This window comes from Tauraco erythrolophus, chromosome 3 (assembly GCF_009769465.1).
Source record: "Tauraco erythrolophus isolate bTauEry1 chromosome 3, bTauEry1.pri, whole genome shotgun sequence".
NCBI classification, from domain to species: Eukaryota; Metazoa; Chordata; class Aves; order Musophagiformes; family Musophagidae; genus Tauraco; species Tauraco erythrolophus.
The window spans coordinates 27,129,261-27,273,439 of record NC_141467.1 but is presented as its reverse complement, the minus strand read 5'-3'; the positions used below and the strand labels follow the sequence as shown (position 1 = coordinate 27,273,439).

The window sequence follows — 144,179 nt, the reverse complement described above, 5'->3', positions numbered from 1 at the left end:
ACATGAAGGTCGGACAGACTCTGCTTAGTCTTTCCTGAAGTGAGAATTGGGGAGAGGGTGAGGGGAGTCGCAAGTCTTAATTACATTGTATAGTGTGTTTCTGAAGAGAGCTTTTGGACTGTGGTGTGATAGTCATGGTCCTTGGGTGCAGAAGTGGTGAGTGCCCTAGACGAGCTTGCTGGGAACACTTTGACTGTCTCTGCGTTGTCTTCTTGCAGGCAGATACGGTGGAGTATGTGAGAAAGAAACGCTGTGTCTTGTTTCTGTTGTGTTCTTTTGTTGGACTCCAGGGGAAGACTGCAAGAGGCTTTCCCATTATCTTACCCTCCTGCTGCTAAGCTGTCATCCTTAGGCCAGCAGCAACAAGTTGAGCAGCTATGTTGATCTTAATGCCCAACAGTTGCTTTAATGAGTACAGTATTAACTATTGGACAGTCTTGTTGCTCCAGCAGTACTATTCAAACAATGTATTTCTTAGCAAGTCTGTTTCAGCTTTTCTGGAGGCCAAACCCAAGGAACATGGGCAAATTCCAAAAAGGCAGTTTTACACAGGCAGGTCATGATGAATGGGGTAATTGTAAACACATGTTTGGTTAAACCACTAGCAAACCAGCCTCTGATTCTTCCCAGCCTCCATCAATGCCAGCTTCTACTAGCTCTCAACAGGACAAAAATAGGAAATGACTTTCCTGGCAGGCAAACCGTAGAGGAAATGCCATGCCATCCTGCTGGAATAAATCTATAACCCAGTGGGAAAGAACTCTCCTGCTGAGCAATGATGGGGATTTCTACATTTGTTCACAAAGTAAACTTCAGAGCGCGGTCCTTGTGCTCCCTTCACGCTTACTGCTGCAGAATTTGTGTCATAGGAGAGACTGAGCTGCCACTGAGCCCGTGGTTGCTGAAGGCTGCAGATAAGTAAGGGTGGATAATACTCCATGACACCAGTATCATTCTTCCATTATGCATCCCTGGTGAGAAAATCGATAAGCAGGGAGAATCTCTAAGCCCGCAGACTCTTTTCACAGCAGAGATTAGCACTCGATGAACACTCAAACTTCTTTCAATGCCCGGGATCTAAATTCTGCCTTGCTGATGACTTGATCAAGTGGCTGCAGCTCTGTCCTAACTCATGTTGTTGGTTTGTAGCACAGACTAAGTTTTCAGAAGCTCCTTTTTCCTTTGATCAGCTTTGTTTCTAGGTTGTCTTCAGGTGCTAATTTCTGTTTTGAAACCATGGGGAAGGGAATCCTGGAAAGTCACCCAAATCTCTTTCACTGCAGATGCTCTTGTTACACAACGATTTGACACTTAAATGTATTCTTGGTCAGAGAGATGCAACCAGACTCTGTGTCTGTGCATGCTTTGTGTGTTTGTAGAGTGCTTCAGATTTCAGAACTAATTGGCAGCAAGGATTTGGATCCTTTTCTAGAAGAGAACCTGTCAGAAAATTTTCCCACATCTTGATTTTAGTGGAGGGTGGTAGGACGAGATAGTTGTATATTAGACAAGATTAGAGCAGAGGCTTTCAAGAGCTGAAATAAAAATGGGGAAGTGATTTTTCTTTTTTTTTTTCCTATTTCCCCCCCTCTTCCTTTCTTCTTTCCTTCTTTTCCATTATGTTCATTTCTGCCAAACTACTAGGTACAGATTCTGACAGGAGAATGTTGTCTCTCCTTAAATGGGAATTGGGAGAGGGGGCGAGAAGGACTGGGGGAAGGTAAAATCTGTAGGTTGGTCTTGCTTGGTGTACTGTTGAAGCTTTGAGCATCCTTGGAAAGGAATGAGAAGTTTTTATTATATCAAAGCACAAGTGTGGAATTAAACTTCAAGGAGCTGAAAAAGCTAAAAATTCAGAAGCTTGTGATACTTTTGTTTTGTGCCAAAGCCTTTCTTAAAAGGCCTGCTTTCCCTTCTGGCTCAAATGTATTACAGTCCATTTAGGAGAATGTTAAGGGAGAAATGTGTACTGCAAGGCCATTGATGCTTCCTGAATTAATGTCTTGTGGGTGATCATTCTTCATTCTAATAGCTGCTCGTGCTGACATCATCCGAGATGTCAGGGGATTATGTCAGAATTCAAGCCTTGATATTTTGCAGAACAATGGCTCAAGTGCTGGCAGACACTTTCTTGATGGGTCAGGTTGCTTTTGTTTTTCCTGTCCAGCTCCAACTGTGATGTTCCAGTTACTGTACATGGTCACAGCAAGGAATGTAGTAAACAATTTCCAAGAGAAGGATGTCTGTGCAGCACAAAGCACCACTTGCCACTTTGCCACTAAGTCTTGTGCTAGAGGCAGATTTGCTATCAGCATCTATATTCTAGATGCAGAACGTGTGTTTTTAACCCTTTATGAAAAAGCTCACCAGCTTTAACATTAAGTTGTCTTTTATTTTGTGTTGTGATGAAATACTTCATTCCAGGAATCCTGAAGTCCAAAAAGTGGAGGCCAAAAGTGGTTGTTTTGTTTTTGTTTGTTTGTGTTTTTTATTGTTGTTGTTTTGTTTGTTTTTCCTCCCTGGCTGCTGGACACCTAGCTTTTAGGTTTTGTTTTTCAATGATGTTTCTTAATGAAGGCCCTATAAGGGAAAGGCAACCAAAGTAGCCCGTTATTATGCCCTAGAAATGGTCAAAATAACAGATTATGGTCAAAAGTAAATGGTCAAAAAGATGGTCAAAAGTAAATGGTCAAAAGTAACAGATTATACATGATTTTCGTGAACTGATAGCTTTTGATAGCCTTTACTGGTAGGCTATACTAACGTTACCCATAGTGATGACGTTAAACACTTGAAAGGTTTCAGAAGAGGCACTGTTTTTTTTTTCTAAAAGGCTTCAGAAGGATTGAGCAAGGAGGCTACGAGATGAGCCGTAGGAGTGCAGTGCAAATGCTATTTGGGTTGCTGGCATCTCTGATGTGTGCTCAGGCTTGTTTTGCATTCAGCATGCATTTTTTGTTCTAGAGCTGATGCTAAAAAAGTCAGGAAAAATCTCTGTGGAGTTTCTTGCTAGCAAAGGTGGATCGCGTTGTTAACAGACAGAAAATCAGAGTAGCATTGCAAAGAACATTGCAGCTGATGCTGTGTATGACAGGATGAGTTTAGGTGTGTGGTGACACTTGCAACACCTGGTTGAGGTGGTGTTGCAAGATGTCTTGCTAGTCTTAGCCTTAGCTAATTTTGGTAAACGTATAATTTGTCCTGGCTTACTGGCAAATGGCTCAACTCTTCTTTCCAGGAGCGGGAGAAGTTCTCATGGGTGTTTAGAAAATGGGTGATTTTGAAAAGTGAAGTGAATGGAGGAGTTCTGTACTGTAACAGCCTGACTTTTAGTTTTGCTTGTATCTCTGAACTTCTTGAGCCCTTCATGCCCAGCAGTCCACCTCTTCCTTACAAGGTTTGTTCCCCAGGACTCATTTAAAATTCAGATGAGCTAAGGTGACATTTCTGTCGGTGATGTGAAGTACCCTATCAGGTAAATTTGCTAGCTCTTGGTGGAGTTTCAGGGAGACCGCAGCCATCAGTGATACAAGTCACTTTTGAGTGCTGAAATACAAATTTATGTTGTGAAAATTCTGCAATGTGTAGAGGTGAAGAAGTTTTTCCCCTGGAAGAGAGGTGGATCTTCATTTCTTAAAAGATGTGGGCCATGCTAGGAGCTCACTGCTACCGAAAGTTGATGTCGTTTTTGTCAGAGAGTTTGGATCTCTTACCTTGGGCCAGCTTGGTCCTGCACCACGTGTGTTCATGGCTGCCTCTCTAACCTGGTAGAAAGCTGTCTTGTGTACTTGTTTTTTTTCTGGGATTGGTTTTCTTCTGAATTAGAGGATGGGAACAGCTCTTGGAAGAATGTGGTGGGGTAGCTGAGGTGGCTTTCCAGAGAAGGGAAGAGAAAGAAATGGGTGAGAGAAGAATGGGTCGCTGCTTCTTTCAGTGGTAGCAAACTGTTGGGCCAGCTTGGCCAGGGGAGCCTATTGATTTCTCCGAAGACCCACCATAGAGTTTTTCTCTGAATTCCAACGAACGTTACGGAACTACACAGGCAAACAAGCTAAACACCAGACCTGGCTATGTGGAGTGTTTCCAGAGCCTGCCTGTATATGCAAGATTTACATTAAAGAGTATTTTCTACAACGTGGGGAGGAGTTCAGGGAAAAGAACATGTGTTAATCTTGTGTCTGATCTGTATGCTACCCTGAAATGTGAATCTGAGCGATGATGTCTTTATTCATGTCTTTTTTTTCAATTATTTTTTTTTTAAGAAGATAGACATGCGTTGTTGGGTTGTCTTCTTAAAATGAATATGAAATGTGTCAGTGCTAGGTGGGGTTTTTTATTGAGCATCTCAGCCGTAGCAAAAATATTACTATTGCTCTTGTACATTTAAAGAAGATAAAAATAGCACCTTCACAGTTTCAGAAGATTATGTAAGATATATGTGGCTGTATCTTGTTATACAATTGTCATAAACCAGAGCAACTGAGGAAGTAACTGGTAATAAATCCATCATTATTCATATTACGAGAAATATCAAGCATAATTGCTGTTCATACTTATGACAGCTCTATGAGGAACAATGGAGATTTGGTTAACTTGCCCTGAAACACTGTGGTAAAACATGCTTGTTTCAGGCCAGTTACCAGCTGAAATGTTTTTTCCCCAAAACGTCTCACAGTCCCAGAGCTGCCTGTGAGCTGGTTCATCCATTCCACTCTGACCAAGAGGGGTTTCTTTAGCCAAATGAAGGCATTAGAGGTGACTGCTCTTGTATCTGCTGGGACATGGTCTTGGTGGCTGTTGGGCAGATCTTGCCCATGAACTCCTGTGACTCTTGAAGGCCTGCCTTGGATAGAGCAGCAGATTTCTCAGCCTTGCTAAAGCTAGTATACTTTAGCCTGAAAAAAATAACCACCCTGCCAAGTGAAAACCAAAATAAGTTCTTTAGTAATTTCAGTGATTATTCTTGCCTGTGGTAAATGTGGAATCATTTTTGGGGCAAGGTGACATGTCATGGCTTTCTTTCATTTTAGCAAACAGAGCTTGGGAAGATCTGGAGCTCAAGTTCTTTGGTTCTGGATTGCACAGCAGTGACTGGCATTTCTTTTGAGAAACGTTTCTGGTTGCCTTTTTTCATAATTTTAACACAAAAAAGGTTGAGCTACTCAACTATCTCAGTCTTTCTGGCTGGATACCAACTCCGTTACATGTGAACTCTTGGATGAACTGAGGAAGAGATCTTTTCTGAGCCTTCATTACAGGCATCTGCCTCTGTCTAAAAACAGTTCGTTCTTTTGCAAAGTCATGTGGAGAGTGGCAAAACGTGTATTAAATGTTCTCCCTGTAATCTGTGTTTTACTTTGAGCACTCTATACCAGCTGCTGAATGAAGTTCAGATTTTATGAGAAATGCTGCTTAGAATACTTCAGTCACTTTACATAGCTGTGTTAGTTTTTGGGCTATTGACATGAAGAAAGTAATGAATGAGAAAGAAGTAATTTTGTGGGCACATCAGCATGGTTGCGTACAAATACCAAATTTCTTCCTCCTCTCAGGATACCTGGCCAACTTGTATGCTTGACTTCAGCAATGTCATATCTGTACTGACTCTGGCAGTGATTCAGAGAAGATTGATCCAGCCAGAGAAGAATCCATGGGATTATTTCTTTTTATTTTAATTTTCTAATTTATTTTTTTGAAGTGTGTGGACACTGAAGCTTTCTTCCCGTACACAACTGCAGCTTGTCTAAAGTCAATGTTTGAGTACAGATCTACGTTCAAGCTGTGCTGTCAGAGGAAATTTGTGCCTAAACCTATGGTTGAGCCATAAATCTTTGATGATGCTTTCATCCAGGAGCGGGTCTTAGTTCGCCTTTTCCTGCCAGTATCCTCTGGTTCTGAAGCTGTAACTCTGTGAAGCCAAGCAAGGAAGTGTGTGCTTTTTGTGTGAGGAGCTTGCAAACTCTGCTAAACCCTGGCTTGCTGTGCGGAAAGACCGGAGGTTCCTGAAGCAGCTTTTTCTGCACCCTGTCCTGTGGCCAGGGCTGCCTCCCTGCACCTCGTTCCAAAGTGGTATCACCTTCTGCTCCCAGCAGCCCTGTGGCCACCGTGTCTCCCCTCCTGGCTGGAAGGAAGAATGTATCACTTGTTTGTCACTCGGACCATAACATCCTTCTGCAGGTTGGGATCAGGGTGTTGTCGGCATGATTTCAATTGAAATTTATTAGTGTACTCTGACCGTATTTACTCTATCACACTCCTTTCACACAGCTCCTTTATGGTGTCCATCTCCTCCGTGGTTCGACGTGTGCCCCATCCCGCATGCCCTCCACACTTCGTAAGGTCGGTCCTGGGTGGTACCAACGAAGGAACCTTTCGGCAGCGTGATGTACGCAGGGCCAGTTCGCATCGGAGCGTGCAGTGGGAGCTGTAGTGCCGAGCTGGGCTGTGGGGCCGTTGGGCTCAGTGGAAGCTTCGCCGGGCTGTGGCCATGTGCGAAGCTGAGGGACTTGAAGGAGAGAGCTTCAGGTTATGTGTTCCTATGTTCTTCTGGAATCCTTTTGAAAATACTGCATTAACGGGGTAGCTCGTGCTACCTGACACCCTAGCTGTGTTGAATGAGGTCCCTAGAAAACCAGTGGACTGAAAGAATTGTATTAGAAGTGACTTTCACCCGAGATGCTGCCTCTGAAATCCATTAGCAGTTTAAAGTTAACCAAATACTCCAGGTAGCTTAAATGAGTCTTAATGACTTTCTGCCACTTTATTATTAAAGAGTCTGTTTACAACCTTGTTGCCTTAGTGCAGCCTAGATTGCAAATGTGTGTTTGGGGTTCTTTTGGTCCTGTTTTTTTTTGGTTTTTTGTTTTTTTTTTTTTTTAATCAGTGAAGATGATTTTACAGCACGGCTGTAATGTCCCTGAAAATTTGTCTGGTGAATGAAGAAATAACAGAATTTGTATAAACCAAAGCAGAGGAGCCCAAAGTTGCTATATCCTAAAACTGGCCTCACCTATAAAGCTTTGAATTACGATCTCATCTTCCACCAGGGAGCACTGCGAAGTCTCCCTGCCCTTTTGTGTCCTATAAGAAAGGACTGAGCCATCCCATTGTTAGGGAGGAAAAACTGAATGCAGACTAAAGACCTAAAACTTAACAATTTGCCCTGGGTTTTGGATGTAAACGACCACTAACTAAAAATAGTTGTGTTTTTTTATTGTGTTGCTTAATGTAAAAGAAAGATTAGAAACCATTCCAGACTGTTTTTTGAGGATTTGACTGACATTTTTTAAGTGACCTCACTGCTCATATGTGTGTTTTGCAGCAGTGGGAGGGGAGAGGGAAGGATACTTTAAAAGAGAGCATTTGGGAGATGTGATGAGAGCCTAGAAGAGAAAGCACAAAGGAAGGCAATACTGACACAACTCGACTTTTTAGTCGACTTACTGATTTTCTTTTTTATTTTTTCCCTCTCCCTCCCAATGCACCCACTTCTCCGTGGTGTGAGAGGAGAAGAAATCAAATTGATTTCCATAGTTATGTAGGTATATTCCTAGTGTGATGGAGAGAAAAGGCAAAGCAGGCTGCTCCCCCTCCCCAGGTGAAGGTGATGTGGTACTTGGAGTGTCTTACCTCACCATGGCTCTGAAAATGGTTACTGATAATGGTTATTTTTTTCGGAATAATGATAACACTTTCTTGGAGCTGCTGTCAGACATCTGTATGGCAAAAGCCTGCTGTTTCTGGGGCTGTGTTTTGACCATGTGATGACTGTATTGCTCTGCATTCGCTTCCACATCCCAGCTCATGGAAATTAAATTCTCAGATGATGATTGCCTCTTCAAAGGTGGAGAGAGTGTTAGGAGGAAGAAAAAAAAAATTGTAGAGAATGAGTATTTATACCAGAATGCATAGTAAACGCCCCACTTGTGATACAGGTAGCTAATTCACATCTAAAACTTGGCCTGACTTCAGGCCTGGGCTAAACCACAAGTGTCACTTTTGAGTAGATGTTTATTTGCCACGTCCTGTGGTCTGGTGGCCGTTGGGACAGCTGGGGATTCTAGGGTTTACCACACGGTGAGGTGTCTGAGCAAAAATGCTTCTGCTCTGGATGCAAACGGTGGCGTGGCTGAGCTCCATGAAATGGCAATGCCTACTCCATGATCTGGGCTTAAAATCTCTGCACCTATTTTATTTTTTAAAAACGTGTTATTTTTTCCCCTTTTCATTTCCCAGCCCTGTGAGTCTTTAGGAGTGACTAGAGCTTTGCCTTTGTGGACTGTCAGCCTTGTGCTCCAAGATCCCAGTATCTGCAGTTGTAAAGATTGAAATTGGGGAGCAGATAGTCATTCCTGGCAGGGAGGGGAGGGCAGTGGTGCTAATCCCGTAAATCTGCAGTGGGCCTCTCCTGTGTGGAGAAACCTGATCTTAACTCTTAGATCCTCCTTGCTCTTGCTGTGATATTGACATATGATTCCTACCTCTTAAAACAAGAGGAGGTTAGATCTAGTCAGATTTAAGGAAAAATGTGTAAATTAGCCTTATAAATATTTATCCCTCAAGAAAAGATGGTAAACGACTATCTTTTTTGGCATTGTATATGATACAGAGCAAATGCAATTCCAAAGCCTCCCTTAAGCCTCTGTGGCATGCTTAAATATCTTCCAGTTGCATGGTTAAAGGCTAAAATAAGTGATGTACCCAGGAGTAGTGGATTTGAGAGATTTGTGAAATGCCTGTCTCCAGCTACTTCCATTGATGCACATGGTGGATGCCAAACTGTGGTGTGTGGGGAGGGGAACTGCAGAGAGAAAATTGGCTGAATAAGATGGCAATGCTTGCAGTTATGTCTCATCAGAGTTCGTTTCCTGTAAATACTCCCAGAGGCTTTACATAGTGAGAACAAATGCAAAGGCAGTTTGGAATACGCTGGTGGGTACAGCTCAATGCTCACAATCCATGACCTAAAAAAAAAAAAAAAAAGAAAAATTGAAGGGATTGAGGCTTTAGGTTACCCCCCCCCCTGCCCCAACCCTCCAGAGATGCTTGCTACTGAATAGGTGTTAACGCCAAGCTGCGGAATGATAGGGTTGCACCTTACAGTACTGACTTCAGTTAATTGTGCTGGAGTGACCATGTATAGATAATTCTCTTCCACATTCTTCTGGAAGAAGAAATTTCTCCACTCCTTGTACCCTTCAAAAACCTGACAGCCAGTGCAACCTTAGGATTTTGATCTACAGCTTATAGATTGTGGCTAAGCATAAAAAAAAATTCAAGATACTAGAGTCAAAGTGATGTTTCTGCTATTTCTCATCCAGGGTGAGACTGGAGAGCAGAATTCTCAGCACTGCTCTCTCCATGGGGTGTTGACCACGTGCCTCTCTGTTGTCAGGTTCTGGTTTGTTTGTAGTGTTAGGACATAGCTGGATTCTTGTATCAACAGAGGCAAGTACATGGGCTGGACTTTTAAAAAAGCTATTTTAACATGTAGCATTTGCAGTGGGTTGTTTTTTGATAGAGTGTGTTTTTTTGTTGTTTTTTTTAAGACATTTCGGCTCTGAAGGTTACAGCTGGCATGCAGCTCATTGGTATTCTCTCTTTAGGTAATGTCCTTATAAGAAAAAGAGGAGACAATGCATCTGTGTTAAGCTTATTTTTCTTGTAGCACAGCCCTGGACCTGGAGAGGAGACTTCAGAGAGGTCAACTAGTCAATGAAAAGCTGAAGTATAGTTGTGTTTTTGATGGCAGTTTGGTGACAGTGATGAGGAAACTCTGCGTGCTCCCCAGACAGTCTGTCTGTTGACTCATTGGTTTTTTCCTTTTAGCAATTTTGACTTGGTGTTTTTCTTTCCTCTTTCCCCAGTGCCCTCATACCACACCCTCTCTGCCACTCCACCCAGTAATGTTTTCCTAAATCATCTTTGTTGCTTTTTAAACCTTTCTGTTTCTTCTTCGGAAAGTTGTGGGTATGGAGAACAGATTCTTCCCTCTTTCTTTGCAGCAGGCTTTCATATATTTAAAAGATATAATCACGACCCTTCTTACTTTCTCCTCTTTTGGCTGAGCTCCAGTTCATTCTGTTTTTTCTTTTTTCCTCCCAGATGTCATGTTTTTCTAATTCTGTGATGTTCTATTGCTTTTGCTTGGATGCTTTCCAGTTGATTTTTTCTGAAATTTGCGGAAGACTGGATACAGCGTCGTGCTGGAAGCTTTATCGGCCACGGGTAGAACAGAACCGTTGCTTCACGATTCTCACATATGTTCCTCTATACATTCTTGTATGGTGTTTGTCTTTCTCTCAACAAAGAATTTTCCAATTTGTAAAACTTGCTTTGAATTCAGTCTTCCAGCATGCTGGCAGCTTTAATTTAGCAACTTCCCCGAGTTTAATGAATGTAATTTTTCTTTATTATCTAGATCATTAGTATTAGAATAGTGTGGGACTAGAGCAGATCTCTGCAGAGGTTACTCAGTATATCAGGCTATTCTGTGAATCTTTCAATTTTTTTGGCTCCAAGCAAATGATAAATCAGTGCAATTATCCAGTCACTTTCAAATCTGCAGTAAGATGACTGTTTGCATTCATAACTGTATGACAAAGTTTTCTTAACTTCTCATAAGAATGTGGTTTGAATCTTTTGACATGGTTTTGTTAATGTCAAGATTCAGTGTCTACTGCTTCTATGTTCATAAAGTATATTATTCTACTATAGTAGGAAGGTGAGTTGGTTTGACCTGACTTATCCGTGAACAATCAGTTTTTGTTCAGTTCCATCTTTTAAGATTTTCTTCTCAGTGCTAGCAAATGGATTTAATGGAAATACATGTGCAAATAAGCAACAAGTATAATTCTTCAGGTTCTTCTTTCCACTCCTTTCCCCTCCCGCTTCTTTAGGATATCACTATTTGCCATTCTCCAGCCTCTGTTACCTTGTCAATCTGCTATGAACTCTCAAAAATAACTGCTAATGGTTTGAAGCTTTAAGAAAAACTTAAACTGTTCTACATGCTCATAACTGGATTTCATGAAAACCAGCTAATTTGAGAGAAAGTTGATTAATCTAATTTTTACTGATTCAATCTGTTTTTTTCTCTTCTCTGTCCCGTCATCATTAGGGTGATTTTTTTGTTGTTGTTGTTTTGGCCTTGTTACCTGTAGCATTCTTGAGAAAATAATGAGTAGACTGACCTTTCTCTTAATCATTATTTTATTACTGTGGAATTGTGGAATGAATTTTTGATATTTTTGATGTCTTTTGCTTCACCTACACATGGGTCAGGGCAATCCCAAGCACAAATACAGACTGGGCAGAGAATGGATTGAGAGCAGCCTGAGGAAAAGGACTTGGGAGTGCTGGTAGATGAGAAACTCAACATGAGCTGGTAATGTGCACTGGCAGCCCAGAAAGTCAACCGTGTCCTGGGCTGCATCCAAAGAAGCGTGGCCAGCAGGTGGAGTGAGGTGTTTCTGCCCCTGTGCTCTGCTCTCGTGAGACCCCACCTGGAATACTGCATTCAGCTTTGGAGTCTCCAACAGAAGAAGGACATGGAGCTTCTGGAGTGAGTCCAGAGAAGGGCCATGAGGATGATCTGAGGGCTGGAGCACCTCTCCTATGAAAATAGGCTGAGGGAGTTGGGGCTGTTCAGCCTGGAGAAGAGAAGGCTCTGGGGTGATCATATTGCAGCCTTCTAGTACCTGAAGGGGGCCTACAGGAAAGCTGGAGAGGGACTTTTTGCAAGGATGTGTAGTGATAGGACAAGGGGAAGTGGCTTTAAACTGAAAGAGAGTAGATTTAGGTTAGATCTAAGGAAGAAATTTTTCACTCAGAGGGTGGCGAGACAGTGGAACAGGTTGCCTAGAGAAGTTGTGGATGCCCCCTCCCTGGAAGTGTTCAAGGCCAGGTTGGATGAGGCTTTGAGGAACCTGGTGTAGTGGAGGGTTTCCCTGCCCATGGCAGGGAGGTTGGAAGTAGATGATCTTTGAGGTCCCTTCCAACCCAAACCATTCTATGGTTTTGGTATTGTAATAATTGTCTTAAGACTATTTCTCTTTTAGTGGAGTGCAAATGAATGGACTTTGCTTGACCTCTTCAGCTGGCAAGGGAGAGCAACTAACTGTTGCTTACTTTTGGTCATGTACAGGCAACAGTGAAACTTAAATGTCTTGGGTCTGAGGACTACCTGGGAGCCAATTAAAAACTGGAGATGGGAGAGAGCAGTCAGTAGCAAAAAGCTTTCTTCAAATACCAAGGCAAGTTCTTTCATCCAGAAACAACCCATTGAAATGGTTAATGGGCAAATACCAAAATGTTGAATCTTCACCTCATCTGGTTTTGCCAGATTTGGGTTTGAGAACATCGTTTAGCTGATGTCCTGATCAGCTCAGGCGTAATTCAGAAGCTGTGTAAGGTTTCATATGTGGTGCTTCTGCTGCTGTCTGAGACTGGAATAGTTTAAAATAGAAAGTATTGAAATATACCGATGAACCTCAAATGTCTAGATAATTATATGATAATCTAGAGACTTGGTCCTATGTCACCACCAGCTCTAGAAGCATGTTGGATAAGGAGATGTTTACAGAGCGGAGACAGTGAACAACGCTAATACTGTTCACAAAATAAGAACCCTTCTGAAAAGGAACATACAGTTCCAGGAACAGATGGTCTAGTGGTAATAGAGACTAACAAATTTTTGTTGGCTGGTGGCCGTCTTTCAGGTTAGGATCTTGTCTTGAAAGCTCTTCATAGAGTTGACTTCCTTTCTGCAAAGTACTCGATAAAAGGGCAGAGTAAATGCCTCACGGGAACTTGTTCTTCCTGGTCTAACAAAAACAAGCTCATGAGGAAAGCACAAGGTAAGCGGCAGTGAGCTCACGGAGGCAGGTAGGCTTTGTTGGAGCAGTCCGTGGCTATTTCAGATTTCGTTGTGCTCCCTGCTCCAGAATTAGCATGCTGCAGGACGGTGCATCTTCTTTTTTGATGGAAGGTGGGAAGACTGACTTGGAAACATGCACAAGCCTTGCTTTGATCATCTTGTTTCTTCTGCAGAAGCAGCATATTGTTTGTGAGACAGAGCTTACATAATTCTCCTTCTGCGTGTGTGTGTAAACATATTTAACACAGGCCTTTTGTTTCTTGACTTGTTTAAATTTATCCATAGTGTACGTGCAGTGTGGAAGGGGATGGAAGAGGGATGAGTTACAGGGTGCGTTTTGGATTTCTCCTCTCCTCCAGCACCCTAGAACTTGTACAGGCTCATAGCAAGCAAAACGGAGGTGAAATAATCCCATTCTTATCTTCCATCCGTGCCCTACCCTGCTGCTGAGAGCAAACTGGCTGTCTCTTTTTCTTTAACAGATTGGTGGTATCGCAACCCTCGCTCTTTCCTTGCCTGGTTGTTTCTCGTGTCACGCAGTAGCTGGTAGAGAGACTTTAAATGCAGAATTAGCGCATAAGCCTGCGCCGTTTTTGGCCAGTTGTTAAAGTCTAATAAAGTCACCCACTAAAGACAATGCAGAAGAACAAAAGTCGGCCTGGATATGTGGCGTGTGTGTTCTTGTTTAATATCGGAATCCCTGGTATGGCCAGGGACGCATGCCAGCTTTGGCAGTACAGGGCACAGTTCAGATACTTAAGTACTATACTAAAAATAACGAGACTATTTTAGACTGGGACCCAATTAGGGAGAGAATAACTTGTTGCTCTGCAATCAGTAATCTGAAGTAGCAGGCAGGCTGCAATGAGCAAGTAAACTCCACTGTTTTGCTTGCGGAGTTGCCAGTTTTGACGCTGCTTCCTTACTGTGTTCCTTAGATGCTTTTCCAGAGGTTAAGAAAATAATAATAAAAAAAAAATCCTCCTCTTAAGGCAGACTTTGTGTGCTTTAGTTCAGATTTTGATATTGCAGTGTTTAATAGCATTACAGCTCCTAATCCTCCAGCGGTGGCTTGGGAAATTCCTAGAAGGCAGGGAGCGGGAGGCGAGGAGCCACGTGCTGCCCTCCCTGCTGTGGCGAGCAAGCTTCGCCTGGCCCTGTGGAAGGACAGCGAGGGTGAATCTGGGCAGCCAAGGAGCAGGGGGGCTGGTTTGAAGATGGTCACGTTTCCCTTGATTTGCCGACTGGGGATGGTGGAGAAAGCAATATGGTTCCTGAAATGTGCTGCTGTGGCTTTCTTATGACAAGAAGTAAATTGAAAATAACTTGCATGTTTAAGTACCAGAAGCAAAGCACTACCTTACATATCAGTAGTTTCTCTCTGATGGTTTTGTTTTTGGTGATGCTGCTTGCTGCCACCTTCTATTAGATTGCTCGGATTTCAGTGAAACGAGTTAAAGGAATCTTAATTTCTCTGTGCACAGGGTGTGTGGGGCAGCAGGGTAGGAGCAAGCATGCTCCAACATCTGAATCCTCTGGGCTTGGAGGGCTTTCAAGTGGTCAGCTGTGTTTGGTTCCAGTTCTCTGTCACTCATCAGAGCGGGGCTGTGGATGAGGGAATGCTTTATGGAGCCTTACACAAATGCTGCATTGGATAAACTTCTGCTGATGCTTGAGATGAAAGCTAAACGCACCTAAAACTTCTATTTTTGTAGATGTCTTTCTAGCATGCTATTTTGAGAACATGAAAAAGCCGGAATCTTTTTGGTGTTGTGACTCTCATGCTATTTTGAAAGTAGCTTTTCGTTTTATTCAAAATAAGAAGCTGATAAGAGGCGTTCAAGCCTTGTTCAGCTGTGGTCTCTTACCAGCTTTCGATACAATGTTGGGCTTACATTGTGATTTTGGGAGGACTTCATCAGATTTGTGCAGGAAGCTTCATGTTCTTTAGAACCTTAGATTTCTATTTACTCTTGTCCTGACCTGAAATGCAAAGAGAGAGACTTCCTAGATGCCCCTTATGAAAATGGCACCTTTCGTATTCAGTGCTGAAACGTATTGCATTCTGGCTGTAGTAAATTCCCATGGAAATAGTGGGAGAGGCACCCTGGCGAAGTGGTTCGTGTTTTGTGCTGTAGAGAGCCAGCGTTTAGGCACATGCTTGTCAACTCGCAAGCTACGTGTGTTCTACCTTCTGCATACTGCAGCAGCCTGCAGGACTTGCTGTTAAAAGTAAACGTTTCATGGAGGATGCCTAGCAACTGTAGTTTTTAGCTCTGTGCCAAATCGTTAAAGGTGCAAATCTGTTAAATTTGATGCAGTGTTTTCTGGAGGATGCAGCATGGTGGTGCTGAGCTTGTGCTTCTGGACCTCTGTGGTGTGGCTGTCCCTCCAGCTCTCATTCACCGTCCCTGTTAGCTTAATATCCAGTGCCTACAATTCACAGCCAGGAATATTAATTTAAGGAAAAATATTAATTAATGATGTTAATTTGAATTGCAAATGTAGTTGGTGTCAACGGGCTATGTTAATGAGCCTAGCTGAGGGGCAGGGAGCCCTCTGTCCTGCTGTCTCTGATGGGGGACGTGACCTGGGGCAGAGGGACCCGAGGCCAGCAGCTGGGAATAGCAATGTCTTGAATGCAGAGCTTGTGGCCCAGAAACCTGCTGTTTGCCGGTGTCTGTGCCCGGAGCCTGCTGAGTGACCTCAGAACCGTTTCTCTGTTTGAAAATGGAGTTGGTACAGGGCTCCTTTGGGGGAAAAGGGCAATAATCTGCCTTACAGTGTGCATAGTTCTGACTGTTCCTTTTGACAAGCGCAGCTGTAGTGGATCAGGCCACAGGTTAGCTAAGAACGGTTTTATGTATCTCTGGGCCATGGGTAGCAACTGCTTAGGTAAAAAGCCTGAAACTAGTTCTCTCTGCTTTGAGGCCCTTCTGCTTCATGGGGAGCCATGCTGGAGTTCTCTGGAGCGTCCATCTCCATTACTACAGTCACTACCCCTTGATGAGCTTTCTCCAGTGCATAGCCTAAATCATTATTTTAACACATTGATAGATCCAGTCACCCTGTGAAAACTATTTTCATGTTTCCTATCCACTTCAGATCTCCCTACTCCTTTCTCTTGAGAGGGAATGGTCATTCTCCGGGCACTTTGTGCATGTTCTCGTGCGCTGGCTAGATGTCTGTCCTCCTCTTCCTCAGCTGTCTCTCTTCTCCATGCTGAATGATGCAGGTCTGTTAGTTTCAGCTTTAGGAACTCCTCTGTACTCTCTATTTTACCCTTTTAGTGTCATAACATCCCACAGTTTTCAAGAAGTGGGTGTGCCCTGGGTTTGATGACTTGTCATGATTCTGCTTTGCTTGTGGCAGTTCCTTAATCCTTAATTCTGTGTTTCTTCATGAAGTATTGTCTGCCTTTTTTTTTTTCCTTCATTCCCCAACTCCCTCAAGCTGATTCTTTCAAACAAGACTTCAGATTCCTGACACTTAGTTCAACGGTACGCACAGGCAGGGTTATTTTTTCTTTTTGCATCTTGGCATGAGTTTGTGGAAATTAAATCAGTGTTGCCCTTTTGGTTGCCTATTTGCTTGTGATCATGAGGTCGTTCCATTGCACTTTACGTGAAGCTCCAGCTCTGACTGAACATGTCATACTGCCAGCAAACTTCGTGTCACCACCCTGTTTGTCACATTTCAGAGAGCTTATGGATATGTTGAAAAGAATGGCCACTACAGGCATTCTTGAGACTTCTTGTATGGAAAAAAAAAACACACTTTATTTTCCTACCTTTGATTCTTATCCTTCAGCTGGGTGTTAAGAGGGGAACCACTCCTGCGAACTACAGCAGCTGAGGTCCTTCTAAGACTCCCTAGTTATGGATAACATCCAAATGTGTCTTTGTCCATACGGTGCCATAAATCTTCGGTAGATTTGAGTCATAACTTCTGCAAAAGCTGTACTGACTCTTCCTCATGCCATCTTACTTATTATTAATGCCTAGATTATCTAGTTTTAATTAGTTATTTCAGTGAAGAAGTCACTTCCTGATTTTTTTATTGGGTTGTTTGTTGTTTTTTTTTCAGTGCCCTGGATTTACCTTGAACTCACTTCTGAAAACTGATCTGATTTACCGTCTTTCATGCTATGTCCAAATCAGTTTAAGTGTTTCAGGGTGTATACAGCAATTAATAGCTTGGCAATTCAATGTTTTCCTTCGGAAATCTTGACTAAATTATTTCTGTTCTAGCAACTTATTACAGCCTTTTAATGCTGCTCTTAAAATGTCATCTGTCAGCAGTTGTTTAGTATATATGGTGTCTGGTGAACTTTTGGAGGTTGGCTTACTTATTCATTTTTAATTTTAATGAACAAACATAACATCTCTTAAGGAACTAAAACAAATAAGGTCTTTATCTTCTCTTCCTGTCAAGAAACCTTGAAGATGTTTGCAGCTAAGGCGAGCTTTGAGGTGAGGGATGGGGGGAAAGACTTGGTTTCCTGTATTTTTGCGGTGGAACTGGTACCAGATGGCATTCTGGTCTGGTCTTTGGGTTCAGCCTTATGTCCAAGTTCACTGTGGGCGTTTGTTTGAAGGTAACCATAAACATGAAACTGATCTTCACTACTCTGACTTCTGGGGCTTTTGCCTTGGGTTATAGGGAGTGCCTGTTGCAGCATCAGTACATCCTGTGTTTCATTTCTGAACTTCAGAGTCCCTCCTCTGCTTTGCCTGTTCTCAAGTTACTGGGACACCAAGTTAACATCTTCAATTACACTTGGCAGAACAAAGTCAGAGGAATGTACTTCTTGGTTAGAAAACTTCGTCTCCAAGTTCTGCATCAGAAAGATGAATGCAAAATTTCCGTGCCTGAGCAAGAAGTCTCAGGCAAGCCTCCCACTAGCAAAGGAGAAGACCTGGGAAGCTCTCCTGTATATTTTGAGATGTTCCGAGCGCATAACGAAGCGCCGCTTTCTTGTCCGGTCTGAGAACTTGTTTATGAAACCTAATAGCGCCCTGCGAAACTCAACACTTTGCTTCTTAATACTACGGCCTGAGCGATGCTCAATGAGGTGAACAGGGTGCTTTGTGTATCAGCTGCTTCAGGCATCGTGAAGTCTAAATACAGCACTTCCTTAGCTGGCACTTGGAAGCTTCACCCACTCCTGGGGAGGGGAAAGAAATCTCGGTGTCACAGCGCAACCCTGTAGCAGATGCGTCCTCTGAAAAAATAAATAAAACAGCTGAGTCATTTGTTCGTTCCTTTTCTTCCATGCTGCCGGCCAATCCCAATACCCTTGTATTTCACACAGGAGGGAGAAGGCAGACAATACTGTCTTTTATTACTCATACCCTGCAGGACACTATCTTCTTCACAAAATACGGGTGGCGTCTGTCTGTCTCCACTTCGTGGGAAAGATTAACAACAATTAAGGTCAACAATTAAGGTTGTGAAAACCTTCGAATGACTGCAACATCTGCTCTTATACTAGAATAAATAAAATAAAGCTGGAGCTCTAATTGCCAACAGAATACTTGCTCGTATCTGTTTTGTAATTGCAGGCTTGTGAAATTCATGCTGTTAACCTGTCCCTCGCCGACCGACGTGAATGACCAGCGGTGGGTGCATAGCAGTGGTTTGGCCGAGGGCTACACACTGAAACTGAGGTTGCAGGATGAGAAGTGGGAATCCTGTATGAAATTTGGGGCACTGTAGACCTTGCAGTGGCAGCAGTGGTCAGGTGGCTCCTGAGACGGCCATGAGACTTAGTTGGCCCCTTGCCTCAAGGGTTGACCTCCTGTATTTCCCAGTTCACTTCCATGTCAAATAAAACCAGTTTTCCTAAACTGCTGTTGACTCTAACTGGTTTTACTCTTGCTTTGAGATGGAATAGGGTTGTTGAAGGTAATTTGCTGTTGTTTTTTCCCATAAGCTCCTTAAGTTTGATGCCAAGAGATCAACCGAGTGTGTTCTGAGATGGATGTTTCTAGAAGTAGGCATTGAGGCAGCACTGGAAATAACTGACTTAGAATGCATGTGGACCTTTTGCTAATATATCAGGAAGAATTTACAAATCGTAGAGAATGTCCTGAACTTCACTTTAGGTGCATTCATTCAGATAAAGCCATTTTGGTATAAAGGAATGCTCTCCTATGAATGGAAGAGACCTACAATGATCATCTAGTCCAACTGCCTGACTGCTTCAGGGCTGACCAAAGGTTAAAGCGTCTTTTTAATGGCATTGTAATGAAACGCTGACAGGCTTGGGGCGTTGACCACCTCTCTAGGAAGCCCATTCCAGTGTTCAACCACCCTCTTGGTAAAGGAAATGTTTCCTTCCAAATATCTAGTCTGAACCTCCCCTGATGCAGTTTTGAACTGTTCCCACACATCCTGTCACTGGATACCAGGGAGAAGATTTCCAGTAAGTAGTAATCACATATTTACTTAATTTTATCTGACTATACAGGGTGATTTCTTAACTTTGCTGACCATTTGCTCTGCAGACATGTTGTACCTTCCTTCCAGAGAATGAATACTTCAGTGCTGCTCAAGTGCTGGGAGCTAGAGCCTAGTCTTTGTTGGCACACCTGATCTCTACAGAGGGAATGGTTTGTGTTCTGACCTGGTGCAAAAGTGGAGTGATACTGCGCTTTCCAGGGCTTTTTTGGTTGTTTAAAAAGGTATCTCATGAGGCATTAAACCTTAAAAGGCTTACCTGCTAGCCAGAGATCTGTATCAAAAGACTGTTAGGGATCTATCATCAAAGTCTGGTAGAAAACAGCCATGCCTTTCTGTCCCTCAGACCACAGAGAAATTCAGGTGTGTTGTTCCTTAGTTTGCTCAATATTTCTCCTCTATCTATTGGTAATAGTCTTCTGCTACCCTTCATTTCTTTACTGTAGCTGCAAGATCTCTTCTGGCCAGTGCTGCTACTTGCTGTCATGGGAAAAAAAAAAAAAAGTTATATCCATGTTATTCCTGCACCTGTTTTACTGTTCTAAGTAGTCCCACTGAGAGTGGCCAAAGTGCTGTATGGGGCAATGTGGTGTTGCACTTTAGCAGGAGCAGACCGTGAGGGTGTGCCTGTAGTTCAGGAGACAGCACTGGGAAATTTTACAGCTGGGAGCTTTTCTGGGAACCACGGCTGTCTTTCTCTGCCATGGACAGAAGAACACTTCTTCCCTATGGAGCAGCCTTCTCAAACCTGGATCCTGAGAGGCATCCAGCTTCAATGAACTTCTGCTTCTGTCTTGTGTTTTGGAGGGAAGGTTTTCGTATAATGAAGAGGTTCTCAGTTAAATGAGACAGTCCTCATTAAAATTGTGCTGCTTATTTTAAGCTATTGACTTATAGGAGTTACTGGACTGGAAAAGATACGTAGGTAAAGACGTTGCAGAAAACAAATGTGATGGTTTCCAAGCCATAGTGTAATTTGCCTGAGACAACAATGCCATAAAAAGGAGAAAATATCAGACATCGGTGGCATATCTGTGGTACTGCTGCCCATTTGAAGGTGGGAGGGATTGCTGAGATCTGTAAGCATCAGAGCCTTAGGTAAAGGAAATATTCGCTCTCTTCCAAAGACAGAAAGTGGCACGAAAGCCTCTGCTAGGTATATGCGTAAAGCAGGCAGTTGTGCAAAGCCGTCTCTTCATGCAGAACTGAGTTTTAATAAAACAGTACTGCTAATTAGTGAGGCTGAAATGAAAATCGAGACTTTTCTGATGCATCTGTCAGATTGATTTGATTAATGATGAGTGAATACTTTTATAGATCAAAATACAAAGGAACGAAAAAAGCTTTTGACTTTTTATTTTGTCAATTAACAGCAGCAATTGGAAATTTCAGATTTCTGATGTTCAGAGAGGCTTTTGCAAGAGAGCTTATCTGATGCTTTTTTGATAAATCTTTTGTTTTAATACACTGCAGTGTATTTTTGGGAGGGGGAGAACTCTTTGGAAGAGCAAAGCATGAATGAAATTTTGGCCTCAAACAGCAAAGGAAATTCAGAAAAGAGAACCAATCTAGATATTTTAATTTTATTTCTTTTTTGTGAGGTGGAGCGTTCACAACACTGAGTTCTGCCATATCGGCTGAAGAAGTTCTCTTTTGCATTCTGTGCTGCTGCTAAATAAGTTCTTCATCTGCTTATTGAGTTCACATGCGCATATGTAAGTGCATGTGTATAATGTATGTATATGTACACACACAGAGAGTGAAATTAAACCTTTAGAGTTGCTAGGAGAAGCTGAAGCTCTGTCAGGATCGACTTCTGCAGTACAGAGACTAAAAGTCTGGGGATACTGTGGGACTAGTCTGGCATGATTGTCAGCCTTGTCCAGAGGTGCTGAGAGTTTGAAGTTAGTGCTGTGCCCTGGGGAGGGATTCCTTCAGTGGGTTTTGTGCCTCCAGATCACGCATGTCTACATCTGAGCTGGTTTTCTAAACTCCTTTTGTAGTCAATGGAGAGGACCAGGCGCTCCAGTGGTGTACTTCACCCAATCCTGTAGACTGGAAGGGGCCTCTTGAGATCATCTAGTCCAAACCCTAGCCTTCTCTGGCCTCTTCGAGATAAACTGTGTGCAAGGGGCGCCTGTTTCTCCTCGCTGATGGATGTGACGGTGCAGGGCTGTACGTGTCCCCTGTACACGTACCACTGCATAGGGTACGTGACTGACCTTCTTCATATCCTGCGATGGAGCTGTGGTCAGCTCTGTACTCTGTGGGCAATGTACTGCAGGGCTGAAAAGCCACGCTGTGTATGGGGACGCTTACGTGCTGCCTTCTCCCTCCTTTCTACTGCTGCCAGTACCAGTTGGACAACCTTGGGGGTGGGAGAATGCAGATGGGACCTGTCTGTGGGTTCCAGGCTTGGAGTACAGGTGTTTCGTGGGTTAAAATACATCAGTACCGAGGGAAGGCGCTTTGGCTACATCTGGAGCCTACACCCTTGGAGAACAAACGTTCCCCTTCAGCAGCTCTGTAGTCTGAAGGTTAACTAGGGATGTTTCTCATTTAATGCGTATCTAGTTAACCTTCACTGCTGGTGACGTTCACTGTTTCATGCCTCTTTTAAATAGTCTTATAAGGCCTGAAACAACAGATTTTCTTTATGGCAGCCTGAAAGAACAGGGAAATAGCTCTTAATGTAGGTGGCTTGGCAAAATATTCTAGTCAAGTCAAGTATTTGGCCTGCTACCCAGCCTTCGATATGTAATCTTTGGGTGCTGCCAAAATACCATTCTAATTAAGTTGACATAGTCTATGAAGCCTGGGTGGTATTACTTCAGTTTTCTTCGCTGTGCTTTCCAACACTGCGTTTTGAAAGGGTTGATGGAAGCCGTGACACTCGCAGCCTCACCAGTGTCTTCATTAAGATGGGATTTCGGTCACCTTGTGACCTTCAGGATCAAAGGAAGGAATATTCTCTTTCTTCCTCTCTCTGCAGGTGCAAGTTAATAGCAATAAATAAATGTACACTAGTGCGCATGGAACATGTGATTCGTTGGCCAGACTTCAGCTTTCTGTTGAACATTAACACATTAACCCTTCTACAAAATATTAACCTATTCTGTATGTTTATTTTCTGTTTTGTTTACACTGAGTTGGAAAAGCTATGCCCTGTTTGTCCCAGGGTGGTGTATTTGCAAGTAGGTCAACAAACTTGCTTTTCAGATACCAGCTTGGAACTGTTTTTCAAGGGCTGAAAAGCATAAGGGGGTAAGAAAGACTTTTGCATTTCTGATCTCCTTTTTTTAAAAAAAATAAATAAATTCCCAGCCTGTATTCAAGAATAGAGCTCCAGTAACGTTTTAGTTGTGGCCTGAGAGTCAGTTGGGCACTACTGCTGCAGCAGCATTGATTGCCTGCTGCAGACCGTAAGCCACCCGTGGATTTGGAGCTCGCGCATTGTGTAATGCCAGCAAATGCATCTGAGATTACAAAATGGTCTCTTTGCTCTAAGAAGAGATTGTTGTGATTTGTTAGCAAGGCAGTATTAAAATACACATGAGGTATTTATAACATCTCAGTATCTTAAAACTGCAAGTAGGTTGTTTTTTTTGCAGTTGAGTGTACTCTGGCACTGCTGGTGCTTCATTGCACAGGAGTGAATGAGTGCAGCCTCCAAACTGCGTAATCCGGGCTGGACCGGCACAATTTTTGTGTTCCAGTCAATCAGAGGTGTATGTATTGCTTTAGGTTTCTTTGGGTTATCCTCTGCACTTCTTGTGCTTCTCTATTATATCCCTCCTGAACAGATGAGATTTGCTGTTTGTCTGGAGAGCAGCACAGTATTTGTTGGAGTTGCCTCCGTGCGCTCTTTGCAACTAGAAGCGGAGTTGGCCGTCATCTGCTTGCTTGGGGTTGATGTCGTTCAGGGCTTGCTTACGTGGTTGAGTTACTTATGGTTTTAATGAGTTATCACTTACCAGCTCTACTATGGTAACTCCTACCCTGCTGTGCCTGAGAGGTAAAATGGGTTTGCTTGTTTGTTTTTACTACTTACTACTGTTACTTACTCCTCTGCTGCATTTCAGCTGATTTGCAGTGTCTTTGTCTTTATTGTTTGAACAGTTGAATTGTTTAGAATAAACCATATTTGGGAATATGTCAGTGCAAAGTTCTTAGGAGGGTGAATTAAGGTATTGTTGATATTGGGGAACACATTTCTGCTCACAGCATGTAATTTTTTCAGAGACTAAGCAGAAAGGCTTTCTGCCTTTGTGTTCTAACCGTATGAACAAGAGGTATATTTAGAATAACCTGTGCACTTAAGTGTAGCTCTTATGATTATCTCGGAAAGATACCATCTTATTGAATAGCCTGCTGTTTGAATTGAAATGTCTAAACTTGCCTTCCAGCTTCAACCGTTTATATGGTATTAGACAATGTAAATAAACTAGTGCTTATTCACTAACATAAATTACAGATAACTGTAAAAGCCTCTGTCAATTGATTTGCTTTAAAAACATGAACCTTGCTGTCTAAATAAAAGCTTTTGATAATCCTAGTTAATAACTCTTCAAAAAAACCCTTGTACTAAGAGAACAGCAAGTGACACACATATACTTACTGTGTTAACTGTTGGTATTAAACCCTGTAAACCATCAAAATGAAAAACCTGTCTAACATCCCTGCTCCGCAGTGATGTTGCTTTTTTAAAATTCAGGAAAAGTGTTTTAACCCACCCGAAAACTTTGGAGGACGGGAGAGACCTAAGGAGGGATGTGGATGGTATTGATAGATACCTGCCTCTAGCATTCTGTGCGTGAGCGTGGATTTTAGTTTTGAGGTCAGTCTTGTGGTCAGCTCTGTAGCCAGTACTGTGTTACAGAAACCAGCGGGTTTGGTGAGAAGCTTTACTGAGCCCCCTGCATAAATCTTACCGAGAGGGGAAACTTCCTTGTAAAAAGCATCCAAGCAAAAAAAAATAGGCTGTGAATAACTGTAATGATTGATGAATGGATTGTTTGGATAAAAGAAACTTAAAATGCTTGAAAAACTGATCAGTGGGTCATGTGATAAAAGATTGCCTTTTGTTCTTTGTTTCTTTTTTTTCTGTATGTCTTTATTTTTTCCTGCCCTTCTGCATACTCTGGAAGATTCTCCTCCACAGCGAAGGAGTGTTGCAGAGAAATGAGGGAGCAGAAGCTTAGGGCATAGTTGCTGTAGACTGTTACTCTATGAATTTGAGGGTCTGTCACACCTGTGTATATATATTTCAACTATTTGCTCTCCTAACTTTTGTTGTCAGAAGACTTAAAGTTACAGCTGTGGGGAGCATCCTACCATCTTGTCACCTTAGTAGAGGGAAGTTGGGTGAGTCGGGCAAATCTTCACAGTGTAATGCTTAGGGATAGGCATGTAGATTAAGCTGTGGTTTCAACCAGAATCTGTAAGGATCTAATTTTCTTCAACAAAAATACGTTGTACAGAGGCTGATGAACTTGCTGTATTTATATAGGAGTTAAGTAGAAAAACGTCTTGTGTGTAGTTTAGTCTCTGGGTTGGGGGGGTCTAGAGCCCCTGGCTTTCAAGTCCCACCCCTGTGCAGGGGAAGAACCATTCACACCAGTGGCAGGTTAAAAGCATAAAGGCTTATTAGTGTGTTGGATGCAAAAACCAATATTTTGATAAGTATGCAATGAAAGCAGACTTGAGTCAAGCCAGTACCACAAGGGGAAAGTAAGTGCCTTCTAGAAAATGCAACTTGATATTTTGTTTGGAGACTTACCTAAATGTTGATCTTCTGTGAGATGCCTGGAAAGCAGTAATTCTCACGGACATGCGGTAGGAAAGATTTGCCAGCTCCTAATGACAGTAAACAAGGGAAATGAAAGTTCACAGGTTGCCTTGGCCGATGTAATAATTTGCTGCCACTGGAAAGGGGTGATCTTGTTCCCTTCCCCTCTTGCTCATGCTCTTTTGCCACTCACATTGTACCAGCTGAGCTGCTTGTCAAATCTAAGTTTGTTGCGCTTGCTTCTTTAGCAGAAAACTAACCCAGCAAAACAAATGAGTTAATTAACACAAGCTGAACTCATTAAGGACCATACATGGCACAAAAGCAGGAGAGGGAGGGAGCGCCATGAAGTTTCTAGGAGGAAGTGGAGGAAGAAAGCAGAGCAAGGGCTGATGAAGAGAGTGGGATGTCTGTCCTGTTCTTGGCAGTAGCAAGCTATTAAATCATCTTAACTGTTGTATAACTTCGCTGTAAGTCTTCAGGTTGGATAATAAAAGCCTAATATAACAGAAGGAAATAATTACTTAAACTGCTTGCCAAAATTACAAAACTTCGAGTTCTGTGTTATGAGAAATGTGACTATATTGAGGAGGGGGAAGGCAAGAAAATGATAACATGGAGGATAGAGGAAGTATTTTTTGATTCTCTGGAAGCGAAGAATGTAGTGACGAAGGGTATATACAAAATTAGAGACCAGTAATCATGGCACTTTGAGCTGAAGTTGTCCTTGGGCTGCCTCACTGTGCATCTCTTGTCCCAGTCATGTATCTATGGACCTGCCCTACTTCTACATATGGCTTGCTGATGGGATTGTCTACTGTATACTACATAGTTCTTTATTTCAGTTTCTGTCTAACATATCATTTAGTCTTGGGGACAGTCTGTTTAGTTGTCAAAGTTCCTGCTTCGAAGCTATGGATTTAGCTATTAGGAAGCGGAAAAGGATTTTTAGTGATCAAGGGAGATAATGAAACTCTGCAGAGTTTCGTAAATGTTTCCAAAGTTCATTATAGTGTTTTTTTATAAACTGGAATAATTCCTTCAGGGACAAGGGGAAAAATCCTTACTTAAATGAGCTAGATGCAAAGTAACTATTTTTCTCCCAGGACTTTTTATCCTTGCTGTCAGTGAAGCTGCCCTTTCAGGGGTGAATGTGAATTCACAGGCTATGAGTCTTGAGGAGCCTTTTCAGAATTCTAGGCAGCTTCAGGAAACTGAGAAATGCTGAACTGCATATATGTTATTTAATTTTATTTGGCAAGACTTGAAGTGGGATGGCATCAGCTCTTCTGTTCTGCTTCTGAAGTATGTATCTGTTTTGGCTTTCAAAAGCCTGAATTGCTGTTGCCAAGATTCTTCACTTTCTGGCAAAATTACAATGGCAAATGGCTTCCTTTACAAGGTGTAATATTTAGACTAACAGCTTTGCAATTAAGAATGGCAAAGAGAATTATATTCCCTTTTTTTATAAGACCAGATTTTTTAGTATGGAATCGTGGGAGTATTTGGACGTAACTGAAGTGCTTTTGATTGATGATTTATATTTTGAACAGTGCTTTTCGCTTTAGTGCGCAACACTCTTGAAATTTCAGCTTAGAACAATGCTTTGTTTTCAAGGATGTTTAAAGTATTACTCTAGTTAGGCAGTTGCTTTATATCATAAACTTCCAAATGCCTTTTGGGTACGTATGTGTAGCAGAATGTCTGTGCACATACCAACTAATGCAAGGGAAGTGGGAAGAAATTGGGAGTTCTGCAAGTATTCTTAAATATTACCGGCTCCTAATCTCAGTAGGCCATCGGAATGTCAATGATCGCGTCATTAAATCTTTTCGCTGTTGGAGAGCGATGGGTTCTGGAGTGTTTAGGGAGGTGTTTTGGAGGCAAAATAACTTGTTTGGAGGGATGTTGCCCAAGTATTAGTTCTCAGGTTGGGAAAACTGAAGACTTTGGTCGTGAGGAGGGACCTTCAGAGCTGGGGAGGTAAGGAACCATGTGTTTGGAGTGAGTAAAATGGGGAAGTGAACAATAAAAGGTTTGAGATGATGAATCCAGTCCTCTGAGTGCTTAACAGAGCAGTGCTGTGTTATTCCTTGTGCAGGAAGCTGCCAGTATTGGTTGGAAGTCAGAGTCTTTTGGTTATATTTTTTTGTTTGGCAGCCTGCACTAATGAACCTTTGAGTCCTGCTGACCAGGGATGAAGGGCATCCTCAGTATTGTAAACTGACACAATCTCTACCCAAAACCACCACCAAAAGAGGGGAAATTTCTTTAGAAATCCTTATACCTACTGATTGCTGAAGCTGTGATGGAATCTGGTGGCAAACATGGGTGCTGGCAAGGGTGCTTTAGGATCTTGTCTCCTCGGTCCAGCCAGCTAGGCAATCTGGCAGCACTTTCTTTCCATCTCACGTGGTCAGGCTTCCTTCTTGTGAGAAGTTGTGTGGATCATGTCCTTGCATGGAAAAGCACATCTGGGTCCCACGTTTTAAATGCAGCTGGGGACGCTGTTAGCTGTGAGGTCTTTCAAATACAGAAAATTCACTGGCATGCCTCATGCTGCTCTTATCCAAATCTTACTTCTATTATAACTATGGCAATAGGAGTAGACTAGTAAGAAAGTGTAAGTGTAGGTGTCCTTATGCCCTGTGTTGGTGTAGAGGATTGCTAGATGCATCCGTTTAACTACCTTATCTTGAAGCCATGCTTCTGTGAGAGAGAGAGAGATATGTACCCTCAGCAAGTTTGCTGATGACACCAAGCTGTGTGGTGCCGTCGACACGCTGGAAGGGAGGGATGCCATCCAGAGGGACCTCGACAGGCTGGAGAGGTGGGCCCGTGCCAACCTCATGAAGTTCAACCAGGCCAAGTGCAAGGTCCTACATCTGGGTCATGGCAATCCCAGGCACAAATACAGACTGGGCGGAGAATGTATCGAGAGCAGCCCTGAGGAGAAGGACTTGGGAGTACTGGTGGACGAGAAGCTCAATATGAGCCGGCAATGTGCTCTTGCAGCCCAGAAGGCCAACCGCATCCTGGGCTGCATCAAGAGGAGCGTGGCCAGCAGGTCGAGGGAGGTGATTCTCCCCCTCTACTCTGCCCTCATGAGACCTCACCTGGAGTACTGCGTCCAGTTCTGGAGCCCCCAACACAAGAAGGACATGGACCAGCTGGAGAGGGTCCAGAGGAGGGCCACGAAGATAAGAGGGCTGGAGCACCTTTCCTATGAGGACAGGCTGAAAGAGTTGGGGCTGTTCAGCCTGGAGAAGAGGAGGCTCCAGGGTGACCTTATAGCGGTCTTCCAGTACCTCAAGGGGGCCTACAAGAAAGATGGGGAGAGGCTGTTCAGGAGGGCCAGTTGTGATAGGACAAGGGGTAATGGTTTTAAAATAGAGGGAGGTAGATTCAGATTGGATATTAGGAAAAAATTTTTTACCATGAGAGTGGTAGAACACTGGAACAGGTTGCCCAGAGAGGTGGTGGATGCTCCATCCCTGGAGACATTCAAGGCCAGGTTGGACGAGGCCCTGAGCAACCTGATCTAGTTGGAGATGTCCCTGTTTGTTGCAGGGGGGTTGGACTAGATGACCTTTGAAGGTCCCTTCCAGCCCTAACCATTCTATGATTCTATGTATATATACACACACACAGGTCTACAGAAGAAAATGAGAACACTTTCTTAGATGGACAAGTCCATGGGACCTGATGAGGTGCATCCACGGGTCCTGAGGAAACTGGCAGATGAAGTTGCTAAGCCACTATCCATCATATTTCAGAAGTCATGGCAATCTGGTGAAGTTCCCAATGACTGGAAAAGGGGAAACATAGCCCCCATCTTTAAAAAGGGAAAAAAAGAAGACCCAGGGAACTACAGGCCAGTCAGTCTCACCTCTGTGCCTGTCAAGATCATGGAGCAGATCCTCCTGGCAACTATGCTAAGGCACATAGAAAACAAGGAGGTGATTGGTGACAGCCAACATGGCTTCACTAAGGGCAAATCCTGCCTGACTAATTTGGTGGCCTTCTATGATGAGGTTACAGCATTGGTGGATAGGGGAAGAGCAACTGACATCGTCTACCTGAACCAAACCATTTGATACTGTCCCGCACGACATCCTTATCTCTAAGCTCGAAAGATGTGGTTTTGACGGATGGACCACTCGGTGGATAAGGAATTGGCTGGATGGTCCAACTCAGAGTTGTGGTCAGCGGTTCAATGTCCAAGTGCAGGCCAGTGACGAGTGGTGTTCCTCAGGGGTCAATACTGAGTCCAGTGCTATTTAACGTCTTTGTTGGCGACATGGACAGTGGGATCGAGTGCACTCTCAGCAAGTTTGCAGGTGACACCAAGTTGTGTGGTGTTGTGGACACGCTGGAGGGAAGGGATGCCATCCAGAGGGACCTTGACAGGCTGGAGAGATGGGCCTGTGAGAACCTCATGAAGTTCAACAAGGCCAAGTGCAAGGTCCTGCATGTGGGTCTGGGCAATTGCAAGCACAAGTACAGGCTGGGCGGAGAATGGATTGAGAGCAGCCCTGAGGAAAAGGGCTTGGGGTTGTTGGTTGATGAGAAGCTCAACTTGAGCCAGCAATGTGCGCTGACAGCCCAGAAAGCCAACCGTATCCTGGGCTGCATCCAAAGAAGCATGGCCAGCAGGTCAAGGGAGGTGATTCTGCCCCTCTACTCTGCTCTTGTGAGAACCCACCTGGAGTATTGCATGCAGCTGTGGAGTCCTCAACTTAAGAAGAACATGGAGCTGCTGGAGTGAGTCCAGAGAAGGGCCATGAGGATGATCTGAGGGCTGGAGCACCTCTACTGTGAAGACAGGCTGAGAGAGTTGGGGCTGTTCAGCCTGGAGAAGAGAAGGCTCCGGGGTGATCTTCTAGCAGCTTTCCAGTACCTCAAGGGGGCCTACAGGAAAGCTGGAGAGGGACTTTTTACCAGGATGTGTAGTGATAGGACAAGAGACAATGGATTTAAACTGAAAGAGGACAGATTTAGATTAGGTATAAGGAAGAAATTTTTCACTCAGAGGGTGGTGAGCCAGGTTTCCCAGAGAAGTTGTAGATGCCCCAATCCTGGAAGTGTTCAAGGCCAGGTTGGATGAGGCTTTGGGCAACCTGGTGTAGTGGAGAGTTTCCCTGCAATGGCAGGGGCATTGGAACTAGATGATCTTTGAGGTCCCTTCCAACCCGAACCATTCTATGATTCTATGATATGAAGTAGTGGGGAGCCTGGAGTCAGGTGAATGGACAGTCAAGTTCTTGCAGATTGCTCTTTGTGTGGACCAACAAGACAGGGTCTTTTTTTCCCCTGTCTCTTCAAGATGTTAAAATTTAAGTCCAGTAGTATTGACCCAGGCAGTCATGAAGGTGACTTCGGGGAGACTATTCTATGAACTCAGTTGTTTTAAGACTTTCTTCTAATTTATTAGAAAAATCCAGGTTTGATCTGCTAAGCCTCATGCTATACCGTGGGGAGAAACTAAGTGGTGATACTGAATGTCTGAGAAAGTAAAAGATACATAGAAGAGAGGGAAAGATTTTTAACCTGTATGTTAAACCTGAGGTCTTGGAGAGAAGTCTTTGAGTAGGTCAAAGTTTAAGGCTATATTGAAGCTTTTTTCCCCTCCTTCTTCCATAATAGGTCAGTTACAGAAAGCAGAACATTACAGAATAAAAAAAAAAACAAAACAAACCTATGACTTGAATAGTATTCAACAATTTTGTTAAGTTAACCTTTTATAAAAGAGCATAACACCAGTTTTCAAGAGCTTTGGATCTTGTCTTGCAACTCTGCCAGGTTAAAATCTTTTTTTTTTTTTCCTCCTGTTTCTAACTAATCTGCAAGTGATTGCGTTTTAAAAATTATTTTTCTCTTGAATTTAAAGACTTTGACAGATGGCACATGTAGAGAACCTGGAAAACTTCCTGAATTGGCAGAGTGACCATACCCCTGCCATCTTCCTACTGCAGTATCTGTAGGTGCGTAGGCTGTGTGCGGAGTGCTGGGTGAGATACCGTTTCCTCTGCTGGGAATGTGCAGAGAGCAAGTGATAAATCAAAAAAGCATACCTGGCGACAGGCTTAATTTGCAGTTAATAGATAACTTAATCTGCTGGTTAGGTGGGTAATTTGATCGTGACTAGAAGCAACTCGTTCAGAGCAGCGGTAGTCTCCAGGATGCACACCTGCAACGTTTTCCATGCAGGATGAATATCAATCTTTGTTTAGATGATGTGAGTTGGTTTAACACTTTTGAGAGAGCAAGACATTAAAGCTACGCCTCACAGTAGACTATTCTTTAGGCTGGAGAATTATCATAGCAAAACTGAATCTTAGGACCTCTGAAATTTGGGTGACTGTCCTTTCAGGGACTCTGTCCAAGGAGGGCCTTGTAAGCCAGTAGAAGCACGTGAAGTTCCTTGGTTTTGAATGTGCACAGGCTGCCTGGCTCGATGCTGCATGACAGTTGTTCTTGCCACTGAATGTCCTGGGTTTTGTAACAGTGGTTGACTGCCTAGCTTGTTTTCTATTTACAATCCTTTGGAGTTTCCCTCCCCCATCTAAGGCGGTTTAGGAAAAGGGCAATAATTTGGCACTTACACATCTCTCTGAGATTTGTGCTGTTTAACTTGCATGGAAAGAACACGTAAATCTGTATGCAGTATGGTCTCTGAAGAGAACTGATATGCTAAAAATCATGTTTAAAGACAATAGAAAAGAAAAAGTTGATTTAATTTTCTTTTAAAATCCTAGTTCTTCTGCTGAACACATGAATTGGTGTAGAGTTCTGTCCGTATAAAATTTATTACTCAATGTGGTACAACAGGACCTTAGATCTTAAAGGTGAGCAAAGGCTTTTTGTATTCCTAGGGCAGGACTACTTTGATAAACTGCTTTTAGACAGACAAAAGAGATGTGATTTAAATCAGTGTTAATGTGTGACCGACTAGGAATGATATCATCTAGAGATTATTGCTTTCCTCTGTTTCTGCGGTGTTAACAAATGAATCCTCAAGAATGTAGCAGTGAAGCAAATGGGTCTTGATAAATTATGCAGTCTTGACTCCAACTATTGTTCGAGGTAATTGATGATCTTCCATTGGTGTAATGGAGCTGTGGCATAAACTGCAGCACGCCCTAGAGTAGACAAATTGGTCTGGTATTGTTTAGGAACATATTTAATCTATCGTTGCCTTTTGCTGAAACATTGAGAGAAAGACCAGTATTTTGATATTCAGTCCTAAATAACCTACAGTTAAATTTACAGCACTGGTGCCTTTTCCTGCTCTCTAAATACTGAAGTGATAATAAGCATAAAACCGTTACAATGCAAGGCTGAATTCTTTGCCCTTAGTCCTTTACCTAAATTTCCTTTGATCTTTGTGGGTTTACAGGCTAATAATACCATTCTCTTTGTGCTTGATGCATTGTACTAACTTCAGAACATCTACTCCGGTGGCTTGCCTAATTTCTCTTTAGATGTACTTATAGAAAACTGTACTCCTCAAAGTGAAAAGCTTCTTGGTTGGTTGGTCGGTTGTTTGTTTTAATGAATCAGCTAAAATAAGAGTTTTCCATAAATCTATGCTTTATTCTTCCAGAACAAACTGGGCAAATGAGGCAAATCTTGCCCTGAGAGTGAAATCTTCAGATCCATCTTAAAAACGGACTGCAAACTTTCAGGTGTAGAGTGGAAGTTAGATGGCTGTAGACCACTGTTTAAAGACTAGCAACAGTACAAGTTGGGTATGATGCCTCCAGAGCTAGATGTTTGAAGTGGCCTCCCTCCTACCCCCCCGTGATCCTATAAGATTTTGGGTTTAAACTTAAGTAAATGCTATGGAGAAAAGTATCTAGAATAAACAATTTGCTTCAGGCATATTGGGTTAAAGAGATTTTTTTTTTTTAAATAGATAGTTGCCAAAACTAGTTTCCTTCCAAAGTAATTGGCTATATGAATTGATCCTAGACAGTTGCTACCTCAGGAAAATTGCAGAAGCCCAGTAACTCCTTCCTGGAAAGAAGCTCCCAGGAGTTTGCCCGCCTTTCTGATACAGGAGGATGCTGCAACACCTCAACCAAACTTATCCTGGAGCTAGATAAAATAAACCATGCACTCATCAAGGAAGCTTTATGTGGACCACAGGCTGCAATTTGTCCGGGAACAGTTTTTCCAAGATATCTCTTACCCTTGTCTATTATTTAACTGTCACATAAATCTTGCTGAGAGCTTTGGTTTGGTGACAGTTCATGCCTACTAGAGAGCAGTGGGTAGCCTGTTTAAAATTCAGTTTTCTGTTTCAAATACATTGATAATTAACAGTGAACAAGACAGGAGCTTGCTTGTGGTAGGAGTAAAAGTTCTGGCTCTGCATTGCAGTCTGCGCTCTCTCCCCCACTCACCGTCTTTTCATCTGCTCTGAGGTGGCATCAGTTGTCTTACACTGCAGGGATGTCTCCAGCTGAATGCCACTGGTAGGGAGAAACACCAGGACCAGCAAATAGTGCTCTCTTTATTTGTACTCTTCCTTTGTTATGAAGCACCAGTTAAAATCACTTTCTTGATATTGGCTTAACATTGCCTTCTTTTTTGCATTTTTATTCTTTAGCCATCTACACCTCTAAGTATGTTTGCAGTAGTTTCCTTTTCAAGCTCGATCTGGTCATGGAAGTGGTGTTTGAAAGAAACGCTACTCACCTTGCAAAGCTGCTGCTAATAATCACTCAGAAGAGGAATTGCAAGACTTGAATGCAGATTTGCATGGGACACCCTATTTGGTATATTGCATGAGAATAAAGCTATGAGATAAAAGGCCAGGCGGGAAAGGTTAAAGGGAAGAAGTTGTGTAATTAGGTGTTGAAGGCTAATTCTACATGATTATCTCAATGATCTTAGGAGTCTTTTCCAATGTAAACGATTCCATGATAAGTGGCTGTCATCTTAATTAACTCCCAGATTTCAGTATTTTCTTTCCACAATTGAAAACATAGCCTTGGTTGGTGAGAGCCAATCTTCAGATGGTTAGGGTCCAGGTGTGAAGAGAGGCTTTCTTTGTAGCCTGGACTGTGGAAATAAAGGAGGAGCCATCCAGCCTGAGAACTAGTTATGCTGGACTTCTGAAAGAAATATTAGGTTGAACGTGTTTTCTAGGCTACATACAGACAGCAAATGTGCAGATTTGCTACTCCAAGTTGATGCAAATCCTCATCACCTCATCTTGCTCTTCTCGGTCTTCCCCCTCCAACTGTTTTCAATAATAAGTTGATGAAATGTCTTCAGTATGGTTTCTGACAGTTTGTTTGTACTCTGCAGGTCCTGTGAAGCAGTAGATGTAATTTGAAGAAAACTTGAAGGAACAAATGGCTTTAGCTGGCTGCCCAGACTCCTTTTTACATCTTCCTTATCGGATAGTAAGTTATGAAACTGCATGTTTCTATCAGCTTGTAGTATCATATTGCTGTGTGTCAGTGATTGATTGTGCATTGAAACTTTTCATCAAACTGCTAATAGCTGTCTGGCAATTCTCTGCGTCTTGCTAATGTTTTGGGAACCGAGCCTCTGTTACCATCCTGTATTCAAGACCTACTGCTGAAAAAAATGGGTCACTAATATATACTGATTAAGATTTGATACCTATTCTCAAAATAGCCGGTTCATATTTAAGAGAAGGCACTTGTTTCCAAAAACAAAAAAGGCAAGCCATGGTACCAGTGAAATGCCTTGCATCAAAAAACATCAATGTTTGCTGAATGCTGTATTCGTAGGAACAAAGGTAGACATTTTTACACTTGGTTACATTCTATGTTTGCTGAGTTGTTATGCTGTATCTAAGCAGCCAATATGGCATATTACAAAGAATATATTAAAAAAACACAACTCAGTTCAATTCAAAGGTGCTAGGCAAAACTGCACTTAGAAGTTCTCTTTCTTTTCTTCCAGGGAGTTGTGGTTGGCGTAATGCATGCTTTGTATTTTTTATGGAACTGCAGATTTGTTATTGTGGACATGACCTGGTTTTTGCCCTTTTTTCCCTCTTGTTTCATAGCGTGCTTACCGCCCGAAGGATTCAGTTATGATTTTGGGCCCTGCAGATACACAAATAATTAAACAGAGCATCATATGACATTGAAACCTTTTTCTTTTTGTCCCACGAGAAACATTACTAGTAGTGATTATTGCAGTCATGCTACTCATTTAAAAGAAAAGCAAAATACCAAACAAACAACAACAAAATCCCTAACAAAGGTCTATAGGATTTATACATCTGTTTTGTAATATGCCAACTTACTATTTTTTCCCCAACAGGAAACTTCAAATTAGTTAAGGGACTAATGTTAGTATATGCTGAGTTGTCAGTTGAACGTACCTGAATGCTTTTCCTGAGAACAGGAAAAACATAAGTTTCTTTATAACTGCTTTTAAAGCTATAAAAGTAGAATGGACTTTGAAAAATCAGATGTCCTGAAAATCTATGGATCTATCCTTGGATCTATGATTTTAAAAGAATATGTGAATAGATGTGCCTGGACTTCATCATTTTGATGCACTGTGAAATTATGCTTCCAATTCACTTAGAGAATCATCTGAGTCATGATGCAAAGCTGAGGGAGAGGAGGGCTATGTAAGAGAAACTTGACTTTGTAGGCAGTCATTTTTGAGCTGCAAATTCTTTACTGGATGTCAAACTTTCTCATGAAAATAGTGGCTTTAGTGGTTCTTAAGCAGTAAGAATGTGAATTTACCTTGGTACTTCCCCTTGCTCTTACAAACCCTGTAGATGATCTGTTTTAGTCTGGGGCATTCAACAGACTACAAGTGTCAAAGCACCATGGGTGACTTAAGACAGTGGAAAAGTAACTCTTTGTTAATTAATTATTTTTGGTCATAGCTTCTGTGTGTTAACTAACCTAAGTGCTTGTAACCGATTTAAAGACTAGCTTTGGAAGCCCATTCACAACTACTATGCCTTCTGTCAGAAGTGAAGTTCGCATTAAAAAAACCCTGAACATCTGTTTTTCCACCCCTACTAAATCTGACTTAGAAGCTTTCATCAACTTGTCTTTCAAATTTGGCTACAGTGCCAGTATTGTGTTGGTAAAGGGCTGAAAGAAGGTTAAACTAAATATGCTCTAAATTAAAGTGTGAAGAAGTATTCTATTTTTTTTCCAGTACATTTTCTGACTTAATATGAATGGAAGGCTGTAGAGAACATTCCTCCAGAGTCCCCAAGGTTGGGACCTTAATGCTGTAAATTCAGCGTTCAGAATAAATTGACACATTGGAGTTTGGGATTACATTCAAAGCAGACAGCAAGAGAAATGAGAACCTGGATAAGTGAATGCACACTACAGAATATCCTTTAGGATGCCTTGTTGCCAACTCCCTTCTACCTTTCCTTTTTCTGTTTTTCTGGGGAGACAGGCAATGTATAGATCTCGGACTTCCTTACTGGGCTTTTTGTTTGCAATATTCACTGCTTTCAGGGTCTTCTTTAAGAGCCCTTTTTTTAAAAAAAAAACAACAAACAACAAACTTTCTCAGGATTTAGCATGTAAACCAGTCACACCGAGTGCATACTCCTAGAAACAATCTCTAGCGTTGTGGAAAAAATCAATACTACCTTTTAGTGGCTTTCAGGAGCCCTTTCCAAATTCTCAAACTCTTCAATAAAAATCCGTCAGTGAGAATTGGCAGTGTTTGTCTTCTGTTCCTGGAAATTCAGAACATAGTCCCAGAATTTCTCAGAAAAAATGGGATGATTTACTGTGTTTCCGTTCTTTTGCAATCTGTAGTCACAACAGTATTTATGTGCAGTGACTTGAACTCTTGGGGAAGATTTAGTTCTTTAACCCTTTGATGCGTGAATTGTACAAGTCTCAGTGACATAAATAACAAAAGGAATTATTTCCCCTCCCCCCCCAGTTTCTGAAGACAAAATTTTGGGCAGATGAGAATGTTCTGTTCATCTTCTGTTTTCTTCCTTCTGTTTATTTTCTTATAACTAAGATACAGGCAGGACTTTACTAATAATTAATAGAATTTGTTTTCAGAAAGTGGAATTCATATTAGAGAAAGGATTTGTTCACGTCATATTCATAGTCAAACTTGGCATAAAATGCATTACAAGCACTTGGTAACAAAATAGGGAGAAAATGGAAATTGCTTTCTCTTATGTGTACAGAGCTGTGGATTTCAGGATTGCTAATAGTCCACTTGACCAGATAAGAGAGCAGAATATTGCACATCATACTTGAGGAGCTTTGTGCACTTTGAGAGTAGGAAAGTAAATACCTGAGAGAATTAATCAGTTAGAAGCTAGCTACTGTAATAAAAGCCTCCTTTAATGAAGTCAGATTTGTGGATGTGAAGATGATGTACTGTTGTTACTGCAACAGTCACATTTCTCTGCCTTCAGCTGGAGGTACAGCTAGGCATAAGTTCTCCAGGTTTTAGTATGGCAGCTTTGATTCTTGTTTTCCATAAAATGATACAGTAAGTTAGAAGACACCTTTGGAGGTCATCTGATCCAAGTCCATGGCATATTGAAGTTAGTCTTGTTTTCCTAGGGTGCTTTGTCTCGGTGAGCGTGGATTTTTAGGAAACTTGTTTTTTTTTTGTTTTCAGGGGTTGTTTGTTGAGATTGAGTGGTTAGAGAGGGTTTCTGGTTTAGCAGGGAAAAAAAAAAAAAGATACTTGTACCTTTAATTCAGAGTTACCTTGGTGGATGCCATAATCCTCATCGCTATGAAATCCACATGCCTCTGTGTGACTTAGTCTTACCTCAGTCACCTTGGAATTGAGCAGCCTGATACTCAGGGTTGATATAGGTGTACATGCTGCTGTCTGTGTGAATAAAATGTCTTTTGTCCTAAAAAACTGAGCATGAAAAGATCAATTGCAGAATTTCTGTCCAAGCAAACTGAAAACCTGTGTGGGAAGGGCTGTCAAGACCTATGTTTTGGCCCTCGTTGTCTGCCTGACACTGTTTGAAAATCTTTGTTGGTTTAACTACAACAACAAAAGACACTTGTTTATTGACATTATGGAGATCTCTCTTGGGATTTGTGGTGAGCTGACCCTGGCTGGACGCCAGGTGCCCACCAAAGCTGCTCTATCACTCCCCTCCTGAGCTGGACAGGGGAGAGAAAATACAATGAAAGGCTCGTGAGTTGAGATAAGGACAGGGAGATCACTCACCAGTTACTGTCATGGCAAAACAGACTTGTCTTGGGGAAATTAAATTAATTTATTGCCAGTCAGATCACAATAGGGTAATGAGAAATAACACCAAATCTTAAAACACCTGCCCTGCCTCTCCCTTCTTCTCAGGCTCTACTTCTGATTTCTCTACCTCCTCTCTCCATGGGTCCACAAGTCCCGCCAGGAGCCTGCTCCAGTGCAGGCGTCTCACAGGGTCACAGCCTCCTTTGGGCACACTCACCTGCTCCGGTGTGGGGTCCTCCACAAGCTGCAGCTGGATCTCTGCTCCACTGTTACCCTCCATGGGCTGCAGGGGCGCAGCCTGTCTCACCATGGTCTTCACCACGAGCTGCAGAGGAATCTCTACTCTGGCACCTGGAGCACCTCCTCCTCTTCCTTCTTCATTGACCTTGGTGTCTGCAGAGTTGTTCCCTTCACATAGTCTCACTTCTGTCTCCTCTGCTGGTGTTCCACTGCAGCTTTTTTCCCCCTGCTTAGCTATGTTATCCCAGAGATGTTACCACAGTGGCTAATGGGCTCAGCCTTGGCCAGTGGCGGGTCTGTCTTGGAGCTGGCTGGTATTGGCTCTGTCGGACACGGGGGAAGCTTCTAGCAGCTTCTTACAGAAGCTACCTCTGCAACCCCCCTGCTACCAAAACCTTGCTACATAAACCAAATACATGATTTTTAAGCTTCAAAATAAATGGCAGCTTAATTTATCTCATTAGGCTTAAATGTACAGGATGCTCCTTGTGTAGAATTTGGGTTGGAGTTTGAGTTTTTCTTGCTAATGGGGCAATATGGAAGGACCAGTGTGCACAAGCAGGCTTTCCAAGTCCTTGGGCATAGCTGAGTGGGAAAAACACCAGAGGCATTATTGCATTGCGTCATTCTTCTACATATTGTATGAAGAAATGAAGCTGAAACATTGCTACTGCCAATGCAGAAAGTCATAAGATTTGTGAAATATGGTGTCAGTCAACAGATATTTTGTTGACGATGCTCTTGTTTTAACAGTTTACATGTATGTGGTGTAAAGGGTTGACGGACTGCGGCAGACATGAAGTACAAAGCAGTGGGAACGTTAGTGAATGTTTTTACGAGACATGTTGCCTCTAATATGAAGTTATGAAATCTGTCTCCCTGAATGTAGGCTGCAAATGTTTTTTACAGATAGAGTTGATGCTGCTTGGTAGTTCTTGTTGAAGAGCAACTGGAGCTGGATTTCCTGCCTCTGTCTATTTTTCTTGGAATTACATCTGTTTAAAAAATGTATCCTAAAAGCAGTTCTTTTCAGTAACATTGAAATAAAAGCGTAGTGCTTACCTTTTAAAGAGGCTATTGGAAGTGCACTTGCTCCTTCTATTGTGTGTCATCAGAATATTGTGTATGAAGCAAAATAATATCAAAGAAATTTGCCTCATACTAAGCCTTTATACAATTGATTAGTTTCCCTTCTTACAAGAAATACTCACCAATTACCTTTATTGCTGTACCAGTTTGCCTTTCTACAGTTCCAGTTGAAAGTCTATACTTAACTGTTTGCACTTCTACTTTTGTATTCTAATTTACACAGAAATTTCTTGGCAAAACGTGCAGTCTTTTTGAAGGTGAATGTGAGCAAGAAATTTCAAGTGGCTAGGTCCACCTTTTTCAGTTATACAAGATTTTTTTTTCAACCCACCAAAAAAAAAGGAATCAAAGCACTCTAATGATCAATCATGCCATTTATTACTTACATTACTACTAACAATGGTGAGGAAACAACGTAGAAAGCTGCAAATCATGAGGAAATTACAAAGAAGCTTAATTTTGCATCTTCCTGTCAATAGTTTCATGCTCATACTTCAACAGTAGACTGAACCTATCTTTTAATCTTGTCATGCCGTTATATACAAGCAGTCTCTTCAATTTGTCCCTTGATTTAGCTCTAATTTTCATACATGTTTAAATCTACAGTTTACTATGTTTTAACTTAAGAGGAGGCTGAGGGTGGACCTTATGCACATATATAAATACCTTAAAGAAGGGCGCAAAGAGGATGGAGCTAGGCTCTTTTCAGTGATGCCACTTCCAGATTGTAAAACCACCTATGTTAATAAAAACAGGCCAGTTTTTGGTGTTTTCTGACAAAACTTCATGAGATCATTCTGAAGTAATGGTAGCAATCAGTTTAGCAGACTATAGCACCAAACTAAATCCTGTATGTTTTTTTTTTTTCTTATGAATGGGATCTTTTCCAAATGAGTAAATATTTAACAAGCTGTTTACCAACTGGTTATTTTGGAGAACTACCAGTATGAATGTTTTCGTGTTAGTAACAGCTCTCACTTAACGGAAGAGGGAGGTTGATGTACCAGTCCTAAGGCAGTTTCATGCTTCAAATGTCTGTGTAAATATAAGAGAATAGAAACCTGAAATATAAGAGAATTGAAGTTGTGGGGTTTTTTTTTGTAATTGGCATTGTTATAGTCAACTGGAATTATGTTAGTGATAGTTTGGAGGGGGTGGTATTTTTAATGAACCTTCCTCCTACAGATGGTCTGTGCTCTACATATGAGTAAGTAATAACAACTGGAGAACACTTTTGTTCTTGTTTTTTTTTTTTTTAAGAGGAAGATAAGATTGCTGTGCATTTGGAGCTGTCACTTTTCAAGAAAGTGCTGTGGCTCGACTAATTCTCAGTGTTGCTGTCCATGCCAGTTGGCTCAGACAGGCCTTTTCTATCCTTGGAAAAGACTGGAGATATTATGTTGTCTTATGCTTAAGTATTTCCAAGAAATATATCTAGATACAGACTTTGCTAAAAGTTATGCCCAGTAGATTTTCTTGCCTTACGCAGTCTGTAGGGAGACCGTTTGATCAAAGGAAGGACAGTATTTCATAAGCACTTATGATTTCTTTTCTTTTTAAGTTAAAAAAAAAAAGGGGAGGGAGGGAACCCCAAACAACAACCCCACAATCAAAATCTTGTCATTCTGCATGAAGTTGTTCAAGTGTGATCAACTCTGAGAGGAGAATGTTTCTGTTTCTAAAAAGAAACTGTGGATACAGTTTCCAAACTTTATTGTTAATGTGATATCTCATGGCAGGGATCATTTTGTTTCTACACTTGCAGACCATCTAGTTGTAATGCTGCAGCTGAGTCCTGAGCTGAAGCTGCTGATTCAAGCAAGAAAGGATAGCCTCAACTCACCATGACTTCGGTGGTGGTTGTACCTCTTCATCCCTAGCTTTACAAAGTATCAAGTCCACCTAGCACTAGCTATGACTGAAAGGAATCTTCACCTGATTGTTTTGCATCCTTTAAGAATTTTTCTTTCCATTTCTGATATAATGCAGTCTGAAATACTCTTTTTTAAAAAGTTCTCCCTAGGTTTCCACAAAACTCCACCACTTTTCAGGTCTGTCTTTCATTCCTAGCATCGCAGGTACGTTCCCTTTGTGGAGATGTGGGATGGAGAGTGCGGCGAAGAACAAGGACTTTGTTCTTGAAGGTTTGGCTTTGCTTTTTCAGGATGGAATTCTACCAAATTGATCAGCTTTCAGGAATCCTTCATGTAGAAAGGGCCAGATTATTGGTATTAATGGCCTTTTATGCTAGATAGTATTGATATTTTAATCTGAGGCATTAAGATACAGTGTTTTTCTTTCTGGTTTTGAAAGAACAACAAGCGATCAAAGGTACAACACAAATGCCCAGCAAAGCTCTCAGGCTTTCCTGCTATTTTAAGATAGCTTTGGCTTGTGTACTGGTAAGACCAGTGTGCATATTTGAAATTCTAGCCTCTACAATGAAAAGACAAGCCCTCGGAAACAGCCACTGGTTTTGGAGCATGCTTGTCCTTTGCAAGCTGAATGTTAAACAATGACTTAAGACTCTACTACACACTGGCTGTAGCTCTTGATGTCTTACACACTGGCTCCATTTTTTGACATAATTTTGGCAAGTGGAAGAACCTGGCAATCCTTCATGCTAGAGGCCTTAGCTCTAATAAAGCGCTTTAGTTATTAGCACAAGTAAATAGTTGTCCATTTGTGCTTCATTAATGCATATTAGTCATACAGTAAATACTGTCATGCTGGCAAGTTCCCCAGAAAACTGAATACTTCTGCACGGTTCAGGAGGGGGTTTCTGACAAAGTGGTGTTGGCACCTTACTTGAAGAAGTTCTTGAAGCTATTAGTGTAGGAGAGTGACAGACCATTATTTCAGCTCGCATGGTTTTTTGTAAAACTGATATTTCAGTGAAGGCAAAGTAGTATTTTTGATGAATTTTATGCTGTTGCAGTAAGTCCTTCTTAAGTTCATAGTTAACTTTTCTACAGTCTTCAGCTATATCTGAGGCAGATTTTCTAGTGAAAATAATTAGATCTTCTAAAATAGTGTGAGATTGTCTAATATTGTAAAATTTAAACTAGGTATTTGAAGAAACTAGCATGTGCAACAGTATGAGGAAATCAAAAGGCAGCACAGTGATCTGTGATCGATGTGTTTCGGTTTCTTGAGAGATAAGACCCTTGGTATAAATGATACAAAATTGTTAGCTGAAACATCAGATGTGACTTGTTCTTTGGAGCAGCCAGCACAGATTTACCAATTGTGTTTTTGTCCTTTGTGTGCCTGGCAGTGACTTCCAGGAGGACTTGCTCCACAACCTTGCCAGAAACTGGCCAAGCCTGACCATCTTCTGGTTCCTCATGTCCTCATGCTTGCCTGTTTGAAAATGAATGAGATTTTTGCCTCTGCAGTCATCAGGATCTTCCTCTGATTGGTGATTTATTTTTTGAAGATAAGAGGGAGTAGCCTTGCAGTGGTATTGGCCAACTTTTTTAGCACCTTCTAACGCATCCCATTTGGTCCCAGGGACTTGATCCAGTTAGCTAGTGTGATCCATAACCTTCCTTTGCTGTGAGTAATGGTTCAGTCCCCTAGATGCTGACACTGTGCTCAAAGAACTGGGAAATGTGAGGATGAACTTTACTAGGAAAAGCTGAGGCAAAGAAGTCGTTGATCTTTTGTGTCCTTGGCTGCTGGATTCCATGCACAACCGAGCACTAACTAGACTGATATTAGCCATCTTTTTGCCCTTGCTTACCTGTAGAAGCATTCCTTGTTTTTTTTCTTGGCATCTTTTGCTTGCTCCAGCTCTTCTACTTGGGCAGTATTCTGCATGTTCTTTCTATGTAGACCTTTCCTGCTTTGACCTTCTTTGTATTGCAGCATTTGAGCTGAGGCAGGAGTTGCCTGTCCATTCACCCTAGGTTTCTTCCATTCCCCTGTGACTTTCTGCATGCCAAAATGGACCATTCTTGATCTTTAAGGAGGCTGTCCTCAGAGATCAGCTTGTTGTCCTGGGCCTCTTGGTCCTTCAGAGCAGTCTCCCTTGGGAACCTGGCAAGCAGATCCTCGAGCAAGCCAAAAATCTGCTTTCACACAGTCCAGGACTGTAGCTCTGCTAGTAGTCTTGCTCCTTTTGCTTATTATTGTTACCTTCATCTCAGCATGGCGTCAGGCTGCCATCAACCTCCACCTTTCCAACTGGTGGTTCTTTGTCAATGAGTTGGCTTTGCTAGCTTGTTGGTCAAGCAGAATGCTTCCCTGGTCGGCTCACTGATCGCTTCTGATGTGAAGTTATCTTCAACCCACTCCAGAAATCTTTGTAGTATCCAGTGCGGCTGCAGCCGGAACTGCACTGGTTGCTTGTGAGTGGTCAGAAGTGTGATTTAGCTGATTTGTCTCCAGTTTCTCCCCATCCCATGCACCTGGCTGCAAAAATGGACTTGTTTGGCCCAGAGAAGACAGATACTCTGAGCTCTCATCTTCTGCAAGGTGGTGGGTGCCTCTTTTGGAAACAAGCATTCAGGTGGAAAATGAGGGACTTGCCAGTGTGACAGAAGCAAAGGAGAACCTAAGAGTGCTAGCCAATAGCTCAGGTGTGTCCTGGACCACCTCTCTCCTTTATGGCTTCCCAGCCAAGCTGTGGTACTCAGGCTCTGTCATCGCACCCTCCTGCCTTTCCTGGTGTTTACTCTCTCTCCCAAGGTGTGCATCCAAGCAGGCTGTCTCCCATGCTGCCTTCTCTGAGGACCTACTGCCAGCCGTATCTCCACGGAACCATCCTTGGGTGGTGTGGGGAAGCTCCCCCTCACTAAGTAGCTTGTGAGTTTCCACCCGTAGGTCTGCCTGGTGCTGCTAAACTTCGGTCGTGACTACCCTGGCTCCAGGTCATTTGATGGGGATGAGTATGAAGCGGTAGTCATAGAATCATAGAATCATAGAATCGTTAGGGCTGGAAGGGACCTTCAAAGGTCATCTAGTCCAACCCCCCTGCAAGGAACAGGGATATCTCCAACTAGATCAGGTTGCTCAGGGCCTCATCCAACCGGGCCTTGAACGTCTCCAGGGATGGAGCATCCACCACCTCTCTGGGCAACCTGTTCCAGTGTTCTACAACTCTCATGGTAAAAAATTTTTTCCTAATATCCAACCTGAATCTACCTCCCTCTATTTTAAAACCATTACCCCTTGTCCTATCACAACTGGCCCTCCTGAACAGCCTCTCCCCATCTTTCTTGTAGGCCCCCTTGAGGTACTGGAAGACCGCTATAAGGTCACCCCGGAGCCTCCTCTTCTCCAGGCTGAACAGCCCCAACTCTTTCAGCCTGTCCTCATAGGAAAGGTGCTCCAGCCCTCTTATCATCTTCGTGGCCCTCCTCTGGACCCTCTCCAACTGGTCCATGTCCTTCTTATGTTGGGGACTCCAGAACTGGACGCAATACTCCAAGTGAGGTCTCACGAGGGCAGAGTAGAGGGGGAGAATCACCTCCCTTGACCTGCTGGCCACGCTCCTCTTGATGCAGCCCAGGACGCGGTTGGCCTTCTGGGCCGCAAGAGCACATTGCCGGCTCATATTGAGCTTCTCGTCCACCAGTACTCCCAAGTCCTTCTCCTCAGGGCTGCTCACGATCCATTCTCCGCCCAGTCTGTATTTGTGCCTGGGATTGCCATGACCCAGATGTAGGACCTTGCACTTGGCCTGGTTAAACTTCATGAGGTTGGTACGGGCCCACCTCTCCAGCCTGTCGAGGTCCCTCTGGATGGCATCCCTCCCTTCCAGCGTGTCGACGGCACCACACAGCTTGGTGTCATCGGCGAACTTGCTGAGGGTGCACTCCATGCCACTGTCCACGTCACCGACAAAGATGTTGAAGAGGGCCGGGCCCAACACGGACCCCTGAGGGACGCCACTCGTGACCGGTCTCCACATGGACATCGAGCCGTTGACCACTACTCTCTGAGTACGGCCATTGAGCCAATTCCTTATCCACCGAGTGGTCCATCCATCAAACCCATGCCTCTCTAGTTTAGAGAGAAGAATGTCGTGCGGGACAGTGTCAAAAGCTTTGCACAAGTCCAGGTAGATGACATCCGTTGGTCGACCCTTGTCCACCGATGTTGTCACCCCATCATAAAAGGCCACCAAGTTGGTCAGGCACGATCTGCCTTTGGTGAAGCCATGTTGGCTGTCACCCACCACCTCCTTGCTCTCCATGTGCCTTAGCATGGTTCCCAGGAGAATCTGCTCCATGACCTTGCCAGGCACAGAGGTGAGGCTGACCGGTCTGTAGTTGCCCGGGTCCTCCTTGTTCCCCTTTTTAAAAATGGGGGTTATGTTCCCTCTCTTCCAGTCATCGGGGACCTCGCCAGACCGCCACGACTTCTCAAATACAATGGCCAGTGGCTTGGCAACTTCATCCGCCAGTTCCTTCAGGACCCGCGGATGGATCTCATCAGGTCCCATGGACTTGTGCACCTTCAAGTTCCTCAGATGTTCCCGAACCTGCTCTTCAAGTACAGTGGGCGGTGGTTCATCCTCACAGTCCCTGCTAGTTCTTTCCACAGCTTGGGTGGTAAGACAAGAGGCTTTATCAGTGAAGACTGAGGCAAAAAATTCATTGAGTACCTCAGCCTTCTCTATGTCGCGGGTGACCAGAGCACCAGTATCCTTCCGGAGGGGGCCTACATTCTCCTTGGACTTCCTTTTGTCCCCTACATACCTATAGAAGCATTTCTTATTGCTTTTTATATCCCTTGCCAAATTCAATTCCTTCAGGGCTTTAGCCTTCCTCACCTGATCCCTGGTCACTCGCACAGCTTCTCTGTATTCCTCCCAGGCTATCTGTCTCCGCTTCCACCCTCTGTAGGCTAACCTCTTCATTTTCAGTTGGTCCAGGAGCTCCTTGCTCATCCACGCAGGCCTCCTGGCCTTTTTGCCTGACTTGTTCTTCGTCGGGATGCACCTCTGCTGAGCTTGGAGGAGGTGCTCCTTGAATGTGGACCAACTTTCCTGGGCCCCTCGTCCCTCCAGGGCCGCCTCCCATGGCACTTTGCCCATCAGGTCCTTGAAGAGGCCGAAGTCTGCCTTCTTAAAGTCTAGGGTACAGAGCTTGCTGAGTGGTTTCCTTGCTGCCCCATGGATCTTGAACTCCACCGTGTCGTGGTCACTGCAGCCAAGGCTGTCCTTAAGTTTCACCTCACCCACCAGTCCCTCCCTGTTGGTGAGCACAAGGTCGAGCACGGCACCCCTCCTTGTCGGCTCCTCTATCACCTGCAGGAGGAAGTTGTCATCCACGCATTCCAGGAACCTCCTGGACTGCCTGTGCCCTGCCGTATTGTCTCTCCAATAGATGTCAGGGTGGTTGAAGTCCCCCATGAGGACCAGGGCTTGTGACCGCGAGGCTGCTCCTATCTGGCTATAAAGCGCCTCATCTGCTCTGTCCTCCTGGCCAGGTGGCCTGTAACAGACCCCTACCGTAACATCCCCTATCCGTCCCCGTCCTCTAATCTTGACCCATAAGCTCTCTGTCAGCTCCTCCTCCGACCCCAGGCGAAGCTCCACGCATTCCAGCCGGTTGCTGACATAGAGAGCGACACCCTGTCTAGTCCTGGCCAGATGTTCCCCTTTCCCTCTCCAGTGCAGCAGAGGTGCCTCCCGCCATGCCTGGAGTGGGAAGAGGCAGTGCAGGTCAGGAAGTGAGGGCTGACGCATGCCTTGAAATGCATGAACTGTTCTATGGCTTGTAAAGAGACCATGCCTGGCCTGGCAACATCTCCCTTTCCTGCCTGTGAGTTTTGTATCTCCTCCACTCCTCTGGCAGAGACCTGAGCTGCCCAGGATTGCCTTGAGTGGTTGTGTGCAGGCTAATGGAGAGTAGTGCCTGGAGGAGCTTGGGGGAAGACATTTTGGCCCTCCTGGAAGGAGATCACTGCATTTTTCTGAAGGACATCTTGGCAATGATGACTTCAGGAGGCAGTGACTGTACCTGGGGCTGATCCACCTTCATAGGCTCCCTTTCCTAATCAGCCTCTGTGGGCTTTGGTTCTCCTGTGATCCGGTTGAGTGAAGCCCTTTAGTCCTGCACAGTCCTGTGTGTTGCTATCCTGTTCCTCCTCTGCATGTCCTTCTTCCAGGGCCCCTCTCTTGGGCTCATCCTTCCTTGGCTAGCAGGGAAGCAGGACCCTTTTGGCAAGCCAGGAGTGGTGGCCATGGTCACACTGCCATGACCGCTTGTCGTCACCTGTTGGAAAGACGTCTGCAGAATGTAACTTTAGGATCATGTTACCTTCATGTTCTTCAGTGTTTCATGTGTTATTTGTACTTGTTAGATCACTTCAGTTAATCTCTTTAAGTGTAGGAGATATCCATCCATTAAAGCAGCTTACAGCATGCTTACCTGCCCCTACATTCACAGTCAATTTATGTGGGTTTTTTTTCCCCTTTTTAAATTCATGACAGACTCAGAATTTTTCAAACCAAATATTAATGTCAACATTTGAGGTAGTCACTTCAAGTTTTTTGTAGCTGGAGGCACTTGTATAGCCTTTTCTCTAAGGTGAATGCAAATTAAGACTTCAGAGTGTCAATTTCTCTACTTCTGACTATGCAGAAGTATAAGGAAGGACAAGAAGGACATGGAGCTACTGGAACGGGTCCAGAGGAGGGCCACGAAGATGATCAGAGGGCTGGAACACCTCTGCCATGAAGACAGGCTGAGAGAGTTGGGGCTGTTCAGCCTGGAGAAGAGAAGGCTCCAGGGTGATCTTATTGCAGCCTTCCAGTACTTAAAGGGGGCCTACAGGAAAGCTGGAGAGGGACTTTTTACAAGGGCATGTAGTGATAAGGACAAGGGGCAATGGCTTTAAACTGAAAGAGGACAGATTTAGATTGGATCTAAGGAAGAAATCTTTCACTCAGATGGTGGTGAGGCAGTGGAACAGGTTTCCCAGAGAAGTTGTAGATGCCCCATCCCTGGAAGTGTTCAACAGTGGTTTCAGAGAAGAGAAAAGGAGAGAAAGAAAGGTGTTCTAAAGCTGCTTTAATACTGATGGAACAGCAGCTCATCTGCTTGCCCCCTGTCGTCCTCGGAGTGAACAGTAGAAATCCATTTGTAGAAACGTTCTCGTGGTTTGTAGCTGTCGCATTTCAGCATTGCCAAAGCCAGCACAATCAGATGTTGTGCACATGGCAGTATTACAGCTGTGGGATTTCTTGAACTTTTTCTTCTGGCTGAGCAGCTTTGCAATCTCTGTTGAAATCTCTCCCCGTTTGGAGAACCTGTACCTGGGCAGGTCTTGTTCGGGGTGGGTTGCTTGTTTTGTTTCATGTGTTACCTTGGTGATTTTTGGCACACCAGACTGTCCTCCAGTCGCATAGTGGCAGTTACGAAAACTCTTTTATCTGCTGAGGCCTTAGCGTAGCCCAGTATTCAGAGGATTTGTGCAGAATTAAAGCAGCTGCTGCCACTAACCACGTTGAAGCATTGCGGTGTGTGTTCCGATGTGCTGTGGGTAACTTTGTTGGATGTGTCCAGTAGACATTAGCAAAAAGCGGGGAGAAGATGTATAAAATAAGCGGTCACTGGACACACTTGTGCTGTGAACAACTAGTTATAAACCAAAATAAAACCGAAAAACCCCAAAACCTTCCAAGTATGAAGAAGTGATTGACGTGATTGCTTTTAGCAAGCAGGTGTTTTTCCGAGTGCCAGTTTGTGCAAAAACTAAAGATTTACACTTTGTGTTGGGTTTTTCTGGGACAGCTTGCAATTTTGCATGTAATCTGATACTGTTTAAATGCAAATTGCTGATCTTCTGTAAATTTTCTTTCTTTAGAGAATGTTAAGTCAATAAAGATTTTCTGATAAAGTCATTGACTTGATGCAGCATAACTGGTAGAGAGCTACCTGCAGTTTACTCACTTTTCTCAAGGAGGGCAAAACATGGCAGTTTTTCTGCCAGTACATTGAAATATATATATAAATTTATATGTATCTATTTATTAATACTGGAACAATTGTAGCGATTAAGCACATTTCATATTGTACCTAGATTTTTGAAAATTAGGTAAAGTATGCAGAGCCCTGAGAGAAGTTCTCAGGCTTAAAAGTGCCTTTTAGCAGCTTGGATTTTACTGTAGTTAAACTAGTTAGTAATTCTGATAAGGACTCTGAAGATGTAGAAAATACTGCAAGTTTCTCTCATTTTGAGAAATGGGGATGAGACACTGGCACGTGGAAATATCCAGGACAACCCCAGTTGTTAGTCTTAGCTTAATTTTTGTGTTGTTTTCTTTCCAACTGTTGTGAATTGACAGTGTGTACATAGGCAGCACTGTAGCATAGTTCGTATTAAAAGTATTGTCCAACTGTTGCTAACAGTTGGAGGAAGTGACTTGTGAAGTCTGTTAGAGCACCACTCTTGAGGTTTTTTTGTTTGGCTTTTTTTAGGAGAACTGTTTTAAACATCAGTGTGAAAGGTGTGGTGACATGACTTTCTTAGAACTGTGATGGTCAAATGAGATTCAAACACAATTAAAGAAATGTAGAAATACAGACATCTTGTTTTATTGATAATAGTTGTTGTTTGTTTTTTTTTCTGAGGGATTGCAAATTACTATTCCTGCAGTGTAAGCAGTAAAAAAGAACTATTTTTTTTTAACTACCCATATATTGTAGACTACTTCTTATACTCCATTTTCCTGCATAAATTACAGTACTGATTTGCTCAGAGAGTGGAACCCTGGTGTTTGGTATGGGGAGAGCACAATGGTCCATTCCAATGCAACATCTGTTGCTAGGTTGTTAATCATGAAAAGGCATGATTGTTGTGCTTTAGAGATGTATCTGTGATTTCTGTGTTTGTGTTTTTTTTTTTTTTTTTAATTAGGTTACGGAGCTGTCAACTGAGGTGTATAAACCTTTACCCTGTATCTGAGATTCTTAAATATCATCTTTTTGGTAAGACTTGCTGTTTTGGAGACGTGTAGAGAGTTAGTTTTGTATCTAATCGGCAGCGACTCACCTGAACTACAAACGTCCTTGTCTGAGGTGGGCAATTAGTTCTGGGACAGGTTGCACCATGTAACAGGTAAACAGCTCTTTATCTAAGCAGAAAGGTGTGTGGTCAATATAATCAGGATCATAGGTTTGATCAGATGGGATAGCCATTTCTAGACCTAGTTAATTACTTATCCAGTGCCAAGGATCACTCTTCAGGTAAGGAGGGGAGGGGTATCAAGCACACCCTAAATTGCAGCAGTTGAGCAAATGGGCTAGAAAGTAGAGAGATAAGGTCCATATCGCTGATAGGTGAAGCAAAGAAGGATAGCAAAGTAGTCTTGTATGAAGTTAAGCACGACACTTGAAATTAATCAGATTTTCAGTTTGAAGACCTGAAGAACTATTCCGTTAGCGATCTGAGAGTTACTTTGCTCGCTGGCATCCAGTGGGTTGTGATGGTCTGTGTGAGGACGGTGGCTCTTGCCCCATGGGAGGTTTATCACTTTATCATTTCTGTTGAGGGCTGTGAAGAATCATCTTCATGTCTCAGCCCTTTCAAACTCTCAGTTCAAACCTGAACCATCAAGAAGACAAAAGGGGATAGTACTAATGCCTTTCAGAAAGCATATCCCCATTCAGGTGGGATAAATTCCTTTGTTCTGTGTTTCATGCTACTTTCATTTCTCTGTTAGTTTCATCAGTCTTGAGTTTTCAGGCCTGCCCAGCTATCAGGGTGCATACACTTACATGTAATTTAGGTTATCTGGCTGTGGTTGCCACTTCCCAAAGTGCAGAGATTTGAATATCTGTTCTTACAGAGAATGCTGTGTTACTGCAGTGCTGGATTGCAGAGTCTGCCAGGTCATCCTTTCAAGCACGGAGCCTTCCAAGGTTAACGCAGGGCATCGTTAGCCTGCGCTGGGACAGACTGTCCAGGGCGGTTCGCAGAACATCTCCCGTCCACTCGGTGCAAGGGTGCTGTCAAAACCTGACTCCCAAAGCCAGCGTTCTTGGAAGCAGCTGGCCAGCAGCGCTGCTATAACCGGAGCTCTAGTAGATTTGATGCCAAGTAGAACAGACGAGCTACCTTGTATTTCACAGGTCCGAGCATGGGGAGGGCAGTGGGTTGAAAAGGATCAAATATCCTGTTCCTTCTTTCTCTGTGTTACAACCTCCCCCGAAGGAACATGTGAAGATTTTTTTGGTTTTTTTCTAATTCAAGCTGAAAGAAAATAATTTTGAAGACACTTTCTCAGAATGGACAGCCGTGTTAGCAGGTGTGTGACATGCTGAAATTTTCCATGGCACCTGGATACAAATATTCCCACTATATTTCTTCTCATTTTTCTGATGAGGAAGGAATGTAGTCTGACCATGCACTTCAGAAACTTGGACAAAGCATAGAAAGTGATCCTCGTAAGGATTCTTGAACAGGCTAAAGGTTTTACAAGCAACAACGCATCATTATGGGTTGCATTACTCTATTAGATTGTCTGAGCACCATCCAGTGTATGTTAACACATATGGATTGCTATTAAAGTCTTGCTGTGTTTTTAACTGAATTTAAGTAGTGTAGTCTATTAAGTATCAATTCTTTGATAAGAGAATGATGCAAAATATTACTGAAAAGCCTCTTTAAAAGGAACAGGAATATGACACATCACTTTATACTTTCTCAAGGTAACAAAACTCAGTTTTTCTGTTTAATTTCTGTTGGTAAATACAATTCTCTCTCACAGAAACTAGATTTTTCAGGGACTTTATTGGTGGAGTCAGTATTGACCAAAACCAAAGAGCCTGGAACATGCAGTAAGTTAGGGGGTTGGTAGCTTTGTCAGTGGCAGTCCCTTTACAGGAAAAGTGACTTGCCTTGGAGGTAAGGCTACCTTACAATTAAGTACAAGCTAAAGATACATTATCAGGATCTATGGCCACCAGCGGAAGAAACAGAATTTCCACATAAGTATGTCATTTTCTACTATGTAGAATTTCCTAATATGAACCTCATTTATTCAGTGGTGTTTTCTTAGAAATGAAAAGTAACCTAGTTTATGTTTTAAAAAAAAGAAGCAAAAAGACATTTTATCAGAAATTAACTGCTTCATTTTTGTAAGTGCTTTCTAACTGAAGACAGCTCTAAAAAGTGATTGCTTTCACCAAGAACCTTATGCATTTGTTTCTTTTCTGTATTTCGAGACTTTTATTTTAGTTGTAAGCTATGTAAACTGTCTCTAACAGCCACAGTGGTTTTAGTCTCATTAAAAATAGAACAAAGCTTTTAGCATTTCTAAGCCTGTCAGTTGAATTCCCTCCTTGCTAGCTGATTAAAAGACAGCAACCATGATGCATTGAATTTTCTTCTACCATAATAAATGGCAGTTTCGTCCAAAAAGTGCACACTGTGAAATATACTGTCCGCTTTCTCTGTGCAGAATATCAGGAGACAGCTAAATTCTTGCAGAAGCAGTTAGTTTATACTAAGAGAGGACTGCATCTAGTGAGAGAAATTTAATTCGACATAGTTCTTGCCAAATTCTGGGTTCAGTAGTGTTGAAAACCCTGCTAATGCCAGTTTTGCAAAGACCAGCCTAGAGAAGCTGAATCCGTAATGCTGGCGTGTATGCATGCTGTAAAAGTGCATTCCTGAAGCTGTCAGCTAACATGGTATGCTCACTCCTGCCTTACCAGGGAAAAGCCTTTTATAAATAAAAGGCTGCTACCAGATACTGCTGGAGGTTGCTAATCATGGTCCAGTTCTAGAGATTCTTTTTTTCTTTTTTTTTTTTTTTTTCTGGGGGAGCTGAAGAGCCACTTTTTTGGAGGGGGAAAAAAAAAGAAGCAGCTGGCTAGTGGGGAGCAGTAGTTTTTGGTGTGAAATGATACTGCCCTGTTAGCAGCTGCAGTGCAGGTAATGACAAGCCACATAACTGGTAATAGTCCTTAAAACAAATCTGAAACACCTTCAGAAAAATAACTTTATGGCTCAGCTATAGCAGTGTATTGTGTAACTGTATCAGTACATGTATGTAAGAAAGCTTTTTTTTCTTCTTGGTGTAGCAGAAGAAACACTTCACTGACGTGGGGCATGCATGCTGCAGGGTTTCGGTGCTGATGGCAGGGTCTGAACCCCCGATTTTTTTCTTAATTGAAGGACTTTCTGGTCAGTGGGTTATTGAAACCCAGATGGGGGTCAGGAGAGAAGTTCTTCCAAGGTCAGACTGGCAAGCCTTTCTGCCTTCCCCTGTATCATGGGATGTAATATAATTCCTGTGATTCATTTAACAAATTCCCTGCTGCTGCAGAGACACAGACCACGGACGCAGGTCTGTCTTGTCTATCAGTCTCTCGTTCTCCTTCTTTCCTTGCCAGCTCCTGGTATGTTGTGTTCCTTGTAGCTATTGTATACGTGTCGTGGTGGGCTGGTAAGTCTGCTGAGGGTGGTGTGAACGTGCAGTAGGTCTGTGCGCCCTGCCAGGTTACCGCGTGTTTTCGGTGATTTGCAGCACCGAGGATCGGAGGTGCTGCGGTGTGTCGGGAGGAATGTGCTGCTGCCTTTGCTCTTGTAATCCCAAACTAGGCTTGTTTATTCCTCGTCTCTAGGGTTATCGCTCTCAGTCTTGACAGCCAGTACTGTAAAATCAGAAGGATTCCTGCAGTTAGTGGCTTTTCTACTTCTGGAGGGAGAGCCTGACTTCTGACAAAGCTAAGTGGCTTTATTTTAAGCCCTTGTTTGTACAAGCTCTCTTAGCAATGGGAATGCTAAAATTGTAGGTTCACGGTTACTCTGTTGACTTACTGAGCCTTTCACTTGGCTCTTACCTAGTCAAATGACTATAGTTAAGGAGTAGGAGACCCAGTTACAGGTCTTTAATTATGTAATACGTGGGTTGTCTGAGAATGCACTTTAAAATTTTTTTGCCTAGTGTGCGAAGCCTGTTTTTTCTTTGTTTCTGTGACGTGTTAAGCACTGGCCCAGGGAAGATGTGATTGTAGCTGTGGCAGAAGACAGTAAAAAATGTGAACTGTGAGTAAGCTTGAAATTGTTTGCAAAGTGGTGTCTTTGGACAAACCCAAGAGCCTTGCTCTTCACTCACAACTGTACTTAAGACAAATTTTCTCAAGCTCTGGGGTGTTAGCAGGCTGAAAATATGTTCTACCAAACCGCTATCTGGTAGGGGACTGTGCTGCTGTATTTAGCCTCTGAGAAGCGCAGTGACTTAAATCTTTTAAGAAAGGAGCGTCATATGCATTACTAATTGATTTAGACTGTGGAGTTTGGATTAGAGCTTGAACATTGGTCTGGATCTGTCAGGTGGTTTTCTTCCTGTAATAGCCTACGTGTTTGCCTTCACAGGGCTAAGAGTAAAATTGAGTGACAGAACAGAGACTGTGGATGGCTGCAGATACCAGTAAGCTATAGGAAGGTTCACTTAGATGAATAGCTGGCTACTTGGCACTTACCATAATTGAGCCTATTCTCCTCCTTGTACATTTGATGCTTGAAGTAAACCAAGGCTGTCAAATCATGGCATAAAGAAGCAGCATAGCTTAGAAAACAATGCTGAAAGTTGCTTTACATACATGCAAATAGTCTTTTGTTTGGGAAGTGAAGAATCATATGAAGCGGTCCCCAGAAGAAATGCTACCTAATCTATTTATTGCCTAAGGAAACTTAGAAGTGTGTTGAGAATGGCAGTACTGGGTCAGATAAAGAAATGTTCATTTACCTCTATATCCTTTGTCTAAAGACTGAGTAACAAGTTGCAGATACAAAGAGAGTGTAATTTTTCAAAGCATCTCCATCTTGCTTCTGGAGCCTGGAGCTGCATCCACTCTTTCACAGCCCTTGGTGGACACCTCTCCAGTGGATTTTAATAATTGCCTTTTTTTTTTTCTTTTGGAAACCTCTTTTACTTGATTAGTTTCCTCCGTTTGTGCTAGCAGAAGGTACTTCATTTTGCTTTACACGAGTTGTCTGAACAGAGTAAAGCTAAGGTGGCTCAAGTATTGACCTGGCTAATTTTCTCCTTATGCTCGACTAGTTTCGAGACATCTACCTCGGCGTGATAAAATAGCACCGTCAGGTAGGCAGCGAGCTGCTGGTGCAGCAGGAGTGCCTCTGTGCAAACTGAGGCGTATCTGCCGTGATAGCCTCTTGAATAGCAGTGGGACCCGTCAGCATGTCTGACTTGACTTTCTGTTGTGCTGGACGGTGTACAAACATCGGAAGTATGTCATGATCTTAATTTGTCGCTGTGGGACTGCTGGCATGAGTATGCGTGACTCTTGCTCAATTGAACCTTTTGTTCAGGGGCATGGCCGTGTGGGTTTCCAGACAGCTACAGTAAATCCAAAACCAGGGACTGTCGTCTTGGTGGTCTGGTCGTCCTCGGTCTGGCCATGCTCCCAGGAGCTTCCGAGAAGCTGTGCTGCCACTTGCAGCCTTCCTTCATCTCATAAACTTTCGGCGAAGTTAGAAAAAGTTGAAGCCTTCGGTAAAAGGGAATTTCCAGACCTCTAGAGAAAGCTACTCTGTCTTTGCTAACGTCAGGTCCCTTTCTTTGCAAAGAAAGAAGAAGGGAAGCGTAGATGATACTTTATTATTTGTACTTTCAGGTCTGCTTCCTCCCTTCTCTAACCCTATTTACCTGTGAGATTATCCTAAATGACTGACTGGGTAACCTTTGTGGAAGAAACCAGGATGAGAGAAGGAGCAATAGAGTAGTAGAAACACGCTGGTCAGTCTCATGCTGATAAATACTTTTCTGAGCTAAACCGCAGGTGGGAACAGTAGCACTTGGAGCCGAAGAAGTGATTAAAGAGCACGTGTGCAGACAGCAGAGCTGCTATAGTATATGGCTGTCTGATTCTGTGATTAAACCACCAGATTTAATGTTTTCTTTGATAACTGACATGCTTATCATGCTAGCACAAACAGCAGCAAACATTGTATGTCATACTTGAAGGAGTGCAACTTGAAAGGCTTGGCTGTAGATTGAAAAATAAATCCAGATTGTCCTGGTTACTGATACGTAGAGATAACAGTGCCTATGAGTGGACTTTGGCTCTTAATGTGAAGCAAGCGAGTTGTGTTTTGTGTCATGCAACGTGGGTTTGCAAAAGGACACTGAAATCTAACCTGTAATGACGGTGTGTTTGGCTATATGGAATGCTAATGCTTTAAAGGGCTCTGTTTAAAAAAAAAAAAAAAAAGCAAAAACAAAAAAACCCAAACCAAACACAAAAACCAACCAAGCAAAAAAACCCGAACAAACCCCACCACCACAAAAAACAAAACCCACAAAACAAACAAAAAACCAACCCACCAAACTGTTCTTCAGATCCTTCTAGCACTTTTGCTAGTCACTCAGTTAAATCATCCTTGGTTGCAGATGCTGACTGACAGAGAAAATAGTACATGCAAACAAGTCAGCGAGGGCTAATGCCCAGCCAGCTTCTAAAAATACTACAATAGCTGGATGGTACAGTAAGTTAAGTAACATACTTTAATTTCATATTGAGAGCATTTATTGGAAGAGGAGGGAGAGCTGGGGATTAAGACATGGAGCAAACACATGACTTACCAGGAGCCTGGTTTCAGCAGTGGTGGGGGGGATGGTGATGGACCAAAGCAGGTGCCCACCTTGCTGAGGACCTCGGCCCCGAGCAGGAGCCCAACAACAAGGCCACTGGCATGGAGCAATTATATAACTTTTTTTAATCCCTCCCCCCCCCTCTTTCTTCTTTTAACCTTGTTCCAGTGTCTGTCTGATCTCTGCTGCAGCTGGCCGAGTGCCACTGCTTGTCTGTGCGCAACGGACACAAACAGATTCTGGAGGGTCATGTGAAACTACCCTGAGCTCTTTAAATCGCACCGCCCTTACCTTTTCTCCTCCGCTGCCCGCATTGCTTCAGCAGGTGTGGCGTTGTTTACGCACGGCCGTCGCTTTGCTTCAGCACCTGGGCTGTGCTGGCCCTCGGTGCCTGCAGGAAGCCTTTGGCTCCCGCTTCGCTCCAGCTGCAGGAGAGCTCTCTGGACCTTCTGGGCAGGGGTTTGCACCTGGCGAAACAGGCAGGGGCATTGGCTCTGTAAAGGCAGCACCGGCAATCGGTGGCCGTTGAAAGCTCTGCTTCTGAAAACTTTGGTACATCTTACCGTGACTTTGGCTTAAGCTTTGTGAATAAGACCTGTGGTTCTCAGCATCTTCTGGTACAGCCGTAAGGTGATTCCAGAGAGGGTGAATCCTATTCCTGTAAATTATTGGCAACTGCTAGTTAAAAAAATAATAATAAATATTTTAGTTGAAGAGTTGTGGGTTCGCAGTCAGCTGTAAGCCTGAAATACAGTCTTCTCAGTTAAGTGTTTGTATGTTACTGCTGTGGGAAACCCAAAGCTGAAAAGATGCATTTTGGGCACATCTCATCCTCTGTTACTGCATAGTACTGCGTGAATCTTCTCTTCCACTTAGGGACTTTTATGTCTTGGGATAACTGAAAACACATTTAGGTGTGTAGCAAATAGCTTACAACTGGTTTGCTTGTTCCACCTTTCATTTCTGTTGGGATGCCCTGTTGCTCTTCCCAGCCAAAAGGCAATACACAACTGCATCCACGCATCAGATGTCCGAAGTCATTCCCGAGAAGCAGAACTAATGCTGCTAAACTGCGTCAGTGGGGTTTTAGCTACCCAGTAAAATACATGATGTGGAATTGCATGGGGGGAAACGCACAAGGAGCGCTTCATGCTAGGAGGGAGGATGTTCTGCTGCTTTGTTGCTCAGGCCTGCAGTGTTCACCTCTCAACCTTTGTACTAGGTTTGAAATGACTGAAGAGCAATCGACTTCAGCTTTAAGTTTTGACTGAAACTTTTCCTAGATAAGCATCTCTTCCCCTCTGTTGCCCTTGGAGCCTTTGAAAGAATTACGATAAACTTTCGGGGGAGCAAACTGAGCTTTGTATGTGCTTTCTGCTTCCTGCAGTGGCCTTGTTGTTCAGCAAGTCCCAGATTTCTTTCCTGAAACTTAAAATTGAGATGGTGTGGGCCAGGTCAGTATAGGCTGTGTGGTATCCCAGAGAAAATGAGATACATCCAGTGAAAACGACTAGCGCTCCGATGTGGTGGTAATGTTAGGATGTGATACCCTGTGATTGCAAGGGATTTGACAGAGGCAAGAGCTCATGAGTTGCTTGTTCCTAACACGTATTCAGTTGGCTCCAGTGAAAGAACTAAAAAATATTGCCATGTCTGAAGAAAGTAAAAACAAATACAGTCATACTGACAGGAGATCTGATTTTTTTTTTTTTCTTGATTCCTAAGCAGCAACTAAAAAAACTTGTGAGATTAGCCAAGTATGGCTCTTAAAACAACAGCCAGTGTCATGAAAATCAGTGGCAAGGATGTAAAGAGCTATAAGGGAAAGTAGTCAATATGGAGACGAAAGGCTTGAGTGGTCCCAGTTGTATCTGGCATAGATAGATGAATGCCATGTCTCTTATCATATATTGTTTACTTGTAAAAACCTCCTTTAGTCATACTGCTGTTGGCAGTTCTTGTTTTATAAATGACTGTGGGCTCCTGAATTGATCCCTGATGGTGAAGGCACTCAAGAGGGGTGGTTGAGTACTTGAATCAAAGCTCAAGTATCTGCTGTTTGAGACAGTCTCTCTGAAGAACAGATAGCGTAATTTATTTCATATCCTGTATAACTATATACAGTTCTTATCCCCAAACACTACATGCATTATACTTTTGAGCATTGGCTTATATTCTGTAAACTGGAAATATTGGGCTGAGAGCTCACAGTTGCACAGAGTTGAATTGCCACTCACTGTGTGTGTGTTATTGCTCTGCCGTAATTACAACGTCATTTGCTGCGAAGGTGGTTCCTATGTTCTGACATAAATACACAACAGCATAACCTGCCTTTATTTTACGCTTTGGGCATAGCAGGAACATGTATACGGTCACGTATATCACTGCAGCGTGGTTTATAGGCAATTATGTATTAATGTAGTCAACTTTATTCACTTGCTTCCGGTTTTCTTCAAACCCACTCTGAAATGGTATATGCGAAGGTATGCCGACTCGGTAAAACTGTGTACCTGCTCTAAATTTCCTTCATACTTCTAAAACTCAATGTGACTTATCTTGCTTTTCTTATTTTTTGATTATATTTCAATTTTCCTGCTTTCTCCTAGCCTTCCTTTTTGACAAGCTCTGTGAGAACCCGTGGTATTTTAGACTTAGCCAAATTCAGTCTGTGTTAAAACTTCTTGAAACCTGATCTTGTGAGGGTTCTAGTATGGGGGGAAGGAAGAAAGAAAAAAACAGGTCGGCATCTAGAGCCATGAAGATTTATCTAAACTGAACTTCTGATTCCTCTTGAGGTTTGGTAGGTCACTACTGAATCTGTTTCAGTCCAGTTAATTAGTTACAAACCCCTAAGCCACAGACTTGGAATTAAAGGAAACAAAGGCTCCACGTAATTTGATGCAAGAAGAAACTTTTGTTAAACTAGCAAGTGCGCTTACGTCACTGTTTCCCAGTTTGAAATGTAAAACTGCTGTACAGATGAGCCAACAGCATAGTTATTGATTCTGGATTCATGCCACCTGTATTAATATGATACTCTAGTGTCCTCCTGTAATCTCTCTCCCTCCCCTTCTCTGACATTGGTTTCTCCTTTGAGGTAGGGCATGGTTTTTTTTTTTTGTAGTATCAGTGATTTGGCTCTGTGCAGTGTAGCTTACAAGGAGCATAGAATGCCTTTTTTTGATAAGATTTTCGGCTCTTCTGTTTTTAGGACAATGTAGATCAGACTTCGGCTCATGGTCGACGGGATTTGGTGGAACCGGGTTTCCAAGAACCATCTAACCGCATCTCCCTGAATCACCAAGGTAAGGAGCAGTGGGTGGGAATCCAGGCTCCTTGGGGGAAAGCCAGGGCACTGCATATGCAGAGATAGTTTATGTTGCTGTTTCTCATGAAGTTCTGGATGGTTGGAGGAGGAGAGTTGAGAATTTTTTTTTTTTGTCATGACTATCCTGTGAGCTATTGATGAAGACGACGAAGAACTTGTGGTACATCTCAAGCCTTGTAGGCCAAACTGGGCTTGCTAGTCTGCGTGTTAGGTGTATTCTCCTGTGTTTAGGAGGGGGGAATAGGGAAGTGCTGAAATTGAATTCAACATTTATAATGTTAAAAGTTGCTTTTGAAAAATCTTTGATTGCTATAAGAAGGGTTCAGGGCTCTGGCTCAACTTTTGCTGTAGGAGAAAAGAAGAGGAAAATATGTTTACTTACTTTGCATGACAGAAATCAGCTCATTCGGGGAAACAAAGTGCTGAACTGGATGTTGTAAAATAAATCTTAAATAAAAATAAATAAAACATCAGTTTTTGTCTGTTCCTGCTATAGCAGGGACTTTGTAGCTTGGCTTTATTTTTTTTACTTTGAAATAATTAATAATAGAGAGTGCTGTCTTAACCAGTGAACCCCCTTACCCTCAGGGTTTGTGATGGCTTAATTTGGAACCAAGTTCTTGAAGGTCATCTTCCGATGTTGTTTCTTCAGTGCAACAGCTAATAGTACTACAGTCAGCATAAGGCTATTGAAACAAAAAAGATCACATACATTATTACTTAAAATATTTACCAAATATGACATGCTTAACTTTTCCTTTAAAAATCCAGCTTCTTTTGTTTGCCAAGGACAGCAAGAGTGGAATTCCGTGACTTTTAGATCCTTAATACTATTTAAGTTTCACAAACAAGTCCCAGGATTGCATTTTAATTTACTTCCCTCTCCCCACCCCCCAAGTCTTCCAGTTTTTTAAAGCTTTGCTTTCAACTGAAAATAAAAGATAAGAGGTTGCCATGTTATCCAGTCTAAAACTTCCAGTAGCACAGGCAGTGTGTTGTGACATGCTTACAAAACAGAGTTTGTAAATTCTGTCTTTCATTCGTATTAGAATGGTGCTGTTACATTAATTTCACCTTTCTTGGGATGCACAAGTTCTGGAGCAGATCTGTATAGGTGACTTCTTTTGAAGGTACTTGTAAATATCCCCCTTTCATCAAGGGATTTTTTTGCAGAGAACACATCCTGCGTGGTCTAAGTTCATGTGTTAGAGTGAGAGTATGTGTGGCTGCTGCTTATGAAGTCTGAACGTTTATTGAAGAGATAGGTAGTATTGCATTTTGATGGCAAAATGCTAGCCTTGTAGCTTGACATTTTCCTTATAGAGTAATATTTCCTTTTCAGATCCTCCTTTTCTTCTATCAGTGTTGTAGTACTGCAGAAGGATCCATAGAGCATCATGTGATGTGTGGCTCTGCCTCAGCTGCTTTGAGACAAATGTCTGTATGCAAACTGGTCCGAACTAATTTAGGAAACAGCTATCTTTAAAGAGAATGCTTTTCATAGAGGTACCTGCTGTTTAAGCCCTGTTTATAAAGAAGGACCCTCTTTATGTTTTTCCCAATAGTTTCTGAAGTAGATCACTTCTACACCCACAAATTATTTGGGATTTTTTCCTACAACAGCAATCAAATCCAATATTTCTGAAATCTTTCTGACTTTGATGCTGAAGTAGGTATTTAGCACACCATTAATCTTGCCTGCCCCCATGACCGTGAAACGCCGTTGCATAAGTGGTGAGGATTAAGAACTGAAACCCGAATGCCCAGAGTGGCCTTTAATGCTGGGCTAGGCTGTAGCACTTCTGCCTTTTTGCAGTGTCAGAGGGAAGCAACATGCCTTGCAGGTGTAATACCTGCTGCTTCAGTATATTTTTGAAAATGGAAGCGACCATGAGCATGATGTTATGTCATGTCTTGTGTGTTTGTTCTGTCCAAGTGTGAGCGTCTACATTCTTTCATAGCATATGAAATGCATATTCTTGTCCAAGAACTTGAAAGTACAAGTTTTTTAAGGGCTGCTACATATTCCAGTAACTGCTTAATGAATACTGCATAGAAAAACGTAACACGAAGAGCTTTAGAGGGAGTTGTGACATGGTCTGAACTAGCCCCTATGCAGTCATAGTAGTCACACAATAAATAGGAAGACTAGATTATTAACATATAGTGGGGTTTTTAAGTTCTGTGGCAGCTGTTTGCTTTGATTTATTTATTTTTTTTTTTTACTCTTATGCTTAACTCTGGTATCCATTGCTTTCTGTTAAAGCTTTGCTAGCACTGACTTTGATGAAAAACTGAAGAGTAAACCTGTATCCAGCAGTAACTTGCAGGACCACTGCTTGCGTTTAATAAATCAATCTGTTTGGTGGTAGGTCTTGATTATGCTGTTGATAAAGATATTTGCAACAAACTGTGGCAAATTTTTGCTTCCAATCATATACAACATTACTTGCTGACTTCAGCTTATACTGACCAGCAGATCTAAAACTTTTGTTCCTGTGTTTTGTAGGACTTCTAAGGAAAACTGATAAGCTTTCACCAAAACTGGTTTAATACATACTTAGTGTATTGTGGAAGCATTAAAATTCACTATTTCATATGTTGGGTGCTACCTGCCTTTTTCCCTTCAGTATGCAGTACCTTAAATGCTGCAGCTGAAATTTGAGCAACTGTACTTATTACGTGATTTTATGTATACACTTCCAATTCATACCTGACCACATTGCTCAGTGAGCACAGCAGATTTGCCAGTTTCTGTTGAACATTAACTTACAGCCCTTTTCTTTTCACTGGGAGAGCTTTGGTGCAAGCACTTGCAATTCTGAACCAGACCCTGCTCTCCACGGCCTGTAAAAATGGTGATTAGCTTCCTCCCAGGCATCTGAATCCCTTCAACGCAAGCTGGAAAAAGAGCATTCAAGTGGAGACTGAGATATCCCTGCCAACTGTCCCTGCATGAATAAGCTCTTTCTTGTGAAGGGTATTTCAAGTGCATGTTTCCTGCTGAATCACTCTTTTTGCACAAGCACATGCTTTATAACTGTTCAACTTTTCATTTTAAAAGAATATCTTGTAAAGATTGGGGAGCAGAGAATACTTTTTGTAAAGTGGGGAGTCTTTAAAATAGACAGGTTTCATATGAAAGAGATGTAAAAAGTTGAGTGCAGATGGAATAGTATTTTTTCTAGAGGTAGCTAATAACTGCTTACATGTAGGTATACTGATAAATTTGCTTATTTTAACAATAAGTATTTTTATATCTAAGCCATTATTTAGTATTCATTTTTCAATGATTCTGCTAGTTGGGCAGATTTCATAAAGGTACTAAACACAGAGCAGGAACTTGGTTTTCTTACTGCTATTCCCCAAAAGCTACTTCATAAATTAAATGCAATACGAAAGAGCAAGCTTCATCCAGCTGAACAATACTGATATCACTCCTGTAAAGGAACAGATATGTTTTAGCTACCTATTGAAAGTTACAGAAAGTTAACAACAGCTGGACAGGATTTGGCATTTAATAAACAAGTCAAATACCTCTCGAGCAGTCCTTCCAGAAGGTGCAATAAAGCCTGTAGGCTTGGAGAAGAAGACTATGTCTAAACTATATGGCATTTCCTGAAGAGTTAAGGAAAGAGGTGAAGAAACAATCAAAACAATTATTTACCATCTTTAAAAACACCCAAAGAAAGAGGAAGTGAAAGTGTGCTTAGAATGTGACAGGTATTGTTACTTTTCTGTTTTTTTTCCCCTTCCCATCCCAAAGGATGCTGCTGGTTCTCCTCTGTCCCCAGGCACCTTGGCAGTGCAGCCTCTGTTCCTCTTGGTCGAGTGCACTGCTGTGTGGTGCCACCAAAGTTAACCTTGGTGAGACAAGGCTATCCTAGGGATTTCCCTGTGCGGCTAGGAGCAGCCTTACCATGGGAAGCATGACGCCAAAACACACAATGCTACAGAAAACCATAAGCCCGTCTGAATTTGTTTGCTCTTGGACTTTGGGGGGGTTTGGCCTGCCAGCCATGCCACTACTGTTTCTTGTCTTGCTCTGCACTTCTGGGTGTTTCTTTGTTGAGGCATGTTTTGGAGCTTATTTTTGTTTGTTTTTCTAGCAAGCAGCAAACGGTGCCAACTCCAGTCCCAGCTGTGAGGTTTATGGGCAGTACCTTTTATTGGTACTTGACGTGTACTTTTTGAGGTTGTGTAGCTGCTAGTAAGTCAGGATTTTGAAGCCAGGCATAAATAAGGTGCATTCTGTCACCTTGACTTTCAGTGGAAGTATTAGACATGCAATTCTGGCACTTCCTGTGTGTGTGACCTTGGGGGATGATTGCCGATGTCTATACAAACGTGTTTTGCAATGGATCTGTGATGAAAGATTTATCTTCCTTTTATTAATGCATTCGCATGAGGCCTTCCTCTCCTGAGGTGCTCTTGGCTCTTGAACTTTTTGTCACAGCAGTTTACAGACAGAGCTGAGCTGAATATTGTGGTACCTCTGGCTCCATAGCCAGGTGGCTTCAGCAGCAGAAAGAAAACGATGATATGCGTTGTTTTAGCCAACAGCTGTCCTTTGTCAACAGCCAACTCATCCTCTGGTCTTTCTTGGTTGGTCATGATAGGAAATTTTACCTGTAGTGAGATGATGATGATGTCGTGGTTGCGGATCAGTTGGCATTAGGTTTCCTGCCCATATCTACAGATGACTTGTTCCCAGTGAAACTGGAGAGATCCAGAGCAGCTGGCAGCTTGCGTCGCACTGCAGCCTCCTCGTGAGGCAGATGCTCTCCTGTACCTCGCTGGCTAGTAACTAATACACTAACTTTTATAGGGATGATAAATGTCAACGGTGGTGGAAACTACTGTTCTAGCTTCCTGCCTGGGTCCAAAAAACACAAGCCCATGTAAATGTGGACAGACTTCTGGATGAGTACGTGCTTAGATGAAATATTATGATGCCTAAGATTTAGCCCAGAGAAATAACCTCTTATAGCACTCTTTCTCCACCACTGCTATTACTACTTGCTTTTAATAGCTTCTCTTTTGTATCTGCCTCAGGATAGGCATGTGAAGTTGAGGCGATTTTGTTATTCGTTCTGTAGCTAAGGAGGAGCGTGTTTAGTAATGGCCGGTGCTGCTTCTGGTGTGCCTGTGGGATCTGACAAGGATGAGTCAGTTATTTGGTGTATCAGAACTAACCCATGTTTTTGCAGAATCCAGCTGGTACTGAATTGGAAGTGTAGAGTGAAAAACAGATAGTCTTGTTTGTATTGCAGAGACAATACCAAAAGCTGCCAGGCATTCATGAATTCTCATGCTTTGTACAAATGTTGTTGTTATTGTCCAGCCTCAGGAAAAAAACCCACCATTAGTGCCAAAAAGATTTACACTGACTACCCCTACGCAGAGGGCTGAGCCCCCGCTTCCTGCCTAGCTCATTACAGTACCTTTGTCTTGTTTTGGAGAAGGCTTCCATTGTACTTGGTGATGAATCTTATTAGCAGTTACTAGGAGGGCGCTCATAATAGCTGTGTAGAAGTTTAACTTCCCTCATTATATTAGTTCCCAAACCCTTGGGTTGACACAACTCGGGCGGGGGGAGGTGAAGAAAAAAAAGAAAAGAGAAGGCAAAATAGGTTAGTGTTTAGTACAGATGATTTCAGAGATTTGCAGTAAGCTACAGGAACACAAAATAGACCAAATGATTGAGTTTAGCAGAAAGACTCTGTATATAAGGCCGCTAATGAAGATTGAGTGAAATCAGTGAAATGAGAAGAAACAAACCAAAAATGGTTTAAAATGTTGCATGTTCAGAGAAGCGTATTTGCAGGTGACTGGTGAATCTTGCCTTATTTTAATCTTATTTCTGTATTTTTTATTTTATTTTTATTTTATTTTTCCTGTATCAAATTTTTCTTATCAACTTCACAAATCTCTGCTTTTGGACGTATTTAAAATTAAATGTGTTCCCTGAAGCCACCTGATACGAATAAAGAAAGCTTGACTATCTTATAGTTGGAAAGCATGGGATTTTAAGCCTATTTATAATCTCTCAGGATTCAGTGTGTCCTTTGGGTAAATTTCTCTGACAAGGTAGGATTCACTGCAGGGAAGGAGGGAAGGAGCCCTCTGTCTTGGTTGCACAGGGTGTAACATCATTTTGCCTTGGGGCCTTTATTCATTGGAAATTTTACAAGTGCAGGTGTAGAAAAAATTAGTAAGCCTAAAGCAGGAAGTGTTACAGATCTCAAAATTATTCTTCCCTATTTACCTGACTGTCAAAGTAAATTTTAAACCTATTTTCTTCTGTGACGTATAGAAAAATGGTGAAGTTACTACCACGTTTGTAATGAACTTCTTGCTGTGTTGGAGGGGAGATGGTTGTCTGGGCAGAGTGGTTGCATTGGGAGAGCGGGTGGAGCTGGGCTGGGGAGTTGGGTTCCTTGCTCCAGATATAGTCTATGACACACCACACCAGTCCCTCGGGGAGTGAAGCTGTATGGGTGTATGACGTCTGAGAAAGTGTTTTGTTTTGGTTTTTTTTCATACTGAAGATGGAGGGATGGTGTTCCTCCACCTTCTCTTTCAAGATTTGTATCTCCAGTTATCATGGGGCGGGAGCAGATTCACAAGGTGTGAATTTAGGGTGATTAGAAGTTTGTTTTTTGTTGTTAACTGTTAAATCCTTGTCTAAGGCTTTGGGAGGGGAAGATGTAAATTGAGCATTTGGGTGGGGTGATTCTGTTGCTTCTTTCCAGATCCTTCTCAGAGCAAGAGGACATTTACCTCTCTCACTCTGTGTGTTGCCTATTGGAGAACAAGTGAGCTTAGTACTAGTATAAAGCCTGAAGTGATGACTCTCTAAGAAGCTCACCACAAACCAAACAGTGGGAGAGACACTGTGAAATAAATTGAGTAAATAACATCCTTTTAATTTAATTTTTGGTCTTATTGCAGCCTTCCAGTACTTAAAGGGGGCCTACAGGAAAGCTGGAAAGGGACTTTTTACAAGGGCATGTAGCGATAGGACAAGGGGCACTGGCTTTAAACTGAAAGCGGGCAGATTTAGATTAGATACAAGGAAGAAATTTTTCACTCTGAGGGTGGTGAGGCAGTGGAACAGGTTGCCCAGAGAAGTTGTAGATGCCCCATCCCTGGAAGTGTTCAAGGCCAGGTTGGATGAGGCTTTGGGCAACCTGGTGTAGTGGAGGGTTTCCCTGCCCATGGCAGGGGGTTTGGAACTAGATGATCTTTGAGGTCCCTTCCAACCCAAACCATTCTATGATTAATATTGAGGGATGTGCATTTCCTGCTACCGCTGAAGCAGAGCTAAGCCTAACTGCTGGAGCAGTCGTCGTTTTGCATCCTTTGGCAGGGCGATGCGAGGAGTAGCATGGGAGTGTCCTCTCTTCTTGTCTGGGGGTGTGCACTCTTGGGCATCTCGTGGAAAACCGTCTTTCTGTGCTGCAGCTATCGCACAAGAACCGGCTGAGCAGAACGGTGTGTTTTAGGGGGCGATCCGGGAGGGACTGGGATGCCAGGAGGTAGGCGCATAAACGTATCGGGCTGTTACAGGAGCCTGCTCTGTTAGCAGGAGGCAAAGGTTCACGTGGTGTATTTGTTTACCGTTGGCACGCTTTCCCAGAGGTATATCAGCGCCACGAGGTGATGTCATCGGCGGTGCAAACGCTTTCCATGCTGGGGCGGCTGCTCCGGTTGTGTCGGGGCGGCTGGCCGCTTGCCCAGCGTCTGTCTGCCGGCAACCTGATGCAACAGCCAGGCCGGTGGCTGCTGGGGAGGGACAGCACCTGGCCTGGGCTGCCGGAGTCCTCCCTGGGGACAGCGACCTGCAAGCCCTTTGCCGAGATGACGTCGTCCAGGCTTCTCGTATCTGGGGCTTGAGCACACGAATCCAGTGCTTCTGTTGGAAATGGTGCACTTGGGGAAATTCAGGTGCCAGAGGGAAACTGGTGTCTCAGGATCTACTTGTGATGAGATACTTCTCCTAGGTACCTGAGCTGAGCTCATGTCTTTTGCAAGCAAAAAAAGTCCAAAATACTATGGGTGGTGTTCTCTCTCCTCTGTAAATCTATTTACTTAGCAACTTGCTTCATCCCCATCCTTTCTGTAAACAGATGGCTAAAGCAGCCAAGTGCAATGGATTTCACTATTTTTTCATTGTTCTGCATACTTATTTACTGTCCCACAGGTAACAGGTATCTGAGACTTGTGGTCTCAGATTGTCCTCTGCCTCCTAGGTGGCTTATTTCTTCTGTTTGAGTTAATGGTCTGTAATTGAGCTTAGTGATCTAAAGTGCCCTCCTCTAATTCAATCAGTACAAGTTAACTGTAAGATCTTGGGATGAGCTCATATATTTTCCGAAATAACTTTATTGCCTTTATGTTTTCTTTTGTAATCTGACTAAATTTGTACTGTTGAGATGTTAGGAGAGTGGATGGATGGAAATTAATACTATCGGCGAAAGCTCTTTTGATAGCTTCTGGGTGACATTTTTAATGTGGCTCAGTTGAATTCTTGGCAGTGCTGCTCGATCTTCCTGCATATCCTTGGGTTCTGCATATTCTTCCCTGTTAGAGGGCATGTTTTAAGTGTATTTGGCTTTATGTAAGAAGCTTTTGAACCTTTCAGTGAAGGTGTTATAGCGAAATGTCAAAACATGGCTGGGGGCACTTAAATTGTCTCAGTACTAATGAGCTTTCCAGCTAGGAAAGTTGATTTATTACATAGCCTAGTTTTTAATCATGCTGTAACAATGGCAGTTGCTCAGTAAAAACAGTGTTTTTGCGGCATCAGAATATTAACTTCAAATTCTGACACCTCAACCAAAATCAAATCCTAAATTTCAAAGGCAGTTTGACATGTAAAGAAGAAGGGTATATTTAGACATGGAAACAATCCATACTCTACTGCAGCTATACCGCCTGTTATGAAATACTGCTTAAAAGAATATTTTTGAAAGTGTAGGTATCTCTGATTTTTGAGATAAAAGTACCATGTCACTACACAAGGTCAGCTTTAGTGGAGAGAGAATTGCCTTTTAGTATCTGATTACATGGAAAGCTGTAGGGCGCTAATCTGGTTTCATGACTGTTGTGTCCAAGTCTGAAATAAAGCTATTCTGCTTATTCGGACATTTAAGAGTGTCATCTATAAATAGATCAGAAATTGATTGCCATTTATCTGCAATGCATGTAATGTTTGGAATTACTGTTACTGATGGGATGGCTATTTTCTTTCGTAAATCTGTCTACTTTGTTAAAATCTGTATCAAGAGCACAGTTTTACTCTAAGTCTTTGTGCTTTCTGAAGGCAATGGGGAAAACAGACTCCCTTTCCTATGTAACTTAATTCCCAAGAGTGTAGTAGCAGTGATGTGGCAAAGTGGAGGCAGTTGTAACGCCAGAAACTGCTCCCTGAATTCCTGAGGTTGGTGATTGGACTTGAGCTTCCCAATAAACCTTTTAACAGCCTTAGTTCACCAGTACAATTAGCAATTTTGTGACTAGATATATATATTCTGCCTGCCCATCCCCCCCCAATACATTTAACTCCTTCGGATAAAGCCCGGAGTTACCCGCACCCACATTTAAAGTGCACTGAATTGACTTGTGTTCTGTCTCTGGTCAGCTATGCACCTTTGATCTCTCCTGTGATGGCAGATAACTTCTAATAGCTGAGACAATGCAGCCCTCTTGTCTGCAAACAATTCTGAGACATATATTCAATTTTTAGGTTTTTGTTTTCCCCTGACCTTCAAGGTTGTATTTTTGGTCTCTATCAAAGTAGTGAGAGGGTGGAGAACAGGCAGTACAGCTCTTGGTTTCCTTCCATTGTTTGTCCTAACGATAAAAGTGTCCTAACCTTTGATTTCTGTCTCTTTCCAATACTCAGGTGGAGCAAAATATGTGAGCTCCATCCTCTAAGCAGAGCTTCTATCAGGAATGAATACAGAAATTCACTTTGCTCCTGTTTTAAAAAATAAAAAAAATGAAATAAAAAAAATAACAAGCAACATCTAAATCTGTAATGTTTCCAGGGGTAAGAAACAGAACGAGGGCGAGGTAAGGCTCATTTGCAAGAGTGAAATGGGGCTTATTTGTCATACAGCAGTTCTTCCAGCAAAGACTTCTGTTGCTTTAGGATTCCTTACAGTTCAAGAACTTGATGCCCTCCCTTTTCAGTTGTTAGCTGGTCTTAATTAGAGGAAGAATTATAAAGGCTAAACAAAAGTTGGCTTTGTGCTTACAAACGGAATGGATTTGAAAAGTTGTCGGACAGTATTACAGCAAATTTAGGTTAAGCAGTCTGGACAAGTATAGAATTAGTTTAGGGTTTTAGTACCATTTTCTGCATATTAGAACAATTTTCGGGAGCTTACATACTAGAAAACCGGGATTGTCGCATAAAGATTTAACGCATCTTACAGCTGAGAGGGAAATGCCCAATTCAAGTTACAGCTTAAACATCGTCTTTCTTAGAAATGCTTTTTGTAATCTGTGTATAAAAGAGATTGGTTCTGCCTGATGACTGAGAAGTTGAGAACTGTGGATTTTAGGATTTTTCCAGCATGGGAACGTATTTCCTTTAGTTGAGACAAACAAGTTGCCCTGGAATGTGCTCATGGTCTGTATCAGCAAGTATAGCTTAACTCACTTATGTCAAGAAGAATATATACTGTGGTGTATCTGAAAAAATGAATGTCACTAAGAATACCTGGCTAATAAATTTCTGTGGTGTTGGGTGAATGTGAAAATAGGCTTTTCTTAGTGGCAAAGTTTTGTTTATTTAGGTACCAGCATGATTTTCTATGTTTAAAGAATGATTAAAAGTTCATAACTGAAGTTAGACTTAAGATAGCAAGAATTAGTGTAAAACGGGGCAGGGTTTGAGTACAGCAACATTCTGGTTCTTTCTGTAAGCCCTGCATTTGTGCAGAGTGCACTGCCTGTACCCACAGCCCATCCTCACTGAAAGAAGGCGATTTGAAGGCAACGAGTGACCTTGGACCAGCCGCCTGCTATATCGACAGCAGAGTCTTTGTTGGGAGGATGGTTCCTTCTCACTTGTTTTGGAAGTTGCATGGAGTAACAAACCTCCGAAGTCTGCGCTGTGGGGTTGCACAGACTCTTAACACTCATATGTGAATGAGAGATTGCAAGCTGTAGCAGTTAATGATGGCAGCAGCAGCAGACCTGGCTCCCATACGTTGTTAGTTGGCCCTCTATACCTCAGGCAGCTATAAGATGCTCAGAATAATTGGACCCGCCTAAGGTTTTGATGAAACTGGACTGCAGAAATCGTCGCAGGACACTGCAAAGTGTATGTTTCTTCACCTGAGTGCACAGAAGCAGTGATAGGTTGTCCACTCCACGACCCCTCTAGTAGGAGTTGTGAAATACTTGCTGGGGTTGACCACTGTGCCTCTGCGGAGCAGGACAAAGATTTAGAAGCACTCGTCAACAGGTGAGCTGTTACATGGGATGAAACAAACTGCTGTAGATGTCTGTCTACGTTTTCCCCATCAGCAAAATGAGCATACTGCTACTGCAAAACTTCTGTCAAGTACATGGTTGAGATCTGCTTTGTAGTGTGCATGCTATTGTTGAATGTGAAGTCCCACATTGTTCATGGTATTAAGTTGAGCACCTGTTCCGAAGAGATGAAGTCAAGACTGAAATGTGAATGTACATAAGGTTGTATCCTAATGTTTAGGATAAACCATGAACTGTTGCTTTGACATGGTGAGAAGCCTTTCTGTAGATTGACTTGTTTGTGTGCAGTGTATGACATGGAAGTGGTGAAAGATAATGCAGCTTCAAAGTACTCTAAATGTGCTTTGATAGAAGGTGCATAGTTCTTGACTCACAGTAGGGAGGGGGTCAGTGAATTAAGCTGCAGGGTAGCTGAAGCTTTCTCTTTATGCGTATGGGGGTTGAAATCAAAGTTGGGAACAGTGACCAGCCTTGCAAGTTGACCTTGGAATATTTACTAAAAAGAAGAAAAAAAAAAAAAAAAAATTGGCCTTAAATGTGGGATAACGAGATAAGGGAAAACTACTTGAGGAATAAAGCATAGTGAAAAGCCATGGAGTTTCTTTTAAGATGGTTTTAGTATGTAGCTGAAGTGAAACTATTGGAGGAGATGTAATTAATTTTCATTACTGTAGGAGCCGAGATGTCTGCTAATACAGTATTTATGTTTGTGGTAATATCTTTCCACCATTGTGTATCTCTATAAACCTTCTGTTTAAAAAACTGACCAAACAAAGCAAAACAAAAAAAAACTCTCAACCCTCCCTCTGTATGGCAACAGTGCTGAGCCGTTTGTGCCAGGATATGTCTCCTGCTGTTTTGGCTGGTGAAACGCAAAACAGAGAGCTCTCTTTATGAAGAGCAAGTTTAGAGATGAATCTTGGCAGATCGTTGGCTCCAAGGCAAATTGAGACTATCGAGGAGAAATTGGTTGAAGGCACCAGCTAGAGTGAATGCATCCTTTTTTACAGAGAGGGTGTTTGAGCAAGAGGACTTGGTGATCGCAGAGCTGATGACTTTGCCCAGAAAAAAGATGTACTTTCAAGTAGGCTGTTCTCAGACCATTTGCATTCCCCAGGGTTTGGTGTCTCCCAGGGGTTTGGTGGTACAGCTGTGCTGGCACATTTCCTAATGTACTTGTAATAGCAAAAAAACCCACTTTCTCCGAAGGAAGTTTATTCTGGTTTGACAAGTGAAATGAAATGCAGTGGTAAAAGCATTCTTAGACACTTATACTGGGCTAGAAATACAGATATTTTAGGAGAAACAGTTGAAATGTGGAGTCATTTCTACTGAAGTGGTTGCAAGTAGCGTTTTGCTTGTATTTCAGGCAAACGTGCAGACCTATACAGAGGGAGGGCAGTGAATTCAAGAGATTAATAATGTTGAATGTTGCGTGTGTTTCAGCTCCAGCCTGAGATAAGTCCTTTTGAGGTTTGTGCCATATACACACAGAGGGAGGCTCAGCCCGCCGCCAACAAATCTGACAGAGATGAGACAGAGAAGAAACACTTTGGTACTGTTAAGTTGATGGTTTCAGATCTGTGAAGTGGAAGAGAGGTTTTTAGTGCCTTGGGTTAAATAGCTTTTAAGTAGGCTTGGAAGAAACTTAAGGGTTTCTATCCCCAAAACTTTTATGGATATAGTATTACCAGTATAAATTTGTAATCCCTTTACAGTATTTTATACCTGTAACGGGTCCTTGTAAATAGATTCAGTTGTCCTGGACAAATGCTGCTGTTTAGCATACCTCACTTGATTCACTGACCTGATAGAAATAATGTGAGTGCTTTTCACACATTAATGAATGCCTGCCTGAAAAACATTGGTCGAAATACTTGACATGTCTCATGCAGGCAGCTAGATTATTTCAAGATGCGTTTTATTGAGAGCGTATGGGAAGAGAGAGTCTTCTAGTGCATCCTCAGTTTTGGAGGGGCCAACAGACAGTCTAGCTAATGAGGGCAGAATTGACAGGGGTTGTGGACAGAGTAGACACTATAGAGGTTAATATGGTAGAAAAGATAAGTGGCTTTCAATGAAATGGTACCCACTGTGGTGAAAGAGAAAGACAGTAAAAATCTGAAATTTGAGTAGAGTACAAAAACTACCTCTCAAAATTAGTTCACTGAAAGTTGAAAGGAAGTCCACGTGGGATGTCCGCTCTGGAGAACTGTTTGGGATGGAGAAAACTTTGAAACAGATTCTAGTGCTTTCTGCAGTGTAGAAGCTCTTAGTGCAGGTCTTGCCTGTTCTCAAAACATCAGTTGAGGTTTTATCCATGTTATGATTAGAGTTAAGAATGTATGGGTGCATAAACATCAGAAAACAGAAGGAACCTTCATTAATTTTTAATAATATAACTTTAAAATATTTTTTAGGTAACTGTACATTTTGATGTTGTGCTGCAGCTGCCGTGGCTTGTACTTTCAGTTGTATATTTGTCAAATAAGGAAATAGTCTGTGCTTGTTTTTTTCTTTTTCTAGTCAGATGGTCCTCAGGTTCATCTAAGAAAAGATTGAGGAACATCAATAAAAATATGTTGCCATTCCAAAGAAAACTCTTGAGTTTTTTAAAGAGGAGTAAACCAGCAAGAGATAATATTGTAGCATTGCATTATTTATGGTGCCTGTAGCTTTGAAAAAAAAAAAAGTATTGCGGTGTTAAGACTGCCCCAAAATGAACTGGAATGGTACACTTCTGTAAGTCTGTTTTCTTACATTGTCTGTAAAGCAGATATACTCAGCTTGGGGCTTGTATTAAGCTCATGTAGTAAGAGGGAGGAGAAAAGAAAAATCTGATTTCATAGCTTGATCAAATAAGCAAAATCTGTAGAAAAACAACTCTGTAATTTGTTGTCAGTTCTGCACTAAAATTTTTCACCACAGTGCAGCATTGTAACAATAAACCTCAGTCATCACTGTCTTTGAACTAATCTGACTGTGCTAAACAGTACAGTATTTATTTCTGTGAAATTGTGGGAGCCTGCTGAGCAAATCTAACAATTCAGGAGCAGTTCTCCATGTTTTCTCCAGACTTCCTCCACCTCTTGGCCAATGATTTCAACCCTGTTTTCTGCACGCATTCAGGTGTCACCATTTGTCACACCCATCTGCAGGCTAATAAAACCTCCCAACCTACTGGAACTTAAAAAACAACTTTTTTTTTTTTTTTTTCCTAGGCTAGTGAATTAATGTGGTTAAGCCAATGGGAAGATAGTGGTGGAGGATATAACTGAGAGAGGAGAGGCAATGGTAGGATACTTGGGTGTAGCACCAAGCTGTTAGGCAGTCTAAAACTGACTCATCTAACTTCCAATAATGGTTGTGCAGTGGGTGAATAAACCCATGCATTTCACCTTCAATCTGCTTGTGAAAAAGCCAGAGGATAGGCTAGCATTCAAAGTACGCAGTACGGACAATTGGATGTATAACACTGCTGATATAGTACATGCAAAGCAATGTGAGGCATTATTTTTATTCTTCAGCTTTAAGAGGTTTAGGGGTAGAAGAAAAGCTCTAGTCAAGGAGGAATGGATTGCGATCATAGAATCGTGTTGCCCAGACAAGTTGTGGATGTCCCATCCCTGGAAGTGTTCAGGGCCAGGTTGGATGAGGCTTTGAGCAACCTGGTCTAGTGGAAGATGTCCCTGCCCGTGGCAAGGAGGTTGGAACTAAATGGTCTCTGAGGTCCCTTCCAACCCAAAGCCTTCTGTGAGTCTGCCTCACTGTGCTGCCAGTTGTTCATTAGAGCGCTTCACTACGGCAAGCTGTGTCATCTGAGGATACTTTAGAAATGTATCATTTCAAAGCAGCTGATGTTCTTGCGTTGAGGGTGAAGAAGTTTGCGCCACTTTCCTTAAAGCCAAGAAGCTTCAAGGGGAAGATCAGTCTGAATTTGTTAATGTATTTGAGTCTCTTTGGGCCTATTAAAAAGGACAAGATTCTGTCAAGCTAGTTGTATTTTCAGCTGAAAACCAGACTTAAATAGAGCAAACCACCTAAACAAAAAAAAAAAAATTAAAATACGGCATGAGACGTAGCTAAATTTAGAGTTCTTATAACAGCAAGCAACTGCTTAAGTAATTAAAGTATATAAGGTGCTACTGACCAAAGCAATTAGTTATGTAATTTCATTAATGGTATTAAGATTGCAGTAACAATATTTAAGTCTTTCTGTCCAAATCAAGATTGCAGGCAATTTGCGACGTGTACAAGACGAGGTTAGCAGCAGTGCAGCGTTACGGTGTGTTACAGCACCACTGTCTGAGTGGATCTGTAACTGCGCAAGAGCCTGTCTTGAACTGGCTGTCTGTCTTGTTGACGCTCCTGACTGGTGGTACGCGTTGCTTGCGAGTTCCCATGCATAGGCATCTTTATAAGCTTGTATGTTTGAGAGCTTCTGTATTTGGAGAAGGCTTCATGGGGGCTGCTGATTTTTTTTTTTTTTTTTAATCTCTGCAATTCAGTTATGAGCTCGCTGCTATTCAACAGCAAAAGAGATTTACTCTTATGTTTTTGTGGTTTGTCCGTAAGTGGCTGAAAAATCCTGGAGAGCTCAGACATAATAAAATATTCCAAGTCCCTCTGAAATCTGAAGTGCCGCAGGTTTCTAAACGACGAGGCCTGCAACTTGAAGGCAGCTAACGTGGAGTTGCCAACGTTACTAAAAAGCCATCAAGAAAAGTCCTTCAGAGCGTTAAAGCTTTAAAGCGACGCTTTTTTGGCCTTCCTTAAGCTCTGTCCTCTTCACGTGTTGCCTCTTTCTAGGTTTAGGGTTTTCTAGGTCTATGCATATGTGGGCGTGCTTTTGGTGGAGGAACCAGTCTTCTCTGCTTTTCTGGGCTGTATTTCAGACGTGAAGTGGAGCGAGGTGAGCGAGTTTAACCTCTTGCAAACACTGAACCTGCACTCACAGGTTTCTGGGGTGTCTTTCCTAAGACGACTGGGGGGTGATTTCGGGAGTTGCAGCACTTGTTGAGTGCACCGATGACATCCTTGTCGCAAGGAGAGTGCCTTGTACGGAGCGATGCTGTGCTAACAAAGTACCCGTGGGAGATGATGTCTCGTGTCCTGCTTCCAGCCTCATTTTGTGGGGATGCAAGGAGGTGAGGCTGGAGCTGGGAGTCCCTACCCACAGCCCGGTGAAAACAGACCAGATGGAGAAGAGCAGTGGATTGACTTCCCAGAATCGTGAGGTACCCCGAGTACCCAAACTGGGAGTGCCCACACTGCGTGAAATCAGGCGTGTGGGTGTCGTGAGGAAAACAGGTGTAGTTGGCCAGTTGGTTTTGGATTGCATCAAGCTGTGATGAATCTTCTGCGTAGCACACCTGCAGCCGTGGCTTTGGGCTGAACGCTATCCTGACTTATTTCAACTGGCGCAGCTTGCCCGTGGGATGTTAAATGGAGACGGACCGCTTTTTGAGTAGCTGGTTTAAAAAAGTAAACTCTTATTTGGTGAGTCTAGAAGGGACTTGACTACATTTCTATTTTTCTTAGGCCTAGATAAACTTAGGCTGGGATCATTGCTCTTCAATGAAGATTTGAATGGTAAATTCAGATTAGTTTTTCTTTTGTATTGTTGCTGGTCTTGGGGGATTGACTGCAATGTTTTTTGTTGTTTTTTTTTTATCAGGGTTTGACTTTCAGTTGGGTTTTTTGCTCTTATTTGGTTGTTGGTTTGTGAGGTTTTTTATTTTTTAAAAAAAAAGTTTGGCTAACAGGCGCTCTTGGGGTCAGCGTAGTCGCAGCGGAGGGAAGCGTTGCGGAGCTGTTCTAAATGACGGGTTTCTGCATCGGCAGCGTCGGGTACGGACGCTTTCGGCAGTGGCTCTGCACCACCATTTGGGATGCGACTGCAGCAATATGCTCTGCCATCTGGGGATCCGTGCGGCAGGACTGTGGCGTTCCCTTCTCACGCAGCGGAGGTTCGTGCTTCATTACGGCAGTAATTCCTCACAAATTATCCACCCTTTGCTGGCAGGGCCAGGGGAGAGCTCCTTGTTCTGCACCCAAAAGGACTACTTGATTTTTCTGACGCGACAGCTAGGCTGGTGTGAAGGGAGAGCCTAAAACAGAGAGCCTGCTTGAGGACAAAGTGTGTGCCGATGAAATTAAATGCATGCCCCAAAACGTTGTTTCCTTGGTAGAGCAAAGAAACATAGTGAAAGCTTCCATCGACGTGCTGCCAAGGCAGTACGAGGACATCTGATGTCAGGTGCCGGATTTGGAAGTCCCACGTCTGAGGTTCTTAGGGGACATTTTTGAGGCTATGTTGCAATTCCAAACAACTCTCTCCCCCTTCACTGTCTTGTGGATCATTTACAGAATTGACAATTGGAGTTAATACTAAACTATTAAAGCAACTGGTAAAAGAAGCCAAAATTATTCTGGCGTTAAAGTGTTTTACTGTTTCATATGACTCGTTCTGTTAACTAAACTCATGACTAGAAGTACTTTAAGTATGAATTATTCCAATTGTCTGCTTTGTAAGAACGTGGGTCACAGCTAGATAACTATTATGTGCTGAAAACGCAATCTTTAATTAACTCGGAGGAATAGCTGATTCATTAATTGCCGTATGTAACTTTTGGAACTTGTATTACATCCTCTTAAACATGCTGTCTAAGCCAGCAATAAACCTGTTCAAAGCAAATTTTAAAACTCATGGTTTAAAGTTAGTAGGATTAAAGGTTAGCCTGGGTATCAACTGATGAGGTGCATGCTTAATTTAACAATAATGTTTCAGCATCAGCTCTGGGGACCCAGTGAGAAAGGCTAACGGACTTTTTGGGTTAATCCATCCACTTTTCACTTGACAGCTTTATTTGCGTTGTCACAGAGTGGCTTTGAAACGAAACCCCCCGATGCGAGAAGCGAGGGCTTTCCTGGCTGCTAGGTGGGGTGTTCCCTGAGCAGGCGGCGATGCTGTTACCGAGCAGCCACCGTCACGGGTGCTGGGGCAGGCAGGGCGTTTCAGGCTTTGGCTGGAGCTGCGCAGCAGCATGTGAGGAGGTTACCCACGATGTTTCCCAGAGCGCGGATAAAGCTTGGGAAGCTTTCTTGGCAGGATGGGAGGGACTAATCTGTGCAGTGGTACTTATATCAATTTGTAAGGATTGTTCAACCGGGATTATTTGGCTGGGCATTACAGTATTTTAATCAGGGAGGGTGAACATGGATTCCCTAAAAGAAAGCAAAAGATGCTTTGACTGTGTTTTTAACTTTGCCTTTAATAGCTTTAGACTTGTAAGGTACGTGGTAGCTCTTCTCATTTGTCTGAATTTTTAACTCCTTTTTGAACTCTGGCTTATCTCTTAGTGTTACTCATTTGTATATATTTGATTTGCACTCTCGTTATTGGGTGTTTTTTCTCTGATGTGGGCAATAAGAGAAATATCTAAGTAAAACTTTAGAAAAGCATTATGAGTAGGAATGTGTATATAGGAAACAGTAGAATCGATTTTGAAAAACAGTAATATTCATTCATGTAAGCATAAGGAAAATACACTGTACTTTAAAGCTTTTTATTCAGTTTCCTCAATGTAAAAGTATGTAATCTTAATAAAAACACAACTAAAACTGACCTTTGTGTCAAATTGCAGCTCTCACTGATGCAGGATATCCTCTTAACGCCATTCACCCATAAATATGACTGTCTAACACAAGATGTAGCCTACCATGTGGCCAGCGGACAGTATTTTAACTCATCTATCCATTGCCATCCAACATGGTGCTTCCTGAGTTCTAACTTGGAAGTACCTTAATGACTCAGTAGGTTAACACGGTTTTCCCCGTTAAGTGGAAAGTTTAAGTGGATTTCCTGTTTGGTTTTGTGGGGGCTGCACAGACTAGGAGCCGTTCTGCTGCTCAGGTGTTACCCTGACCACCTCCACTTGAGAGCCGAGTGACGAACTTTCTGTAGTCATCATTTTGGGACGTACTGCCAGAACTGCCCTTCCAGTTTCTCTATAGAGATGATGTGCCAAGATTGAGGCGTCCAATTAACCTTACCAGGAAGATAAGGCATAAGCAGAGAATCCCTGAGTTGGTTGGTGTGTCTGTGTTTCATGCATTCACTCATGCTCGCTGTCTTTTGGGATTTTTTTTTTTGTTGTGGTTTTTGTTTTGGGGTTTGTTGTTTTTTTGTTTGTTTGTTTTGTTTTTTCTCCTGAGTAAAGAAAGGGCCACAATAAGGCCATAGGTACATGACTATTACTTGCATGATCATGACTTAATCTTAAGGTTTCCCCCTGTTCGTGTCTCCTTTTGGGTCAGGAAAAATCAGTCTGGCCTGCTCACCCGGTGGCATATCAAGTCTTTCACTGATGGAACTGCTCTATCCTTCTTGAGGGGTTTGGTTTCTTTTGAGGATTCGTCTACTCTGACCCCACATTTGGCCTTGCGAAGAATATCCTGTTCTGTCTGCTGTCGTGCTGGTTCTCTCCTCAACTGATGTGTTTTTTTTTTTTTATCCTCTGTGTAACTGAGCATGTTTTCAGTTTTTTTCTGTCTTGATAAATCCAACTGCAAGTGCTTTCCTTTTAAGATCTTCCTCAGACTTTTTCTTAAACTAATGAAGTAAAAGGAGGTGACATGAGAAAATGGTACAGGGAAACCACCGAATCTAATGTTCGTAGAAGAAACTGGTAACATCCGCAGCGTTCTTGAGAACGAATCTTCTGACTGGATTTTGTAATTGTCCAAGGAACGACAATTTCCCAGTGGTCTGCTTAACCTCGGATTCTGCTTTAAGTGATCTGTTTACTCAGTATTTACTATACAGCAGTGGTTCTGTAAGCATGGGCTTGCAAACAGGGATCTGAAAGGGCTGGCAGTCACTGGTAACTGCTGTTCTCAGGAGCTCCGCCATCAGCGATGGCTGGACAAGGGTGCGTGGTGTCCTCACCCAACAGGAGCCAGTCAGCCCCACTGGCTCTGCAGTCACACGACATCTGCTGTTGTCCTGTTTGACTCTGGGTTCAAACTTTGACCTGATGCTTCTTTTAGGAATATACGCTTTTTTCCTAGGTTTGCGTGTGTGTGTAGTTTTTTAAAGCTGCAAATTACCTACTAGAAAATGAGTATCAGGAAGATTGAATCCCAACTTTGTGTTCTCTAACTGAGGTGGCGCGGTCTGGAAAGGGGACTGGCCTTCACTTGCATGTTTTATCTCTTGTGACTGTAATAACGCTGGTATGTATATGCATAATCAACATTCTAGATGGCTTTTAGATGTTCACCTTAAGTTTCAAACCCTTATTGATGCTATTAGTGCTTCAACACCTGTGCCTCAGGCTTGAGCGAGGACTCAGTGGTGGAGGTGGTGATGCCCATGGCCAGCAGTTATTTGTCAAGGTGGCCAACATCCATCCACTCCACAAAAGGGCTGATATGACTCTTGACAATTCTTGTGTTAGAAAGGGGAATGTGCACACTAGGAGGCACTTCTGAATGTTGTCTGTGAATAACTGGGGCCTCATCAAAGGGCAAAACAGTTAAAATCATCAGAGATGTGCTTTGCTTTAGTTTCTCTCTGGAATTAAACAAACCAACCTCTCCTTATCCACCCTCACCCTGTCAAATACCTGACTTTCATCATCTTTATGATGTCCAGTTGTTAGGTATGTGAACTGGGTAACTGCTGAATTTTTCATTTTTTAGCTCTACATTTTTTTTTTGTCCATCAGAATTCTTGAAACTTGCTTTATGTGATAAAGACTAATCTGAGGGTACAACTTCATTCCTTCCTGCTATAGAGCACCCATAGCTGTTTGCTCCTGTTACTTGTTAATGCTTTGATTTTTTTTTTTTTTTGGCTAACACCTTTCATATGTAGCTTATTCCTATAGCTGTTACCTAGCAACATTAATTTTTTTCAGTTTAGTTTCTGTCTTCTATTTCAAGAAATTTATAAGGTGTGTTTTAAGAATGTTACTGGACTCCAGTCATGAACCCTTACTAAAGAGATGTTTATAAAGTGAATTCTCTCTAGAACCTGTAATTAATCTGCATACATTTGGTGTTAGCCTTCTCAGCCTTGTTGGTAGAAGTGAAAATTGACGTATGTGGGATTTAAAAATTACTTGGAGAATACTGGAGCAGTTACAAGTTCCCTGTTGACTTCTCTGTGTGGCACTTCAGTGTGCTTAAAGAGCATAGATGCCTATCTCGATTTCATGCTCTGTTACTGACCAGCGTCTCTTCTTCTTGCCCTTCTTTCTACAGCATGGTCCATTTAGCATTTTGGAAGCTGCACATACACTGATGCGACACTTTGTAGGCCAACCACCATAGTTACAGTACAAAGTAGAGGATTTCACTTAAGATGATAAACGTTAGGAAGTAGAGGAAAGGATTCTTGAGTGCAGAGTCCCATAAGGGGACTCACAGAGTGCATGAATTTCTGGAGGCTTGGGGTTCAGGCTTGGCAATTCTAATTCAAACTGTAAACATGGTGGTCTTCGTGATGTTTGTAGGAGATAAAGTTGGGGTTGTCTTCTGCCTTCAGTGTAAAGTAGCAAAAACCTTCCAGCCTTTGAATATTCAACCAAGGCAATTTTGATATTTTTTTTTTTTTACAATTGAGTGGGCAGTGGACCTGGAGAACAGTGTGAACACATAAGGTTTACAAGTGTTTCTTCGTATTGTCTTTTTGTTTCTTGTGCCAAACTACCTTCTGTGTGTACTTTTTAATAAAGTAGGAGGGGGGAGATTGCATAGAATTGGAGCAAGTATGAGGAACTGGAGGGTGTCATTAAGCTGCAGCATCGATATAGAGGTCACTGGGGGAGGGAGTTAAAGGACGTTGTAAGAAATCTGCTTGGTATCATCCAACTTCTGTTGCATGTGTGTCTCAGAGGTGTAGCAGCTGCCAAGTCCTAAATGCATGAAACTGTAGGGGGCTGTAGGTAACTCTTTCAGTGTACAAGAGAAGCATGTCCAAATAGGCAGCTGGTGTCTGGCATTAGTGGAAGATGAAACAGGTTATGGAGGGAGGTGAGACGTTTGTGTAAACATAGCAAATGTAGTTACAAGTTCAGAGGAAGAAGGGAAGAGAGGAATATGAGTGTTATCTAGAGTGAGCTTTTTGGGTGCAACGTTACAACTGTGTGTTGTCAGCAGTGGTATATTTTCAACAAGTTTTAGTGGTTGGGATTTCTGAAAAATCCCATCAAAACAGCATTTGGACTTGGAACTGGAGGGACATGCTGAATTCTGGAGGCTTTTGAGGGGATCCTTTGCACAAGGAGTTTGTGTGCACATCTCGCTGTGGTAATCCTTACCTGGATGGCGGTTTCTGATCATAAAACATGAGATTTCCACCATATCAGATACCTTGCAAAACATGCTTATATCACCGGTATGCATCAGGATAACTTATATACAGTTTTAGGAGATTAGAAATGGGACATTGAGGTGAGTACCATAATATTTTATGTCCTTTTTTCTTTTAAATTCTGGTTAAGTCCCTCTGTTCATTCTAATGTTAAGGTATTTTCCCTGTATTAGCTGTAGTTTACATAATGTTTCACTGGAACATCAGTGCAGGATGCTAGGGTATATGCAATTCTACATTTCTTTTGCTGTTTCTATCTGTCTTCTTGAGGGTTAATTACTGTGTGCAGGAGGGCCTGCCTCAGCACTGTGATATCATCCTCTACTGAGCTAAACTAGAGTGAGATCTTATGTTAGTTTTATCTTGGTGTCTTTGCTTTGTCAAGCAGGGTCTTGAACATGCTGCACTTAAACTCATTTTGGAGAAACTGATTCCTGGAGTTAGGCTGTTGGGTAGGAACAGGTGATCAGTTAATGCCTTCCTTACTGTAGTATGAAACACTTGTTTATATACATGCTGTTAGACTTGATATAGCATCAGACTTACTTCCATGGAGACTGAAAAGTGGTATAGCCTTTTAATAAATCTGCTGAATTCCTAGTAGCACTCGCATCGGTCTTCTGTGAACTGATATGAGGGATAATGCTGGAGAATTACATTCTGAAATGAGCAAACAAGAAGGAAATTATTTATGTATGTACGCATACATTTTTTAAAAGCTCTTAAATCACAGCTCGCTTAAGTCCTGTGATATTTTTCATAGTATTCCCTGTGAACTGCAGACCATATGCAAAAGGGAAGGGTGCTTGCTGGGCTGCCATATAGAGACATGAAACACAACCTGCTCTGTAGTCCAAAGCCGGGATTCTTTCCGTGTTCAGCTTTTATTCAGTAAACAGAATTTCTGCAGTGCAATGAGCCCCTTGACAGCCGTGGAAGTACCTGCTTTCTTCAGAAGGCTGGCACGGATGAAGCTGAGCGAGGCTCATTTCAGCATTACACCGCTTCAGAATAGGCAGGATCCTTCTCAGTTCCATTAGCTGAGATTGATGTGTCAAGGCCAACAACAACCAGAATAAGTAAATAAATTAAGATCTGGGGCACAGAGAAGGTCTAGAAGCAGAAAGATAAGTGGGACATGGTTAAGCACAGATTAAAGTTTGCTCAGGCCTAATTGAGGGATTATCGTCCCTCCTGTGGTATGCTACAGAACATTCAAATGGTGTTGGAAGTGCTTTTGTTTTTCTGAGAATATTTTAGCTCGCTAGCTCAATAGAGGGTTTATAACAAAGTTTTCTTCTTTCCTTGAATTGAACTTTTTTTTTCTCATAATTGAAATAATGATTTACTTTACCAAAAATATTGCTTGCAACATCCAGTGGAGCTGGTTTGTGAACAAAGCCAAAGTTTAACAACTTGTGGGCAAAGAAGCAAAATGAAGTTGAAACAGCTGCCACTGTGTGCACTTTGGTTCAAGCTTGGGAAAGAACATTGTTTGCAGACATACCAAGTATTTTCTTACGGTATAAGAGGTCTACAAAACTGTCAGTACCCCATCCTCCACCAGAAGTATGTCAGAGCTAGATTTTACCAGTGCTTTCCTTTAAAAATTACTTTCAAAAGCAAAAGGCTGCTTGCATGTTTGTGCATGGAAGTGATAAGCTACCCTCTATGCTGCTCAATTGAGAGACGAAAAAAATAGACCTTGAATATCCACTTCCATACTCCTTGATTTTACAGCAGAACTCAATGCAGATTAAGGAAGATACTCTGCCTGTTATAATCTACAAAGGTGATTCTTCCAGGTCAGTCGCAAAATTTGTGTGCACATACTTAGAGTAGCAGCGTGATACCATGCTCAGTGGCTCAAAGCTCAATCATTTGCATATTTTGCTGTTAACTAGCAAGCCTCAAAATCAGTTTTGTCAGCTTTTTTTTTTTTCACGTAGGATGATCTTGATAGAGGCTGGGTTCTCACTGATTGATAGAGAAAGATACTTCGAAGGATTTCACTGTATATGGAATTTCATTCTGAATAGTGTACCTGCAAATGATTGAAGTGGCTTAGAAATCCCATGGATGGCTTGTTAGATTCTTATTTAGTTAAGCTCTGTAGAGAGCCATCACAAGTAACGTACTGGATTACTTGGCAGGCTGAGACATCTGCTGGCACTTCCAAGGTAGGCTGCAGCAGTGAGGTTTCCTATTGCAACTTGCTAAAATCTCTCCAAAACGTAATGGTATTTACTAGTAAATGCTTCTGTATAGAGATGAAACTGTATGAAACTCAAGATTGCAGGCTTTGTCTTTGGAAAGCTTAAGGATCTGTGCTTCTGCAAAAGTTCTATAGTAAGGCTGAGGGCTATTATTAGTAGTGCTGCACCCGTGGAGAAAAAGAGCTGACAGAGGAGTGAAACCAGATTCTGGACTTCAGTGCAGCATATTATTAGGAAAACTCTATATGCATCTCGTCAGTGCCTGTCCTGTTGGAAGTTGAATTTAGGTGTGTAACTGATATGCTTAAAAGCCTGCTAATGGTAATTCAATGCTTTAAACTGTATACTTGGTTTGCTTAGTATTTTGCATGAAGTGCCTCATTTTATGCATATTAGACTTTGTATTACATCTTTGTGCCTATTTGACTGTTCAGGGATAGCTTGAGCAGACTCTTAATCGTTTCTTCCATGTAACAATCATCTGAAAACTTAATGATCTTGCACGCTGATAGCTTTGTCTATGTTAATAAATTAGCACCCTGGGGGACCAAGCCGTATGGACTTCCACAGAACGTACCCCTTGACTTTCTTCCCTTTCTGCTTTTCACCCTGCTAAACAATTGCTGTTAGTTGCTGTAATTTACTCCCTGACTCTCTGGCCAGGGTCTGTCTTTTATGTCTCCTTCATCCAACCCCTAAGCTTTTACTTGACAGCCATCTGACACCCTACAGCTCTGTCTTCTGGTGCTTTAGATGAATGATAAAATTCAAAAGCCTTGTAATTCAGCCTCTCCCTCTTTATACTCCTACTCCCTTGGCTGTGATTGCTCAAGAAGTGTTTTCAATATGTCCTCTCCAAATAGGATAAGAATCTGGAGGATGGAATGAAATTTAAATTGCAACTCTGTCTCGAGATCCCTAAAAATAGCAGGAAATTTATTGTAGACTTTTTCTGAGCAAAGCAACGTCTAGATTATTGAAAATGCATGAATTAGCTGACAGAGAAGATGGTGTAGCCTAGGGAAGGTGAGTCTTAGTGGTAGCTGTTAAGTACAGAGACTGAGGGGAAATAACAATAAAGAAATGAAACAATAAAAACGAAATCTACCTGTTTGTGGATTGATGTTTTTTTTGGTTTTGGGTTTTTTAACACGTGTTCCAACCTGTGAATCCTGTGAGTACGTTTTCAGTGAAGGCTAAGGGGGGTTTTACTTCAGTCAAGGGCCTTCTGACTTTCCGTGAAGAACATAGTATTTCAAGTCATTAAATAGAGCTCAGATGTAGGTACATGACCAGCACCTGTTTAATTCTGAGCAGAGCTTTTTTGGTTCATCAACACCGAGAGCTGGGGTTGTCAGCATCCTAAACAATTGCTATGTAAATGCCCTGTTCAGATGCCATTATGGGTATGGAGGCGTGTTGTTGGTGGACAGAAATTGAGTGGTGCTGGTTTCAGTTATATCCTGAAGCTGAAGAAAGGTGATGTTGGTACAAAATCAGTTACAGTATCTCAAATAAAGTATTGTAATTGATCACAAGCTGAATAGCTGCTCCTGGTGGTTTGTTTACCTAGAAGACATGGCAAAAGAATGGGTATCAGAAAATATTTGGAGTGAAAAGCATATTTTAGCTACATAGGGCTGTGTAAATATTTGCTGGCTCCATCGCTTGGCTCTACTTTCCATCCGTGTCATGAGTTTTGCAAGACAAGGTTTGTGGGCAGCAATGGTATATTTTATCAGGCCAGTTGATACAGCTGGAAAATAAGGGCACATTTTTGGATGCACAAAGTTGTGTTTGGTCTGAAGTAGCTGTTCAGGCAGTGGCTGTGCAGTAACCAGAAGCAGATACCGATGTGTGTGTTCGTCAGCCCGCTGAACTCCTGATAGGGAGTGACGTGTCTTGTGGCTAGGGAGTAATTACAATACTCTGAAATAGGAGTTCAGAGAGCGGTTAGTGCAAAGGGCTTGCAGAGTTTTGTTGTCTTGCAGAGTGATTATGATCGTTAAGGAGGAACGAATGAGCACAAGTTACCTCTTTACTGTGAGGTAAGGTGGTGTATATAGAAAGGTTGGTGCACTTTCTAGGGACCAGTGTTCTTCCAACCACCCACGCCGCATCCCTCGTTAATTTACTTTGAGCTCTTCAAGGCAGGAGTCTCTCTATCACTTTGCAAGAGCAATGATACAGATCTTTTTAGAAAGTCCTTGGAGTGACAGTTAAAAGCTTGCGTTGGCCTTCAAAATACCCTATTGCAAAAATAGACAGAAATACAGAGGAGGTTTTTGACAAACTATAATAATCACTTTACAACATGTGTGGTGGAGGAGCATGTCTTCCACCTGTTGACTTCTGCAACACTGTCTTGGTTTTTTCTTCTAAATTATTGGATCTTGCAAAGTGTTTATCATACTGTGTGACAATCTTAACTTCACACGTTGACAAGCTGATCTGAGGTATTTTTAAGTCATATACTTTTGAAATGTATGTCAGTTTATCAGTTATGTGAAGGAGTGTTTCACATTAGCATTGGCATTATTAAAAATCTCACCAAATTTTGGTTATATATACAGTAAATACTATAGTAGAAATATTTCATTCTTTCAGTAGCTTGTCTCCAAGGAAGACAAAATAAATGTTCATTGCTTGCTTTTATTAGCTGCATTTTTCTGCTCTAAAATAAGTAAATGTTTTCTGCAATAAAAATATGCACTGTAAAAACAGAACTATAAAATTATGTGATAACTTTACTGAAACTTAGTCTTTGGTCTTTCCAGACTTCTTTTATCTGAGACTTCCAGATGTGTTATGCTGCCTTTATTTTGTCTTTCAGATGACGATGTGGACCTAGAAGCTTTGGTAAACGACATGAATTCCTCATTTGAAAGTTTATACTCTACATGCAGTATGCAGTCGGAAACCACTCCGCTCCTTCAAAATGGTCAGCTCAACCGCAGTCAGTTGCCGTCCTCAGGATCCGGTGCACTGCAGCCCGTGTCTCCGAGGCAAAAGGTGCAGCGATCTCAGCCGGTGCGCATCATGGCAGTCAGGTAGGAACAAGGGACTTGCCTCCTCTTTGTTAAAGTTGTCTTCAACTAGCTTCAAAAGAACTGCCTTTGAAAGTAGGAGACAGAAGGAGTCTAGTGGTGGTAGACTGGAATTTTGCGTAGGAAAAAAGATGTACCAGGTAGGTGAAGGACACAAATTTTCCATGTATTTTATAAAATGCAAAAATGTCACATTTTAACCCTTTTTTTAATCAATGGTTATCATACCTGTAGTAGCAGACATGTTAGAAGCGTATCATTGGTACCAATTCGCAGAAATGATGTCCATATTTGAATTTATTTCCAAACTGTTCTCTCGGGTATGGTGTCTACTGACAACTTCTTGGTTTTGTAAAACATAGGAGATATGTAGATAGATGAGGGCGCATTTAGCTAGTTTTGATACACAAAAAATACCGCTCTCTGTGGAGGTTTCCTGAATGGTCCAAGACAAATGAAAAAGGATCATCTCATAGTTATTTAACTTTTCTTCCTAGAGCACTTTCAGCTCTTTCAATTCAGTGCCTTGTGTGAATCATTTAAACACTTTTTTTTTGTAGTTGTCTCCCTGTTGTCAGGATGGGGGCTTGAATTCAAGGTTCGGGTGGAATGCTCTTGGTGGTGATGGGAGAGTCTATCGGTGATGCTGAGGGTCTTAAAAGCTTCTTTTTAGGCAGCAGGAGGAAAGGAGCTGCTGACAGCATGAGTAGGTAAATTGCCTGGATCAGAGAGATTTGGAGTTTTCCTTTCCTTCTACTTAAGTGTCTTCTCCAAAAGAAGTGAGAAGTAATAATAATAAAAGAAAAATCCCAGATAACAGAAAAGGTTGCTCCTCATTCTTTACGCTGATGTATTTCCTATAGCAATGGCATTCTTAAGACAGGCAGGTTTTCTGTATGAATGGGTAGTGGGTAGTATGCAGTACTGCAATACATGTAGCCAAGTCAGCTGATGATGCAATAATTTTTACAAGTATTTCTTATTTAACCTTGAATAAGGCTGTTCTAGAAAAAGCAGTCTCTAGAGTACTATAACTGTCGATGTTTTGTAAATGTCTCGATCACAACATTTCATTTCAAGTATTTTGGGCGTTTCACATGCTTAGCAACTCTTTTTGGAGAATACTCGTGCCTTTCTGAACTTTGTACTTCCATACGCACGAGAACATCGTGTGTTTATTGTTAAATAAAATAATGGCAAAACTTTTATTCAGGGTTATCTAGATCCATTTCCCATTCAGTGGAATGGCTGTGTCTTTTTTCCTCGGCTAGAACAGAATGGTTGACTGTGGTAATTCTCTCTTAAGAGCACAGGTTTATGTGCGTGTTGGTCAGGGAGTAAATGACGCACTGCAGCACTATAGGCAGAACAGAGCACAGCGTAGCGAGTTCTCATTTTGAGAAAACCACACGTTTCGAATTATGTCTCGAGCCCATCATTCCACTTCTTATAATGGAAGACAGTCAAATACTGTCTGTAACAGAGCACTGTTACAATCTTACACCATCCTTTACCCCGTGCTGTAGGAAAGTGCATATGTGAGTGATGCAAAAAAAAAAAAAAAAAAAAATCGAGCAGATAAGTAGTTGTTTGCATAGCTCATAGTTGTGGTTGGAACCTGCTATTTATGGCAAAAACCCAGATCTGTAGGGCTCGTTCGTGGAACACCAAGGCAACAAAATTGCAGGATAGAGTTACCTGCGGAGCAGATTTCCCAGTAGTTATATCAGCCCCTGGGTTCTGGTGCAGGCAGAGACAGTGACTGTGCCCAGAGTGGGACATACTGCCAGGGGAAAACCCAACAGTTGTCTCCCAAGCAGCTCTGTTAAGAAGGCTCTGTTTGTTGAAGGCATGGGGAAAAAATGAGAGCAAATTGAATTTTTAATCATTCACATTCCAAAGGCAATCAACCGTCTCCTGGATTTGACAACTTCCACGGTTGCCACTAGATGGAGCCTTCTGCAAAGGCGTTGCAGACCCAACTGCTGCAGGGTCACCTGGGGCGTCTTCAAGGACGATGCCCGAGCAGTAGGAAAGCCTAAAGCAATCTGTGTGGTCAGGAATAGGCCTTACATCTTTTTAGTCTTGTCTGTGGTAAATGGTAGGCTTTAGTTTTCCTTCTGTTGGTGTGGGCAGTACAAGTATATGCAAACTGGCACTTCAAACTCTGTTGGTCCTACTTAAGACTCCTGAGGTGTATCTCAGGAGATGCACATGAAATGTCTGAGTAGTAACCTTACAACTAGGATAAGGTGGGAGGGTGTAATTGCAGTTTATTGCTCAAGCTGAGTCTTTGCATTTCTATCTCCAGGAAGTGCCAAGTTGCTTGGAGATGTAATCTGGTATTGTAATGAGGTGACTATATTGGTTTCAGTCTCAGCTTAGAGGTTTTGCTGGGGTACACCTTCATTTGCTGATCCACATGGAATCAGGTTGGATATTAGGAAAAAATTTTTTACTATGAGAGTGGTAGAACACTGGAACAGGTTGCCCAGAGAGGTGGTGGATGCTCCATCCCTGGAGACGTTCAAGGCCAGGTTGGACAAGGCCCTGAGCAACCTGATCTAGTTGGAGATATCCCTGTTCCTTGCAGGGGGGTTGGACTAGATGACCTTTGAAGGTCCCTTCCAGCCCTAACCATTCTATGATTCTATAACTCGAAGTGACTGCAGTTGTGTTCTCTTCCCTTTTCATTTTGGTTTGGAAGAGCTTAACTGTCTTTCTGGCACACAGAGCTTAAGCTTGTAAGCTAGCACTTACAACAGCAAGTACAGATGGGTATTTCTCTTTATTTTATCCACCAAAGTAATCAAGCTATAAGCAACAAAGCAAGCATAGATGTGTGGTCGTTTTTCACATGTGATTGCCTACTTTGTGCTTACAGTTGCTGTATCTGTATAGTAGTTGCTTAGAAAAAGAGTGATTTCAATTCCTTTTCTTTAGTATGATTATTTTAAATGGTGGGGCAGAAGATCCAGGCCTAGTGATGCTGGCTTGCTCCTCTTAATGCTTAGTGCTTCTGTGTTTGTAGGCGTCTTCAAGAAGAAGAACAGCAATTCAGAACATCGTCTTTGCCGGCCATCCCAAATCCATTCCCAGAACTTTGTAGCCCTGCAAGCTCTCCAGTGCTGGCCCCTGGATCTTTACCTCAGAGTCAACCTGCTAGTAAGCATGTGAGTATGGGACGAAGCTTTGTGTCACCTATTCGCATTCAAACCAGCAGTGGACTATTTCATTTTGAAGGGAGAAAGTACGTTTCAAGATAAGTAGAAACACTTGTAAGCTTTAGCTGAGAGTAGGGCAGCACTGGCTGAGAGAGTGTCTTTAAACAGGCTTCAGAGCTTTAAAAGGTGTGTAAGAACAAAGTGTAAAAATGAAGCAAATCTCTTACAGTACGTGCATGTGTGAGTGAAGCAGTAATGCCTAATCTTTTGGATTTTGTTATCCAAGGGAATGATTTAAATAATTCAGAAGTCAAGTTAATTAGCTTAGAGTTGGAGAAGGGTCTGTGAATCTTATACTGAATATTCTAGGTGCCACAAAGACACTGAATAGCTGTCTATTTTCTCTAAAGACATGATGCTGCTTGATTGTGCTGTTTTTCATGAAGCTGCTCGAAAAGCAATGTAATGTTCTTGGGTCATGTAACTAGGCACAGCTCCTTGTAGTGGGATGTAAGGAGAGCGCTGTCCCACAGAGAGCTTGTCGAGGAGCTCTCATGTGGTCCAGAGTGATAACCTCAGGGACACTGCCGACAGTTTTTCTTCTCTGTGCCACTCCACTCTCCGAGAAACAGCCATTTTGGTTTGTATCAGTCCTCGAGCATGTTTAAAGACTAAAGCTAGGTTCGAAAACATTTATTTTGTAAACTGTGCTGACTTGGCACGGGGACGAAAAGACGGGTTGCTCTTACTGACTGTTGGCTTAGAATGGTTGTGTGGTTGAGTACTCCAAAATATGGTGATGTTCTGTATCACTGCTCAGTTAGTTTGTAACTAACTTCTACCTCCGCTCTGACTGATAAATGAGTTTGGGTGGACAGTTCAGCTACAAGCAGTAGACCCTAAGGTACACCCTCGCATCTTCTGTATTGCTTTACATCACCGTAAGCAGCTGTCTGCTTTCTTGAAAGACACAGTGCATCTTCATTGGGTTTACTGTATTTCTTATATGTACAAGACAGATAATCAAATAGTGCCCTAGCAAAAAATTGAGTTATCCAGTTGTGAATTTAGCAGGGCCTCATCAGAGGCCTGGGTCCGGGCTAAGCAGAGAGGCTGTTTCGCCAAGGCAGTGCTAATCTGACTCCAGGGAGACAAAACAAGGGCCAGTTTTGCCTCCTGGCACTTGCCAACAGGACAGCAGCATAGCTGCCTTTCTGAAACAAACTGAAGTTGCTGATGAACCTGCTTTTACCTGCCAAAATATTCCCCAGTTTCAGGAATTCTTTGCCTTTTAGCTTTACGTTTTACTAAAATGAACCAAGCTACTTTAAAGATCATTCTGTAAAGCCTTAAGGACCCTAAATGATCTGTGCGTCAGTTTTCGATGAATTTAGGAACTAGTGGTTTAAGAGTACATAAATGCAAAAGTAAACAATATTTTAATGTATGTAAGATGACTATAAAAACAGAATAAAAATATTTTTTTCCTGAAGTTTACTTTATAAATTTTTTTTAAATGGAAAATTTTGACAAGCCGTTTGAAATGACATAAATATTTATATTGCATAGGTATGCTTGCTGCTGAAGTTTTTAATCAAAGACAATCCATTATAACAGCAAAACCTCTTAGGGTACGAGAATGAAGAGTTAAAGCATGTTGGACAATAGTGGCTTCTTCTGTAGATGCAGATAAACTGCTCATTTTAGTTTATTGTCTGGTTGGAGACAGATAAACACTGGCTCAGCATGAGGGAAGGATAAGAAAGCATTCTTTTCCTCTCTAATGAATTATTTTCCTCTCTTTATGAAGGAATAGAGGATCAGAACTGAAAAAAAAAGATGGACAAAAGTAAGGGGAAAAAAATAGTAGATTCAGTTTCTTTGTGAAGGAAGAAAACTAAATTTTAATACCTCAATTTTAAACGTGGAGTGTGGTTGGATAACAAAATCTGTCTGTTTAGCCTTCTCATAGGATGTTATGTTTAATCCAGTTCTAGTTCCCATCAATGGAGTCTGCTAAACATCATGAATAAAAAAATGAGTAACTTAAGAAATGTTATACATCTTTCCAACTTGATTAAAAAAAAAAAGTAAAGTTTGGGAATTCGAGTAAATTATTTTAGGACATGCTCTTGCTTAGATAAATGCTCATAGATATCATATAAACTACTGGTTAACAAAATAAGTGATGAGTTTAGTTAAAGGACTGCAACAGCACGTTTTAATGTCTGGCTGTTAGAGAAAATGAGCTCTGTTTTAAGAAAAATATAAATACATTAAATGCAAATCAAGATTAAACATAATGATGCTTTATGCAGGGTTCTCTGCTGGCGTTGAGAAGGGGCCCAGGTTAATGTAGTCATAGGGGATTTCAGAAAGGAGCGGCTATTTTGTTTGCTGACCATATGAAACAGTGGGGGGTCACTGGAGAACTGGGATGTCTGATAGAACTTCACAGGAAATGAAGTGTCGTTAGAGTTGTTCCTCATGGAACAACTGAGTCTTACTTTTTAATAATTCTGAAATACAGCTCTGCAATGATAAAACCTGGTAGTGGTTATGCAAGAGGGATTTAAAGATCTAGTTCGTGTTAAACGCGGAGGAGTTTGGTGTCATACTGCTGAGCCTTGGGCATAAAGAAATGTCAGCTCTGTTCAAGTCTTACTAGATTAAAACTTTTTCCCGGTACATTGTTCCCTATAGGAGAAGGGTGCATGTGTGAATGAGAGAGTGGGTAATGGAGCTTTCAGGTCATAAAGACTGAATTATATTTGCAGCTGAAAAAAGGAATGTCATCTTTTCTCATATGCAAAATTTTATTCACGTAGTTGGAGCTTTAGAAGTACATTTCTTGTTAAGATGCTTCTGATCCTTTTTTTTTTTTTCTCATCCAGTTGCCACTGCTTTTTTTAACAAGCAGTTCCAACATTGCTTATGCACTGCTCTGCATTTGTTTCATGCTCTTTCTTGGGTCTTACTCAAAAAAGTGCACATATCAGGAATAATTTTTTTTTTCAATATATTTTCTGAGATCTGTTGGGTAACGGTACCGATTTCACCGCAGCAGGAAGCACTATGCTATCTCCGGCTCTGCTGCCAATCAGGCACTGAATACTGCTTTTAAAACTGATGGCTGCAGGAGCGTACCACAGCTGCTCCCCGGAAGACACAACAGTGAGAAATAACAGGTCTTCTGTTATTTCTATGTCTACTAGCACAAAACTAAAAACACATGTAGACAAATGGGATAGTCATTTAATGGCAGTGTCAATATATCAGTCTGGGAGGTCAAACTAGAATGTTAGGCTTATTGAAATCATTGCAGATTTTGTTGATTTTTTTTTTTTTTTTTATTTGACTCTGGGTGATCTTCTCTGGTTTAGGATAAAAAGCTTAAATTAAAAGTTTTTTGAGTTTTTTTTTTTAAAGACACAGACAGGTTGAGTAACGGATGCATAATTTAGTAGAAAAGACTTAGAAGAGAAACAACTGTGAACCTTTAGGTTATGTTTTGAAGGCTATCCTGCACTGAGCAACCTCTGCAGTGGCGAGGTCTGGGCTGTATGGCTGTGCAACCAAACACATCTAGCAGCAGAGGTTAAAAAATTACTCGTCATTAAACAGATACATGCTCCTCAGGAGTTCAGTGGTATGAAGCTTTATTACAGTTCCTGTGGGTGGAAACAGCCCACTTTGAGCTAAGTTTTATCGTGAGAAATTTCAGATGTCAACCTGTTGATAGTGAACGGCATGTGGTTCTTTACAAGTTGGCACCGCTGAAGTCTTGGTAACGTGGTCAACTAGTTGGTGAGTCAGTAGCTACTTCAGCTACCGGAGTGGTGAGCAAGACAACTCAGATGTCTCGTGTTTGGAGAAAGTGTGACTCTTCAAGCGGTAGCTGCCAAAAAGCTCTGAAGTTCTTGAGCCGAGAGCAGTGTTGTCCATGAGCTTGCCAGGAGGAGGCTGACGGGAGAAGAGCTACTTGATCAGTGCATGCCCAAGCGTTTCCTTCATCATGTGCCTCCCTGTCCTCTTAAGTACCACCCGTCTGCCTCTCACCGCAGAGCCCCACCACGAGCCGACTTGAGCAGACCTCTGTGAGCATGTAAGCACTTTCCTTGTTGGGAAGGGCAGGTAAAGGTGGGATGTTTTCTGAGTGGCACCACGGGGCATTGCAAGACCATTTGATGGTTTGGGGTTTTTTTTCCTCTGCCTTTTCCCCCACATCTTTGTTCATAAAATGCATGTACATCTACAAACACAAGATCACCTCATGTCTGATGGGGATAGTGATTGCGGGCTGGGAGAAGGGACAGCTGAAAGTTTTTAAAACATCATTTACTTAACAGGATAAATATGTTTGTCTAAGAAAAATGGAAACCAGAAAATTACACCAAACCAAGCCCAAACATTTGTCCAAAAGATTGCTAAAAACGTCAGACAGCTAGGTTACCGCTGACTGAAGTCCATCTTTGTGTTGCTGGTATAAACTAAGAACTGGTTGGTAACTTAGGTTATAATTTCTGGTTGTGTACAAATATTTTGGAAAAAGCATGCAATAATTACATGTAGGTCACTGCGATGCCACAGGATATTAGGCTAAAGTATCTTGTGTGAGTCAATGAAGCTTTCAACTGTAAAAATAGGGCAAATTTCTCACATCCCCCCCTCTGTACAGCCCAGGCAAACTTCCAGATAGCAGTTTGGTGTACCAAAATTATTTACTCTTTCCTAGCAAATTAAATTCACAAATGGGTATGAATTAATGCCATTCTTTTTTCCAGATTTAGTTACACTTCAAAGGAACTCCTGTAAACAGACTTCTTAGTTTCAATTGTTTTAATTACATGTTACGATGCACAGGGTTTTTTTGTTTTTCTTCCCGTAAAACTTTTATATTGGCTCTTCTGAAGACAAGGATGTTGATCTCCAAAAGAGAAGCTGTATAAAAACCCCAAACTTTTGTATAGTGAAAACTTTATGTACTGTTAGATTTTGCATGTGTGACAGCAAATTTTGTACTTAATCCTGCAGTTGAATAACCTTTAGCAACAAGATGTTTTGAAAATAAATGCTGACATCAACAGGACTTGACTTTGTCTAAACAGGCCGAATCCTGTAGCTGGATTAATCTGGGTAATTCTTTAGGTCCAGGTCCAGGCACTGCCTTTAGCCCAACTATAAGATACGAGTCTTCACGGGTATCTGCCGTGATGTATCATGTTTTCCTCAAATCTTTTTTTGGGGCAAGGCTCTTAAGCTAATTAAAATAAATCATTCATAGATTGCTCTGCAGCGTGTTTAACTTGGATGCCTTTTTTTAAGAAAGTTGTGATTGTGTTTGGGAAAAATTGGGGAAGATCAGGCCTGCACTGTGAGGCTGTGATCTAACATTCCTGAACTAAACAAATTAAATTTGATGGACAGCGTAGGAAAGACATTGCATCACTTGTCTCCTGTATCATGCGAACACGTTGTCCCATTACTCCCGAAGAAATGGAGGCAGCGAGCTCACATGGTTTTGAAAGTCTTATTTGCTCATTACTGAAGAAGAGAGTGTTGAATAACTGAAGACTAACGAGTCTGCTGGACTAAGCTGAAGAGAGGGAGTTGTCAGTGCTGGGTGGTCAGTGGGTCTACAGGCTTTTCAGCCGGAGCCCCACGGTGTGCTGGGGACTGGTATCGGCACGGAGTCAAAGCTGCTGTCTTCTCCTCCTTCACGCCTGTCGCAGCAAGAGGCTCGGTGGTAGAAAGAAATGAATCTCTTCATTCTTGCTTTTGGAAAGGGCCAGAACAGTAGTTACAGTCCCAACATGAATTACTGGAAATATTAAGAGTGTCTCACGCTCAAACCCAAAAGTATGTTATTTGTTGGGATTTTTTTTGGTTTTAATGACACAAACCTGGCCCTGCTCCCAGGAGCATTTTGGCTTTGTACCCGTAAGCGATGCTCCGGCAGCGGGAGCATGCTGGGTGGAGGACTGGGTGGTCAGAACCGGCGGCAGCACGCCGGGGGATGTGTTGCCTGACCGAGGGTGGTCTGGCACACTCCGCGGGACGGGACCGGCCCGACCTGACCCAAACCTGCCCTGCTGCACGTGTGCTGGCAGCCCCACGGGAGTTCAGCCACACGGTAACGCCTGCAGTTGTTTTAAAAAGCTGTTTTACAGCAGCAAGGCTGTCACAATTAACCTTTGGGACTGCCTCGTGTAAATACTGAGCAGCCTGTAGTATGTGCTGCGGTAGCTGCGCATCAGCGTGTTCACATTAGATTTTTGTGCCCGTGCATCTTAGTTACACGTGCCCTTGCACGTTTTTTTGTTGCGCAACATTACTCTCACTATATTTTATTAATGACACAGTGAGAATATAACTTGGCTGTCCTGTTCTTTGATCAGGAATTGACAGAATTGAGAAGCGATCAGGCTGAGAGCACGGGGAAAGATGGGAAAGCATAACAGGAGAGAGATTCTAATTCTCTCTGTGCCTAGCGAGGCAGGCAGGAGTGGGTTTGGGTGTAAACATTAGTGCGGTAGGGAATTCAAAAAAACCTCAGAACTATATTGAGTGATTGTAATTACACAGTAAGTGAATGGTTGAGATGAATCAGAGATGTCATAACTTTATACTGATAGCCTTTAAGGAGTTGCTCAACACAGTGGGAATAGCTGTGCTGAGTCTCAGCTCTCCTTGCCGTCTGCACTGTCTGGACTCGAGGTGTGGATTCAGACCAACTTTAGTCATTTTGGATAGAAACCTCTTTGAACCGCTGCGGCCCGGGTTCAAGGACAGGTGCAAGAAAGCACCAACTCCTAGGTGAGAGCCTCTGCGGCGTATCCTACGTGACCTCGTGGCACCACGTTGTTGACCGCAGCCAACAGCTGAGTTGGCCACGAGGTCCTTTCTGAAGCCTGAGGTGAGCTGAGACAGAGCTGCGCTGGCACCTACGGCTGAGCTGCAGGTGATTCCTGGTCGGTGCTGTGGACGTATGTTGTGCAGGCTGGGAAGATGCCCAGATTTTTGCTTGCTTTCTGGCATCTACTTCTAGGCAAGCAATGCCAGTGTTTAGTTCCACACCATCAGCACAGTGGTTGCCATAAGTACTAGGAGGAACGCTGTTCGTTCACAGCAGGAAAAAGGCTTCTTTGGGCTTGCTATAATAACCTGGACGGTGAACCGTGCCCACATTTGAAGTGGAAATCCTGTTTGAAACTTCTTTTTACTTAGGTGGTGTTTGTGTGTGGACGCACAGAGAAACAGCGAGCTTGCCAGTTGGTTAGTGTGGTAATGAAATGTTTATGCATTGCTCCAGAACTTGCAGATACAGTTTTGTTCCGTTTCCTAAACAGAGGGGATGTTAGTTGGAATTTAATAACATTTTTTCATTAGAAGAGTACTGCTGAGTTAATTAAATCATTGCGGGATGAGTTTCAATTGTCCATTCTCTTGATTTATAGTCTCCTTATTGCCATCAAATTCTTATTGTATCATTCTTTCTCCTAATAGGAGTGCAGAATTACTGTTCTAAAAAGTTATTATGTTTAATTAATGTATGTACCTTCAATCTTTGCTTCAGCCTGGCTGTAATCTGAACGTCATTTACAAAACTTAAATAAAAGTGAGTTTAACCTGGACTTGTTAGAAGGCAAGCCATCACCGATTCATAAAAGCTCCATGTCACGTTTCTCCATTGGCATTAGGATTGCTTATTCTCTCCAATGGTAGATCCTGCTGCTGCCAGGGTTACCCAAGCTGGTTTCTCTTGCGCATTTCAGGAAGCAACAGAGTTGGAAATATCTTTGTTACGCCTCATGCTGTAAGCGTTTGTTTTTTCAACCGTTACTGAAGGGGAAATGAATAGTGCTCGGAAGCAAAATGGATCGATTCGGAAGCAAAATGGATTGTCGTTCAGCTGAGAGTTTGGATGCGAGATCCCCTATGGAGCACGGGATGGTTCTGGGGAATGTGGATAAGGCGACTTTGTCTCAGCAGACTTATTACCAGTAAAATTTCATTAACAGCAAAGCAAAAACTCTTCTGCAGGTTTTTATGGGGGAAAGGGGTGAAAGTGGGAGAGACCTTTAAAAGCTGTTTTTGTTTCTCACCAAACAGGTGCCACTTTAAAGCACCTACATCTTTCCAGCCACCCCTTTTATCTGCCTAGATCTCTTGCCTGTCCAGAATGAGGAACTACTTTACTCGTTGAGGATATTTAGACATGGATTATAAGGACACCACTTTACTCTGCGCACACCCAATGTCAGTGGTGTGCACCACCCATCCAGACATCTAGAAACATCGTCCCACCCACACCTCGTGCTTGCCGAAGGGCCTGTGCCGTTGCAGGAGGCATCAGGCGTGCTCAGCAGACGCAGAGGGCCTGAGCACAAGGACACGGCTTTGCGTGCCAGGAGTAGCATCTGTGCCCTGCAGCTGTGGAGAAAGGTTGCCTGCCTCATCGTGTGGTGACCTTGCACGTGCTCCTCCTCTCACCTTGTAGCTCACCTTTAAAAAATTGTATTTCCCTACTATCCTTGCCACAATAGGAACAAGCCATCCCAAAGGAAAAAACATTGCTAAAAAAAAATGCTAAAAAACAAACAAGATGCAAAATATTATTCTTAGCTAAACAGCAGCATCCTGGTAGTAAAACACCAGGATTTAATTTTGCAGACAATTTGCCCTTGGGCTTCTGTGAGTCATTTTTGAGCTTGTTCTTGCCTGCAAACTGTTAAGAGCAGCTAATTACTCTAAAGTAAGTTGCTTGTCATACTGTTGCTGGTCACACTTACTTTCCTTATTGCTTACTAAAATCCACTGAAAGTGAGCCAACCACTGTATTTCCAGACCTTATAAATAGCTTTACAGATGTTTGCAGCAATTCCCATTCCCCAAGTACTCAGTTATATACAACAAGCTATAAACGGGATCCTTGATGAGCGTCAGGGATCAGGTACACGGTTTTAGTATTGAAAAATACTTGTTGTGCTTCAGTTTATGAATGAGTTGTCCAAAGTAGTGTTATTTTTAAGTGTGTGTGTGTATATATATATGAGAATATATGTAGGAGAAGATGAAAAGATTGCTTGCAATACTGGCACATACCTTGTAATGGATTTATGGAGCAGCTTGAAAAGAAATGGATGTTAAATATATAAAGATCATCCTCTTCATGAGGCAAAGAACTGAAAGCTCATGTTACAGGAATAACAACATCTCGTCATGCAAATAAAACCTTGCATTTCACGTTCTCAAAGTATTTTTCTGCATTATATGCTGGTTCGTTCTATGGATTTCTTTTTTTCGCGGCCGACCTTTGAACTTTTTTCTTTGGCGAATTGGCTTGGCGAAGCTTCGTAAAGCTCGTCTGAAGTAAGGCTGAGCCTTGCCTCTTGCGTTACAGCCTTGTCAAATGAGTGTCCTCTGATAGGCAGGCTCAAATAATGTCTGGCTGAAAAATGTCCTTGTTGTGCATGGAGCTAATGCCGTTCCACTTGTAGCATTTAAAAGGTCCTAAATATATTTAAGAACCTGCTGTTAATTTCCTCGTCTGCTTCACAAGAGGTACTGTGACTGGGTTTTACTTCTGAGTGTGGATCCAGTCAATATTTTAAATACTATTTGGTGAAAGTTGTTTTGTTTATGCTTTTTGTTTATCTTTGAGCATGCTTATTCGTGATTTACATCCCAGTCTGTTGGGGTTTTTGGTTGTTTTTGGGGGTGAGGCTGTTGGATTTTTTTGACTGCACAGGTGCAAAAGGTAATCCAAATCCCAAATCTTTCATTGTCTGCAGAGAGAGGCTGTCATTCCAAGGGGAGCAGAGTGCTCATCAGCTAAGGGGGCAGGAGAGTGCCGCATTCAGCTCCAGTGATAGAGAATATATATTTCTAGCCATTTGTGCAGTGTGACACATTTCTTAATATTTTCTAGGATATTAATAAGAAGAGAAAATCAGGAGGCAGCCAGCTATATTTGTGCAAATGTACCTTCAGTGTAATTTCCCTTTGCTCTCAGAACATTTAGTTCTGCGTTACACTGCATGCAAGTTACAAATGAGCATTTGCTTACAGGCTAATTAAACATAGCTTAGAGCAGTACTTAATTGCAACACTTTAAGCAATACAGAGGAACTTCAAGCCGATCTGGCTAACAAATTAACTTCGTGCTCTGCCCAAGTTTGCGGTAGGTGCTGTGTCTGTAAGGTTTTAATACAGCTTACCTTCTCTTATGGGCATGGAATAGTACTTGGGCAATCTCCAGAAGTCACTTTTTGTCTAGGATTTAGCATTTAAACTACAGCAGGAAATTCTGCAAGAAGTGAGACAAGGCGAGGGCATGATGGAGTCTCTCAGTGGGTAGGGAAATTGCTTGTGCAGCAGATGCTGGCTTTTGAGTGTCTCTAGCAGTTCATCCATTGAACAGATGTCCAAACGGGTCTAAGTGGAAAGACGACTTTGTTGATGTATAACTGTTAAAATGAAACAGCTGAATAAACTTTACAGAAAGCTTTCTGTATGTTGCTTTTATCCCTTAAATAAATAAATAATTTGGTAGTTCTGAAGATGGTGAAATAAATTTCACAGCACTGTAAACACGCTCACATCACTTTCTCCTCTTTGCCTCTTTCTCAAGCCTTCTCTAACATGCAGCTGTAAAAGCTGTGGTGGTGAACTGTTTCTTGTCTAGCAAAACAGTTGGGGATGATGTGTGTGCAAAGGGCTTGTTCTTCCTCTAAGTCAGTCTTGGAAGTACTAATCACCCTACGTTCAAATAGCAGCCATTAAGGAAGGGCAGACCCTGATAAAATCCAGCAAAAATAATATAAAAGGTATTTTTAGTGCCAGACATGATTCACAGTGACTGCATTCCTTTATGAGTTTGCAGCAGCCTCTGCTTTCTAGATAATTGAATTCATCTCTACTACAATTATGCCTTTTCTGAACATAGAACTGCAAAGTATCTGGAGATACAACTTAGAAGCAGTATCTGAGTATGAAAACTGGTGGGGTGTGTAGAGGAATTAGTTGCTTTTCTTGATGGTCTGCTTCATTACTCTATTTTGAAATCTGTAAATGTAAGAAGTAGAAACTAAATTTTTTTTTCTTAAATTACATGACAATATTTAAATAGAATTTCAAACCAGTAAGATCTCACTCAGTTCAAGAAATGCATTAGAAATATTTGAAGAGAACGTATTTCAAGTCTGAGTTGATAGTAGCTCAGATTGCTTGGCTTAGGCTTGCACGTCAATGCAGAACTCTGACCCTGATATGAAAAGATTTCTTCCATTATTTGTGTACAAACCACTTCTGTCAGTGCAAAACTTCCGCAAGGCCAGTTTTCCTGCAGTGACTTAGCAGATCTTTTGAAAGGTCGTTGAAGAGTATTTCTTTTTCATGCTGACTGATTCTCCTTTTTCACTACAACCATAATAAAGTATTTTGGGAAGGATATGTTTGACTTTGCATAACATGGTTGCAAGTTAGGTTCGTATGCTGCAGCTGGACTACCAATATCTGGAATTAAGTACCTGTATTGGTTGCATAGTTAATTATCAAAGGCGTGTGTTAGTGCAAGGCAAACTTGGAGCTCTTTATGTACAACAGACAAGCAGGTCGAATGGCCATGCTTTTCATATTATTTGCTATGCAGTGGCATTTCTTTTGCTACTGGAAAGTGGCATGTAGACTAATGAACATTTCCAGCATAGTTGTTTTTCCTAGCTATGGGCAGCCCGTTCTCAAATCTCAGCTTGCAAGAAGTGGAGACTCTTTAAGAAGTGGAAGCTCTCTAACTTTGGAGGAGGATACTATGATTTCTTGCTGAAGATAATCTTCACCTTTTTGTGTCTGACTTGATGTCGTGAATGTTCATATCAGTGGTTGACGCCAACTCAATGTGCAAGTCGCACGTAAGCTCTGACACAGAGTTGGGTGTTACCACCCTTAGGTTATCTGACCCTTGCTGTCAGATTCATTTGAGGTAGACATGATAGTCTGAATCTTTTACTGTCTTTCTGCTCACAAACTTCTTCAGGTAGCTGCTTGTTTCATGTTAGAAACAACTTAAACAGCAAGTGCTTTTTGGGGAAGGTGCTGCATTCCACATTTTGCTTGATTAGCCTCGTGGCTGACCAAGGGACCTTTGCATGTGCTCTGCTCCTCCCCACCCGAAGTCACATTGCTCCGTGCAGGGACAAAAATTTCTTTACAGAATTTTATCTGTTTGCCTTTAAGTTTATTCCCTAGTAAAACTGAAATAAAACTTTCTAATAAATACCACTACCGAGCGAATCTTAGATAATACTTTTTTACATTCCCTGATATCTTTATCATTATGTGTAATATTAGGCAACCACTTAGCATAGTTTTTCACAGTGTCAAGAAATACGATCACCTTTAAGCAACCTTTGAATGGGAATTATTTCTGTGAACTATGGCTATATAAAAATGAAATCTCTCATTTGGGTTGCTTGTCTGGGTATGTCCAGTCAGTGGTGAGGTACTGGAGTACCTTTCGAGTACATGCATGCCATCTTTAGGTAGCAAAACTGTAGATGATATTGCACAGAAGCCCTTCTTTCTCTTTCCGTTGACCGCAGTGGGAACCTTAATGATTAAAGACAACTGGATGTGCTTTGACTGAGTTGGCAAGTGACGGCTGAAATGACTACCGCTTCTGTGTAGTTTGGATGGAATGCAAACCAAACCTTAAACTAGGTAGTGATCTGTGATGGAGAAGATACTTTCCTTCCCCTAAGTTACCAAGCTGTTTTATTAGGACCAAACATGGCCTTGTTTCTAAGTGGGAAATTCTTGTTGACCGTTCGCCTGAATGGCCAGCCTCCTCATCAGTTACTCCTCCTGGCAGAAACAGCCAGTTTGTTTATCTGTAGAGATGCTGGCAACTGCAGGGCTAATTTCTTTTTTCCCATCATCTGTTAAGGACCTGTGAAAAATGATCAGTTTCCAGCCACATTCTTGTTGATGCAAATCAAAGTCAGTGCTCTTCCACGTGTCTCCTTAGTGTTTTAACTTCACTATGCGGTGCTTGGACATCTGAGGTAGTCATTTTCAGTAGATGAGCATACATAAGATTTAGGGAGGAAATACAGACTTTCATGGACAGATACTTTTGGCCATTGGTACTTGATACATGATAGTGATGCCAATTCTCATGAATTTTTTTTTTTTTTCCTGAGGAAACAAATGGGAATCTGTAGGGGCAGGGAAAAGATACATCTTCAAGAGCCAGTAAGCCCACAGGGGAGAGTGATAACAAGAGTTTCTAAGGTAGAGGTTTGTGGAATTGAATGACTGTTTTGGAAAGTAAATGACCTCTGATTTGCCTGCTGATTTTGTGCTAGGGAAAGCTACCCTCAGATCTTGTTTTGAATAGAAAACCAAATGAAACAAACTTAAATTTTGTGAAGAAGGGGAGGGTTAACTCCCAAATTAATAATCTTCGCAATGAACTGTAAATGTCATTAGGATGTCTCTGTGATGCTTTAGAAAGAAAAGCTGAATTTGTCATCTCAAGGTGGTTGCCATGTTGAACCTCAGAATGAAGCTGACTGGTAATAAGATTATAAGGTAATAAGACTAATCCAGTCTGTACTCATGGAAGATAAGGTCTTGACAGAGAAGGTTAAGCTGTTAGGCTTAATGTAGCACTGTCCATGGAAGGGGAAATACGTTCAATGGCATCTAGAACTGGATGAACCTTTTCAAGTATTCTTTAAACACAGTTTTCATGGTATAGCTTGAGTGAGTTCATGCACTAGCTATTTTGTTACGTTTTAAAAAGCGAAATTCATGGAGTGTATAGGTTGGCAAAGCCTCAGTTGATGTGAGCCAAGCAAACTTGGGTTGTTTTCTGTACAGCTGGGTGCACTGAAAGAAGAACCTACAGAACTCTGGCAACAAATCCACAAACTCACTTATTTCTTACAAGTTACACTTTGGGTCTGATCAGTGTCTGTTATGTTGAAGGCTGTATAAGCAACAGTTGAACTGAAAATAGTTTCAGTACAGAGTTTTTTTCTTAATACCCTGCAGCTAGCCAAAAATTTTTACTTTTGCCGTGTGTAATCTTGTGCAACAAGATGGAGGAGCTGTGGAAGAAGCAAATGTTGTGACACTTTTCTACATGGTACAAAAGGCGAGAGAGATCTTTACCCAGTAAGAAACCTTATGGTGGTTATGTTAAACCCACCATCCGAAGACACAAACTTCTGAAGCTGGAAAAGGCAATAAAGTTTTTCCCATGTGTAGGATTGTCTCTATGTAAATCAATAAAGAGTGACATTTCCTGAAGTCAGCAGATTTGTGTTGGACACAGAGGTAGAAATGCAGCAATAATTATTAATGAAATATGTTTTTAATGGACAGTTTTTACTTCAAAATAAATTAGTTTTGACATATGTAATTATATATTTAACCTAAGAAATTCAACATGGTGATTGAACAGAAGAAGTAGGTGTTGTAATTTGAAACCTATAGAAAGAAATTTGAATGTATGTTACTAGTTTACATGAATGCAAGACCGAAATAAGCATATAGTCTAAAGCCAGCAGATTTTATTACTCAAATTTGTACCAAAACCAAGCCAGTGTTTGGGGGGGGGGGGGTGGGGGGGAAGGAAAAACAGTTTACATTCATTTATGTTTAATTTATTTATAAGTTTTGTCTAGAAGGGACTATTAAATTATTATGTTGCCCAGGATCCTAAACTGAGATGTTTACATATATTGTATGTTGATCTAAGTTGTACTTTTGGCCTTTAAGCCTGGGCTTCTTAGAGTTGTTCTTATATAGTTGCATCTGTTTGCCAAGTGCCCAACACTTAAAAAGCGTTTTATTTTGAATGGGAATAGAATTAAGTCACTCATGGAAATAGAACCTTTAGAACAGGAAAGGTGTCCAAAGGTTGATCTACTTTATGCCAGTCAATCTGGAAAAAAGACATGAGCTTGTGAAAAGCCAAAATAAACCTGACATCAGTGCCTTTGCAGTCTCTTTCAGTTTCTTTATGGTTCAATTTAAGAAGATTTCGATACCTAGCTTGTTCTCAGCATGATTTTTAAAGACGCTCAGGATGTAAATACAGAGCCATCAAAATCCTTTTAAAAAAAAAATATCATTCGTGCCAGGATGTAAAGAAAGTTACTAGTGTCTTTGCATGATGGGTTTCTTTAACTTACTGCAAATAATTTAGGGAGAAGAGAAAGGGGAAGAAAGGAGCATGCTTGAAGGTAATGGCTGTTATGTGTTATCTATAATATATGAAAATACATAGTCAGCTGTCTTGTCATTGCTTTTCAGAGTCTTGCAAATTGTTGATTTTTCCATGATCAGTTACAGTAGTAAGGCTACTGTTAAAAGACTTCCTGTTTAATACCATGCAGAAGGTTCCTAGGAAGTGTTATCTTAAATAAAAGATTTGCCCAATATTCAGTCTTTTTCTCTCAGTCTTTTTCATGCGCATTTGCCTACGCTAAACAAAGAAACTAGGCATGTGACCTATTTGAATATAAATGTCTTTTTAATACAGCTAATTAATTTAAATGTTTAATGGGAGTCTCATGAAAATTGTTGCATAAACTTTTCAATTAGAGAGAAGGCTTGTTGATTGCATTTGCGCAAGATGTTTAATTGGGTGGACAACATAGAATAAATACACTTGGAAATTATCTCAGATTACCTACTTTTAGGGGGATGCCTATAGGAAGGAGAAAGCTTTGCTTCCAATCAACTTCAAAGATAAGATAGCTTAATTGGAAGCTGATGGTGCCTTGACAGCTTCGAAACAGCAGTGACTTCCATGTAAAATAGTCTGAAGCAGATGCTGAACGAAAAAGCAGCATTTTCTTTCAGGCAAACTTTGGCATCAAATCTCTAGCATTATGTTATCTAGTTCTATATCAGGAAACGTTTTTTTTGTTGTTGTGACATTGGTTTCAGCACACTGGCTTGTATTTAGACTTAGACAGTTAAGTTCATCAGCCTTTGACAAATGGACTTTTAAGTGTTTCTGAAACACGTAACTTAAAGGATCCTAGGAAAAGATCCATGTAGGGTTTCTAAACTGTGATCAAACTTCACTAGGTTTTTTTTTCGCTTTTAGTTAATATAGTGGTATTTGTGTAACTGTGCTATTTGCATAAGAGATGACAGACTAGAGAAATGGACTGCCAGAAACCTCATGAAGTTCAACAAGGCCAAGTTCAAGGTCCTGCACCCCGGGAGGAACAACCCCAGCTTGAAAACAGCTTGGCAGAAAAAGACCTGGGGGTCCTGGTGGATGCCAAGTTGAACATGACCCAGCAGTATGCCCTTGCCACGAAGAAGGCTGATGATATCCTGGGCTGCCATAGGCAAAACATTGCCAGCAGATAAAGGGAGGTGGTCCTTCCCCTTTGTTCAGCGCTGGTGAGGCCACACCTGGAGTACTGGGTCCAGTTCTGGGCTCCCCAGTATGAGAGAGATGTGGACATACTGGACAGTGTTCATCCAACAAAGGGCCACAGAGATGATTAAGGGACTGAAGCATCTCTCCTATGAGGACAGGCTGAGAGCTGGGACTGTTTAGCCTGGAGAAGAGAAAGCTCAGGGGCATCTTATGAATGTATATAAGTACCTGAAAGGAGGATGCAAAGAGGATGAAGCCAGGCTCTTTTCAGTGGTGCCCAGTGACAGGACAAGAGGCAGCAGGCACAAACTGAAACACAGGAGTTCCCTCTGAACATTGGGCAACACTCTTTTAACTATGAGGGTGATTGAGCGCTGGTACAAGTTGCCCAGAGAAACTGAAATCTCCATCCTTGGAGATATTTCAAAGCCATCTGGATCTGGTCCTGGGCAATGGGCTGTAGGTGGCCCTGCTTGAGCAATGGAGGTGGACCAGATGACCTCCAGTGGTCCCTTCTACCCTCAACCCTTCTGTGATTGTTCTTAAACCTTCTATAATGCAAAAAAGGGTGGAAAGCATGATGATTTTTGAAATATATCATCTCTGTGTTATGTCCTTATCCTCATAATTTCAAACTTAATATTAAAGCTCACTGTTAATTCATTTATAACTACTGAGTTTGTAAGAGTGATTTTTTTTTTTTTTTAGTTGCCTAGTGTGTACCAGCATTATCAACTCAATCCACTCGTAAGAATTCTGTTAAAATTTACTCTATGGGAGAATTTCTGTGTTGAATGTTTGAGTCTTACTTGGCCACCAATAGGACTGAAATTAAGCAACGGCAGTCAAAGTATACCTAAATATCTGTTCTACTTCATACATCAGCAAAAATAGAGAGGAGCCAGTCATCTGATTTATAAATGCTGAGAACCTGGACTGGAGCACTTAAAAGATGATCTGTTCTCGTGGGAAATCCTCAGCCTTGGAGGCACTAAAAATGAAATCAGTCAAATGCTTATTCAACTTATCATAAAGGATAGTAGAGCTTCAGAATGAAAGATTACCAGCTGGCAGAAAAGATGATGGAAAACATTTAAGGGCTGTGCAGTGAGATTTATATAATTCGGTGAAGCTTTGCACTGAAATCTGTTTGATAAGTGGCAGTAGAATACTGATAGTAATGTACCCACGAAGCCTGGTCCAGGAGTGTGATGTGAGTCACTGCGGAGGGAGGGTGTATTGATCTCAAGGTGAGAGGAGCTGGTTTCGGCAGGTGGCTGCGTTGGTCAGCAATACGAAGCAGTGCTGACATCTCCGTGCTGTCACCTGTGATGGGAGATGCAGAGCGCCGATGTGTTAGTCTTCAGGGACGGGCAAAGGAGAGGAGTTGCAAGAGAGGAAGGACGGAGCAGCGTGTGATACTTCAAATTAGGCTGCTGAAAACAGCGTGGAGCATGTGAGAGAGGAGAGGAGATGCTGTTACTGTTCAGAGACAGCTATGTGGCCACAGGTCCTTTAAAGCAACTTGTGCGCATGTCTGCTGAACATCATATTCGTTGTAGCTTTAGCAAAGTCACCTTCCTTTTAAAACTTAGAATGAAGGCTGCAGGCTTACAACTGAGTAATACCATCTATAATGAGCTAACTACTTTGCTTTTGAGCCACTGCTGCTCCAGGAATTAGTGTATGGAAGCCTCAGTACACCTAGACGATACGGGAGAGCTTCTAGAGAACATTGTTGTGAGTAAGATTATATAGAGGACCGTTTAATTGCCTTCGTTTCTCAGCTTTTGGTAAAAACTAGTTGAATCCTTTCAGTTCCTAATAGGCTGTGTTCAGATACTAAGCTCTGTGTTTCTATAATGCTATGTATTGCTTGTTCGGCATCTTTTTAATTAGTGACATTTTACTTAGTCCAAATTAAATATGCCAGATGTAGCTGATTTAGTGGCTAACAATGATGAGTGAGGGGAGGGAGGGAGAGCTAACGTTATATAGCCGTCTGTTCTCAGTGAAGTTGTTTTTTTTTGTTGTGGTTTTTTTTTTTTTTAATTATTTCTAGTTCCACAGGAGAAGTTGGAGTGGTAACCATGGCAGCAGGGAATTTGTCCCCGTAAGCTAAGCAGAGGGTTGGGTTGTGTGGGTTTTTTTGTGTTTGTTTTTTTGTTTGTGGTGTCCCTACGAGGAGGAAGGGGTATGCAAAATGGTCTGGAGCAAGCCGTGGAGAGGGAACTCAGAGGCAGAGGGAACTCTAAGTCAGAGGCACTTGCTGTGGAGTTAAAACTTGTGCGTTGGTCCTGCTGTATAATGCGTGGATGGATGGGTGCAGCAGTGAAGCCCAGCAGTGAGAGACGTGAAAAATTTCTTGGCAACTTGATCTATCAATCTTGAATTGGGGGAAAACCTTTGTTTTCCTCTGATATCTAAATTTACCAAAAACTAAACAGCAGAGCAGTTTTATGGAATGGTTTCCCATTAAAACAATTCTGAAAATGAGAATTGTACGTGCATTGGGGAGCAGATAACCTGAGCCCTCCTCTCCCACTGACATAACTTTTCCTAAGATCTGCAGAGGGTTAGTTCTGGCCACACAATCGATGCTTGCACAGTTGCACAGAAATACTTTCGCAACGCAAGCAGCTCCGTTAAAAGCATTTATTGTGTGCGCGTGACAAACTGACCCATAAAACATCCTGAACGTTTCAGGCAGCAACAATTAGCCAATACTCGCTGCTTGAAATCGCCGGCTTCCCGAGCCGGTAGCTTGGGAGACGAGAAGTTCAGCAATATTGCTGAATACTGTACGGCGAGGTGGCAGCTGACGGCCAGGCATTAGGGATGCTTTGCCATGCTACTGCAGTGAAGCCTGTCACCCACTCGTTACAAAGCGTCCCTCTTTTTTTGTCAGAGCAGTATGAACTCAACCCTATTGGGAAGACCCATCATGGGCCACGACTGATGCTATCGGGGTGCAGGAAATTTGTATTTTCACGATGTGCTTGAGCTTTTGGGATTTTCAGCACATAGAGGCCATTAGGCTATGAGTTTCATAGTGTATTTTTACTTCAGATTCCCATTGTTAAATGGTCATCATTCCTTGAGCGCCTGGAGGTTATAGCCAGTCTTCATTAGAAGTCTTTCTGTATGTTTTGCCTTTTTTTTGCATTAACTTCCATTACCTTTTTTACTGCCCTAAGTTGCTCTCATCTTCATATTTGCACTCTTTGGTTGGTCGTAGCCTTGTATTGTGTCTCCATGTGATACTTGGTTCTTCCCTGATCAAGCTATGCATATTAAGTTCATAGAGGTTTTTCTTAAAAAGTTTCATTTTTTGTATTGGTTTCCATTGTCCCCCTCTCTTCCGGCAGCTTTGGTGTGACTGCTTGGTCTGGGATGTCAGTGTTGGTTCATTGGGATGTGGAAGGAAGTAAAAGGACTCTTATAAAGACAGATAATTGTTTGTTTTTTTTTTTTTTTTAAATCTAGTGCACCCCTGTATGTGTCTTTAAAACTTTTTATCCTGCTCCTGTTGATTCTGGCAAGACTTACCACATCTAGGAGCTGGTGCTTCAGCCTTGTTTTTATTATTTGTTTTAGTTTGTTGTATCCTTCAAGGCTGTAGAGGAAACCTTAGGAACTCTGCACTTGCAAGCACCAGGGGACAAACTCACACGTCCTTGAATCTTTGGCATTTTCGCTCCTTGTGATTACTTTTTTTTTGTGGAGAGGGAGAAAGAAACAGGAGCGGGAAGAGAGTCTATCTTTTTCTTTCTGTATTACACTTTAAGTTGGTAATTTCTGTCCAGCTCTGCATCTTATGCTTGCTTAGATTCCTTTGCTAACAGAAGAAGTAAATTGGATTGCAGTTGTTCAAGACAAATTTCATAACTACCGGTTCTTAAAATAATGTGTTTGTTTTGTCATGTCTGGACATTCCAAATATAACTTATTTGGCATCGTCCCTGATTGTTGGGCTGTTGTTTTGTTTTATTTCTCTTATTATATCAACCACAGGCAAAATCCCAAGGTCCCATTGTATCAGATAAGAGACAGTCACTGCCTCAAATGTTTTTCCCATGCATTAAAAATGCATATATTTTTTCAAATATTAATGCTCAGTTTCCAAAGACATCTTTGAAAGTGGTCTCTGATCCCTTTCCCATTAATACGTGGCTGGACCAGTCCATGCAAATAGAAGCCAAGCCCAGCTGTATATACAACCCTTGATGGTGTTCCTGTTTTCTGCTCTGCAACCTCTCTGCTCCTTTCCCCTCAGAAGAGCATGCAAAGGAAGGGGAATTTTGTGGGCTACTCATGGAGAAGTTATACTTGGGCAACAGTAAATCAGAGTAAGGAGCCAATTGTATGTTGCCAGGCCCTATGCTGAAATGGCTTTCTGGCTTATAGGGTGACCTGGGCACTCAGATGGCAAGTGCCTCGGCTGCAGTTGTCACAGTGTCCTACTGGGAAAGAAGGAGCCATCCAAGTCTTCGGGCCCTGCACCGTTTTTCTAAATCCTATGGGAAACTGCTCCCTGGAGCCTTGTTGCGCCGTCTGCCAAGCTTCAAATTAATGTGGTTCTTGTGGTTGAAAGCCTGTGCAGCAAGGAAGATGTGGTAATAATTCCTTTTCTACAGAGTAATTTATAACAGCAAAACAATTTAAAATACTCAGTAACTAGCTTGGTTACTTAAGAATTTTAATCAAGAAATTATTATGGTTTTTCTTTGTATTACCCTTTCTAGGGTTGTTAGTGACTTAAATTGTGTTTGCAAGAACTTTTCTACTAAACCTTTCTCTCGGAGCGAATTCAGACAATAAATAATGCATTCTGTAAGCACAGCTGAGGAAGATTGCAAACCGTCTAGGGATAGATTGCGCAATAAAATATATGAAAGATAAAGGTTAATGCCAGCAACATCACTTAATGTCTTTCATTACATAATCAAAGGAGTGTAACAGTGCCTGTAACTATCTTTTTTTTTTTCGTACATAAAGGATCTCGAAACTAGAAAAGATTTTTGCATTAAAAGCAATCGCTGTTGGGAGGAGCCACGTGGAGAGAAGGGAGCTCATTTACAGGCTTATAATCAAAACTAATGGGAAATGCTGGGTTGAGGACAACGCAAGCAAAGAAGAGAGCGTAAGCTGTCAGTGCTGTGACCACAGGAAGGGTCTGGACTCCCGGACTCTGGACTGGCTGAACTGGCTGTTGCTGGGCTGCCTTCCTGCTGGTGTGGACTGGTACTGTGTCAAAGCCTGTCCAAACTGCTTCCCAAGCTTGCTTTCTCTTCCAACATCCTGCAAATACCCAGAAGCTTCAGCAAATTAATGAAGGCCTATTGTTACTCTTCAAAGGATTGAAAATTAGTCTTTCTCTTTTCTTTTACCCCAAAATGAGAGGGAAACGAGGAATTTGTGGATGCCCCATCCGTGGCAGTGTTCAAGGCCAGGTTGGATGAGGCTTTGGGCAACCTGGTGTAGTGGAGGATTTCCCTGCCCATGGCAGGGGGGTTGGGACTAGATGATCTTTGAGGTCCCTTCCAACCCAAACCATTCTATGATTCTATGAATTGAGTGGGAAGGCGTGAAAGTGTCAACGGGTCAAATGAACATGTGAGCATTAAACCAAAGTGGGAAAGAGAGAAACAGCTTTTGGGGATACTGTCACAAAATGAGCGTGTTGTCTGTATGTAGGCATGTATCACTTAAAACTGCATTCCGCTATTTATTTGTAAAACATGGAAATTATAGGGCAGCAACTTACAGTTTCCAAACCTTCAGCCTCTAAGTGCGCAAGCGCACATTTTAAGTCTCTTGTTCATGCAGGTGGTGGTTATGCCTTGAAAACGTGCTCTGTACAGTCTTTTCTTAAAAGCACATTGGACAGTTCACACCTTTCTGTGTCAATAGCTGAGATTTTTAAAGAAGCTTCAATGCAGGTGCTGGACAAGCCTAAGCCTAGAGAGAGGGCATTAGTACCTTGAGTTTTGAGGAGATAGAAATATGAGATATTGAGTATAGACTTCATCTGGTGTCTCCGTAACAAATAGCTCTTTTCACGTGTAATTTTGAACGAGAGGAGGAAAAGCTTTGGCTTGTTTTTACAGTATTCGGGTTTTGAACTTTAATAGCACCACAAATGTGCTCGTTGTATGTATTCCTTTAAATGTGCTTTGTGTATATGCAACAGCACACACTTTGCTTATTTTTTTAAGCTCAAATGTCAACAATTGCAGTGTGTAATTATGCCAGTAGCGCAGAGAGACATGTTTGCTTGATTAGTCACCATGGCCTGAATTCAGCCAATGTAGCTTACGGCATCCAGCTGAAGTCCAGAGTCAGGAGCCCAGATTCCCTCTGCAGCTAGCAGAGACACACAAATGCCTTTGTCATGTGCTTTAGATCTTAAGTTACTCCATCTCTCTCCCTTAGCTTCAGAAAGAATTTAACTCTCTAAAATTACCTGGGGTGAACGTGGGCCTGGGCATTCGTACATGACCAGTTCAGAAGCACTAACCCTCCAAATATAGATGCTGACTTGAGCCCAGCACTAATCCTGCCCTGCCCCTCTCTGCCCACGCCACTGTGATTCCCGAAACCTCTCTCACTGGTATGACCTTCACAGAATTTTCTTACTTTAGTATAGGTCTTTGGTGACCACTGAACATATGACAATACTGTGATTACCCATCAAGTTATTCCTCTGACTCTCAGAAATAGGTTTAAAATTCAATAGCCCAGCATAGAGGGACAGAATCAGGGTTTTGTAACACGGCTAACTTAAATCTTTTTTTTTTTTGACTGCTGTTCTGAATATGAAACTCAAAGACTAAGGTCTTGATCTTACAACGATTGTCATCCTTTGTTGTTCTTAGGCTTTTAAATGTGTACCTAAATATAGTATATGCCAGAGGAGAGAGTTAATGTTGCTATGAGAACCTTAACCTCAGCATTTTCTAGGATTTTGTGTTTATATGCAGGAAAAAAAAAAAAGCAATGATCAAATCACTCACAGTTGTTTTTCTTTTATGGGGAATTGCTCTCTGATGCCTTGTATATAAGTGACCCTATCTGCAGTGTATTGCTGTTACTACTGCTGCTTCCTGCGTGAGCTGTGCAACAGAGGAGGCAAAAAGAGCCATAGGGTTGACCTATATATTTATTTCATGGCAGCGCTTGAAATTCCCGTGTCTTATAAAGCTGCCTTAATGCTGCTGGGCAAGTAGGGGGCGGACTGGCTGGTGCTTCAGTGTGTAGGCGTGGTTGACTTGCCTGTCAGGTGTGCACAGAGCATGCTTAGAGGTTTTTTCTTTATCAAAGGTTTGATACTTTAGGAAGCAAAACCTTCCCTTTTGTTACCTTTTAAACTAGGCAAATAGCAGTTCAAGGGTAAGCTGCACGCAGAGCTTGCATCTTCAGCAGCTTTGAGTTGGCTGATCCTAACGGAAAGTTTCCCCATTCCTGCAGCAACTCTGACTCTGCTCTTGTGAGCCCATGAGCTTTGAGTATAGAAAGCTTTTGGGAAAATGATCTTATCAAAGCAGAGTTCCAGTGAAAACAGCAAGTACCTGCCTTGCACATAGGTGCCCTCTGCAGTAAATCGCTCCTTCTGCTTGCGCAAGGTACATGCATTTCAGTTCAATTTTCTTTCTGTTTACCTCACTGATGGTACGGTTCTCGTGAACAATCTTGATGAGTGAAATCAGAGATGAAAGTCAAAACTTGCTGGACTGATTTTCAGTTTGTGCAGCTCTTGGTAATGACTCTTCAGTGTATTTAATGGATTTCTGTGATGTCTCTGATCTTCATCTCTTACAGAGGGAAACTCTTGAAGAACTAGTGTACTGAAACCTCTTATCTATTTGATTTCAGTTAGAGGACCTTCTGTTAACTGGAACTCTCTCCTTATACTTAGTTTGCATTGATACAAATTACACCATGATTAATTTCATATCGTAGAATGCAAATTTGGATCTGTTTGGTGCTGAAGATTTTCAGCATGACATCATTTAAAAGCCTGAATTTTTATGATAATTGTATATAGTCATGGGTTTTCTTTTGCAGAAGAAGGAAAAAAAAAATTGCACAAATGGAAAAGTGGAGAAGTGGTAATGTGACTGTGACAGGACTGGTTTGTTTTTTTTTCCTCATTCCTAATAATGTTTGTGTTACTTGATGCACACAAAATACTGCGGTGAGGTTGAGGAATTGAGGCTGGAAGATGAAACAGCCATGAGGGTACTCAAGATACGCGACCCATTATATGAAACCACTGAAGCGATGAATATTAATGTTCTTTTAAATTTTTAATTTTTAAGTCTTTCTGTCTTTCAAAAAAGAAAAAGAGAGGGGAAAAAAAAAAAAAAGCTTGAGGGAAGAATTCTTCCCAGAACAATGGTGCAGTCTGTTATCTGCTCCTTTGCACTGTAAAGCACTGAATGTTCAGCCAATATAGTGCTCTGGTTGGCTTAGCATTCTTAACCTTAATTTTGAATAGAAGGTGCCTTGTGCTGCTGACGTAATTAGGGCCTTTTGTAAATCACTGTTGCAGGCAGTCTGCTGTTGCATTTCACTGCATTTCTCGGAGAGATGCAGAGCAAAAGTGTCAGACTAACTTTCTGAACCTCTCTTCGGGCTAAGTGTTTTCATTATTGGAGTATTTTATTCAGAATGAATTCTGCTTCATTTTCCTTTGTAGATAATAAGTCTGAGATGAATCTTGCAAGTGAAACAGTGTTTCTGGAGGAAGAAGTTTGAATAGGGAGCACTTAACATCTTAAAGCAGGAGATGTTTCCTTGAAAAAAGAAGAAGAAACAAAATATAGGAAATGCGAGGGGGTCAGATTTGACCAACTGACTTTAAATCAAATCCCCTCTGTGATACAGGAATATCAGTATCTGCCCCTTTTGTCACAGAAACTGTCAGAAAGTTTGAGCTGAAGCTTGGTCGTCGAGCTGGTTCCATATGTGTGGTTATACGTCACGCTCCACGGCGTTGTGCGGCAGCATAAAATCCCCTTACCTTTCGTGTAAGCCTCGTAGGGACGGCGGCACCCTTGTCTCCACAGAGGCGCGGGGTTTCATCTCACTTCTGTCCCTCTCCTGTCCCCTGGGACAGGGTTCAGCTCAGGCTGTGACATCCCCTCCTGATACAGTCTTTTATATCTGTGATGTCAGTGGTGATACAGGGCCTTGCACTGCCCTTGATGGCAAACACGGCACTATTAATAGTCGGTGAAGTTCACTTGCTCGTTTCTGCGGTTGCGCCGTCCACCCACTGCGCTCCAGCCCCTGGGCTTTAAAGGCATCCTTAAAAAAAACCCACCGCTGACCCTGACTGGCCCTGGCGAACGAACATGCCCACGTTTGTGTCCGTGCTGTAGCTCCGGCGGTTGCTGTGGTGTGGGAATAGCAGGGCGCTGCCTGCGGGGCCTGACTGGCGGGAGGGAGGAGGGAAGGTGGCGTTGCAGCGGAGTCGCACACCGAAGAACGCCCCAATGGTGTGCACCTCATGCCTGCTTTGGGATACTGCTGTACGCCAGGGCGGCTGGCATTGGCCCAAACTCCGGATGAGGAGGGGGGAGGTGGGACACGTACCCGTGACCCCTTCGTATCAAGGGAGCACAGCAGCAACGAGCATTAAAGACAGCTGCAGCTTTCTTCCCAGTGGCCGCACTGGATCCGTGACATCTTTCTGTGCTTGGGAGCAAGGGGAAGTGTGGCGGTTGTCTGGGAGCGCGCTCTTCTCCGCCTGCGAGGGCTGGAGAGGCACCCTCAGCAGAACAGCTTTTTCCCTCTCTTCTGGAGCTTGGCAGTGGCAAGGATCAGATGCAACCTGCCCTCTCTTGCTGCCTCGTTCCCAGCGGGGAAGGAAAAGAGGTTTGTTTGTGCTTTGGGTATTGCAAAAGTGGCGATTCCTGCAGCGTGCGCCTGGTACAGGCTCCCCTGTGGAGGCTGAGGCAGGGAGCGCAGGGCTGTGCTGCTCAGTGACTAATGAATGAATGAATGATGTCATCAGGTTGGTTCCTGAGGCAGGAAATCCAGCCGAAATAGTTTGGTTTCAATACAGAAAGTGGAGTCATGCGCACGGAGTAAGCCGAAAGTCGAAAGGAATTCTTTCACCACCACCTTTTGGCTTGTGTCACTCCTTCCCAATCTACTGAGGAAAAAAAAAAAAAATCAAGTGGGTATTAGTCCCTCCCCGTTCCCCACTAAAACCAAACCAAAACAGCAACTTTCTGCCTTGCTAAATACTGGCTCTCCTGCGTGCTTGCGCGCCCAGAGAGAGAACGCGAGAGCTGCGCTCCCCTCTTCAAACCGGAGTGATTCCCGTGGGGTGTCCGGGGCGTTCGCCCCTCTCCCCCTGCCCCGGGAGCGCTGCGGCGGGGCGGGCCGGTGGTGCCGCTCCGGGCGCGGGGGGTGGAGTGCGCTGCTTTGCTGCGAAATGGGTGCTAATGACAGAAAATAGACTTGCCCGCAGGACAAAAAACGGAGGCTTCCTTCCCCCCGCCCCCCCCCCCCCTACAAATTTCTGTGTGTATGAGGATGCCTGTGACTTGGTTAAGTGTTGGCAGGAGCGCAGCTGTAACATTGTACAGCATGCATACCTTCCCCAGAGCTACAGCAACCGGGATTCCCCCCTCCTCTCTCCCCTGCTCTCCTCTCCCCTGCTCTCCTCTCCTCTCCTCCAGAGCCTACTTCTGAAAGAGCTGGCTCATCCCTGCTGTCAGATGAAGCCGTTTCCTGAACGCGCGGATTTGAGTCACTTGGGCTAGATGAGGCTTTAACTCCTCCCTCACTGGGCTTGAATTCGTAGGGAGCGGGGGGAGGGAGGGAGGAGGCTGCCGGCTGGCGCTGGGCGTGCGGCGCTGCCGCCGCCGCCGCCCCCTCGCCCCCGGCTGGCAGCGCTCAGCCCGGGGGCAGCGCGTCCCGCGCCCGCCGGGGCCCGGAGCGGAGCCGGGGCTGGAGCCGGAGCCGCGGGCGGCCCATCCCGGCGGGGAGCGGCGGGAGGAGAAGTTCAAGTGCTTAAGTTGCAGGCAGATGACATCAGCCGGTGCCGGGCCGGGCTGCGGGCAGGCTCGGCGCCGGCGCCCGGGCAGCACGCGTGCCTCCGCCGCCGGGGCTGCGGCTCCCCCCGCCTTGGAGCTTCGGGACTGCCGGAGGGGTCTCGAACGCCCGTGGGTGGTCATAAAAGCAAATTTCCTTTGTAATTTCTTTTTTTTTGGGGGGGGGTGGGGGGGGCGGGAATAATTTGGAAGTCTGATAGTGTGTGGGAAATGATTACATCAGTCGGAGGGAGGGCTAGGATTGGTCTACACAGTGTGGTTTGATTCACTACCGCAAAGATTGCGTGTAACCCTTTGAGTGGAGCTCTGGCAGAGTTGTTTCCCTCCCCAGAAACAGTCCCCATAGCAGGGGCTACGTGACAGGTACGGTACCGCCGTCCGCTGACACCGCCGGCACCCGGGGCGCCCAGCCGTAGGCTACAAAGGGTCGGCGGAGGCACAGAACAAACTCTCTCTCCAGAGGCAATCTCTGTTTAAAATGCCATCTTGTTCTTCCGACTGCTGCCTTTTACGTGCCGTTGAGGTAAGATTTTCCATATCAAATTACCCTCCAGGTTTTTATTAGATTCGCCTGCCCTTGCTAGGATGCGGAGCGTTTTGAACGTGGAGTTGATTTAAATCTCGGACCTGCACATTCGCCCGGAGAAATAATTTTGCGGCAAGTGTCTCTCGCTTGAGCAGAACAATGCAAAGAGGAAAGCATCTGTATAATTCAGGAGGTGGGGAGAAGGTTCCCGACTTGTTCTCTCATTTCCATTAATATTTAGGATGTGCAGTGTATGCACGTTTGGTTTCGAACTACTTTCAAGCTGGGATCAAAAGAAAACTCAGGGCAGGGAGGGAAATGTGTGGACTGTGCTAGCTCATTGATCCACCGGCGAACTGCAAGTGGGACTTTCCCCAAGCGAAACAACCAAAAGTTAGTGGGGAACAAGAGAGCCATTTTCAATCTTCGGGGTCTTGGCCTGCTCCTCTGTAAATGTTCAGAGGCCTCCGACGGGATCGCAGAGAAAATCGTGTGTGTTTGACTGGATGTAATTTCTCTCGCCCACTGTTGCCAAAGTACTCTCTTGATATTGTTTCACGTTTGCTTACCTTACACAGCTTTATACAGAACCTGCTCTCTCACTTTTTCTGTGTATGTGATCGTATTAACCCTGCTGAATCTTTGTTTAGTGCAGGGAGGTGTTGGGGAGGGGGGGAGGGGAAATAGGGCAAGGGGGCATCGAGAGAAAGTGTTATAAAGTGAATCATCCATGTCATTTGTCCTGGCTGCCGAGGTGCTTGGAACCGTCACGCCAAGAGGATGCTTTTCTACGGTAGCTGTGTGGTTTGCCTATGTTCAGAGCTGTTGATCTGTAAGTGTACCCTTTATGTTGCAGGATGTAAAAGTCTTTAGTGAAGATGGAACAAGCAAAGTGGTCGAGATTCTAGCAGACATGACAGCCAGGGACCTCTGTCAGCTGCTCGTTTACAAAAGTCATTGTGTGGATGATAACAGCTGGACTCTAGTGGAGCATCACCCTCACCTAGGATTAGGTAGGGAATGGTCAAAGGGGTGGCATGGTTACCTGGGAACATAAAATATGTGTAATTCGTATTAATGTGCTTCCAGCCAAACATTTTCTTTCCACTGCTTTTATCTGTACAATTAGTCGAAGTCACGTACGTGCTTTTTCTGTATTACAATTTGATGTGTTAAGCGTTTAAGCCATTTTAAGTCCTTCTTTTATTTCCCATCATCTGTTTTTTTGTTATAAAAAAAAGAAAAATAATTGTCTAATCTTCACGCTAGCGCTCTGCTCTGTTGCTACCTTGCTGTGTCTGAAGCTATTGCGAATAAACAGCTTAGGCAAATTAAGCTTGATCCTTAGAGTACCGGTCCTGTGAAAGAGCTCAGCTCATCACCAGCTGGGAGACCTGGGTGAACAGACTCAGCTTTGCATACCTACAGTAATGCTTATGAAAGCTAGACGTGCTGGGGTGGGGGAGGGGGTCGGCTAAACTTGACTTCAGGCAGGGGAAAAATGGTGGCACCACCCGCAAATCCATGGGCAATTTCTAGACCAGCAGTGGCATCTGCTCCCCAGGCAGCAGCTCCTCCACCTGATTGAAATTAAGGTGTCATGGTTACAGTTTCAAGAAGGCAGCAAGAGGAAGAACTGTGGGGAATTAAATAACACCGTGAATTGGTTTAATTACAGTACCTGAAAGGATCTCATGTTATTCAGTCTTGCTTTTCCTGTTATTTTGTGGCACTGATTAGTTGCAGGGCTCTGCTGTGCAGCTTGCAACTGCATATCGCTCAGCTATCCATAATTCTCCATAGCATACAATAGCGCTTTAGAAAGTGTAGCGTTTGGAGTATTAGTCGATACACTTCACGCGGAATTTTTCTAGAAAATAGAGGAAGACAAACCATGAGCTGTGATCACCGGCACTGGAATTGTGGATGCTGTCTGTAACTAACAGAGGTTTAAAAAGGAAACAATTTGCTGGAGATGCAGTGCCCTAAACCGATACTGTTAAACGCAGATAAATTCACTGCTCTGCAGAATAGCACTCAAAAAAAAAAATCATAGGATATCCTGATTATTTAATGGTTTTATTGGATATCTCTCCTAATACAGAAATATATGAAAAAATTAACATGAAACACTCGTTTGTATATGTCTGTGATATACTTTCTGTTCTGAGGACGTAGGACGAGGTGAAGAATTAGGGTATAAATTACAGAATCTTTATCTCCAGAGCTTAATATGCCACATGCACGCTTCTAACAACCTTTACAAATTTTAAGTTTTATCAATGCTCATTAAACTACCAGGCTCTCTTTTTCTATATTCTCTTTCCCATCATTGCTGATTACCAAGGTATTGTGTAAACAGAAGCCTTCTCCTTTGTAACCAACATCCTTCTCCTGCCAGATTCATTCAATGATGCCACAATTCAGTGTTTGTGACATCACAATAGCTTCCATGGTGACTAATTGTGCTGTCAAACTCTGGTGTGTGACATCTCTGAATGAATCGGGCAGGAGGCTGATTAGGAAATCAAAAGCTTCTGTTTACACACAAATAACTTGGTAATTAACAATGATGGGAAAAGAGCAAGATACTTATCGGGCTGCATTTATATACATGGGGTCCTGCCTGCCTTGGACCTCTGCTTCACACTGAAGCACAAAGCGGGGCCCCGGCTGTCCCAGAGACACGGGGTGTGCAGGTTGGGACTTCGGTGACCACCAGACTTTGTTCGGCAGGGCTCCAGGGTTGTCCTCTTACAGGCCACGCAGTAGATCCGGCTGAAAAGTAATGCAGCCCATAAGGGCGTAGAGCGAACAGACAAAGCGAAAAGTATTTAAAGCGTCAGAAAAAGATGTAATGATACGCATCGCACATACTTGAAAGGATGTGGACAGAAAAACGAATAAAGGAGTTCATTTAATGGAAGACAACAACATCCAATTTCTTGTATTTGAGGAGCAAAGTATACACCATGACATAGTCAATAAACTTCAAATACCGACTTCGGTGCGTCCACCCAGTTTTGGTTGCAGTTTGAATTTTTTGTTATACGGCTGCTTATTTCTAGCTTCTCAGTAGCTTAAATGCTTCTCTGTATTTCAGAGACTGTTAGATGAAGGTAGTAATCTGTCTGCTCTTTAATCAGGAGTCTGATGTTCTGTGTTTTTCCCTCTAGAAGTAAGATTGCTAGTGTAAATATGAAACAATGGCGAATGGATACTTAGCAGTATGGAAAGAAATATGGTTTAAGAGCAGTGAGAATTCTGTGTTTCTAGAAGACATTATTTCTTACTCAAGACATCCTTGCTGCCTTAATGCTCTAGGTGGTACTCTTGAAGCCCACCAAAAGAGATGAGTTTCTTCATTAAGTTCACTATCTTCCCCCCCATCTCCCCCTCCGGTCTTGCCTAATATTACTTTCAAAAGAGCTCAGTTTGCAGAACCAGTTCATCTTTTTACTCTTGGGCAGACCGACGACAAGAGCAAATTTTTCAAGCCAGCTGCATATTTATCATTGTGATGATCTTCTAGGTCCCAGTTTTTAAGGAACCTTCCTCTGACTGCTTACTTTGCACGCATAGTCAAGTGTATTCCAAATAACATGTGTGCTTGCAAATAATTTCAAACAGTTATTGGACTACACAAAGTATTTGTGTTCTCACTGGAGGCAATGGTGCAACAATTTACCATCAGACTTGCTTAGATTTGACACGTGGAAATGGTTCCGGCTGCACTGTACCACTACTATCTAAAACATTTTGTGGTCAAGATTTAAGCAGTCTGTGAAACTTGAATCGGTCCCATTATTTCATTTGCAACTAGAAACACACCTAACCTGATCACAAAATGTGGCATTCTCCCTATGTGCTACTCCAAGCTTAACTATCATTGATATAGGATGGGGATTGAGATACCTGTATTGAACATAAACAGAAATAATAATAATGAAGATAGACTGTCATGATAGTATGTGTCTGGACACTGAAAAAATCCCTACCTACAAACCTCATTTTTCCAGCTCCAGAATTGACTGTACATCTTATTTAATATAGTTGAAGCAGGAAAGAAAAGTAGTAGGGCTCTGAAATATATGTAGGGTTAGAAGAAGAAATTGCTGCATAGTTTTGTACATAGATTTTCTTGTTTACATGTGCATTGAATTTGATTTGCCTTAATCTGAATGAATTAAAAGTGGAACAGTTAGACACAGTGCTTGCTAAAATACGAAAACAGGGTGGGCTATTTCACACTTCGATCCATCTGTCATTTGTAGTGATTCTCAAATTGGGAATTTTGGGCCATGCCTGTGAGTTGTTCACAATGGAATGCAGCTCCTTTTCCCATCTTCTATCACTTCTACAGTTCTGTAGAAGTTTAGATAATGATACAGGGCGGGTTTGTTTTTTGTGTTTGGTTTTTTTTTTAAAGTCTGTCCAGTTCTTCTAGGAAGTGTGCAGAGGAGACTGAGTTGAGCCTATCAGATAAACTAAAAGGAGATGTTTCTGGTCACTTCAGCAGCAATGCCTCTTGAAGACAGACTGACCTGTTGAAAACAGACTGACATATGTGCTTCTGGTTTTGTAGCAGGAAGCTCAAAGCAGAGCTGAGGTTGAGTTGTTGGTGTGTCAAGTGGCAGTTCATCCCATTTGTACCAACCGAGTGTAAATTACCAGGGGCTTCCCAAGTGTATAACTTCTATGAAGTAGTAGCAAACAGACCAGCACTGGCTTCCTTTTTACATGCATGTGCTATGAAATGCTGCACCTTTTTTTCAAGATGGCTGTCACCATCAAAATGAAAACATAAACATTAAATCAGTGGGTGTATCACCACAGACCTTCAAAAGGGTCTTGGTATAGTAAAGAAATACAACTACGTCAGTTGCCTAAAGCATCTAAGAAGCAGTCTCTGGGTATGTTTACACAAAGTAATGATCAAAATACAGAACAAATTGGCAAACGTTCATCTATGATGCATTTCCTCAGGACAGAATGAAGAGGACATGGTTTGTCCCTGCCCTCGGGCATCAGGAAAGCAAAGACCACAACTTTGTGCGATGACAGAAGCAGACAGTAGCAGGACACTTGGTCTTTCAGGGTTCATACTGTGATGAAGATTCATACCAACATAATTAAAAGGTTTTTTTGGAAGAAGCATAATTTAAAAAACAGAAAGGCCCTCCACCCTTACAGGGCCACCATCCTCATCACAGTGTGGAGGAGTTTAACTTAACCGATTGCCTAAAACTATGACAGTAGCAATAGATCAGCAGCAGTACCTGAAACTTCACCTGTGAAGCCCCTAGATAAGGTGAAGGTTTAGGTGATGAATGGCCAGGTGGTGCAAAATGTCCTGCTACCAACAGCAATATTGTCGAAGAACTACCCCTTAAAAGTGATGTTATGGCTAATGCACTATGAAGCAACTCTTTATTTGAGAGCAGCCCAGTATGGAAAATCTTCAATGTTAACCCATTGAAACACAATCTATAGCAAGGCTGGACATTGCAAGTGCACAGTAAATGCTGAAGTCATCAATGAGCTGGTGATGACTGACAATCTAAATGTAGGTGAAAAGACAATGGGGTCGTTCAGAGATAGGTTGAATTTTCAGTCAAAGAATCTACATTAATCTGCTAAATTGAATAATTCAAGTGACATTTAAGAGTTTGCTTTTTGAGATACCAGTGACTGCTTGCTTTCGATCCTGAAAACACCCCAAGAGAACTTGGGTGGCAGCTTGGGAACTTGGGAAGGGACTCTCCAAACTTTTTCGGCCAACAACTCACACGTGTTTTGGATAGAGCTTTGCAAAAGTTATTTTTTGTTTGACCTCATTTATTATTTCCTATTAGGTAAGGGATGGAAGTACTGACTATTAAGGCTTTTGAAAAATACCGAAATATTTTCTCGGAAACTTGTGAAGATTTGCCAAGATAATGAGTTCATTAAGTAGTGCACACTTAGCCCAGTTGCCTTCTTTCGAGTTACTGCTTTCAGTGAATTGGATTTGTTAAGCTATCTGTTCATGCTTTGATGTGCCATTCTTTTGACCAGGGAAGTGGTGGTTACGGGGAGTTACCTTGTAACCAAATCTAGAGCAGAAAATTGCCCTGTCATGTGTACAAAACATTTGTCTCTGTCAGTATTCCTGTAAAGTAGATCCTGTGACCTCTTTCATAATAAACCCCATTGTCTAGCATCTACAATAAAGGCCTGAAGTTCACCTTGAAATGAACTGATTTTATAGAGCGCGATCAAATAGGACACTGTATTTCTGTGATAGTTCAAGACCTAACGGTGGCCTTTCCACAACTTTTTTCCCCTTAAACCTGTTCGCCTTGCCAGTTCCACAGCATACAGCCAGCACCAAAAGAAGAGTTTCGTGTGTTATTTAAGCTACTGCACATGAAAAAATCTTACATTCTTTCCTTTCTCGAAAGTCTGTGCTTATGAAGCCCCAATGTAGGAAATCTTTGAAGAACACCACCATGTAATATTAAAGTTTGTAGTACTTATGCCCTAGTTCCTTTAAATGCCGCAAGGCTGTATGATTTGAAAGCCTTAATATGTTTCGTTAACTTCTTAAAAGGTAACAGAATTACACTGGTTTGTTTTACTCCTGTTCTTTGGAAGTTGGTCTCGCTGCTTCTGCTGGTTGGCTGTCTGTTAACACCATGTTCTTCTTCCACAGAGAGGTGCTTGGAAGATCATGAGCTCATAGTTCAAGTCGAGTCCACAATGGGAAGCGAAAGTAAATTTTTGTTCAGGAAGAATTACGCAAAATATGAATTTTTCAAAAATCCCATGGTGAGTCTCACTACTTAGTTGTTTACGACACAGAGAGAGGGATGGATTTCAGTAACATTGCTGGGTGCTGTTATGTCTTAAACATATATTAAAAAAAGCAACCAACAAACAATTCTTTCCAAAGAAATGTTAATGTTTAAATTCCTTGTACTCTCCTCCCAGCCTAAAAACCTCAAGTGTTTTCAAGTTACCAAATATACTTGTTTCAAAACGGCTATTGTTATGTTGGAGAGTGACCAAGACAGAAATCTTTGTTGGTTTAAGAAAAACAATCACAAGTGTAATTTACTCGTTTTCTTTAAAGTTACTTCATTTGAAGCAAATTGATCGCATAGCATGCAGTATCCAAACCTTTTAATATCTGACAGTAATAGTTTAAAAGAAAACCCAAACAACCCTCTGGGTAACCCCTAAAGCGCTTACTACATACAAGGAATTTCCCATTTATTGTTATATATGTTGAACAGTGTCACACCTATGGCTGTGCTTTACTAGTGCTCTGCCTTCTCTATGTCCTCGTGTATATCCACACTTGAAAAGTATTGCATGTCAAAGCTACACATATTCCTGGATTTGTAAGATCCTTTGAATGTTGTAACTTTAAACTGTTTGCAGCATAACTGCTTATCTGGAGATGATTTTTCACACTTTATCTAAACAATTGAGTTGGAATGGGCTGCTGACGTAAACCGATGTCAGCTGGTGCGACCCATCTAGATAGCTGAAGAAGGCTAATCCAGAGGTGGTTTAGGTGAGAACAGATTTTTGGGTCAGTCAGGCATTTGTCGTGCCAGAAGGAAAAAGATACGTGAGCTCACATGAAAATTCATTGCTCAAGTTGTCGTGGATGATAAATTTATTCCTTTCCTCATAGACGCTAATGCACAGTTGCTGCATCCTCGCACGTGTGCTTGCACGTACATTTGTCATCTGCTAGCACTTGTTTGAGAGGCTGTGCCTTGACTTACTGTGTGAAACATTTCTGTACATGGAGTGTTTGTAATTTTTCGCTTCTGTTGATCTTGCCATCTGATAACCTATGAACATCTGAGTGTTGTACAGAAATTTTGGTATCATAGGAGCTAGCACATTGATTTCATGTGGTATACTTTAATTAATAACAGAGCATGGGAGTAAAACCCAGAATGCTTGGCATTCAGTTCCAGGCTCCTGCAATCAGAGAATAAATCATTCTTTTGGTGTAAGAATGCGAAGGCTCCCTATCCGTTGCATTAGCTGTTGCCATATGGCACTGTTTCTCCTCAAGAGAGGCTGGTAAATGCTAGCTTTCGTAATTCATTGTGCAACTTACCTGGCAAAAGGGTGATTTCTCTTCAGCCCTTCTTTTTAAGCCCTAAAGACTGAAATTTATGTTGCCTGAAGAGTGACGAATGTTCTAAACTGGAAACATTTTTGTTGTGATTCATCTTGTTATAATCAGTCATTGCTTTATTTCAGGCCTTTGTGCATGTCTTCATGCTTCAAATAATGTTTAAAAACTTCAAGAATGACTTAATGTAATTGCTGTGTGTAGTAAATTCACTGTACTGAATTATATAGGCATTTTAAAACATGACAATTGGAAAGGGGAACTGGAGGAATAAATCTGAAGTCAAGTGATAGATGTAGCAGTCAGAAAACTGTCTGACCTTTGGCATGCACAGATTCGGTATGAACGAGATATTGTACCGTATGCCTGAAATTGAAAAGCTCTGTAGAAGCACTTGTTTGTGTGTTAAACAATATTTGCTTCTGTGTTTGTGGGATGAGGGGAAGGAGATAGATGTCTGCTTTGAGATCATTCCAGTCTAGCATGCGAAGCAGGGCATGCGACACAGAGCCTAATTATTGCACATGCGTCCTCATTCAGTTTGTATTATTTAATTTCAAGGAATGTATGCTGACTTACCCTTACAAGAAAACATTCTGTTATGTTGCCCTGACATACGAACATTTAGGGGTAGATTTTGCAAAGGATTTTTCTCTTGACTGATTGAAGAGTTTCAAGCCCTGAGCATAACCTGGCTGTTGAACAACCAAATGAAAGCATCAACAGTCACACGCGAGCTCTTTCTCATAATTAAGGTCTGCGAATGGCACTTCATTTGGAGCCTTCTGAGGGACTGAGCAGGCTTTAGAGTCAAGCAGATACAGCACTGAAGAACTGTATTTTGGATAGAAAGAGAGTGCTATCGAAGTTGTACATACTGGACATCCTTCAGTATCCCCGCTTGAAACTTCTTTTAATGCATTTGCATGCAGCTTATCCCTGTGAGGGTAGAAAAAAATAATCATTCTTCCTGCTCTGCATCTTCCACATGGCGAGGGGAGTTACAGGGAGTTTGTTTGCTGAACACAGCCTTTCTAGATGGAGGAGGAAGCCCAGAAATTTGGTGGCAGAATATGCAATAAGCAAGGAGTTCAATAAGTGTACCGTTCATCCTGTCCTTTCCTGGAAAGTAAAGGCTGTTAGAGATCCCCAAAAGGCCCTCAGTAGGAGGGGAAGCGATGGGAAAATGCACTTCTGAAATGCTGCATATCAGATATTTTAAAAATCCACATTCTGTCTGCATGGGAGTTTGGTGAGCAGAAGGAAGGGAAAAACTGCACTTGAAAGCACTAGTATTACTTCCTGTGTCAGAGGATCTCCAAATTTATTTAAGAGTGACAGTTTCAAAAAATTAATGACTAGAAGAAAATTCCACTTGTTCTACGTCAAAGTGTTCAAATATAATGTGACTTCCAATTGTCTTCTCTTTTTGTGTCTAGAATTTCTTTCCAGAACAAATGGTTGCCTGGTGCCAGCAAACAAATGGCAGTATCCCACAGTCACAACTTTTGCAGGTACTGTAAGTTATCCGGATGGACAGAGAAAGTTTTGGAGCTGGAGGGGAGAGGTTGAGAGGAAGGAAGGGAAAACTCAAAGGTCTGGAAATAGCTGGTTGGAGAAAGACTGTTGTAGTGAGTTAGCATATGGTACTAATGCTGAAAATGACAGAGATCTTACCCAGTGGCATTGAGGTGCAACTTATGAACACAAAATATGCATAGCTATGTTTGTACGTATTTGTTCCATTAATATTCAACTTTGTGGGTACCTGTTTTGGCCACCTAGTATTGTTCCTAAACCAGTCCCAGCCGATATGTTTCTGTAAAAACAAATACGTCTTATAAAAAGCAAAACAGAAGTACTCTTCTATGCTCCACATCATAGCAAACGTTTTCTGGAATTAAAAGTGAAAGTCACGTGCATTGAGATTGCAGTTGGGAACCAAAACTGGCATGAACAGGCATTGCCACAGACTGGTAGGAACAGAGGCCCTCACACTTTGAACCCTTTTTCCTGCAGTGTAACTGTAGAATTAAGTTTGCTTGTTAACACAAGCAGCAGGACTCCCTAAAAGAGGAGTTTTATATATTCTTGAAGATGGAAAAGTTTCAGACCTAGGGTAACTCAAGCAGGGAAAAGAAAACCTTACAGCCTTGTGAGATACAAGAGTTTGCTTCTGGGAAGGCTCAGTTAGTTGCAGTCCTGAAGAAGCATAAGTCATGGGCATTAAAAGCAGGAGAGCGTGGGGGAAGGAGGATGGGTACATTCTCTTGGATTCGTTGTTTAACCATAAAAAACAATCTCCCTTAAAGCATTTATATTAAAATTTCCTTTTAAAAAACACACAACCATTTTTCATAATTTCAGTGATGGTTGTAATTTGTTGAAGGTAAACTTCCTGCAATCTAGTTGTCATTAAGCATGTTGCATCTGAGGCCACCTCAAACATTGAGCAAGTGTGCTGTTTTTAATTGCACATGAAATAGGGAAGAATATTAAATATCATCTCATTTTATCATATGCTACATTAAGAGCTAGTATTTTTAGTCTTAACAATAGCTTTAAAACCGTTGGGATCTGTTTTCCCTAGTGTCAGCCTGGCTTAGATATGCAAAAAAGCTTGCATCCTAGTTTACTTTTGGTTTATCTAGCTGGATAAAGAGAATATATTCTCCTTTTGGTCTTTCCCTTTCACATAATTGAGAAGTGGATTGATAGTACAAATAGTTGGAAAATTTAGTTCTTTCTCATTCTGTTAGATGAGATGGGGAAGAGGACTGGAAAAAAAATTAGGTTTTAATGCAACTAAGAATTCTGACACAGGGCACTGATTTTTGGTTTTGTTTCCTGAGAGCATTGTCCACCAAAAACCACCAAAACACAACTTTCAGGAATTGCAGAGGCATCTAGGCCAACCAGGTTTATGCATTTTTCTTCCTACTATTGAATTTATTTGTTTGGCTTTTAACTTACTGAGCAAGCCCTCTGTCATTCAAAAATCTGGCCCATTGTAATGAGGGAACAGTCCATCAATTCCCCAACCATAGTTAATACTTCCTTCCTTTGATGTATCGCAAATCAAATGATTCCATGTGTGCTCCCTCTAATTGTGTCAAGAACTTAAATACTACTGAATCTTGATGTCTGGTATGTTGCTGACACTTACTTGACTGCTCTGCATATCACTTTAAGTATTCTGTTCGCTGTCCTACCTCTTGTCTTGGGACAGGTGCATGGGCTATATAAGACTTTAATATGGGAAATCCTGAAATAGCCTGTTCCCATTCTAGAACTTCGGGATAAAGTTGCAGATTTTGGCCAATGTTTCCAAGTTAGACTAGTTGCCAGAATTGTTGTGACAAGGTATTATTTTTAAGAATTAGTAAGCATATTTTAAGTCCCTTCAGGCCACGTGCAAGAAGAATGGGGATACAGAGAAATGGTTAGCCTTTTGGAGATTGAAGAATTGACACAGAGAACAGGAAGTGTCAGTGGCAGGAGGAGTTAGCTAGGTAGACATAACGGGAGGAGCAGGAATATCCATCCGTTGTGGGCGTAAACCAGTTTAAACACGTAGGTCAGTTTAAGCATAATGTGAAACCACACCCCAAGTCAGCAAAGTGATTTGCCGTTTGCTTCTCTGTTCTGCAAATACAATGACAATTTTATGATCCATCCATAGGACACAATCCTCATTTACATTTTCCTCTCCAACAGAACTTCTTAAACTCCAGTAGCTGCCCTGAAATTCAAGGTTTCTTGCATGTGAAAGAGCTGGGGAGGAAGTCATGGAAGAAACTGTACGTGTGTTTGAGAAGATCGGGACTTTATTGTTCTACAAAAGGAACTTCAAAGGTAAGGTTAAAAAAGAAGTCGTACAGCACTAGCATGTGAAAGCATTTTCTGCTTTTACAGTGGATATTTTTTGCTGGTTTTTAAATATCTGAACACAGTGTTCCCTTTTTTTACTGCACAGAAGAGGATAAGCAAGCCATGATCAAATGACAATAAAGCCCTGGGCTCTCAATGCATGAAAACAGCTATATAGCATTATTGTATAATAAAACCAAACTAGCCAGGCAACATAATTGTGGCTACTGAAGTCGTGCTAAGAAGGTTAGCAAGAGAAATTATGCTCTTTAAGCATGTGGTTCATTATTTAGTTTAAGTGATACCTTAAACAGTATTTTATGTCATCTAACTTTCAGATTTTCCAGGAGCAATGTAATAGGCTATGCCATTTTTAATGTGCTGTGTTTGAATAAGTATTTTGTCAGCTTCTTGTATAAAGCACCTCCTGCCAGTAGGCTGGTACTTAAAAGGTGACGCACTGTGTCCACGTCAGGCTGCCTGAGAGAGAAGCGCAGTGTTGGTATGCTGGCATCTGTCAGAGCCTGGTCTGGAGAGACTGAAAAGCTTGCAGCAAGGTCTTCCAAAGTCTTACACTCACCCATGATAAAACACGTTCTTTCCCCAGGAGCCAAGACATTTGCAATTGTTGGCTGACCTAGAAGACAGCAATATCTTCTCGTTGATAGCAGGCAAGAAGTTGTACAACGCACCTGCAGAGTACGGATTTTGTATAAAGGTAATTCTTCTCATTAAGTTCTTCCAAGGTTCAAGACGGTGTTGGTAGCTCAGAGTCTCCCCAGCCCCCAGCTAAATGGGATTTGTATGTAAAACTCTGGAAGCATATCTGTCATAAGGACTTGATCTTTAACGTCTTTCATTTGGCAGGCATGTCCTGTGAATCTTGCCGTCGTTCTATGTGACACTTTTAACACTTTATCTGGTGCTCCTTTGGCTTGGGAAATTTCTGTGCAAGATTGGCTCAGTGCTGAAGCGTGGTGTGCCTGTGAGGTGGCCTTGGTTCACCTCACACATGCAATTTTTTTTCCAAGTACTCTAATCGAGTAGGAAAGTTTCTCTGGACAGCGAGCACCAAAACTTATCGCAACAAAGGATCAAGCTCCCATCAGGTGTAATTGTACCATTATTGTGGGCTAGAGGTTTGCATTTATTTAAAGAGGAAGATTGTCTTGGAAAATGGAAATAAGAATAAGCAGTTGCCTTTGAGCGTTTTAAAAGCTGTTGTGCTGATACATAGGTTTGGAAAGTATTTCAAAGCTCCATGTAATTTTCTGAGAAGAAAATAAGACTGGGAGCTAGTTTTATTGACAGCAGTGAAGTAGTCTCCTGCCTAGCAGCCGTTCCAGAGCTAGACAGCATGGATTTGCCTCAGAGAGTAGAGGCCAGCTGCAGGACAGATCCTGAACTGATGGAAGCAGACTTTCAGTAACCTTCAGTTACAGAAACTTTGGTTCTTCATCTCGAAATGGGGGCTCATAAAACTTCTCACAGTTCTGAAAAAAAAACCCAGATGCCTTGGTTCTGGTTCTAGCATGGCCTGAGTACCTTGTCCCTACAAACGATCAGAACTGCAGGTTATTTCAAAGCAGGCACTGACGTTTATGTTACTGCATCCAGCTGAGAAAGTGATTTTTTTCAAAGCATGCTCAGCCTCTCCTGAGCTTTAATTCAGGGTGGCGTGAGCTTTTTCTGGCCAGTTCTTAGACTAATACTGTACCTGCCTTTACTCTGCAGTAAACTTAGAGTGGTGTTGATTTTCTACTGAATGTAGCTGACTTCTCTCTGATACTTCATAGCCCAACAGAGTGAGAAACGAAACTAAGGAACTGAGGTTGTTGTGTGCTGAAGATGAGCAAAGCAGGACGTGCTGGATGACTGCCTTTCGACTCCTTAAGGTACCTAATCTCTTCTATGTGAATAGAGCTACACCTATAGTTAAGTCGCATTGTTATTTTTTCTTGAAGAGAAAATACCTATATGTTCTTAAACATCATCTGCCTCCAAAACAATACAGCTAAGAGCAAAATGCCAGGCAGACTTGTCCCTCCTAAGCTTTTAAGCACAGGACTGAGCTCAATTTCCTCTACATATGAATCGAGTATAATTTTAGTTTTGGAGCCAAATTTATGATATGTGAATGAATTAAAAAAACTGCTTAACAAGTTATTTGCAAGTTATATTAAAGCTAAAGAAAATGTTTTGATAATGGTAAGTGGTTACGTTAACCTGGAACCTCTAGATAGGTTGCTGTCTAGAGCCTTTGCGATTTTTTTGTTTTCTGAAGGTTCTGTTAAAAAATAACAAAAACAAGCGACCCTATCTCTAGGTGAAAGTTACTCATATCTGAGAGCAAACAATGAGATTTCTTGATAATATGGTAGGAGGCTTCGCAGGTTTTTTTGAAACAAAGTCAGCATGGAAGGATCTGGGGAGAAAGTTAACGACTTTGTGCTCTTTGAAGCAGAGAGCTTCCCTGTGTTCTTAGGGAAATGTGCAGAAGGTCTGATTTGGTTTGATTTTAAATCTTTCCCTGAAGATGCTGCCTTGAAAACTACTATGTTCTTCTCTGTACCTTACTACGTCCTCCTTCATATTAAAGGGAATACACACACGTCAAAAAATATAGTAAATCTGTATAGATAATGTGTTACCCATGAAAATCCCACCTCTTTTCCACACAATTACCTACTCTGTAATATTCTGTGTCAAAGTGTAACATACAAAATGCGATAGAAAATAGAGACACGCACAAAGTGGTACTGTGGGACCTGACACTATATACATTTCCACCAAAATAGGATGGAGAACCTTCAACTCAGTCAACTTTGGCTCTCTGTAGCAAACAGATAGTTCCAGATTTGGAAATGAAGGCATGGCTGTTCCCTCTGGCCACTGAGGTCAGCGCGCCAGCATCCTGCTGGTGGCTGCCTGTGTGCCAGGCTGGGCCCAAAATGGGATGTGTCACCCAGGGGCACTGCGAGCACTTGGTCTCTCTTTCCTGAACGAACAGAATTGCTGTTCCTGCCTAAGTAGCAGCCCTCATCAGCAAAGCCTTCACACCGTTCTCTGCCAAAATACCCTTTTCCTCATCAGCCTTTCACACCCCCCTGCTGAAGGAGATGCATTCCTGCAGCATGCGTCGTTCAAGGAGCTGAAAGGGTGTGGGTGCATCAGAAAGAGGATGAGGTTTTATCGCTTCCTGGTCCATGTGTGCCAGAGATTCCCATCACTGCATGAGCATTGTTTACTCCTACCCTCCCTTTCAAAAAAGTTTAGCTCATTTGTTTATCCTCAAGACATGACAAATGTTTGCTACAATTACCTGTTCCTCTCCCTGTGCAAACCCTCTGTCAATGCAAAACCCTGTAAGCTTCGGGAAAGCGAATCAGACTGCCAGGCCTGCAGCTATGAAAGCACAATGCCTGTTCTCCGTCTGCATTAAGTGGTCACCTTCCAAACCAGAGCACATCTCTTTGAATGCTCTTCGGATATTATCTCATTTGTTAATTGTAAGGGATTCCATGTTGCAGCACAGAAATTCCTATTTTAAATTGTTACAAAAGCAGGTGCGCTAGCCATAGTATGGGCCAGGATGCAAGAAGCAATCCCAGTTACAAGATGCATATTTTGTTTCTGTGGAGCCGATACCTCTGTTGGCTATCATAATCCGCTCTCCAGTTACCTAACTTGGCTTAACTCATGTTTAATACACACTGACAAATATGGTAAGAGTTTTAGTCCCCAGGCAATTCCAAGTGCTCCTTATCAGCTGTTCTTTACTTTCTCCATTTACACAGAATTTTTTGTTTGTGTGGAAAGTGCTCACACAGAGGATCAGATAATTGTAGTGAAATCTGCCTTGAAGATACCACTTGTTCTGAAGACATTAGTTACACTGGTCGAGGCGCTGATGTTCCTGAATGACAAGGAAAAGCCCTCACAGTGTACAGAATTGGCTGTTCTTACAAACACGTAGGCATGCATCTTGCTGTGACCGTTCAGAGGAACCTTTGCAGTGCGACCTGTGGCAGCAACAGTGCTGTATGGCAGCATACTGGCATACGACATTGACCCTTAGGCAGTTAGCACTAGGAGGGGAAAAAGAGTTTGTTTTTAAGGAGCACTGAAAGGTGTATAGTCAGGGAAAAATAAGGCTGTGCCCCAAGGCTATGGCCATGACCCTCCTTTTTATTTACCTACTGATTTAGCTTTCCATAGTCAGATATCACCCTGTTTACAAAATGATATATACCATTTCAGTTAGAGCATTCAGTAAGCAGTTTTGCTATACTGCAGCACTGTGCCTCTAGGGAAGGCACTGATAAGGTATTTTCCTACCATCCTAGCTACTTGTGTTGCTAAAATTTATCGTGTTCAATGAGGAGCATGACTGGAATTCAATCACTTTTTTATAAGGATGAGAAAAGTACCAAAAGTGTTACTTCCTGCTTAAATTTATTAAAAGAGCTAGTCAATTAGAAAGGTTCTTATTTCTTACCATTATGAAAACCGAGTTTGAACATCTGACTCAGATTTTTTTTTTTTAAGTTCACATTACTAGAGGGTAAAAAGACAGGGAGTTAATATGTGTATTCTGACCTCAAGTGAAAGCTTGTATTCTACAAGGAAAACATGATGATAGCTGAGAGTGGCAGAAATTACCTGTATATTTCACTCAGGCTTGTAAAAGTGCTGTCCTTTAAATAAAACTTGTCGTGCATATTTACTGCTCATTTACCACCTGCCAGTCACTATTACTCAATGCAAATTGCTTTGGGACAGCTTCTGATCATGAAAATAATAAACTGATGGCCTCTTGCTCCAGCGTAAGTGGTATTATGAAATCACTACGTTTTTTTTTTCTAAGGTATACACTTGAATAATAATGTCGTTGCATTTCTGTTGGCAGTATGGAATGCTACTGTATCAGAATTACCGAATTCCCCAGCAGAGAAAAGCCATGCTTCCACACTTTTCCACTCCAGTAGTAAGTAATGAACTTTACCTCATTAATGTGCGATGTTGGAGAAGATACATTTGCTTTTGCATTTTAAAAGTGGAAAATTTTACGCTAAGAAATGTAAATTCAGCATTGTGTAGCGAATCAGTGTAAAGTTCACGTTTCGCATGAGTACAGTTGATGTGGTTGGCTCTCCATTATCTTAGGCTTACATGATCCACATGATTGAAAAATCTTGGATACGTCAGGCACTTTGAGATGTACAGTACAGAGACATCTGGCTGTCTCTGCAGAAGCCAGCTTAGGTCTGGCAAAACTTAACACGTAAATTTCCTAAAATATGTTGGGCCAAGAGCTGACTGTTAGCTATCTAAAAGCGAAAATCCTATATTTGGATCCCAACTGGCCTTGAAAATGACTGGAGTAGAGTAGTAGGGCAAGTGGGCAACTTGAGCAATACAGATTTTATTCTCAGCCTTTGAATCCACTCCCTCCCCTACGGCCTAAAAAGAAAAGCCATCTATTTTTGTGTCTGCAAATCTTTTGGAAGGGGGGAAAAAAAATGAGATGTATTTTCTGTGCTGTCAAAGGATGACTTTGGACAGCCTTCTGAAACCAAAACATTCTGAAATGAAACTCTCAAGCTGGTTTTTTCTTTCCCTGTTTTTTGAAACAAGTGAAAATTCCTTTTCAGAGAAGTGTATCTGAAAACTCACTAGTAGCAATGGATTTTTCGGGGCAAATAGGAAGAGTTATTGAAAATCCTGCTGAAGCACAGAGTGCTGCCTTGGAAGAAGGACATGCTTGGAGGGTAGCTATCTTCTCTTCTTTTCTATTCTTGTGATTAGCAAGTGTCTGTTGAGAGCCAAAACACAAGAGTGTGCTATGATGTTAGTGCAGTGCTGGTCACAGTATAGCTTAGCTCCGACCTGAAGCAATCACACTGCAAGCATGCAGATCTGAAAGTCAATATCCATCTTTAGCAAAACTGTCACATTCACAACAACCTTCTACCACTGCTTCTCTGTCCCCCTAGTGTCCAGAGGAAAGTTGAGGGGGAAAGCAGACCCACCAGAACTTTACTGCCAGTTTGCAAAACCAGTCTCTGAGGAGGAATATGTCAAATTATATGCTTCCCCACATGGAAGAGGCTGGGGCTCTGACTAATGGCTTGCTCCCAGTAAGTTTAATTGCAGAATATACAAGAGGCAGGACCTCTTGCAATGAAAACTGATGTAACTTGTTTATAGTGTCTTGTGGACAGACAGCTGCAGTACAAGTTTTCCCACATGCTCGTCTCTTAGGGAGTAGGAGTCATTACTGAAGCACTAGTTGGTGCTTCATGTACGGGAGGGAAATACTGCTTGATTTACGGAGTGCCTGGTGTTTTGCCTGAGCAGAAACATATCAGACTTTTCTTTTCTCTGTCATTTTTTTCTTTATTTTTCTTTTTTTTCCTTTTCTTTTTTAGATACTGAGCTTTCATCATTAACATCTGGCTTGTGTTTTAAGCCAACTGAAATGAGCTGCTGCTTGTAGATTAGCCCCCTTCAAAGTTGCCTTTCTTTTTCTCATCCTTGCATTAAACTTGCCCAGCCCCCAGTTTCCTGTAAATTAAATCTGTACTGCATGTGCACTAATTCTCTTCTGTTGAGGCTTTAGTGTGGATTTAACGGTAATTCATTTTCTCTGTAGAAACGTAGCACAAGAATGAACATCTTGGGTAGCCAAAGTCCACTCCATCCTTCCACACTGAGTACAGGTAAATTCTGCTGGTTTGTAAGCATAGTATCAGAGCCTTCTGTGGGTAAATAAAAGTTGTATTTCCTATAGAGACAGAGTGCAGTCATGTAGTGATTAATGCCTTGATGTCAAATACAATGTTTATGTTTATCAGTAGCTTCTGTGTCATTAACATACCCATACAGACGTAGTAGAAGGCATTTGTTTTCCTTTGAAGGTGTGCTCAAGCTTTTCTTCAATATTAATTTTTTGATAGTCAGATTTTATAAAAATAGAGACTCCATAAATGTTTCCATTTAAAACAGTCCAGAATTCATATCTTCATTTTAGACAAGGAAAGTCAGTGAGTGATCTGTTACAGAGTAAGAATGAGAGTCTTCAAAATAGCATTCATTCCATAATAACTGAATAATGTAAAATATGGACGCCTGTAATGTGAGTCCTGAACATCTCTTTGAAATTGTGAGTTTATGAAAATAGTAGAAAATTGTGTATTAATATCCTGGACTTCTTAGAGGAAACACAGCTATTCTCTGTTTCTGTTCTGTGTTTCTGTTCTGTTGAACAGAATTTGAAAATACCATTTGAAAAACAATACAATAAACATAAAAATATTTTGGCGTAGCTCTGCCCTTGAAAGCACAAGCTAAAGTGCTTTTCGTTATTCAAGAGTTAAAGGGACTTGGTTGTAACTCGTTATACACAGTATTCTAAGAATTGTTTAGTCCCAACATTTTCAAGAAGCTATGAAAAGGCAATATCCTAAGAGATTTCTCTCATTAACCTATTCTGCAAATCAGAAAATACACAGAGATAATGCCTGTCTACTTGATATATTAAATAGATGCAACAGCTGGTGCATTATTTTCATACTGATTCATTTTTAATATAGATTGATGAAAGATAATTTTATATTCTGTAAGAAAACTATACCCACTTTTAAAATGTTTGAATAATCAGTGTGTGGAAAAAAATGTTGCAAACGTTACTGTTTTTAACCATCCTCTCTTTCTTTCTTTTCCCTCTTGCCTCCAGTTATTCATAGGACACAGCACTGGTTTCACGGCAGAATCTCTAGAGAAGAATCTCACAGGATTATTAAGCAACAAGGGCTTGTAGATGGGTAGGTATTCCTGTTGCTTACTACTTATGATCTGATGGTAAGCGAGACATAGAGACATAAGAGCTCTAAGACATAGAGCTCGACTTCTGCTGTAAAAGTTTACAGGTTTCTGAGTTCTTCTGAGTAACCTGATCCTTGAGTAGTCTCAATTATAACCTGCCTGGATTTCAAAAAATCAGAGTACATGTTCGTGGGAGTGGGTTCTAACTTCTAATTTGAAAAATAAAATATTAAGAATACACTCGAGAATCTTCTTTTTTTCCAACAGAGGCAATTCAGTTTTAGAGAATATTAGAATTTGAAAATAATTAATTCCTGTAACCTGCACTGAGGACGTATTTTCAGGCAAAGCCATACCTAGCCAATTACCCACAAATTTATAATCAGCTGTTTGTGCTCTTTTGCATGAATTAGAGCAGTTAATGATGATTTCTCACTAATTTTGTGTTCTAGAGCAAAGAAATGAAAGTACCTGTTCCAATGCTCTCTAAGATGTCTGTAGTTGAGATTTAAGTATCTTCCTGAGCTTCTCTGCTTCCCTTATTTATATGTAGTTGTGGTTATTGAGGGGAAGTTGCTTAAACTGCATTCAGCAGTTCTTTATTTGTAGGATGGGAAGAGCAGGGTTGCCTTCAGTTCACTAATCTCACTACTGTCAGGGTTAAGGTAGAAACTTCCATTTTGGCTTCTCAGGACACAGTCAAGTTCAAACCCTTCTTCAGCGTTTTCTGATTCAGAAGCATCACTAATGTTTGCAAAGAATGGAATACATTAGAGAAATAGAAATTGCTAGTGCACATACATATTAATCAAGCAGTGTTTCTTTATTGTTTGGGTTTTTTTGCTAAGCTAAGGCTATTGGGTTTTAGCTCAGCAGGTCAAACAGACAAGAGAGGCTGAGAAAGCAAAGGAGCACTGCTGACTTGTTGGGCTTCTGGTTCTCTCACACTATGGATCTTCTTTACAGTCTTGGACTCATTGTGAATTGTTGCCTTAGGAATCTAGTGTCCCATCCTTCTTGGGGTTTTCATAAATGTGTTAATGCCTTTGAGGCGGTGTTAAACTTGTGCTGAGCCGACTTACTCACTGTAGAAGGTGAAAATTGGTTAGTTTGGCTGTAGCAAGGTCAGTCAGCAGTGGCAAAAGAACCACGTTACCTACGTGCTCTGAGATCTAAGGATCACGGTTTTCAGGACAGAAAAGTCTTGCCTGTGTTTTCCTGCTCTGTGTGTTCTTGAACAAAAGGAGGTAGAAAGTTAACAGTCTTCTGATGTCTCATATAAGATGTTCAGTAATGTATATATGCAACTGATACTGCTGTCATTTGTTTCTGGAAGCTGTTGTTGAGGATGCATCTGTCTCTATAGTCATTGTTTGGGTGGACAGCCTGTTGATTGCCAGAGGCTGAGTAAACACTTGCAGGATCAGTTGTGCGGAGCTTTGCTTTGTGCCACCAGCTTATGATACCATGTATTATCTGAAATGGGTAGATGAAAGATAATTCAGAGATAACCTGCATGAACTGCAGTAACCACAGGGCAGGTAAGATCTTTCTCCCTGAGATGGATCCTAATGTGTAAAGTCTTTGGTCCCTTTTCCACACATCTGGTCTTTCTAGGCCTAAAAAGAAAGGTTCAAATACCATGCATGGTTTCTGGTGGTGCCAAGACATGCCTGTCTCTGAGTACTGGACTGACCTTGGTTATGATGGTGCGTTTTTGTGGCATTGACATTTCTCAATTAGTTCTGAGTAGCAGGAGTAAATTCTTTTGGGTTCATAGGACTACAAGCAGTTCTTGCAACTCAGCCTTGGAAAAGTGTGTTCCTGGCTTAGTGGTCAGCAGTTAAGAGGGCTCGAGTCCTGCCCCGCTACTGTGCTTGGCCATCGCACAAATCCACTAGTGGTCAGTGCTGAGCGCCTTGTGCCGAAAGTATATTCTTGTTTCCTGTGGCATGGAGAGGTTCTCCTTCCTTAGTTCATAAATGTAAAAATGACAGGAAACATTTTTGGACTGGATTTTTTTTTTCTCCTCTTCTAAATAGGTATTTAACCATTTGAGTTTGGACTTTGAGTTTTGTGGGTCAACTTGAGAGTGACAGTTACATAGTATATGATGTTGCTAGCTATACTCCTAAAGTACATTCTTTTCCAGTGATGCTGAGCGAAAAATACTGTACCTGTTTTAGAGGAAAAATCAGTGTCTTTTCTCAATCTTGATAATGTGGATGCTACTTAACTAGTAAGTCCTTTTAAGGAAAGTATTGAGCTGTTTCTGTGCAATTGCAGCCATTTAACTGAAATGTAATTTTGCTAGCACTGGATTTCTGTAAACTGATGCAAGATACTGGAGAGTGGGAACAGATTCTCATGTCTTACATTTCCATCTACAGAAATCCCATTTGCTTTGGAGTTAAATGAGAACTTTTTCTTCGTGACAGTACATATCAGTAATGGAAAGCTCAGTTAGAGAGGCCCTTAAACAAAGCTTCATACCTACATTCATAGAGGAAGCACTACTGTCATGTGTCTTTTCACTTGTTGTTTCTTCATCTATTGGTGTTGCATAGCCATGGTATAAAAACTGAAAGCAAATTGCCAGCTACGGAATTGCCTGTTAATGCAAGTAAAGAAGAATTAGGCAATAGCACAAAATGACTTAGTGGTTCTGATTATTTATGAAGAAATGGATTGTGGTATTCAGCGTGTACTTAAAAATGTTCTCTCCTAGACTATTTCTTCTCCGGGACAGCCAAAGCAATCCAAAGGCATTTGTACTTACGCTGTGCCATCATCAAAAAATAAAGCATTTTCAAATCTTGCCGGTAAGTAGATTATTTTTGATACTGATCACAAAAAAAAAGTTGGTTTAAATCATAAAGCTTTGCCAACATCTGAAGAGACCTCTTATTAATTACTGATGTAATGAACAGGGATGTTTTCACTGGCAAGTATATTAGCAAGTATTCTTTAGAACTGTCAAATGTCTGATTAAAATTCTTTGTCAACATTGCCTGGAAAACTGGTGTAAGTCACTTAGGTGTAGAAGTAATGCACAGAACTGGTTCTCTGTGACTGACAGCAACAGCAGCAGCAGTTGTCTCCCTGTCACTTAGACAAACGTAGAATAACTTCGGGAAACCTTAACAAGTTTTATTCTGGAGGTTATCCAATAACGTTGAGCTTAAAATAACATTGCACTGAGATGTCGAGAACCTATTCGCTTTTCATCTTGATCAAAAAGAGCATCAGAAGTTTAAGATCGTGCAGACCTCTTTATTGGTCCAGACCCTCTTCCCTTCTTCACCTGCCAATTTTACGAACAGCTAACAAATGTTTTTGAAGTATTTTTGGTTTATGTAATGAAGGCCAGCGCTGTCTCTACAATTTCCAATTACTCTGCCCACAAACTTTCTCTTTCATAACCAAAACATTTCAAGTTGAGTTAACGTATGTTCTTTTCTAGTGCTGTGCATGGTTTCATGACGATCTCTGCGCGCTACGGTGCCCATCATTTATCTTACGTCACACGTTTGTACTCTTTATGTTTTGCCACGCTTGCATCTCTTCATGTGCAGTCTAACTTGAATAGGATGTTTTGTTTCCCCAGTGTGAAGATGATGGACAGATATTTTTCAGCCTGGATGATGGGAACACCAAATTCAGTGATCTAATCCAGCTTGTTGAATTCTATCAACTAAACAAAGGAGTCTTGCCCTGCAAACTCAAACACCACTGCATCCGAGTGGCCTTATGACCTCAAATCTGACTCTCACTGAAGACTGGATTTGCTAGAAGAGTAATTGTAAGAGAACGTTGACACTGGGGAATTGGCAGATTTGTAAGTTGGTAAAAAATAAATAAAAATATTATGCACCTTGGGACTCGGAAAGGGATGGATTCAACAGGTGCCAACAGACCAAGATGGCTGGTTTGTCTAACACCTAAGAGTGATTGCTGCTGAGTGTCCCAGCATCCCAAAAATGGGGGGAGGGTATGTAAAACCATGAGTAAATTTGAAACAAAACTGGAAACTATCTTGGCTGGGCCACTTAACAGGAACAAGTGTGAAGAGAAATCTTTGAAAAGAACTCTTGCCCTGGAATAATCTTGACAATTAAGACTAGTGTGTTTACTTTTTGTATTGATCACTTTTTTTGCACTCCTACTTTGTTTCGGATATTGTATGCAGCCTATATTAGGAGCTGATGTGGCTTTTAAAATTCATGCAGGAGTTGGGTATTAATCTGCACCCTAAAATGTATGGAATGCTTCAGCCTAAAAGGATCTAGAAGAAAATCAAGAAGTGTGTGTGCGCGCGCGCGCGTGTCTCAAAACTTCTCTGGAGACCTGAGGTTCGATGATCTGCAGATGTCTTTGAAGAAGCAATGAGAATACGATTCTAAAAGAACATACCACCATATAC

General features: G+C 42.0%; 1 protein-coding gene across 2 annotated transcripts; it reads left to right on the top strand.

Annotated features, from left to right (window-relative positions):
* The first annotated feature begins 34,492 nt into the window (after positions 1-34,492).
* On the top strand, positions 34,493-143,510 carry GRB10 (growth factor receptor bound protein 10). Of its 2 annotated transcripts, XM_086609092.1 has the most exons (16): positions 34,493-34,543; positions 60,479-60,572; positions 88,536-88,752; positions 91,781-91,922; positions 120,776-120,932; positions 126,614-126,729; positions 129,499-129,573; positions 131,777-131,914; positions 132,537-132,647; positions 133,726-133,824; positions 136,839-136,916; positions 137,584-137,700; positions 138,585-138,651; positions 139,668-139,755; positions 142,485-142,578; positions 143,364-143,510. In XM_086609092.1, the coding sequence occupies exons 1-16, from the start codon at positions 34,493-34,495 to the stop codon at positions 143,508-143,510; spliced, it is 1,791 nt and encodes a 596-aa protein (XP_086465218.1). The 2 variants fall into 2 exon arrangements, with proteins under 2 accessions (XP_086465218.1, XP_086465219.1); XM_086609093.1 differs by lacking the exons at positions 34,493-34,543; positions 60,479-60,572; positions 131,777-131,914 and having other exon boundaries at positions 88,544-88,752.
* The last annotated feature ends 669 nt before the right edge of the window (positions 143,511-144,179 follow it).

Excerpts from the sequence above, each read along its gene's own strand:
- GRB10 (XM_086609092.1), top strand. The coding sequence starts at position 34,493 with ATGGCTTTAGCTGGCTGCCCAGACTCCTTTTTACATCTTCCTTATCGG. Across the intron at positions 91,923-120,775 it reads GTCAACCTGCTAGTAAGCAT|GATGTAAAAGTCTTTAGTGA; the intron begins GTGAGTATGGGA and ends TTTATGTTGCAG. Across the intron at positions 139,756-142,484 it reads CAACAAGGGCTTGTAGATGG|ACTATTTCTTCTCCGGGACA; the intron begins GTAGGTATTCCT and ends GTTCTCTCCTAG.